General features: G+C 44.4%; 1 protein-coding gene across 3 annotated transcripts; it reads right to left on the bottom strand.

Moving 5' to 3' along the window:
* Positions 1-2,075: 2,075 nt before the first annotated feature.
* On the bottom strand, positions 2,076-83,038 carry LOC130277122 (homeobox protein SIX6-like). Of its 3 annotated transcripts, none has more exons than XM_056527471.1 (5): positions 82,912-83,038; positions 41,618-41,717; positions 15,199-15,390; positions 14,778-14,941; positions 2,076-2,670 (listed from the first exon to the last, which is right to left on the bottom strand). In XM_056527471.1, the coding sequence occupies exons 3-5, from the start codon at positions 15,358-15,360 to the stop codon at positions 2,667-2,669; spliced, it is 330 nt and encodes a 109-aa protein (XP_056383446.1). In that variant the 5' UTR covers positions 15,361-15,390; positions 41,618-41,717; positions 82,912-83,038; the 3' UTR covers positions 2,076-2,666. The 3 variants fall into 3 exon arrangements, with proteins under 3 accessions (XP_056383446.1, XP_056383447.1, XP_056383448.1); XM_056527472.1 differs by lacking the exon at positions 82,912-83,038 and adding an exon at positions 71,733-71,817; XM_056527473.1 differs by lacking the exon at positions 82,912-83,038 and having other exon boundaries at positions 41,618-41,735.
* Between the last annotated feature and the right edge of the window lie 40,660 nt (positions 83,039-123,698).

Raw genomic sequence — 123,698 nt, 5'->3', positions numbered from 1 at the left:
GATCATTGGGTTCTTGTGACCTCTCTTACCAATGACCATTGGGTTTTTGATCACCTCTCTTACCAATGACCATTGGTTTCTTGGTCACATCTCTTACCAATGACCATTCGCTTCTTGGTCAACTCTCTTACCAATGACCATTCGGTTCTTGGTCACTTCTCTACCAAGGACCATTGGGTTCTTGGTCACCTCTCTTACCAATGACCATTGGGTTCGTGGTGACCTCTCTTACCAATGACCATTGGGTTATTGTGACCTCTCTTTCCAATGACCATTTGTTTTGTGGTGACCTTTCTTACCAATGACCATTGGGTTCTTGATCACCTCTCTTTCCAATGACCATTGGGTTCGTGGTGACCTCTCTTACCAATGACCATTGGGTTTGTGGTGACCTCTCTTACCAATGACCATTGGGTTCTTGGTGACCTTTCTTACCAATGACCATTGGGTTCTTGATCACCTCTCTTACCAATGACCATTGGGTTCTTGGTGACCTCTCTTACCAATGACCATTGGGTTTGTGGTGACCTCTCTTACCAATGACCATTGGGTTCTTGGTGACCTTTCTTACCAATGACCATTGGGTTCTTGATCACCTCTCTTACCAATGACCATTGGGTTCTTGGTGACCTCTCTTACCAATGACCATTGGGTTCTTGGTCACCTCTCTTACCAATGACCATTCAGTTCTTGGTCACCTCTCTTACCAATGACCCTTTGGTTCTTGGTCACCTGTCTTACCAATGACCATTGGGTTCGTGGTGACCTCTCATACCAATGACCATTGAGTTCTTGGTGACCTTTCTTACCAATGACCATTGAGTTCTTGGTGACCTCTCTTACCAATGACCATTGGTTTCTTGGTCACCTCTCTTACCAATGACCATTGGGTTTGTGGTGACCCCCCTTACCAATGACCATTGGGTTCTTGGTGACATTTCTTACCAATGACCATTGGATTCTTGGTGACCTCTCTTACCAATGATCATTGGGTTCTTGGTCACCTTTCTTACCAATGACCATTGGGTTCTTGGTCACTTCTCTTACAAAGGCTCTTCTCCCATGATTACTTAGTTTGGTAGGGCGGACAACTCTAGGAAGAGCCCTGGTTGATCTACACTTCCCCACTTCCATTTGAAGGAAAACTATCAGCCAGTTGACCCACACTTAACCCAATATACTGGGTGATAGTGTGGGTGAACTGGAGTCCATAAAGGGTTACCTTTTTTGTGTGCCCTGGCTGCTGAGTTCTCCCCTGCTAAAGTTGTGTTTTGGTCTTCTTAGTGGCGCTTTGAAGGGGGATCCTCCACCATCTGTCTCACTTTAGGTCCTAGAGGAAGGGGCCTAAGGCCGTCCCCATTGTTTTCATATTCCTTTTCCTCAACCCCATGTCCTAGTGATGTGGAGTCACACGCCCCCTGAGCACAGCACTCTGTCTGCAGAGAGCATGTGCCTACATTTTTACGCAGCTCTCACATCCTAATGACGTGAGAGCTGTGCGTCCAAGACGCACAGTGTTTTTGCCTCAAAAATATGCACGTGTGAACGCACCCTTAGGCAGGTTTCCCATGGGTGTTATATGGCCACCTTTTTACATCCTTATTACCACCTAGTCTAAGCGGAAATTCAGAAGCGGAAATTCAGAAGTGTGAATGGAAGTGCGGTATCCCATAGAAGTGGGATTTAATTTGAGGTGCAATTCAAGCAGAAATTATGGCGTGTGAATATAATATTTTTTGCAACTCCACTGCAGGTAAAAAAAAATAGCTAGGAATAGAGAATAATAGCAAGAATAATAAATAAATCTCTTACTTACAGACACGTACCATTTTTACTAGCATGTCACCGGTGCCTCTATGGGAGGGGGCAAACTTTTCAGAAGACTTATAGCAGAAAAATACCTCCTGGAGTCAATCAGATGCCTTGAATGTTGGAAGGGGCGGGCTGCTCAAACAATCGTCAGATTGTTTGTATGGCTTTTGGGCCTATCAATCGGCTGCACATTCCCTTTTACATGAGGAGACGTATTACTGATAAATTTTTTTAGCAGGTCAAAACAACACAATAAGCCGACATGTAAACTTTGCTTGTCCTTCGGGTGATCTTTGGCCCTAGTATATGGGACCATGTCAGCCTATTTGGCCAATAATCACCACGAATAATAGGGCCCTAATATTTCCTTACTACTGATTTTCCAATCATACATCTATTTTTATTGTTTTCAGTAAAATAATATTTTCAAGCATTACTTATGATCATCAGATTTTACCCCTTTACCTCGCATTTAGTTACTAATTGTGCATGTACTAACACCGTCTAGCATAGATAACACTACAGTAAATGCAACACCTCAGGTGGTCACATCTGCAGGAAAAAAACACACAGTATAACAACACGTGGTGACCTTCATATCTGAAAAACCATTTCCATGTATATTATATACAACACAAAATTCTAACACAAATGATAGATAGTACATATCTTCATTTAACCAACATGAGTCATACAGATGTCATTGCTAAGGAAGGTGACATTCTTATTCTTTCGGCCATAGAATTAATTTGTCATATAATTTGTGTATTATGCAGTCGTCCAGTACATGGCAGGTCATCTTAGATTGCGATGAACATTTTGATCTTGATGAAATGTCCCCGGATGTCCCCATTCTACCTATAATGAAACACAAATACAACTTAATTCTACGATATCTAATACTACCAGATACTTTATGTAGTGGCCTGTCATACACGTATCGATCCAACAACTGCTAAATAATGTGAAAACCAGTTGCATGTTATAGTACAAAGGGGGCACACGCAGCTTGTGGGACTCCTTCATGTAGGTGATTGACGCACAGTGGGGTGGCCATGCTCATATGTAAGAAAATACTAAAATACAGCAGTGTTGGACCATGTAAAGGGAAAACCACCTGAATGGAGGCCAACATTACACATTACACTCTTTTGGTCTCTGTCAGCAAAGTCACCTGCACTACCAGTGGTACTGGCTGGTAGTGCGGGTGGCGCTGATTAAAATTATGCCTACTATGCCCGATGCGTCCCTGCGTTTGCCCTTTTTCTAAATATGCTAATAAGGCACAGGTGGCACTGGCAGGGTTACAAGCCGAGCCTTGGGCACTGTTCGTTCAGCTCATGCCCCGGCTAATAAGTATTCATTCCCTCCCTCCGCCTCTACCCCGCCTCCCCCTCTTTAAACCCTTTTACTGCGCATGTGCCGCTTCCTGAGTACACCCAGAAGCAGCCTTAGTGCAGCTTCATTAAAGCGACGGCTATTTTTGAGAGTGTGCCCAGGAAGCGGCACATGCGCGGTAGAAGCGCTTACAGAGCGGCAAAGCGGGGGAGAGCTGCTCATTAGCGGGGCCGAGTGCTGAAAGAACAGCACTTTCGTCACAGTGCCAGAGGCTCAGTTCGTAACCCTGTCCGTGCCACTTATGCCTCATTAGCATATTTAGAAAAAAGAAGATAACAGGGGAACGCAGGGACCAATCCGGGCATGGTAGGCTTCATTTTATTAAGCGCCACCATTAATATTTTCAAGCATGGTAAATACAAGTTTACAGTAGATTTACACACTACACCTTTTTTACATCACTGTTTTAGTATCTTTTTGTATTGTGAAATCTCACTGTGTATATGGTAAACATAGACTCCCATTAAAGGAAAACGGTCATCAAAGTCACCCGCACCAACCCGCGGTACTGGCTAGTAGTGCGGGTGACTTTGATGACTGTTCTCCTTTAAGGGGGGTCTATGTTTACCATATACACCGTGAGATTTCACAGTACAAAAAGATACTTAAACAGTGATGTAAAAAAGGTGTAGTGTGTAAATCAACTGTAAACTTGTATTTACCGTGCTTGAAAATATTAATAACATTTTGTTATTGTTATTCCCATCTCATTCATCCCTTTATTCCCAACTCAATACTGTTATTTGAACTTCATTGTTCTACCTTCTTTTTCTCAATAAAGAAACATTTTACCATAAATAAAACCCTCAATTCTATCATAACCCATCACCAAGACTGGCAAAGGCTCCAAAATTAGATTAGATCACCAGTTGTTCACACCCTTGCTTTAGGATTATGGCAAAGCATTTTACCCACTAAGTAATGACCTTAAACCCAAAGAGTCTACTCATGTTTTACTGGAAAGACTTCTTAAATGGGAACTGTCAGATACAATAACTTTTGATATGTTATAAAGCATGCAAATACAATTGCTTTCATCAGAAAATTTTCAGTACTGTATTTCATACTGAAAAAGCCAGTCAAAAAACTGGCCACTAGGGGTCCCCCTGCCTCCTGGGACACATACCAGTCCTGCAGTATCTAGTGGTCATCGACATGTTGTGGACACCATGAGTGATTGACAGGGCTGCAGGCAGGTCCAGAGCTGCTGTGCTGGCTCCTGTCCCTCTTTGAGTCAGATCAGAGTGAGGGAGGGGGAGGAGTAATCACAGTGTGGAGAAGAGAGGGACCCCCTATACCTCTGCATGGACAGAAACCTCACTGAGCAAATGATGGCAATTAAATAAGGGTAATTCTGAGAAAAATATAGGTCAGAAACACATAAAAATTAGATGGACATGATCAGGATGAAGTACTTAGCAACATATAACATTTTTATTTATTTTTTTTGGTGGGGAGATCTGACAGGTATGCGCTAATGCTATTAAAGGCCTTAAACGGGAACTCTGGAGGAATAAAAAAAATGCTTTCAAATCAACTGGTGGCAGAAAGTTAAACAGATTTGTAAATTACTTCTATATAAAAATCTTAATCCTTCCAGTACTTATCAGCTACTGTATGCTGTAGAGGAAGTTATGTAGTTCTTTCCAGTCTGACCACTGTCTGCTGACACCTCTGCCCATGTCAGAAACTTTGCAGAGAAGAAGCAAATCCACATAGCAAACCTCTCCTGCTCTGGACAGTTCCTGACACAGACAGAGGGAGCAGCAGAGAGCACTGTGATCAGACTGGAAAGAACTACACAACTTCCTCTAGAGCATACAGTAGCTGAAAAGTCTCCCTACCAGCCCTGTCCGCAAGCCTTTTTTTTTTTTTTTATAGATTTTAGACTCATGCTGGAGTCCTAAATCTCAGACTGCAACTGGGACACAGACAAGCTCAGCACTGCTTCCTGCCTGTCAATCAGGCAGGCAGGAGCCAGCACTGTACTCATAGCACAGCAGGGCATACTCCTGACTCTGCCTTAATGCATGCCCTCATTCATTTTACTATCTGAGCTCCGATATTTCTTCTCTCTACACATGCAGTTGTAAGCAGAGAGGAGAAGATTCAGAGCTGCCTACTGCTGTGTTCACAGCCTCTATGCTGGGCCATGCCCCCTTCCTCCCTCACACTAGGATGGCTGAATGAGCAGCCAAGAAGAAAATAAATCAGGTAGAAAGAGGGGGTTTTAAATGAAAAGAAACACAGGGATTGTGTCAGTGAGAGTCAGGGACAGATGGGGAGGGGGGATCAGGGAGAGTTTAGATCATGATAGGTACTCTTTAACCTGTTAAGGACGCAGGGAGTATCCATACGCCCTGCATCCGAGTCCTTAAGGACGCAGGGCGTACGGATACGCCCGTGGGAATTCCGGTCCCCGCCGGTAGCCGGTTGGGGACCGGATCGGGATGCCTGCTGGATTTCAGCTGGCATCCCGGCACATCGCCCAGGGGGGTCCTGAGACCGGGCTGATCGGGTCTCTGGTGCCCTGATCACCCGGAAAATAGGGATGATCAGAGTTGTCAGTGACAGCCCCGATCAGCCTAAGGGATAGGAGTGAGGTTGCAGAGCTGCGATCTCCTCCTATCCCCTGCCATTAGTCAGAACTGAGTTCTGACCAATGGCAGCGCAGGACAGGGGGTTGCCATGGAAACCCCCCGTTCTTCCCTCCCCTGGTTGTCGGGTAGAACGGGGGGGGGGGGGGGGAGAAGATGGAGGCCTTTACCTGAGGACCAGATGCGTGGAGCCCGGCGATCATCGCAGACATCCACCGAAGATCACAGCTCAGGTAGGGAATCGATGGTGGGGGGGAGAAATGAAAGTGAAAGTAATGTGATCTTTACTGTGGCAACCACTAGGAAGGCCGGACTGCAACTCCCAGCATGCCTGGGTGGTCTAGGCATGCTGGGAGTTGTAGTTTTGCAACATCTGGAGGGTCACAGTTTGGTGAGCACTATTACAGTAGTGCCCAAACGGTAGCCCTCCAGATGTTGCCAAACTACAACTCTCAGCATGCCTAAACCACCCAGGCATGCTGGGAGTTGTAGTTCTGTAACATCTGTCCCTTCAGATTTTGCAATTTTCATGACATTTTTGAAAAATGCTGCTCTACTTTGAAGCCCTCTAATTTTTTCAAAAAGTAAAAATATGTCCATTTTATGATGCCAACATAAAGTGGACATATTGTATTTGTGAATAAAAAGAAAATTTATTTGGAATATTCATTTTCCTTAAAAGTAGAGAGCTTCAAAGTTAGAAAAATGCAAAATTTTCAACATTTTCATGAAATTTGGGGATTTTTCACCAAGAAAGGATGCAAGTAACGCCGAAAATTTACCACTAAAATAAAGCAGAATATGTCACGAAAAAACAATCTCAGAATCAGAATATTGGGTAAAAATTTTTTAGAGTTATTAACGGTGGTCAGAATTGCGAAAAAGGGCTCAGTCCTTAAGGTGAAAGGCTCAGTCCTTAAGGTGAAAGGCGGCTCAGTCTTTATGGGGTTAAAGGGGTACTCCACCCATAGCATCTTATCCCCTATCCAAACGTCACGATGCTCCGGCCCCTGTATCGCCGGTCATTACGCACAGAGCGAGCGTGCCCTGTGCAGTAATGATAGCTAGGTGCCGCAGAGGAGATCCCGGGGGTCCGCAGCAGTGGGACCCCGGCGATCTGACATCTTATCTAGGGGTGGAGTACCCCTTTAAGCACAACCGAACATTTGTGTGCTTTTTATGGTGGGGAAAAAGCCATAGCCAGACACCTCTGGGTATCCCTTAGTGGAGAGTTCGGAGGTCGCTGTGCACCATAGAAGTTGGCCAAACCTGACAACAGCAGCAGATTTGGTAGACTTTAGTACTTTTGTAAGAACACCTTTTAGTTGCCTCCAGTTGCAGTATCTGGCTGTGTCCACATACAGTATTTAGGTCAGTTTATTGATCAGTAGTATTTTGGTCATTATAATATTTTTTGCAAACCCTTCCTGAAGAATGTTAGTAGAAAACCTCTGAAGGTTATTGTAAATGGATGTGTCTGGAACGAAGCCCATTTTATTTGAGAGCACTATACAATTAATATCTTTGGCTAGGCACTCAACATTAGCATTATTTAAAGGGGTATTCCAGGCCAAAACTTTTATTTATATATATATATATATATATATATATATATATATATATATATATATATATATATTTATATATATATATCAACTGGCTCCGGAAAGTTAAACAGATTTGTATATTACTTCTATTAAAAAATCTTAATCCTTCCAATAGTTATTAGCTTCTGAAGTTGAGTTGTTGTTTTCTGTCTAACTGCTCTCTGATGACTCACGTCCCGGGAGCTATCCAGCTCCTATGGGGATATTCTCCCATCATGCACAGATCCCGGGACGTGACATCATCATTGTGCAGTTAGACAGAAAACTTCAGAAGCTAATAACTATTGGAAGGATTAAGATTTTTTAATAGAAGTAATTTACAAATCTGTTTAACTTTCCGGAGCCAGTTGATATATATATAAAAAAGGTTTTGCCTGGAAAACCCCTTTAAGGATTGGGCTTCCATGAGTGTTGAGTTTATGAGGTTTTTTAACAAAAAATTTTGGTAGCAGTTTTTGCACATTTCTGCCAATCTACGCTTATGCAGGGAATGATAAATTCCCCTATTTTTGCAAATCATGCCTGGACTGGAAAGAACTACACAACTTCATCTGTAGTATGCAGCAGTTAAGTACTGGAAGGATTAAGATTTTTAAACAGAAGTAGCTTACAAATCTTACAACAATTGAAAAACATTTGTTTTCCAAAGTACCCCTTTAAAATCAACTGGTAGCTACAAAAAGTTTCCATGCAGCCCTGGCCTACTAGATATCATTGAGAAAGTCGTTGTCAGCAAAAACGGGTGATGGCGCAATCCATTGTCAGACATTCATATGGATAAAATTCTTCATTAAGCTACATACAACGTGTTTCGAGGCAGCAGTGCCTTTTCATCGGGTATAAAAGCTTCCTTGCAAGCTTTTTTACTTGAAGAGGCACTGCTGCCTCGAAAGGCGTTGTATGTAGCTTAAAGGGGTATTCCAGGCCAAAACTTTTTTTTCTATATCAACTGGCTCCGGAAAGTCAAACAGATTTGTAAATGACTTCTATTAAAAAAATCTTAATCCTTCCAATAGTTATTAACTTCTGAAGTTGAGTTGCTGTTTTCTGTCTAACTGCTCTCTGATGACTCACGTCCCGGGAGCTGTGCAGTTCCTATGGGGATATTCTCCCATCATGCACAGCTCCCGGGACGTGACATCATCATTGAGCAGTTAGACAGAAAACGTCAGAAGCTAATAACTATTAGAAGGATTAAGATTTTTTAATAGAAGTAATTTACAAATTTTTTTCACTTTCCGGAGCCAGTTGATATATATAAAAAAAGGTTTTGCCTGGAATATACCCTTTAATAAAGAAGAATTTTACTCCATATGACTGTCTGAGAGTGGATTGCGCCCTCACCTGTTTTTTGCTGATGAATATTTGCTCAGTGAAATCTTTGGCTGAGAACCTCCTCCATGCCGACACTGCATATCTCTATCCACGCTTTCATCGGTGTTGTGTCTACCACACAACCCAATCAGGTAAGCAAACTGTTTTGGAGAAATCCTTTGCCATCTGTGTCCTCCTCCACTTGTACCTTGTACCGTTGTTTTTATGGTTTATTTTCCTTGTTTTGTTGAGGTTTAACACATTTAAGGAAGTGTTGAGAAGTATGATCAAACAGACCCACATTCTCCACGGGATGCATCACACGCTGCCATTTTTCCATTATATAGGAAGGAAAGGAGGTGATATTGTATGTGGGGTTTGTGTGTCAGGGTGGCCCTAGTCCCAGTCCTGTCCTACCTGTGATTTATCAACATGGATGTGAAATGGAAAATGATCAGATCTAGATCAAACTAGTTGTATATAAAGAAACAAGCGTGCTAGAATGACCATGTTTACCTGGTTCCTGATTCTCTATATCTACATATACTAACTAAGGAATCTAACAAATTATGTGTCTGCCTGGGACCCCAACCAACCCCTCCACTTAGCCTGTGCCACTCTTTATCCACTACATCATTGAAATCACCTAGTACCAATTCAGATTTATCATCCAACAGCACATTAGAGTCATCCTGAAAGGGGATTTATACAGCTTATTCGAAGGATAGGGGATAAGATGTATGATTGCAGGGGTCCTGCCACTGGGGACCCCCACAATCTCGGTGCAGCCCCCAGCATTCTGTGATGTCACGCCACGTCCCCTCCATAGACATAAATGGAGGGGGCTTGGCATGACGTCACTAGGGGGCGTGGCCGTGAAATCACGTTCCGGTCTCGGAGGTAGTAGAAGAATGTCATGGGCTGCACTGAGATCGCGGGGGTCCCCTTTGGATAGGGGATGTGATGTATAAAGCCGAAATACCCCTTTAATATATCAAAAAGTGATTTTTAGCAATTCACTGTGAACATGAACTTTTTGATGTATTGTTGATGACCTATGGGAAATTGTACAGTGTGAGGCTTGTAGGAACCTGGAGGATTACACCTAGAATCTGCACAGCACATGTGATATCCCAGCACAGCAATGACCACTAGACCGGCCTTCACAGCCTGATGTAGTCAACCACTGTTCATGTTGGTCATTGGGGATACCCCCAGCAGCTTCCTCCTGTCCCACCAGCCTGGATTGATAGATCTCTCTCTATACCCAGGGTGGACATGGGTGAAGGGGGGTGACATGGGTGAGGGGGACATGGGTGATGGGGGGGGGGTAGACATGGGTGGCATGGGCAGTGGACATGGGGGAAGGGGGGGTGGACATGGGTGACGGGGCGGTGGACATGGGTGAAGGGGGGGGTGGACATGGGTGACGGGGCGGTGGACATGGGTGAAGGGGGGGGTGGACATGGGTGATGGGGCGGTGGACATGGGTGAGTGGGACATGGGTGACGGGGGGGTGGACATGGGTGACGGGGGCGGTGGACATGGGTGACGGGGGGGGTGGACATGGGTGATGGGGGGGTGGACATGGGTGACACGGGGGTGGACATGGGTGAAGGGGGTGGTGGACATGGGTGACAGGGGGGTGGACATGGGTGACAGGAGGGTTGGACATGGTTAAAAAGGGATAACAGAGGGGTGGAAAGGGTACAATACCTTAAGCAAGCCGGCACGGGAATCCGGCACAGCTTGCAGTTCCTCCGCATCTTCCCCTCTTCGGTGTAGCAGGGCACCATCTTCGACTCACTGTGCCGCAGGGGGGAGGGGGAAGCTGGCGGATGCTGTGTGAGCAGTGGGCAAGCAGGCTTCCCTTCCCCCTTGAGGTGCCGTGAGTCACAGGTGCGCAGGCCGGGCGGGAAATAAAAAAAAAAAGAAAAATTCACAGCAAAATCCTGGTGGCACCCTGGGCAGTGCCGAACGGCACCCTAGTGTGTCGGGGCACCCCAGTTGGGAATCACTGGTCTATACATTTATCATTAAGTTAAAGGGTTGGGAAAGATTAGGGGACTGAAAATAGTTCTATTGGACTGAGCAGAATCTATTGATGAAGACCACAGCTTCTTAAATGAATGATAACATTGAGTCTCCTGGCTTAGTCTCCCTTTATTTCCTAGGAGTAAATCTTTTCTTACTTTCACCTGTTGTAACAAACAGTCTTAGAATTGGTGATTTTTTATATATTTTATATGTTATTTTTTGTTTTATATACTGTATACTGAGAGCAAGGGATGCAGATTACATCCGTTATACAGTGGTCCCTCAAGTTACAATATTAATTGGTTCTGAGACGACCATTGTATGTTGAAACCATTGTATGTTGAGACCAGAACTCTATGGGAACCTGGTATTTGGTTCTAAAGGCACCAAAATGTCATCCAAAAATAGGAAAAAGTGAGGATTAAAGATAAATAAGTAGATAACTAATATAGATAAAGCAAATCCTTACATATAAAAGTAAGAAAGATCTGCTGGGAGCTGTAATCACTGTCTATGTCAGTGCTTCCCAAGCAGGGAGCCTCCAGCTGTTGTAAAACTACAACTCCCAGCATGCCCGGACAGCCAAAGGCAGTACACACAATGTCCTAAAAAAGTAACATGGAGTCGCCCTCACCTGGTGTCCAAAGGAGCAGCTAACTGTGGCATAGGTTAAGAGTATTACAGAACATGTAATACCTCCCTGTACTGTAGGGGGCACTACCAGACACCAGGCAGTGCATACACTTCAGTAGTACAGGTGTTTTACCAGTGAAATGTCAATTCTGATTGGTTAGTTCTTCCGGCCATTGACATGTTTCACAGATCTGGACTGTCTGTACATTGTATGTTGAGTCTGGTTTCAAGTTACAATGGTCCAGAAAAGACCATTGTATGTTGAAACTATTGTATGTTGAGGCCATTGTAAGTTGTAAGTTGAGGGATCACTGTACTGTATATTAATCCAGGCATGAGATATAGTATGGTGCATTGCATTGTACTGTCTGTGTTTCATGAAGTATGTGTGGAAAGATATATTGAAGACCTGCAGTTTCCTTGTGACGTTTATTTCTAATTTACTATTAAAGGGGCACTCCGCTGGAAAACATTTTTCTTTAAATCAACTGGTGCCAGAAAGTTAAACAGATTTGTCAATTACTTTTATTAAAAATCTTAATCCTTCCAGTACTTATCAGCTGCTGTATGCTACAGAGGAAGTTATTTTCCGTCTTACCACAGTGCTCTCTGCTGACACCTCTGTCCATGTCAGGAACTGTCCAGAGCAGGAGAGGTTTGCTACGGGGATTTGTTCCTGCTCTGGACAGTTCCTAAAATGGACAGAGGTGTCAGCAGAGAGCACTGTGGTCAGACAGAAAGGAAATCCAAAAAGAAAAGAACTTCCTGTGGTGCAAATAGCAGCTTATAAGTACTGGAAGGATTAAGATTTTTAAATAGAAATCATTTACAAATCTGTTTATCTTTCTGGTACCAGTTGATTAAAAAAAAATTTTTTTTCCAGCAGAGTGCCCCTTTAAAGCAGGCCTGTCAGAATACTATGGCTGCTGGTGTAAAGAGGTTGTCCAGGGCTAGAAATGTTATTGCAGACACTCAGGATCTCCACTTCCATGTCTGTGCTGACACGGTCCAGTATCCTTCCCTATGAATAGGGTCTGACTACGCTGCTGCTGGTACGCTATAAATTGCTATTGCTGCATGTGGGTGAAAACAAGCATGCATGTGATTGGCTGGTCTAGAATAGCCGCAGGATTTTGCCAGGTTGTACCCACATGTTACAGATGCCAAGAACCATTGAGAAATATCAGACTGTGTTGGCATGGAAGTGGAGATGCTGTGAACAAGGTGAAAAATAACTTTTTGTAGCCCCAGACAACCCTTTGGGGAACACAACTGGGGGATAAGTTGTGTTCCCTGGAGTGCCCCTTTTAATGTAGCATAACATGGGGACAGGTCTGCCCCCCTGTTTACTCAAGCAACACCAAACATTTATGAGAGGAGTGCTCCACCCGCCAAATCCCACCCAAATGTCCGAAATGATTGCCAGGCTGTGAGTATTAATGGAGATACAGAGCGGCCTGTCTGACACTACTGACAGAGGTGAAAGAATCTAAAAACAGGAGAGAAGGCGCTCCATAGGGTAATACCACCGGAGATGGGGGGGAGGGGAGAGTAAAAGCTCATTTTAAACTGCTCACCCTTGGTGGTTGTGTAACCTCATACACAACAATGGAAATCGCTTGGATACAAAGGTCCGTCTGCGGCCCTCCTGGTGTGGATTCCACAACGTATAGATACAAGACAAGGCTTCAGTATAGGGTGCAGGAGTACATCGGTGCTGAGCGGACCCAGGACACAGCAGGTAAGAAGGTAAAATCCAATTTATTTGATGCAACGCGTTTCCCTGCACAAGTGCAGATTCATCAGGCACCAAGAGGTGAAAGAAGGCAGGGAGAGTACTCCCTTATAAAATACAGGCCAGCATAGTATGCTAAAAGATCCACTGTAAGGGTCTATTCACACGTACAGTATTCTGCGCAGATTTGATGCGCAGGATTTCAAGCTGTGTTCAGTTTACATTGAAATCTGCAGCAGAAAATCCTGCGCCTCAAATTCAAGCATCAAATCTGCGCAGAATACTGTACGTGTGAATAGACCCTAAAGGGGTATTTCACACCATAGGGATACGTGTCTGCTTATGGGAGATCCAACCTCTGTACTCTGCCTCCAGCCGCATATGCTTGACCTACCTCTTCATACTGGTAACCTGGACCCACATTCTGGAAAGATCTATCATTCAAGACCAGCAGGGAATCCACTGGAGGACGCCGCAAAGAATTATGTCCATGAATAATGTATCATAGGATGTAGCCATGCCACTCCTTGTGTGAATCTCCTGAGAAGGTAGGTGACTAATCATGTGACCACTGGATTCTGTAGTAAGATTAGACACTCTGGGTTTTACAAAACTCACTGGAGGCAAACGACATAATGTGATTGCAGTTGTATACACATCCTATTTCATGACAGCTATATCCTGCTAATAGTTCCGGGTGGGCGGCCATGTAAAATTGCAGTAAATTGGACCGCCCTGTATTATTAAGTAATCCGGTTCCACTTGTAAAGGGAAAAATATCAGCACCATAGGATATACACAATAATGTACTACATGTAAGAATATTAGTGTCTTGGCAATGCATTACACTCAATATTCCAAAAGAATAAACATGTTCAGAATTTCGGCAGCAGAATTCCAGCAATGGAAAGCTCTGCTGAAATTCTGTAGTGTGCACAATGCAGCAGAATCCCATTGTCATCGTGCTTTACTGGAATTCCAATTTCGAAGTGGAATTCTGCTCGGAAATTCGGCATGAACCCTAAGGCTAGGTTCAGACTACGGAATTTCCGCCTGCAATTCCGCTTTGAAATTGCAGGTGGAAATTCCGCTTGCTAAAATGTATAGTGTAGTGAATGGGTTTCCGTTCACAAATTCACACTTTGGAATTTGTGAGCGGAAAAATCCACTTGGAGATTTCTGCCTGAAGAATGGCGTTGCTATTTCTTCAAGCGGAAATACTCGCGGAACACATTTGCAGTCTATTGGAGACTGCAGTGTCCGCGCGGTCCTAGCTGAAAGAAAATGGTCACTTTTTAAGACAATGCCAAAAATGTACCAGAATTCTTGTATAATTTGTGCCATGAAACAGTTTTAGGCTAGGTCCAGACTACGGAAGCAGAAAATCTGCCCGGAGATTCCGTAGTCTGGACCTAGCCTAAAACTGTTTCATGGCACAAATTATACAAGAATTCTGGCACATTAGCAAAAGTACGTTTTCGGCATTGTCTTAAAAAGTGAACATTTTCTTTGTAGATTACCACCAAAATTCTAAATGCCCAAAATAGGCAGCTATTTTATACGTATGCATGAAAGTCACTTGACTAGTTAATGACCGAAAAAGCAAAAGAAAATGATTAATACTTCACATAAGATTTTGCTTACTTAGTCCTTGAGCTTACTGCCCGATCCCTCTGCCTTCTGTTTTTGTACCAGTTGGTAACCTGTGTAGGACGCAGTCCAGTCATATAGGCAAGGTGCCTCTTTTGTGCTGGGCTGGGATATGGATTTCGAAGATAGCACTCTCTCAGAAGTTTCCGGGTGTTTTCCTAGTAAACAAATATATAAAACAAAAATATCACTATACCATATATACATAATGGTTATATATATATATCTCAAAACATCATGGAAATCCAGCAATTCACACATAGTCAGAACCTCCTTCGCCTCTCTAGGTTTCTGGCCCCAGTTTTAGTAGGTAGTAGGGTATTTGTAACTCAGTTGAGTATCGGACAGTTTGGCTTCGTAATAAATTCTTAGCACAGAAAATACATTTTTGAAACTTGTTTTTTTATGAACTTACCTTCATGCAGTGCGCTGCCCTGTCTACTACTTCTCCCTTAGGTGTTTTCATCGTGGTCCGTTCATCTATGGGTGGACACATGAAGCTGCCCGATTCCTTTATGGAATGTATATTTGATAAATGTGGTGGGAGAGACCATAGAAAGAGAGCGAGGTGATCCATTTCTCCAACAGCGTGCAGTGTGGAGCAGATCTGTGAGATTTGCCCAGGGGAGAGAAGAGATACATGTGAAAAGTGCAGAGCCATACCGCAAAAATACAAGTGCGAGGAGCAATATTAAAATAAGAGCAGAGTTTCTTGTGTCTACAGGGTATGGACGATATCAACAGGGCGTACGATTACAGGACAGGACCAGTCATGTGGGCAGATCTCATCCCAGAACGCAGGGCAATCTCATAAGGGGGAGAGACAATGAAGATGAAAACAAAATAGCGACTTATTGGATTAACACAAATAGGATCCAATTTAAAAGGAAAAGAGGGTGGTATAGTGTGCGGCTTGTCAAACAGATAATGTGGAGTCTAAGCTTAGGAGGAATATAGACCTGTCAGGTTTTGTTTTTTATATATATCTATTCATTTTATATAGCTGGATTAAATTCTCTGACGTCAGATATCATCTTATCAGCACAAAACAAGAGACTGATCTCTATGTGATTGCACATTACATTATTTTTTTATTTTTTATTATCCTTTTGGTGTTTTTTCACTCTATTTTGGCATTTTTCAGCTCCTTGGCGGTTTTCCAAAATCGCAGCACGTTGAGCCACTGCCCATTTTTTTTGTCAAAGTCGTGGCGTTTTTCTCCCATAGAAGTCTATGGGAGTGAAAAAACGCAGAGAAAAACGATATGTGGGTTTTAACTTTGGCGTTTTTGCAGGCGGTTTGTATTCTTTTTTGGACTTTAGCGATCCAAAAAAGTGATGGAGATACCTTTTTTAATAAAATTTCGTAGGGTACCATAAAAAAAAAAAAAAAAAGATACAGTAGTGAAGGAAAAAATTGTATCTAACAAAATTTATCTTTTTTATTACAAAATTTTTATAAATTTTTAAACAGGGATCAATTTATATGGGCGGGCAGCGACCTAAAAATGTAGCTGGCAATAATAAAAATGTAGTGTTTGTGTGTGTTTTTCACTTTTTTTTTCTTAATTTTTTACATTATTTTAGGTAGTACTACTACTCCCAGCATGAAACACACTGTTCCATGATGGGAGTAGTAGTACCTGTACTAATTGACAGAACCTTTACTAACTGCGTTCGTCCTGTCTATAGCAGAGATGTAGAGCAGCTTTCTCCTGCGCTTGCATCTCTGCACTATACTCCGGCCACTCACTCATTCATATTTTCCTCAGAGAGCTGTGATTGGCTGCAACCATCCGGCCAAACCCCACTCTGGGCGGAAAATATGAATGATGTTCTATTCACATCACTGGCCGGAGTACAGAGCAGAGATGTGAGCGCTGTATAGAGCCGCATCTCTACTATATTATGGACGATCGCATCGGGTGTCACTGATATGTCTATTAGTACAGGTACTACTACTCCCATCATGGAACAGTCTGTTCCATGCTGGAAGTAGTAGTACTACCTAAAAATGTAAAAAATTTAGAAAAAAAAGTGAAACACACACATTTTATTAAAAATTAATTAAAATTTAGTTATAAAAAATGTATATTTCATTAAATACATTTTTTTCCATCACTACTGCATCCTTTTTTCTTTTTTTTTTTTTGTACCCAACAAATTTTGGGTACCAAAAATATAATTTCCACACAAATGAAAAAACGCCCCCCCCCCCAAAAAAAAAAAATACGCCAGAAAAAATGCCAGACGCAGGAAATTGCACTGCTGTTTTTTCTTGCGTTTTTTTCAAAAAAAAACAAAAAACTAGAAGTAGAAACTTCTATGTATAGTGTAGTGAATGATTTTCCGTTCACAAATTCACACTTCGGAATTTGTGAAGCGGAATTTGTGAAGGGACAATCCGCTTGGAAATTTCCGCCTGAAGAAAGGGGTTGCTCTTTCTTCAGGTGGAAATCTGCGCGGAACACATTGCAGTCTATTGGAGACTGCAGTGTCTGCGCGGTCCTAGCGCCGACTGATTCAGCCGGCGCTGGCCGCACTCAGTATCTCCGGGCGGAAATTTTCTGCCTGGAGATTCCGTAGTCTGAACCTAGCCTAACGGTTTCGTGTCACACACTTTTGTATACTTTCTAGGATGTCAATTCTGTTGCTTAGCCCCAAAAATAGAATTTTTTTTTTTTTTACAGTTTACAAAAAGCAATGCTTCTTCACTTTCCAGGCACATAACATATTGTTACTTCCACAAAGTATTGAATATTTTTGATCCCTGCAAAAGGGATCATTTTTGGATATTAATTTTGAAAAATCATATAAAATTTGCTAGCGCAGCATGTTTTTATTTATTCAACCTGTTAGTTACCATCGGATACTATCTGTTTACTGATAGCCATACATGGTTATGTAACTTTCCAATTAACTTTGCCTTAAAGGGGTACTCCGGTGAAAACCTTTTTTTTTAAGGATGCGTTCCCACCTGGCGTATAAGCAGCGTATTTCATGCTGCGCAAAACACGTTGTGTATCCCTCACTCACTATACACATTGGGCTTTCTGGTAACAGCCCTATGCATGTAGTGAGTTTTGGAGGCGGGACTATGACACGCGGCTCCGCCTCCAAAACTCACTACACACATTGGGCTGCCGCCGGAAAGCCCTGTGTGTATAGTGAGCGAGGGATACGCAGCGGATTTCCCGCTGCTGCCACAAATTTGGCGCAGCATGAAATACGCTGCATATACGCCAGGTGGGAACGCACCCTTAATCAACTGGTGCCAGAAAGTTAAACAGATTTGTAAATTACTTCTATTAAAAAAATCCTAATCCTTTTAGTACTTTTTAGCAGCTATATGCTACAGAGGAAATTCTTTACTTTTTGAATTTCTTTTTTGCGTTGTCCACAGTGATCTCTGCTGACACTCTTTTTATTATAAAAATACAAAACTTATCCAATACAACAAAAAACAAGCTTAACCAGCTATAATATAAATCAAAAACAAAACCCTGCCTAACCGGCCAGCCCAGCTTTACAAAGCAAAAAGAAAAACAAACAAACAAAAACACACTGACACACATACCAAAAATGAACATAAAAACAGCACAACTTGGCTTAAACATAAACATAAAATTAGCACTACCTGGCTGTAACTCAAACCATCCATACTCGGGGGGGGGGGGGGGGGGGGTAAAAAATAAAAAATAAATAATAATTATAAAAATAAAGAAATAAATAAAAAAATAAACAGCACAACTTGACTTAAACATAAACATAAAATTAGCACTACCCGGCTGTGACTCAAAACCATCCATACTCGGGAAACAAAACAAAAGGGGAAAATAAATAAATAAATAAATAATATAAAAATTAAAAATATAAATAAATAAACAAAAACACATAACACAACAACTGGTCCGACTGCCATAACTATAATATGAGACAATATAAAACGATGTAGATACAAAACCAAATAGATACAAAATCACTAATAGAAATTAATTAATTATAGTATATAAACATAAATTTATGCACCCTATTTACAGAAACCTACAAAAAAAAAAAAAAAAAAAAAAAAAAAAAAAAAATACAGGAAATCCCTACACTAGGACTGTGCCCTCACCCACACCACCCCTCCTGCACATGGGTCAGAGTCCATACCGTTCCTCTACAGTTTACAAAGTTCTGTCCTTAACTGACCCATGTCAGGTCCCCCAAAAACACGAAAACACACCACCACCCACAAATACACCCTCCCCACCTAGCACTCCACCCAACCAACTTATACATACTAACTAACAGACACTGAACCACAACCCACTTTAGGCCCAAGTTTGGTCGCCTGTAAGCCCTTCATGCCATATCAGCTTAAAACAAAACAAAAAAAAGCTAGCGTGCACATGCATTAGCCCACCACCAGAAAGAAGGATGGCAGACTTGATACACCAAAATAATTTTTAACTCTTTTCCTAACTCCCCCTACAATTCTCCCTAATTCTATCCCTCCATTAAAGCTAACCCTACTCTCACCCTATCTCTATCCCTATCACACTTCCCCTATCCAAAATAAAGGTACTCTACCCAAAAGATCTAGTACCTAGGGCACATCAAAAGAAAACCCTCTCCACAGGAGAGAAGCCCTACTGGTACCAAGACTGCCATACTCCAAAGACCTGATCTTCCCGAGGTCACCGGTGATGTTCCTACAGACCTCCACCTCGGAGAGGATTTTCTGCTGGGTCGACACTAAACACCGTGCATTCCACGTGTAGTACCTAACCACTAAACTAACTAAGAATAAAGTGCCCCGGTCTCGGCCACCCAGTGTCCTGAATGCCCCATAAGCCCACTCCGGATAGGTAAGGCCGGCAAGTTGACTCCAGCCGATGGAAGCGCCCACCCGGTTGTAAACCCCTATATTAAAGGGACAATGAAGCAGGAAATGGTCCATGCTTTCCAGCGTGTCCCCACACTCTTCTCGGGGACATCCCCGGTCATCAGAGTTCCTGCACTTCAGGTTGTCCCTTACATATAGCTTCCCCTGAAAGCAGCGCCAGGCCAAGTCCCAAAACTTCTGGGGGATCCTTTTCATGTTTAAAAGGTACAACCCCACCCTCAGATCCCGACCTGGGCAGTCCCTGAGTGCCAGAGGCTTCTGGAAGTGGGTCAACAGAACCCGTTTGTCAAGGAACTGCCTTGACTGGGTCCTGATCTCCCACACTCCCAGACCCCACCGACGTATCGCCTTCAGAGTCGGGGTAGCGTAAGCCGGAAGATATCCATGGGGCGTACGGAGGTCCTTCACTTGCCCTCCTGTCTCCCATTCCTGGAAGAAAGGCCGAAACCATTCCCTGCAGGAGAGTACCCACGGAGGAGCCCTCTCTGACCAGAGGTTTGAGATGTTAGCTTTTAAAAAGGTGTTTGTTAAGAACACCACAGGGTTTACCATAGATAAACCCCCTAGTCTCCTCGTGCGGTACGTAACCTCCCTCTTGACTAGGTTCATCCTGTTCCCCCATAACAGTTGAAAAAACAGGCTGTAGATCCTAGTGTAGTAAGCCTCTGGCAAGATACATACGCTGCCCAGATAGATAAACAAGGGGAGCAGGTACGATTTGATCAGGTGTACCCTTTCCCTGAGGGTCAAAGACCAACCCTTCCACTGGTCCACCTTCTGAGTGGCATCCTGGAGCTTACCATCCCAGTTTTTGGTGGGATAATCATCCTGGCCAAATGTGATGCCTAAGACTTTTGCTGATTCTTGGGGCCCTGGAAGGGTGTCCGGGAGATCAAACGTGGGATCCCCCCCTCCCAGCCAGAGACTCTCACACTTATCCCGGTTGATCTTAGACCCGGATGCCTCCGAGTAGCGTTCCACCTCCGACATCACCACATCAACCCCCTCTCTCGAGGAGACGAAAATAGTGACATCGTCGGCGTACGCCACTACCCCCTGGATGGCCCCCGGCTCCGCCAAACTCATCCCGACTCCCACCAACGGTCCGCAACTCACCCTCCTAAGGAAGGGATCGATCGCGAACACATATAACAGCGGGCTCAAAGGACAACCCTGACGGACTCCAGACCCCACTCCAAAAGAGTGGCCAGACCACCCGTTCACCAGTGGGAAACTCTCTGCCCCTGCATACAAGATCTTAAGCCAATTAACAAAAGTACTCGGTAAGCCATATCTCAGGAGGACGGACCACAGGTACTCGTGGTTCACCCGATCAAATGCTTTGGCCTGATCCAAGGACAGCAAGTACCCCTTCCAGAAACCCGCACTACTCCGCTCCACTGCCTCCCTGACACTAAGGACAGCACTTAAGGTGCTTCGGCCTGGAACAGTGCAGTGCTGGGCCTCCGAAAGGAGCCGGGGTGCAAACTTCACCAGCCGATTAAACAGTATCTTGGCCAGAAGCTTCCTGTCCGTATTGAGAAGAGCTATGGGTCTCCAATTCTCAATACGGCTGGGATCTTTACCCTTTGAGAGAAGAATCAGGGCTGACCTCCTCATTGACTTTGGCAGAGTGCCCGAGGAGAGACACTCATTGAATACCTCAGTCAAGAGGGGAGCTAAAGACTCCTTAAAGGTCCTGTACCACTCAGATGTTAAGCCATCCGGACCTGGCGACTTCTTGGGGGCAAGCCCCTCGATCGCCAGTCTCACTTCCTCTTCCCTAATCTCTTCTGCCAAAACGCCAAGAGAGGGGTCTACCCCTGGCTCAGGAATGGTTTCAGCCAGGAAACCCGACATCACATCCCGATCCAGATCCTTCCTTCCCAAGAGGTGAGAGTAGAAGGATCTGACGATCTCCAAGATCCCTGATCTGGACCGATTCAGAGATCCTGTACTATCAATCAGTCCTGAAATGACTTTACTACTCACTGACATCTTACAGTTTCTGTAAGGGTCGGGCGAGCGGTACTTCCCGAAATCCCTCTCAAAAACCAAAGATGCGTGCCTATCGTACTGACACCTCATCAGCAAGGACTTCACTCTGGAGATATCCTCTTGGCTACCTCCAGTCGAGACAAGAAGCTCGAGTTTCCTCCTCAGACCCTGATACAGGCGATACCTGTTCAGGGACCTGAGGCTCGAGAGCTGGCGGAAGAACCCCGCAACCCGCTTCTTGAATATCTCCCACCACTCTGACTTACTACTACATAGGCCCAGTAAAGGTACCTGACTCTGAAGAAAATCCTCAAAGGACTGTCTTATCTCCGCTTCCTCCAGGAGGGACGAATTCAGCTTCCAATAACCTTTTCCCATCCGGGGGGTTTCTGAAACATTCAGGGAAAACAAAATCATACAGTGATCGGAGAACTCCACCTCAACCACGGACACTGCAGAAGAGACAGCTTCCTCCTTTAAATAAAACCTATCTATCCTAGACCTGCGACTACCTTGATGATAGGTGAAACCCGCGTGGCCTGAGGGGCTCCGGATGTGGGCATCCTCTAGGCGAGCTTCTCTAGCTATGCTAATCAGCGCCACACTATCGCAAGTCAGCGGACTATTGGAGCCTCTCCTATCTTGGGACCTCGTGACATTATTGAAGTCCCCTCCAAAGATCACCTGCCGACTCGTAAAAAGAAAGGGCTTAATCCTCATAAAGAGATCTTTACGGCCCCGCTTACTTTGCGGGGCGTAGATGTTAATGAGCCGGAGCTCTTGTCCCTTCATGAAGACATCTAAGATCAGGCACCTCCCCATTTCTAATTCAATAACCCGTCGGCATTCAACAGGAGCGGTAAAAAGGACCGCCACCCCACTATACGGCTCAGCCGCAAGAGACCAGTGGGAGGGACCGCGCCTCCACTCTCTTCTGGCTTTTACCAGAGAGGCTAGATCTGACAACCTGGTCTCCTGTAAAAAGAAAATGTCGGCTTCAACGCGGCCGAGAAAATCAAAGGCTGCGAATCTAGCCGTATCCGACTTTATGCTGGCACAATTAATAGATGCCAGCGTCAATGGGGTGAGTGCCGCCATACAGGGTGATTAAATTAGACGGCCACACCCTTTACTTTTGTTTTCCCTTCTTTTTTGCCCCCTCATCCCCCGAAGAAGACGAGAGGGCAGGACCACTCTTGGATCTTTTTTTCGATTCAGATAGATCCATATTATCCCCGTCTCCGTCCGGCCCCGGTCTAGCCCTGCCCTCTGAGGAAGGTGCCTCAATAGGACAGGGCCCAGTTCCTCCCAGAGGCTCTTTCTCCCTAGGCACCTCGCCCTCACCCTCCCCAGCCAAGGAGGGGGAGGAGATGGTATCGAGGACGAGGTACCGGTTTGACAGGTCAACCAGAGGGGGGGCAGTCAGGCTTCCGTTTTGAACCTGGCCCGTAGTACAAGGAACAGAGGGCTCTGACCTCTTCTTTCTCCCTTTCCTTTTGCCCTTGTCTTTCTTTTTAGGCCTCTCCCCACTCTCCTCATCCACACTTTCATAGTGGGAGGAATCGGAAGGGTCGGCCATATTGCCTTCCTCTCTGTGAAGCCTCCTGATCTCCCCATCCAGCACATCCTCCTCCAGGGCTTCAGCGGTTACAGGGCCAGCTTCAGGAGCAGAGGCCGGAGCTACCCCCGTCACCTGGGCACTCTCCAGCTCCCTACTCCTTCTACGATTTTCCTCCCGCCTTAGTTTGGCGGGGCCCTTTTTCCTCCTCACGAGCCCTGTTGCACCCCCATCCCTGCCCATACCCTCCCCGGCCGAGGCAACTTCACAGCTCTCCTCAGCCGGAGCGGCCGCTGCACGGGCGAAGGCGCTAGGACAACGGCTAAATGGGTGCCCAAGGACACCACACAGGTGGCACCGGATCTGCCTACAGGATGCGGCCAGATGTCCCACCCCACCACACAAAGCGCAGACCTGTACAGTACAGGCTGCGCTAAAGTGGGTGGGGCTGCCACACCTGTGACAGACCTTAGGCTGCCCCTGGTAGAAGACCTGGATCCTATCACGTCCAAGGAAGGCGGCTGACGGAATGTGGGCAACTGTACTACCTGAACGCTTGAGTTTGACGGAAAACGTCCAGGCCCCGGACCAGATCCCGTGCTCATCCAAGTTTTTCTTGGGCATGTCCGTCACATCCCCATACCGTCCGAGCCAGGTCATGATGTCATAACAAGAAAGTGACTCGTTACGGGTCAAAACGGTCACCTTCTTGACAGCATTCTGACGGGAAATCGCCTTTACGGCGAAATCCCGCCAGCCGGGCTCGTTTTTTGCCACTTCGTAATTCGACCAGAAGAGTTCGAGACCCTCTGGCCGAACGAAACTGACGTCAAACTCAGACGATCCGTAGGGGTGAATCAGGGCAAAGATGTCACTCGCCCTGAATTCCATCTGAAGGAGGAGCTCAACCACTTTAGCGCGAGGTGGGCACGCATCCTCGCCCCTCCAAATCAGACGGACCACATTCCTACGGTTATTGTCCTGCCCGGTTGTCGGGAGGGACCAGACCACCTCCCCATTCCGCTCTCGGAAAGCCCCCAAACCGTGCCTCTCTATCCAGAAAGACAGGTCGACCTCACCCCTTCCCTCTACCTGGATCGACCTGTCACCCCTGCGTAGAGCCTCCAGGAGGCGCTGTTGCAAATGGCCCCCAGGGCCGGACGGAGACGGGGACCCCCCTGAACCCCCGGCAGCGACATTAGCATAGCTCCTAGGAGCAGTCACTGCCGGGGGGGCAGCCGGACCAGACCCAGAGCCAGAACCACTTACAACACCATTCACACCACAACTCTCAACCTCTTTATTTCCAGCCATACTACTACCACTCCCATCAACATTCAATCCACTGACACTCCCACATACACTCCTCTCACCCACAACACTACTACACCCATCAATATCACATCCTACATTCTTGTCCTGACTAACAAATTCTGGGCTGGCTGGGACTTGTAGTATGGCTGGCTTTAGTAAAGTCCTTTGTGCTGGCTTAGCCGCTGCTGGGGTCGACGCCGATGGTTTCTCCTTCATGGCTGATATCATATCTTGATTCTGGGGCTGCCCCACCGGGCGCACCCCAGCTCCTCCCACAGCGCCAGCACCTGATTCACCCAACTTCACAGGCTCTGTGGATAATCCCGGCACCCGGACACTCCCCCCCCTCACAGGGGAGTGCCCCGCAGTGCCGGTAATGCCCACAGTACTCGGGGAACCGCCCCCCGAGCACACAGGGGCATAACTCGCGCTTCCCACCATAAGCCCATCCTGCCCCTCCCTACCGGCAGGATGGGTGGGCTTCACATCTATTGCGTCTGCAGCTTTTACTGACGCCATGCTGTACCCCCCATGCTGGCTCCGTTCCACCACAGAAACGGAGTCTGGCAGTCTGGGGGGCCCAGCAGCCTGAACCAGCTTTGCAGCTGGCCCAGACTGCTGGAAAGGAACAAACACGTACTTCACTGCTTCTTGTGTCTTTTGCTTTTTCCTCTTAACTGCCACATCATCACAGAGATCGTCACCAAAGGTGAAATGCTGGAGGTGGGCTGGGGACTCCTGCATGACTATCGCCCTTAGCAATCCCCCAGCCTCACTCTCCACATCATCCTCCTCGCTCTCACTTGAAGGAAGAGCCACCTGGGCCGGTTCAATATAGCTGTCCTGGGTGGCCTGGGTGTCACAGGGAGCAGCCACAGGCACAGCGTCTTCCTCCACATTCTCATCCTTTTCCTCATCACCACCATCCTCACTTTCTTCACCGCCACTACTCTCCCCATCATCCACCTCCACCTTACCTGGGGATTTCGTGGCGGCAAACCGGTCTTCATTAATCAGCTTTTCCTGGAAAAGACCGCTTCCCTCCAGGATCTCGTCTCTCCTCTCCTCCAGCTTCACAATCTTGCTTTTCAGCGCTGTGATCCTCTTTCTTAGCTCTGGCCTGTTCTTTTTGGACCCCGTGCTCACCAGATTCTGAGCCACACGTAGATCCTCCCTGGCCATCCTCAGCTCCTTACCGCACTGGTCATATTCCGCAAAGCGTGCGGCCATGCGGGAGCAGTATGTATCGCTCGACTCCTTGGGCCCTCTCTCTGCCCACATCTCCACTTTTTTCCTCCTCGCCTTGCTTCCTCCAGATCTCTGGTTGGCACCCGTCGCTGTGGAAGCAGAGCCTGCATTGCTGCAGACTCTGCCAGATTTTCTTCCTCCGGCCGGAACAATGGCTGTTGCAGTTTTCTCTCCACCCCCCGCCAGCCTGGAAGAACGGGAAGTGGAGGCTCGAGATTTCCGGGGCTCCATGCAGGGGAGGCTCTCCCCAGGAGTCTGCCACCCTCCTGGGAAAAGCAGTTAGAACACCTGCCTCTGTAGTTCTCTTGGAAGTCCTGGAGAGCTCAAACAGGGACACACCCGCACACTTCTCACACTGAACAGCTGTGTTTCACAGGATGTGATCTCTGCTGACACCTCTGTCCGTGTCAGGAACTGTCCAGAGCAGCAAAGGTTTGCTATGGGGATTTTCTCCTGCTCTGGACAGTTCCTGATAGGGGCATCAGGTGTCAGCAGAGAGCACTGTGGACAAGACAAAAAAAAAAAAGATTTTCCTCTGTAGCAAACAGCTGCTAAAAAGTACTGAAAGCATTAAGATTTTTTAATAGAAGTAATTTACAAATCTGTTTAAGGCTGGGTCCACACTACGTTTTGTCCCATACGGGAGCGCATACGGCACTCCGGACGGCTCATTGAAATGAATGACATACGGGAGCGCATACGGTCACATACGGGAGCGCGAGCTTTTAGCTCCCCCCTGCCGTATGCGCTCCCGCATGGGACAAAACGTAGTGTGGACCCAGCCTAACTTTCTGGCACCAGTTCATTAAAAAAAAAAAAAGTTTTCCATGGGAGTACCCCTTTAACAAACGTAGCTCAGATGTACATAGATACTACTAGGTGACTTAACAGTGTTATACAGAGCTTTTAGACAGTGTTAGGCTTCTTTCACACTGCCGTTGGGACACAACAGTGCGATGGACGTCAGGGAAGACAGGGACAATAGTGGGAGAAAATGCATCTTGCAACGTCTTTTTCTCCCTCTACTCCCATCAGAAAACAAAGGTGCCCGATGGACCCCATAATAGTAAATGGGGCTCTGTCAAGACCCGTTGTTGCCCGTTGTGCCCTGTCCGGATAACTGATGTTAAAGGCACACACAAAAAAAGGGCCTAACGGATCTTTTCTGACAGGGCACAACAGTAGTGGGAAAGAGGCCTCATCCACATGTTTTTGCCATATCAGTAAACTACTGGTTGAGACCAAAGTAGTTTGGTCAGAAACAAAACTCAGCAAACCGACAAAACCAAGTTTGCTCATCTCAACAAACAAGCAAGGACAGCATACAACAGGACAACACAATTCACATTAACAGACCAGAACTAAAAGCAAAGCAAGCAACAAAATCAATTGGCAACAAAGACTAATGATAACTTCGCCAAACACAGAAAGGATAGAAAGCGCAAATACAGTGGCCCTGATTTACTAAGAATGGAGTGTAGTTTTCTTTTATGGGTTTTAATTCCCTACAATTTTTTCCACGGTATTTACTATGGTTTCCCTACATTTTGTATTTTCCCTACACTTTGCTTTTTTTTTTACACAGGTTCTGATCTGAAGGGTTTTCCTCAGCTCAAATCCACCACATTTCCTGTGGAAACCTTAGTAAATATGTTGGGTTTTTGTGAAAATGTCGAGGACATGCCAACTTTTCCCAGTGACCATGCCCCTTTCTCATGTTTTCTCAGTAAAATGGAGAGTTAGTTGGTCTTTTTTTCAATTATGGCCCACATTCTGGCGCAGAGCCTGAAGAATTTGCGCACAGACTGACAGTACATGTCGGGTTTACAATAGTAAATCAGGGCCAGTGTGGCTTAACAATAACAATAACAGGTGCATGAGGAACATGGAGTCATTAAAGGGGTATTCCAGTAATTATTTTTCTTTGACTTTGCTATAGGGGCTGTAAAGTTATTGTAGTTCATAATATAGTGTCTGTACCTGTGTGTGATGGTTTTCTCACAATTCTTCTGTGATTTTCACTCCAATATTTATTTTTACCAGCATACAAAATTACTGTTGTCTCAGATTTTTCCCAGTTTGCCATGCGGCCGAGACCTGACTCACTAGTCAGCTGATGACAGGGAGCCTGTCTGCTTCAATGGGTGGAGTGATTGCTTGGTGGGAGAGATCAATCTGCAACTAATGCAACAGCTGTAGGCACCCTGATTGAAAACAACAGGTCTTTTGAATGGATGCAGCTCATTTATGTTTCAAAAGTCAAACAGGAAATACCAGTTCACAAAAAGCTAGCCACAGTGTTATGGTAATCTCACAACATAGCCATTTAGTGCCAAGACAACCGCAGATCTTTCCTAAGCATGATTATTACTGTCTGTCAGGTACTTACTAAAATCACTTTATGGTGGAGAACCCCTTTATAACCTAACAGGAGCAACACAACAACCAGACACACCAAAATCTGGTATGCATCTATTTATTATGCCGAAGCCATTCCCAAAGAATAAACAAAATAAAAACAGTCAACAGTGTAACAACTACAGCCATGGCCGTAAATGTTGGCTCCCCTGAAATTTTTCTAGAAAATTAAGCATTTCTAACAGAAAAGGATTGCAGTAACACATGTTTTGCTATACACATTTTTATTCCCTTTTTGTGTATTGGAACTAAACCAAAAAAGGGAGGGAAAAAAAGGCAATTGGACATAATGTCACACCAAACTCCAAAAATGGTCTGGACAAAATTATTGGTACCCTTAACTTAATATTTGGTTGTACACCCTTTGGAAGAAATAACTGAAATCAGTTGCTACCTATAACCATCAATAAGCTTCTTACACCTCTCAGCCGGAATGTTGGACCACTCTTCCTTTGCAAACTGCTCCAGGTCTCTCTTATTGGAAGGCCCCTTTTCCCAACAGCAATTTTAAGATCTCTCCACAGGTGTTCAATGGGATTTAGATTTGGACTCATTGCTGGCCACTTCAGAACTCTCCAGCACTTTGTTGCCATCCATTTTTGGGTGCTTTTTTGACGTATGTTTGGGGTCATTGTCCTGCTGGAAGACCCAAGACCTTGGACGCAAACCCAGCTTTCTGACACTGGGCTGTACAGTGCGACCCAAAATCTGTTGGTAATCCACAGATTTCATGATGCCTTGCAGACATTAAAGGCCCCCAATGCCAGAGGCCGCAAAACAACCCCAAAACATCATTGAATCTCCACCATATTTCACTGTAGGTACTGTCTTTGTAGGCCTTATTTCGTGTTTGGTAAACAGTAGAATGATGAGCTTTAACAAAAAGCTCTATCTTGGTCTAATCTGTCCACAATACATTTTCCCAGAAGGATTTTGGCTTACTCAAGTTAATTTTGGCAAAATGTAGTCTTGGTTTTTTATGTATCTGCGTCAGCAGTGGGTTCCTCTTGGGTCTCCTACCATAGCGTTTCATTTCATTTAAATGTCCACAGATAGTTTGCGCTGACACTGATGCTCCCTGAGCCTGCAGGACAGCTTGATGTCTTTGGAACTTGTTTGAGGCTGCTTATCCACCATTCGGACTATCCTGTGTTGACACCTTTCATCAATTTTTCTATTCTGTCCATGCCCAGGGAGATTAGCTACAGTGCCATGGGTTGCAAACTTCTTGATAATGTTGCACACTGTGGACAAAGGCAAATCTAGATCTCTAGAGATGGACTTGTAACCTTGAGACAGTTCTCTCCTTCACTTTCTGTTGTCCATGCTAAGTGAACTTCTCTCCTTTTTATCTGCTTTCAGGTGTGATTTTTATATTGCCCATACCTGCTTAAAGAAGCATCACATGTGTAATGCCAGCACTCTGGCAAGACACGCTGGCCGTGAGCGCTCTCTTGCCATGTCCCCACTGCCAAGGGGGGGGGGGGGGGCCCTCCCCGGATGCCACTCACAAGGGGGTTTGCCATGAGGGGTGACACCCTGCCATGCGTCTGACCGTCGGTGTCACTCATTGTTTCTGTGAGCTCCATCTGCAGTGCAGATGGAGCTCACAGAAGCAATGTGAAATAATACTGTTATACCCACCCAACTGTGCCCCCACTGCCCTGCTGGACTCCGAAGGGGTAAACTTGTACCTGGAGTCAATCTGTCACTGATACGTGACGGGACGCTGAGGTGGGCATGGGTGGAATGTGTCATACAGCGGAGCGGCGCTGATGTCTATTACGTCAGCTATCAGGCCTGGTCCCAGACATACCAGTTCAGTGAAGCGTTATGAGGAACGAGCAGGATGGTTAGGAACAGCAGGGGTGAGTGGTGCACCCTGCTGGGAGAGCTATGAGGGGGGGTGGAGAGGAGAGGGAAGGGGGGAGAAGAGAGGAGAGGGGGTGGTGGTGTGGGCACGGGGGGTGTTGATGATGCAGACATGTGGCACAGTAATGTGGGAGTTGGGGTGGGGGGTGATGAGGCTGCAATGAATCATATCAACCTCATCACCCCCCCCCAACCCTCACATTACTGTGCCACATGTCTGCATCATCAACAACCCCCCCCCCATTACTGTGCATCATGTCTTCAACACCCCCCAACCCCCCCATTACTGTGCATCATGTCTTCATCACCCCCAACCCTCACATTACTGTGCCACATGTCTGCATCATCAACAATCCCCCAATACTGTGCATCATGTCTTCAACACCCCCCCAACCCCCGCCATTACTATGCATCATGTCTTCATCACCCCCAACCTCCCCCATTACTGTGCCTCATGTCTTCATCACCCCCCCATTACTGTGCCTCATGTCTGCATCAACACCCCACCATTACTGTGCCTCATGTCTTCATCACCCCCCAACCCCGCCAACACCCCACCCAACCATGCCATTACTGTTCCTTCCTCATGTCTGCATCATCACTGTTTTTATGGGCTACCATGCAACTGTGGTATTATATTCAGAGGGTACAGTGTGTGGTAGTATTATATTCAGAGGGTACAGTGGGTGGTAGTATTATATTCAGAGGGTACAGTGTGTGGTAGTATTATATTTAGAGGATACAGGGTGGGGTAGTATTATATTCAGAGGGTACAGTGTGTGGTAGTATTATATTCAGAGGGTACAGTGTGTGGTATTATATTCAGTGGGTACAGTGTGTGGTATTATATTTAGAGGGTACAGTGTGTGATAGTATTATATTTAGAGGATACAGGGTGGGGTAGTATTATATTCAGAGGGTACAGTGTGTGGTAGTATTATATTCAGAGGGTACAGTGTGTGGTAGTATTATATTCATAGGGTACAGTGTATGGTAGTATTATATTCAGAGGGTACAGTGTGTGGTATTATTATATTCAGAGGGTACAGTGTGTGGTATTATATTCAGAGGGTACAGTGTGTGGTATTATTATATTCAGAGGGTACAGTGTGTGGTATTATATTCAAAGGGTACAGTGTGTGGTATTATTAAATTCATAGGGTACAGTGTGTGGTGGTATTGTGTTAAATGGGGACCGTGTATGGTAGTATTATATTCAGAGAGCACAGTGTGTGGCAGTATTATATTCAGAGAGAGCAGTGTCTGGCATGGTTATAATAATAATTGTTTTCACATAGAGGATCAGAATGCGCTGAAGGAGGGGGTATAATTAAGGGGGGAGGGAGGGATGTAATTAAGGGGGGGAGGGAGGGGGTGTAATTAAGGGGGGGAGGGAGGGGGTGTAATTGGGGGATGGAGGGGGGTGTAATTAAGGGGGAGGGTGCCAAACAAAGGGTCCGCCCTGGATGCCAAATGCTCTAGGTACGCCCCTGGCCCGCATGCGGGTCCCAGCCCGTCAATCACCTCCCTGGTCTTCTGTCCTAGGGTGTGTGCACGCCGGAGCTCGTACATTTTAAGGGCCAGTACGCCCTTAATTAGTGTATTCACCTGCACCTTCCCTTTTAAGTATCAGCACCTCCTACTCACCCCTGCAGGATCTTTGTTGCCCTAGTGCCTGAGAGAAAGCTTCTGTGTCCCAGTGTTCCTGTTTTCCGTGTACCTGATCGTTGTTCCGTTACCTTACCCTGCTACTCTGCCGCTTGCCTTGACCTTCAGCTATCCTGACCACGTCTTGTCATAATTCTCCTGTACTACGCTTAATCCCAGCAACCTTTGTGGACGAGTCGTGCCAGGGGTAGCGACTTAGGTGTCGCCTGCTGCAGCAAGACCATCCCGCTTTGCGGCAGGCTCTGATGAAAACCAGCGACACCTTAGACTCCGCTCCCTGGCACGGCTCACATCATCATCCACACAGGCCCTGAGGATCCACCACCTGCCGTGACCGTAACAACATGCTTGAAACAATCTTATTTTTCCACAATTTTGAAAGGGTGCCAATAATTTTGTCCAGCCCATTTTTGGAGTTTGGTGTGACATTATGTCCAATTTGCTTTTTTCCTCCCTTTTTTGGTTTAGTTCCAATACACACAGAGGGAATAAACATGTGTATAGCTGTATATACCCCAAAGTGTGTGGACACCTGAACCGCTCACCTATAAGTGCTTGCTGGACATCCCATTCCAAAGCAAGTACATTAATATAGCTTATGTTAGCTATCAGCTGGTGTCCCATTTTCCCCTTGAGTTGTCCTGAAAGGACTTACCCCTCAGCCAATCAGTGTTTGGGGCGGGACACCACTGTGGTCATTGATTGGCTTAGTAGGCAAGTTCTGTGGGACACCAATGCGCCACTGATTAGCTGAGTGGGCAAGACATGTATTACACTGCTGAGGCCACTGAGTTACTGTGGCCACTGATTGGCTAAGTCGGCAAGTCCTGTAAGACACCACTGTGTCACTGATTTGCTGAGCAAGCAAGGTCAGTGGGACACCGTTGGGCCGCTAACTAGCTGAGTAGGTAAGGTTTGCGGGAGGGCAACACAGAAACCTGGAAGAAGGAGAGACCAGCAGAAAACTGGGAGTGTTGGTGGGGCAGCTGCGGGAGACTGGAATAGGTGAGTATAGTATGTTTTTTTGTTTTCTACCATCTTCAGCTGTGGGAACATTTTGTTTCCCCTAGACAATCCCTTTAAGAAATTCTCTATTTCTTACTGGGCAATTGAAGCTGTCTGTATATAAAACAATACAATGGACTATACTGTAGTTTAGAAGGTCTTGTAGGAAATAAAATAGTCCGTTATCCAGTATATGGCTCTAACAGTAAAAATCTACTTACCTGTTATCGTAATATTAACAACAATATTACGGATGATGAGTGCGCTGGACGTACTGTATAAGTTATAGTGTCATGCATGACATGCTGATCCAGTTATTATAGTCAGAGACTATTAGTTAAGGGAGACTGGATGACTGATTAACTTAGTCATAAATCTATTAGAGAGATCCTGTTAAGAGATAAATCTCTTACTGATGGTTAATCGGGATCAATGTTGATTTGATCAGTGGGCTGGGTGGCATAATCTTTTGTTTCTTTCGCCCTTAGGGAGCGGTGCGTTGACGCTAAAGCTGCTCATGTAAAGCCTGGTATTATTAATCCGAAGTAATGTTATAATGAAATTACAGTTTAATGACAAAGAGAAGGACATTGTGTCCGCACAGCACCAGATTGTCACACTGGAGGAGCAGCCAAGTTTTACTCTTTTCCTGACTTATCTTCTTGGTTTCACTCCCTTTTCTATCATCACTTTGAAAATAACAGGGCTGCAAGGCAGGCGACAGGCGTAAGTGATGAGATAAATTGATTTTCCACAGTATTTACCGCACGATAATATTGATCAACACAGTATTTACCCAAAATAATACTGCTCCACACAGTATTCCCTCCCAGTAGTGTCCGCACTTCAGTTACCCACAATAGTGCCTACACACAGTAGTTACCCCCAATAGAGCTCACACACAGTAGTTAGTCTCCCAAAGAGTACTCCCACACACCCCCACCCCAAAAGTAGTTAGATTACCCAACAGTGCTTTTCACTGGAGATTGTCCCCATATAGAATCACAATAGTGTCACTCTTACTGTATACTGCCCTCACTTAGTACATTAACCCCCCCCCCGCCCCAATACTGCCCTCACTGTACAATTAGGCTCGAATGATATGTCTCTTCTTCCTGATGGATGCATCCAGTGCAGGCAGCATGAAGATTCCATCACACTGCATTAACTGGAAGCGGCATCCTCAGCTACAGCTGATCCCTTGTAGGCTGCAGGTGAAAGCTTTCTGAGGCTACCCTCAGGAAGAGGAGAGTGGCTGCCCAAACTGCCCATATTATAATCCACCATTTACTGAGCAGGGGTCCACACATCTTACGCATGGGTTCACCAATTGAGGACCCACATCCTATAAGTCTTAACTGACAAGGAGCTAAGGAGTAGTTTATCATAGGTGTCTGTAGGAAGATACGGGATGGCACCACTAGAAATGCACTCTCATTGATATACAAGTGGGAATGACATGTAACACGCGGCAGGTATACAACATAAACAAAAAATAAAAGTCTGCGGAGGTGCTAGGACGTAATATCAGAATAGAACTTAGCATGTATGAGATTGAAGCTCCTATTCGTACCAGCCGGGGGACCAGTACCGCAGAAGTGCGTGGGCGCTCTGAGCGCCCACACACTTCTGCGGTCCTGGTCCCCCGGCTGCTGGTCCGAATAGGAGCTTCGAGTCTCATACTGAACGGTGAGTGCAGGATATTCTATTTTGCTGCAGTATACAGTAGTTCATCATAGTTTTGCCTCTGATCATGCACTCCGGCCGCACACACTGGCCATGAGCGCATGGTCCCGTTACCTGCTGCTGCCGGCAGGGTTGGGACTCACACCTCGTGCTTCTCCTTCCCCCGCCTCTGTCTCTTTGCTCCAGTGCATGTGTCCCCGTCCCCTAGGGCGCACGCGCCGGAGCTTTAAGATTTAAAGGGCCAGTGCGCTCATTAATGTAATTCACCTGTGGCTCATTGATAAATTCCTCCACCCTCCTCACTTCCCTGCTGGATCTTTGTTGCCTTGTGCCTGAGAGAAAGCATTCCTGAGAGTTGCCTTGCCATGTATCTGATCCTTTGCTCTGTGACTTGACCTTGCTCCTCTGCCGCCTGCCTATTGAATTCCTACTACGTCCTGACTACGCTACTGTGCTGCTTGCCCTGACCTTCTGCTATCCTGACTATGAGCTGCCTTATCCCTCCTGTGCCTCGCATCTCCTCAGCCGCCTGTGTGGTCGAGCTAGGGGTAGCGACCTGGGTGTCGCCTGCAGCAGCAAGTCCATCTCGCTCTGGTGAAAACCAGCGGCACCTTAGACTCTTCTCCTTGGTACGGTCTGAGTCATCTGCCACACAGGTCCAGCAGATCCACATCCACCGGAGTTTCTGTCTTCTGAAACGTGAGTGTTACAATCATATTGTAATACAGGAGTTATTCCATTAGGGCAACCCCTGCCCATAAGCCCAATAGGCAGGGATGTGCACACATAATTTTGGGGACAGGAGCTGAACTAAAAAAGTGCACTTCTTATAATTATTTATATAAATATCCACATAATGATGCCAGACTGCCCAGGGCACTAATAGGAGGAACATAAAAAGGGCAGGGGCTCAAGCCCCCTTTCTAGTCAACCTGTGCACGTCCCTGCCTATAGGGGCACAAGGACATCATCGCAGCATTACTTGAGCATTACAAAAGGAAGGGGTAACGTTCACACGGATGTAGCTGTGCCCAGCATTGGTTCACTTGAGCTGGCTGAGCGCCAATACAAAACAAAACCACATGTACATTGCTGGCTGTGCCTAGATAAACAATGAAGGGGCCCCTGCAGCTGCATCCTCTCTCAAATGTCACAGAAGACCATCTCAGAGACAGCAAGCAGACAGGGTGTACTGAGCAGCCATTAAAGCCTTGTGTAGTGAGAGGGGTAGAAAGAAGCGGCTGCCCCAGGGTCAGAGAGAGAATGATCAAACTCAGCAGGGGGGAGATGGAGAGCGCATAATATGTGCCACAATACAGTTTACTGTGATGAGACGGTGATCATACAGCAGGGAGGAGGGGAGTATGAGCAGCGTCTATCACTGAAAGGGAATGTCGGCTGCTCTATAATTTTTCTGAGAAGTCATCCAACAAAGGTAGAGGTCAGAGAATAATAAAAATAATAATAAAAAAAAAATCAATACAGTGATCCCTCAAGTTACAATATTAATCGGTTCCAGGACGACCATTGTATGTTGAGACCATAACTCTATGGAAACCTGATAATTGGTTCTGAAGCCACCAAAATGTGATCCAAAAATAGGAAAAAGTGAGGATTAAACAAAAATAAGTAGAAACTAATACAGATAAAGCAAGTCCTTACATATAAAAGTAATAAAGATCTGCTGTGAGCTGTAATCACTGTCTATGTAGAGGACAGGAGCTTCTTCAGGGTTCTGTACAGCAGTGTTTCCCAACCCAGTCCTCAAGGCACACCAACAGTCCAGGATTTTTATTTTTCCCTGTTCTTTTCCAATGGAGTAACTGAAAAAACCCGGAATGTTGATGTGCCTTGAGGACTGGGTTGGGAAACACTGCTGTACAGTACACACGGTGTCCCAAAAAAAGTAAAATGGAGCCACCCCACCTGGAGCCCAAAGGAGCAGCTAACCCTGGCACAGGTACAGAGTAGTTCAGAACATGTAGTACCACCCTATACTGTAGTGGGCACTACCAGACACCAGGCAGTGCATACACTTCAGTAATACAGGGGTTTTAACAGTGAAATGTCCATTCTGATTAGTCAGTTCTTGCAGGTATTGACATGTTTTGCAGATCTGGACTGTCCATAGCATTGTATTTTGAGTCTGGTTTCAAGTTACAATGGTCCATAAAGGTCCATTGTATGTTGAAACCATTGTATGTTGAGGCCATTGTAAGTTGAGGGATCACTGTATTGAAAAAAAAAATAATAATAATAATGCATTAAAAACGAATGCTATTTAAATATCTACCGACTGAAATTAAGGTCCAGAGGAGGGGGGGGGGGAACCCCTTTCGGAAAAAAGCCAATTTTCTCCTCCGATGGGAAAAATATTCTTTTGAATCCAAAAATGGAAATAAAAATAATATGTGGTGTCCCAGTACCGCATTCTATACGGTACTTAATTATGTTTGGGTCCCCATAGCCAGAGTCCCTTGGACGTAGGGATCCCTGTCAGCCAGTCTACCCCTAGTCGCCTCTATTCTAGTTTATAATCAGTAATTTATTCAGAAGTTAATGTAAATAGAATGATATGTGTAGATAAACGGTTAATTACTTGTTTCCAGTAGCGTTGCAGGACCTGCGGGTCATGTGACAAAGTGAACTCTATGGTATTAGGCTTAAGGACCTTTGGAGGCCCTGTGACGTAAGCAATCCCATTACACCATGTAATGGTGAATGGCAGATGTTCGGACCAATCAGATCCGCCCCGCCCCCTGCCCATATAAGGGAGCGGTGGCCATGTTTCTCTCTCTTACCTCGTGGGCTGTCATGAGAGAAGGATCTGCGCAGCAATTATCGCAGTGAGTTAGGCCTGAGCCTTGCGGCAACGGCTGAACAATCTAATTATAGAGTGTTTCACTTCCAAAACACTCTACAGCATCACCGGACCTAATAACTCCCCTAAATCCGGACGTTTCTGCAAATCTCTTCCTAAATTTAGAGACTGTATATCTAGCTCAAGGTCCGCAACTACTGCCAGTCACTAAGCAACCTAAAGACTGTTTGTATCAGACTGTTACTGTGCCGTGAATATTGTAAGCACTTCAGTAAAAGTTATCCAAGTTCAAGTTCAAATCTCCTTGTGGACCTTCAGTTATTTTATGCACCTATCGTTACTGGGAAGGGCGGCGATAGGCCGGAACATTGATTCAGCATACCAGCCCTCAGCCTGGCGTCACGAACTCTAGGGTTAACATTAACCCCTTCTATACCTCTACCATACCACCACTACCACCCCCCCCAAGGGCTACCACAAATAGCCAATTACCCATCTCCAATAATTTACCCAAAACCTGTCATATTATCACATCCTAATAGGTGGCCTTGACGTGGTGAGTGGGCTTGTACTTTTTGATCAAAAATGTATGCTAACAACCTGTTAGTTTTTAATATTATGCTGAGAAGCAATCAGATCATTATACAAGATTGTAGATGTGCACCATGTCTGTTCTCTACCCGAATTTACACTGTGTTTTCTATCCCCTCCTTTTTTTTGTTTGAACATGTGCTGCACTCTTCCCCACCCCCTCAGCCCAACCCTATATAAGTAGTAGTTAGCTACACAAGGGCCATTTCTTTCCTAGCAGCCTCCCAGTCTGACTGGGAGAGCATGGTAAGTGTGCTGTTACACCTTGTTCACACTGGTGTGGTGCTGTGCGGCATCCGTTGCTGCCGTGGCGCCGTGTCTGCGGGCAGGTGCGACCCATAGACTGGTTTGAGTGGCATTGGGGCCGCTCTGCCAGTGGGTCGTTTCCCCCCGTGGGCACTGGTGTTGCGGCGGTGGTGGTCGCCGCCCAGTGCTACGCCATTTTATGCAAGGGACGTTAGGGACCCACTCTAAATAGGTGGCCTTCACGTGGCGAGTGGGCTTGTACTTTTTGATCAAAAATGTATACTAACAACCTGTTAGTTTTTGATATTATGCTGAGAAGCAATCAGATCATTATACAAGATTGTAGATGTGCACCATGTCTGTTTCTTCTACCTGAATTTATACCTCTACCGCAGGGGGACGTCAGTTACGTCACTCGCATTGCGCCCGGTGAGAAGGATCGCTGCGCTGGATGGGTGAGTGTGTGTGTCTGTCTCTATCTATGTTTGTGTGTGTGACTGTGTGTGTGTGTGTGTGTGACTGTGTGTGTTTGTGTGACTCTCTGAGTGTGTGTGTGACTCTGTGTATTTGTGTGACTCTGTGTGTGTGTGTGTGTGTGTGTGACTCTGTGTGTGTGTGTGTGTGTGTGTGACTCTGTGTGTGTGTGTGTGACTCTGTGTGTGTGTGATTGTGTGACTCTGTGTGTGTGTGTGACTCTGTGTGTGACTCTGTGTGTGTGTGACTGTGTGACTCTGTGTGTCTGTCTGTGAGTGTGTGTCTCTCTGACTGTGTGTGTTTGTGTGTGTGTCTCTCTGTGTTGTATGTGTTTTTTTTTTTTGTGTGTGTGTGTGGAGACTTTGACGCATTGTGGGGAACCTGCAAGGGAACCTGCGGCCTAATGTGGGGAGTCTATGCTACCTAATGTGGGGAGTCTATGCTACCTAATGTGGGGAGTCTATGCTACCTAATGTGGGGAGTCTATGCTACCTAATGTGCGGAGTATATGCTACCTAATGTGCAGAGTCTATGATACCTAATGTGCAGAGTCTATGCTACCTAATGTGGGGAGTCTATGCTAGCTAATGTGGGGAATCTGTGCTACCGAATGTGGGGAAACTGCTACCTAATGTGGGGAATCTGTGCTACCTAATATGGGGAAATTGCTACCTAATGTGGGGTAACTGGTACCTACCTAATGTGGGGAAACTGGTACCAAATGTGGGGAATCTATGCTGCCTAATGTGGGGAAAAGATGCTACCTAATGTGGGGAAACTGCTACCTACCTAATGTGGGGGAACTGCTGCCTACCTAATGCTCCCCCCCCTGGCAGTAGCACCCTCATCATCCACCAGCAACTACCCCCCCCCCCCCCCAGCAGCACCTCCATCAGCAGATCCTGATGGTGGATGATGGCGGTGCTCCTGCCAGGAGGATGATCCTGCCGATGGATGATGGGGGTAATACTGCCAGGGGGGATGGCCAGTAGCACCCTCATCATCCTTCAGCAACACCCCCCCCCCCAGTAGTAGCACCCCGATCATCCACTAGCAACACCACCAATACCGCCCTCCCGTGGTAATAGCATCAGCTAACGGATGTTGAGGGGTGTTACTGCGGTTGTGGTATTATATTCAGACGGTGCACTGTATGGCAACGTTATATTCAGAGGGCGCAGTTTGTGGTAGTGTTATATTCAGAGGGCACAGTGGGTGGTAGTATTATATTCAGAGGGCGCAGTTTGTGGTAGTATTATTAGAGATGAGCGAACTTACAGTAAATTCGATTCGTCACGAACTTGTCAGCTCAGCAGTTGATGACTTATCCTGCGTAAATTAGTTCAGCTTTCAGGTGCTCCAGTGGGCTGGAAAAGGTGGATACATTCATAGAAAAGATTCTCCTAGGACAATATCCACCTTTTCCAGCCCACGGGAGCACCTGAAAGCTGAACCAATTTATGCAGGAAAAGCCATCAACTGCCGAGCCGAGAAGTTTGTGACGAGTTGAATTTACTGTAGTTTGCTCATCTCTAAGTATTATATTCAGAGGGCGCAGTGGGTGGTAGTAATATATTCAGAGTGTACAGTATGTGTTGGTATTATATTCAGAGGGTACAGTATGTGATAGTATTATATTCAGGGGTACAGTATGTGGCAGACTTATATTCAGAGTGTACAGTATGTGATGGTATTATATTCAGAATGTACAGTGTGTGGTAGTATTATATTCAGTGGGTACAGTGTGTGGCGGTATTATATTCAGGGGTACAGTATGTGGCAGACTTATATTCAGAGTGTACAGTATGTGTTGGTATTATATTCAGAATGTACAGTGTGTGGTAGTATTATATTCAGTGGGTATGGTGTATGGAAGGTTTATAATCAAAGAGTATAGTGTATAGTAGTATTATATTTAGAGGATACAGTGTCTGGCAGGTTTATAATAATAATTGTTTTCATATAGAGGATGAGAATGCGCTGACATAGAGAGGAGACGTCTGGGTGTCACATTCTGCAGAGAGAAGATTTAGCTGGACCAGGCGGTATGTACCATCTGAATTAGATAAGGGAAGACTATAGAGAAGAAGTCACCTGTAATCACTGATATCATTGTGTTTTCTCCTCTCTATAGAGAAGACGTCACCTGTAGTCACTGATATCATTGTACATTCTCCTCTCTATGTCCTATCAGAGCTGTAGTCGCTTGTCAGTTCTACAGTTATGGTCAGTGAAACTACAACTCCCAGCATAACCTCACCACTGCATAAAGGGGTACTCTACTGGAAAAAAAATTTTTTAATCAACTGGTGCTACAAAGTTAAACAGATTTGTAAATTACTTCTATTTAAAAATCTTAATCCTTCCAGTACTTATTAGCTGCTGTATAAGCAATTCACAGGAAGTTATTTTCTTTTTTAATTTCTTTTCTGTCTGACCACAGTGCTCTGTGCTGACACCTCTGTCCATGTCAAGAACTGTCCATAGTAGGAGCAAATCCCCATAGCAAACCTATCCTGCTCTGGACAGTTCCTGACATGGACAGAGGTGTCAGCAAATAGCACTGTGGTCAGATTGGAAAGAACTACGCAACTTCCTGTGGAGCATACACCAGCTTATAAGTACTGTAAGTATTAAGATTTTAAATAGAAGTAATTTAAAAATCTGTTTAACTTTCTGGCACCAGTTGATATAAAAGTAAATGTTTTCCAGTGGAGTACCCCTTTAAGTAATTCTGGGAGCTGTATATTTAAATGGTGAAAACTTCTTTAACACTTTCCCATTCTGTGGCAACTGGTATATCTGATTATTATACTGGAATTTCTCACAATGCGCTACAACAGTGGTGTCTGTCACAACAGGCTAAAAACTTACTGGGGGGAGGGGGGAGGTATGGGGGTGACACCATTTTCTACCGCACCGGGTGACACCAACCCTAGCAACGCCACTGGTCTTAGTGCATAATGGTAAAGAATCTCTTTCTGTCTTGGTGTAGAGACCTGTTGTATTTTGCTAGACATGGTGATTATTCTTTTTAATACTCACTGTTCTGGGTATACATTGCCGTTGGAAAGTTTTCAGACCCTTTCACTTCTTCACATTTTGTTATGCAATTTTTCTCCATTATTCTGCACCCCATAAGAATCTAAAAATAGAATTGAAAATGTATTAAAAATGAAAAACTAAAATGTTGAATGGACATATTCAGACCCTTTGCCATGACATTTGAAATTTAGCTCTGGGGGCCTCTATTTCTCCCAGTTCTGGGGGAAATAACTGCCTATAGAGCTCAGAGAGCATTGTGTGGTGGCATAGATCTGGAGAAGGCAACAAAAAAAAAAAAAAGAAAAAACTTCTGCTGTACTGAAAAGTTCCCAAGAATTTGGAACAACGTGAACTCTTTCTAGGTCTAGCTGCCTCACCAAACTCAGTAATTGGTAGAGAAATGCCCTGGCGAGGTGACCAAGAACCCAACAGCTGAGCTCCGAAGATCCCTTATTCATATGGGAGAAACTTCCAGAAGGTTAACCATCACTGACAAAGTCACCAGAAAGAAGCCTCTACTCTGTAAAAGATGCATGAAGGCCACCTTTGCAAAAATAAAAATAAATTAATAAAAAAAAAAAAAAAGCACTTATAGGACTCTCTTATTGTGAAAACAAAATTATCTGACCTAAGGAAACCAAGATGAAAGATTTTGGCCTCATTTCTAAGCTTCATGTCTGGAAAAAACAGGCACTGCGCATCACCTGCCTAATACAATCCCTACAGTAAAGCATGGCGGTGGCAGCCTCATGCTGTTGGTGTGATTTTTAACAGCTGGGACAGGGAGACTGGTCAGGGTTATGGTAACGCTGAATTGAGCAAAATACAGAGATATTTCAAATATAAACCTGATCCAGAGTGTTCTGTACCCCAGACTGGGCCAAAGGTTCACCTTCCAACAAGACAATGACCCTAAGCACACAGCCAATACAACACAGGAGCAGCTTAGTGACAATTCTGTCAATGTAGTTGAGTGGCCCAGCCAGAGCCCTGACTTAAAGGGGTACTCCACTGTTCAGCGTTTGGAACAAACTGTTCCGAACGCTGGAGCTGGCGCTGGGAGCTCGTGGCAACATAGCCCCGCCCCATCATGATGTCACGCCCTTCCCCCTCAATGCAAGTATGACGTCTCGAGCTTCCGGCGCCAGCTGCAGTGTTTGGACCAGTTTGTTCCAAACATTGAGCAGCGGAGTACCCCTTTAAACCCTATCAAACATCTCTGAAGAGACCAGAAAATGGCTTCTGCCGATGCTCCCCATTCAACCTGACAGAGAGGATCTGCAGAGAAGAATGGCAGAAAATCCCCAAATGCAGGTGTAAAAACCTTGTGACATTATATCCAAGAAGACTGAAGGCTGCAATCACTACCAAAGAGGATTCAACTAAGTACTGAGTAAAGGGTCTGAATACTTATATCAATGTAACATCTATTACAAAATGAAGGGGAAACAACATAAAATTTGAAAAAAGTGAAAGGGTCTGAAAATGTTCGAAATGCACTGTAAATAGAGTGACAGTTCCCTATATGTTCTATTCATATATTTATACATATTTATAGCTACGTTTTCTACACTAAATTGCCCTAATTTGATAATGTTTCTGGGTTCTGTAGTTGACCTATTTATTTCTTGGGATGCCTGACTTTAAAGGGGTACTCCACTGGAAAACATCTTATCCCCTATCCAAAGGATAGGGGATAAGATGTCTGATCAAGGGGTTCTGCTCCTGGGACCCCCGCGATCTTCGGGCCGGCAGCGGCGGTGTTCGGAACACGGAAGCTTGGAGCCATCACGCCTCCTCCCATAGACATGAATGGAGGCCTATAGTACCTGGGCAGTGGCAGCTTAGGCAATGTTCATACTATGTTTAGTGTTTCCATCACAGGCATCTGTCTGCGTCCCAGTGGATGCCAGTGTGGGGAAAAGGTTTTTTTTTGCAGTAATATCAGGAAGCATTACTACTAAGAAAGTAGGGGATGCATAGAATAGCCTTCTTGTAGAAGTGGTAGCTTCAAATACAGTGAAGTTTAAGCATGCATGGGATAGGCATAAGGCTATCATTCATAAAAGATAGGGCCAGTGACTATTCATAGTATTCAGATTATTGGGCCAAATGGTTCTTATCTGCCGACACATTTTATGTTTCTTCATTTTTATCCAGCTGGGAACTGTGGGGCTGAACTAAGTCACCTAGTTACCCCATTCACACCATATAGTGTGGCCTGCTTTGTTGTCCAGTCCACACAAAATAACATATATGTCCTGAATTGAGTACGGTGACTCTGTTCGGGCCATTTGTCAACGGAAAACCCTTGCACACCATGAATGTTAGATTCATGCAGTGGAATTCCTGAGAAGAATTCCTTGGAAATTCTGTAGTGTGAACATACCCTTATAGCTATGATTATTGCACACTTTACAGGGTTTTACTAGGAATTACTCGTTTAATGTAGTTATTGGCTCCACAAATGAAACCTGTTAAATAATTATGTAAAAACTGTGTGGTTAAAGGGGTACTCCACCCCTAAACATCTTATCCCCTATCCAAAGGATAGGGGATAAGATATCTGATTGTGGGGGCCCCCAGCAGTTGCGATCTCTCTGCGGCACTTGGCGTTTGTTTAGAGGATCAGGTGCAGTGCCGGAGGCTTGTGATGTCATGGCCACGCCCTCTCAATGCAAGTCTATGGCAGGGGGCTTGACTGCCTCCGCCCCGCATCACCAATCATTCGGCACAGAGAGAAGTTAGCTTCGTTCACCAGATGTCTGGGGTGCCGCAGCCGAGTCCCAAGTGGTGGGAACCCCCCCCCCCCCCCTTGAGATCAGACATCTTATCCCCTATCCTTTCGCTAGGGGATAAGATGTCTAGGGATGCAGTATCCCTTTAAGGCTGTGTTCACACATTTAGGTTTTTAATAGCAATTATTGATTACAAAATCCAGGAACAGATCACAAATAGAAGACATGTGTAAAGGAAAGGCTGAGACATTTTTTCAAATACATTTTGTTTTTGTATTCAATAACTGCAATTAAATGCCTGAACGTGTGAACATAGCCCCAAAGGTTCCACAGACTTGATTAACATTTAACGCTTAATAAGGGAACTAACACAATGATCAAGAGATCAATACTAAGACCAAATCCCCATTTACAAGATAAAGCAAGACTCCCCTTCCACCCCCAGTGCATAAAGAGGAAAAACAAATTTCTATCAACCGCGTAATGGTATAATCAAACATAAGTATGATGAGCAATAAAGATAACCCTAACAAAATTACACAATCTAATTACTGTGTAGGGAATGATTAAAGAGCGGTGAAAAGCAATAAAAGAAATCAAATAATATATAAGCACACAAAGCTATGTGCCACGGCAAGATAATAATCCCACAATAAATGAGAAATTGATTTCCCTGGGGAAGATGTAATTCCTAAGAGTATATACAGGTAGAGGAGACAATGGAAGACTCTGGGTATACAGATCAGCAGCGTTTATAGGCACAAGCAAAAAAAAAAATTATATATAAAGCAGTATTTACAAATAATATAGAGGATTCCTATTAAGGACCGGAGTGACAGGGGGAAATTTCCTTTCTCCATTGAAAGCGAATGTGAGTAAATGCACGCAATATCTGTAAAACCTGGAGTTTGCCCATAACGCTTTCTATTAAATACAAAGCACAATTGTAGCAGTTAATAACACAGCCTGACACACAGTCGTAGAAAAAAACAATCCTGCCAAGCTTCTGTTCTCCCTCTCTGCTGCTGGTACAGCGCCAATCTAGTTTGGAGATGATCAGCTTGATCAGTCATGTCTGTCAGCCTGGTTGCTATGGATACATTCCCTAACTACGGCAGGATTCTGCATTTTCTGTGCCATAGTGCTGGGCATTGTGAAAGTTTAGGTTATAATTACAAGATCTAAGCGCCATTTCATATTTAACCTTCCAGTACTTACCAGCTGCTGTACGCTCAAGAGGAAGTTGATTCTTTTCAGTCTGACCACAGTGCTCTCTGCCGACACCTCTGTCCATGTCGGGAACTATCCAAGAGGTTTGCTATAGGGACATGCCGCTGCAACAGAGTCCCGTTGGTTTCAAATGGGATTCTGCTGCACTGTGCACACAGTGGAATTTTCACGGTAGATGTTTCTGCTGTGGAAATCACAATTCCGGAGTCCGCAGAAAGAATAGGCATGTCTATTCTTTCTGAAGAGTCCGCACAGAAACACATTGCAGTCTGTGAGTGCATTTCTGAGTGCTTTTTGTGCCAGCATGTTATGCCGCTCGCCCCACTGTCAGGGGAATGTCCACACAGAAATTTGAACATACCTAAAGGTGCTCGAGACCATTATATGCAATTGTTCATGTCATGTATGTGATGCCTTTATTTAGCAGGTTGTCAGGATAGCGAGTAATAGTCTGCAGTGCTGCTTGGACATGTTGCTATGGTCTGTGTGACTGCTGAGGCCATTTGTTAGCTATTAGGGAGGTATAGATGGAACAGCCGAGTGTAGCTAAAAAGACATTCATGGTGATGGTCTGAGGCCTGTTTACCCATGGACATGTGTAGCAGCCACTGGGTGTTAGTAGGACGTACCTTGTAGCAGCCACTGGGTGTTAGTAGGACGTACCTTGTAGCAGCCACTGGGTGTTAGTAGGACGTACCTTGTAGCAGCCACTGGGTGTTAGTAGGACGTACCTTGATCATTTTGTGACACCAGGGTACCGTTTATCCGAACCACGGTCCGAAGGTGGGAAGCAGTCTTCCTGGGCCAGACACGATGAGTCAATAAACACACTGATGTAAGGTTACGGTTGACTGCTTTTACTGAGCTTGTGAAAAACACAAACAGCTGGCCTTAGGCTAGGATTCCACTTGTTTTTTTTTTTCTGGCAGTTTTTGGAAAACTGCTACTGCAGTTTTTGAGCCAAAGTCAAAAGTGGATCCATAAGGGAGGAGAAGTATAAGTCATTCCTTTATATGTCCTATTCCTTTTAAATACACTTCTGGCTTTGGCTCAAAAACTGCAGTGGCAGATATCCAAAAACTGCCAGAAAAAAACAAGTGGAATCCTAGCCTTAGTGTGCGAGTGCAGCGTTCCCCTTGCGAGCCTTGTGACAGTTCTGAGACTTGTGGTGCTTTTCACCGGATGGAATTGTAGAATTTGAGGTTCTGGTACCAAGGGTCCTTCCAAGGCACTATAACTCATTCAGCGGGTACATATAGTTCTCCCGTGAGTGACACTTGTAGGATGACCAGTAGTAAGCTGAAGTAGGCCTCTGCTTAGGACACACAACTTACCACACCTGAGTTAGGCTGTTGCTCAGGAGTCTGGATGGTACTTTACTGAATAACGTCCAGCACTAGCAGGGCCGGACTGGGACAGAAAATGGGCCCGGGCATTTTAGACTTAGCAGCCCACATGGGTCATGGGTGTGGCTATGTGAAGGAGGAGCCAAAAAAGGCGAGAGACCACATGTCAATCATAGTTGGTTATAACAGGGTACATAATAAAAAAAAAAAAATAATAGTAAAATATATATATATATATATACACACACAAACACACATTATAAAATTAGACAGTTACCAAATAACACTGGTATGTAAGGAGGAAATATTATGATTTAAACATTAAACAATTACATTAACGTGGCCTAAGGTGGTAGGAGGTGCTAAACCCCAAGTGCAGTTGTGCACCTACGTTGGAGTGGAGGACCTGCACTTGTGGACCACAGTATGGTTTCACTCCTGTGGTAAATGTAAACAATGACATTAACTAACCCTAAAAACTTATGTAAAATTGAGACATTAGCCAGTATATCTTTATATGAAGGACACACCTGAGCCCGCACATCACGCCAAGGTTTCTCAAGTGGTATGGGACCTAACACTAACCTACCTGGCCGGATAAGTAAAGCCAGGAACCCAATTACAGGAGCCTTAGGTCTGACTTGCAGACTGCTCCCCGGTTACCTCCAGTGTGGGCTAAGCACACATACAATGGGAGGGGGGAGACAGGCTACAAGCCCCACCCTGGTTGGTTCATATATATAGCCGGCCTCACAGGTGAAACCTTAATGCTACCCAGTAAGATAAGAGGGCGCATTAGTATAAGCCTTAACCCCTTAAAGGAAAACTGTCACATATTTTCTCCCGCACTATCCACAGGTATTGGTGGATAGTGCAGGAGACGCTGATTAAAATGAGCCCTACCTTGGTCTGATCCTCCCCCGTCTCATCTTCCCCATGTCACATTCTCCCCCTATGTCACATGTCCATTTTATGCCACATTCTCCCCATGTCACATTCTCCTCCCCCCCCCCATGTCTCATCTCCCGGTAGTTAGGTTGGAAGGTGTGTAGGCAGGTAGTCCCCCTCAGATTAGCTCCCCCACCCAGCAGACAAGTAGCACCCCCAGATTAGACACCCCCCGTAGGCAGGTAGTACCCCCAGATTAACCCCCTTCCCCCCTAGTAGACAGGTAGTACCCCCAGATCAATCCCCCCAGTAGACAGGTAGTATCCCCAGATTAACCCCCCAGTAGGCAGGTAGTACCCCCAGATTAACCCTCCCAGTAGGCAGGTAGTACCCCCAGATTAACTGCCCCCAGTAGGCAGGTAGTACCCCCAGATTAACCCCCCAGTAGGCAGGTAGTACCCCCAGACTAACCCCCCCAAGTATGCAGGTAGTACCCTCAGATTAGACCCCCCAGTAGGCAGGTGTAACCACAGATTAGACCCCCCAGTAGGTAGGTAGTACCCCCATATTAGACCCCCCCAGTAGACAAGTAGAACTCCCAGATTAACACCCCTAGTAGGCAGGTAGTACCCCGAGATTAGACCCCCCCAGTAGGCAGGTAGTAGCCCCAGATCAACTCCCCCAGTAGGCAGGTAGTGCCCCCATATTAGACCCCCCCAGTAGTTAGGTAGTACCCCCAGATTAGACAACTAGGTAGTACCCCCAGATTAGTTGGAACTCATGAGTGTAAAGCCCATGAACCCTGGTTTGTTTTAAAAGAAGTGGGCCCTGTAGAAAGGGGCCAAACACTGGATGAATAGGACATTAAGAATAGTTCCTGGGCAGAGAGAGAGACATCCACTTGGAAGTCAGGGTGAGGTGAAGAACAGTTGAGGCCTATGTGAAGTACCACAGCGCTGCATGTGGCTCCTTGAAAGTAAACAGGAGCCTGAGATAGGGATTGTTTAGTAATGTATTTAATTTTGTTACAGGGGTATTCCTAACTATAAAGGTTATCCCCCATCTACAGGATAGGGGATAACTATCTGATTGGTGGAGTTAAATGCATACTGAACATTGAACATTTAGTTCCGAACGCTTGGAGAGGGCGGCGGGGTTGTGATGCCATGGACACACCCCCTCAATGCAAGTCTATGAGAGAGGGCATGGCAGCAGTGACATCACGACCACGCTGCCTGCACTCAGCTTTCTAAATGAAAGCCGGGTGCTGCACAGAGATCGCGGGAGTCCCAGCAGCAGGACCCCCGTGATCAGACATTTTATCCCCTATCCTTTGGATATGGGATAAGATGCCCTAGAGCGATGTATCCCTTTAAACCCACTTTGGACCCCCCCCCCCCCACCTTTATTCTACTAACTTTTGGCTGGAAATTCTCATCAAGAAAAAGTTGGTCAGAACTTTTCCCAACCTGTGTGTCCCCATAGTAAATAGAGAGGAATCCTGCATGTCTGAAACATCATTCCACTCTAATAACAACCCAACAGTCTTAGAACATCAGGGCCAATATGTGCTCTGCTTCTTGAAGTGTTCGCACACCTGCCTGGACAATGGGTTGTGAAGAAGAAAACAAGTAAAGTTGATTTGTTTGAACCTAATCTGTTCTGTGACTGTCTTCTGCCAAAAGAGAACCACTAGAGCAGGCATAGACAACCTTCGGCACTGCAAATGTTTTGGACTACATCTCCCTTGATGCTTTGGCAGCATTTTGGCGGAAAGAGCTTCATGGGAGATGTAGTCCAAAACATCTGCAGTGCCGAAGGTTGCCTATGCCTGCTCTAGAGGAACACCACCCGACCGACATGTTCAGACTGTCATACGTTATGAGCCAAAACATCACATAGTGATATATGTAGCAAATAAAAATTCTACAATAAGGTACACCAATGTTTTCCCTGTACAAAGGGGCCAGCACGGCTCAGAAACACATTGGGGGTCATATTCAAAACTCTTCACATCAAAAATGTTGTGTTTACATCAGATATTCAAAGTGTTTTACATGAGAATTATCCAAGGTTTACACTAGTCACACCAGTTTTGCAAAAGTGGGCATGGCTATGTAAATTTCATGTTTTACATTATATTTTCACAGGGGTGAGAGTCCATTTTACATCAAAAATGTCACACCAACTTTTTGGTAGTGTAGAAATTACAGAAATGGTTGTAGTTTTTTTTTTTTTTTTTTGGGGGGGGGGTCTTATTCAATCAATTATTGGAAAATAAATTATTATTATTGGAAAATGTTCTTAACCCCTTAACGACGCAGGACGTATATTTACGTCCTGCGCCTGCTCCCGCGATATGAAGCGGGATTGCGCCGCGATCCCGCATCATATCGCGTTGGTCCCGGCGCTCATCAACGGCCGGGACCCGCAGCTAATACCACACATCGCCGATCGCGGCGATGTGCGGTATTAACCCTATTAGAAGCGGCGGTCAAAGCTGACCGCCGCTTCTAAAGTGAAAGTGAAAGTGACCCGGCTGCTCAGTCGGGCTGTTCGGGACCGCCGCGGTGAAATCGCGGCGTCCCGAACAGCTTGCAGGACACCGGGAGGGCCCTTACCTGCCTCCTCGGTGTCCGATCGGCGAATGACTGCTCCGTGCCTGAGATCCAGGCAGGAGCAGTCAAGCGCCGATAACACTGATCACAGGCGTGTTTATACACGCCAGTGATCAGCATAGGAGATCAGTGTGTGCAGTGTTATAGCCCCCTATGGGACCTATAACACTGCAAAAAAAAAGTAAAAAAAAAGGGTTAATAAAGGTCATTTAACCCCTTCCCTAATAAAAGTTTGAATCACCCCCCTTTTCCCATAAAAAAAATAGAACAGTGTAAAAAAAAAAAATAAATAAACATATGTGGTATCGCCGGGTGCGTAAATGTCCGAACTATAAAAATATATTATTAATTAAATCGCACAGTCAATGGCGTACGCGCAAAAAAATTCCAAAGTCCAAAAAAGCGCATTTTTGGTCACTTTTTATACCATTAAAAAATGAATAAAAAGTGATCAAAAAGTCCGATCAAAACAAAAATCATACTGATAAAAACTTCAGATCACGGTGCAAAAAATGAGAACTCATACCGCCCTGTAGGTGTAAAAATTAAAAAGTTATAGGGGTCAGAAGATGACATTTTTAAACGTATAAATTTTCCTGCATGTAGTTATGATTTTTTCCGGAAGTGCGACAAAATCAAACCTATATAAGTAGGGTATCATTTTAACCGTATGGACCTACAGAATAATAATAAGGTGTAATTTTTACCGAAATATGCACTGCGTAGAAACGGAAGCCCCCAAAATTACAAAATGGCGTTTTTTCTTCGATTTCGTCGCACAATTTTGGTAAAATGACTAATGTCACTGCAAAGTAAAATTGGCGATGCAAAAAAAAAGCCATAATATGGATTTTTAGGTGGAAAATTGAAAGGGTTATGATATTTAAAAGGTAAGGAGGAAAAAACTAAAGTGCAAAAACTGAAAAACCCTGAGTCCTTAAGGGGTTAAAAAAAAAAAATGAAAAAAAAAAATAAAAATAAAATAAAATATATATATATATATATATATATATATATATATAGGGGAATATGCAAATCAGCTCATTACATCACCTTCTCAGGCGATGTTCCCTGGTATCAGCTTAGCTCCAGTTACGGAATATAAAAAGGGATTAATGCCAAACCAGAACCCTCTCTCCAGAAGGAAAGAGGGACCCATCTGCAGACAGCTGTTTCAGGGTTTATTGAAAGAGCTTTATTGTCCGTTCAGTCATTACAAGTCATACAATAAATTACAGTCACACAAAGCATGACAGTACAATACACAGCAAAGGTTCCCTAAGCTATGTTACGCCGAGCGCTCCGGGTCCCCGTTCCTCCCCGGAGCGCTCGCCTCATCCTCGTTGCTGCAGCGCCCCGGTCAGATCCACTGACCGGGTGCGCTGCGGTACCGCCTCCAGCCGGGATGCGATTCGCGATGCGGGTGGCGCCCGCTCGCGATGCGCACCCCGGTCCCCGTACCTGACTCGCTCTCCGTCGGTCCTGTCCCGGCGCGCGCGGCCCCGCTCCCTAGGGCGCGCGCGCGCCGGGTCTCTGCAATTTAAAGGGCCAGTGCACCAATGTTGGTGCCTGGCCCAATCTTCCCAATTAGCTTAATTAGTTTCCACCTGTGCACTCCCTACTTATACCTCACTTCCCCTGCACTCCCTTGCCGGATCTTGTTGCCCTTGTGCCTAGTGAAAGCGTTCCCTTGTTTGTTCCTAGCCCGTGTTCCAGACCTCCTGCCGTTGCCCCTGACTACGAACCTTGCCGCCTGCCCCCGACCTTCTGCTACGTCCGACCTTGCTTCTGTCTACTCCCTTGTACCACGCCTATCTTCAGCAGTCAGAGAGGTTGAGCCGTTGCTAGTGGATACGACCTGGTCACTACCGCCGCAGCAAGACCATCCCGCTTTGCGGCGGGCTCTGGTGAAAACCAGTAGTGACTTAGAACCGGTCCACTAGCACGGTCCACGCCAATCCCTCTCTGGCACAGAGGATCCACTACCTGCCAGCCGGCATCGTGACAGTAGATCCGGCCATGGATCCCGCTGAAGATCCTACACTGGTCGCCCAGCTAGCCCTAAAGATCGCCCAACGAGATCACCAGCTGACCTCCGTGACACTGCATCTTCAGTCACAGATACAGCAGCTTCAGTCACAACTTCAGTCACAGCTACAGCTGCAACAACCATCACCTCCGCCGGCTCCTGCAACTCCTCCGCAGCAACCGGCCGCTCCTAACCCCTGCTTGTCCCTGCCGGACAAATTTGATGGGGACCGCAATGATCCTGCCACAGCCACAGTCCAGTCCTTCTTCGCTGAGGTCCGTGGTGTCTTCGAGGAGCCTTCCCGAGCTTCTTCTGCCGAGACTGCCCTGCTGAACCTGGCCCAGGGTGTTTCTTCCGTTGGCGAGTACGCCATTCAGTTCCGTACTCTTGCTTCCGAGTTGTCCTGGAATAGTGAGGTTCTCTGCGCGACCTTTAAAAAAGGCCTATCCAGCAACATTAAAGATGTTCTGGCCGCACGAGAGACTCCTGCTGACCTACATGAACTCATTCATCTTGCCACTCGCATTGACATGCGTTCTTCCGGATGGCGTCTGGAGCTCCGCCTGGATATGGACTTTGTTCGCACGAGGCGTTTTTTCTCCCCGGCTCCTCTCTCCTCTGGTCCTCTGCAATCCGTTCCTGTGCTTCCCGCCGCGGAGGCTATGCAAGTTGACCGGTCTCGCTTGACACCTCAAGAGAGGACACGACGCCGCATGGAGAATCTTTGCCTGTACTATGCCGGTACCGAACACTTCCTGAAGGATTGTCCTATCCGTCCTCCCCGCCTGGAAAGACGTACGCTGACTCCGCACAAAGGTGACACAGTTCTTGATGTCAACTCTGCTTCTCCACGCCTTACTGTGCCTGTGCGGATATCTGCCTCTACCTTCTCCTTCTCTACTATGGTCTTCTTGGATTCCGGATCTGCAGGAAAAATTTTTTTGGCCTCTCTTATCAACAGGTTCTACGTCCCTGTGACCAGTCTCGCCAGACCCCTCTACATCTATTGTGTTAACAATGAAAGATTGGACTGTCTCGTGCGTTTCCGCACAGAACCCCTCCTAATGTGCATCGGACCTCATCACGGAAAAATTGAGTTTTTTTTCCTCAGGTTCTTTGGCCCCAAGAAGAGGGGGAGACCCAAGGGGGGGGGTACTGTTACGCCGAGCGCTCCGGGTCCCCGTTCCTCCCCGGAGCGCTCGCCTCATCCTCGTTGCTGCAGCGCCCCGGTCAGATCCACTGACCGGGTGCGCTGCGGTACCGCCTCCAGCCGGGATGCGATTCGCGATGCGGGTGGCGCCCGCTCACGATGCGCACCCCGGTCCCCGTACCTGACTCGCTCTCCGTCGGTCCTGTCCCGGCGCGCGCGGCCCCGCTCCCTAGGGCGCGCGCGCGCCGGGTCTCTGCAATTTAAAGGGCCAGTTCACCAATGTTGGTGCCTGGCCCAATCTTCCCAATTAGCTTAATTAGTTTCCACCTGTGCACTCCCTACTTATACCTCACTTCCCCTGCACTCCCTTGCCGGATCTTGTTGCCCTTGTGCCTAGTGAAAGCGTTCCCTTGTTTGTTCCTAGCCCGTGTTCCAGACCTCCTGCCGTTGCCCCTGACTACGAACCTTGCCGCCTGCCCCCGACCTTCTGCTACGTCCGACCTTGCTTCTGTCTACTCCCTTGTACCACGCCTATCTTCAGCAGTCAGAGAGGTTGAGCCGTTGCTAGTGGATACGACCTGGTCACTACCGCCGCAGCAAGACCATCCCGCTTTGCGGCGGGCTCTGGTGAAAACCAGTAGTGACTTAGAACCGGTCCACTAGCACGGTCCACGCCAATCCCTCTCTGGCACAGAGGATCCACTACCTGCCAGCCGGCATCGTGACAAGCTATACATCGCACATCATGCTACTCTAACACTCTGCTCAATCCAGTAATAAAAAGCACAAGAGATCGAACAACAAAACAAGACAATCTGTGATCGGGGTAGGGACAGCTGTTTCGGGGTTCTTGCCCCTCGTCAGTACAGAGCAGGGTGATCTGGCTTGGCTGAGATGAGGGGCCTTAGACCAACCAAACGGGATGAGTATTTAACTCAGGGCGAGTTCACCACTCCTGGTGTGACGGAGCTTTCAAGGGCCACTATAGTGGCCCTTGAAAGCTCCGTCACACCAGGAGTGGTGAACTCGCCCTGAGTTAAATACTCATCCCGTATATATATATATATATATATTTATTTATTTATTTTTTATTTTTTGCAATGTTTTATTTATACAGTTATCACCTGTCTGGGTATTAGTAATCAGGGAATATTGCATGAGTTGCTTTCGCCAGAATTTTCCGGGATGTAAAATTTGGTGCAAAATTTAGCAATTTTTGGCATGAAAAAATAAATAAAGTCGCATGAAAACGAACTCTCACATATTTTCATATTTCAAAGCAGCATAAGAGACCTTTGAAAATGTGAGGAGAAAAAAAAAAGTTTCATTAATATGTCTGTAACAGAAATTACAGTAGTTTTTGAATGTCTCCCCCCATTGCGTGTGTAAAATAAACTATTTATTTTTTCTTTTGAATTCCTAAAGTCTGGTTCCCGTGAGCGCCTATCGTATATCTCCCAGCATTTTTTGCACTAGTTTATACTTTTTCCTATTCAAATAATTTTCATGTGAGAATATACAGTAGATCATAGTGTGTGGAATTATAATTCTTTGCAGGAGGGGGGCAAATCTATACATTTGCCGATTGATTAATACAATTCAATGTTATAAATATTAAGTTATATATGTATATATATCTGTCTTGGTAATAATATTCTGCATGCACCATATGAATTAATGGGAGTCAAACTGGAGAGTACTGAAGTATTGTTGTAGACAAGGATCTGGGCATACTTGTAGATGACAGACTAAATTACAGCATTTAACTTCAAACTGGTGCTATTAAGGCCAGCAGGATACTATTGTATGTTAGAGTGGTTGCCCAGTTGTATTCAATAGTGTTCTCTGTAAGCCAATCCCCATATGTCCTCCTTGCCTGCTATTTATTTTGCTCAGTGTGTGCAGCTAGGCTGCTTTTTAGCTCAGCTCCATTAGGGCAGCGCTGTGATCTGTTCCCTAACTTTAGCTACAGCACCTACAGGGAGTCTAAAGTAATTACCAAAAAAGCAGCTGTGCAAATCACATCATTCGTTATATAACTAAAGTAGTGTAAACAGAAGGATAGCATTAAAGGGGTAAACTATTTTTTTTAATCAACTGGTGCCAGAAAGTTAAACAAATTTGTTAACTATTTCTATATAAAAAACGTAATCCTTCCAGTACTTATCAGCTGCTGTTTACTACAGAGGAAGTTCTTTTCTTTTTTGAATTTGTTTTCTGTCTGACCACAGTGCTCTCTGCTGACAACCTCTGTCCATGTCAGAAACTGTCCTGAGTAGGAAAAAATCCCCATAGCAAACCTTTCCTGCTCTGGATAGTTCCTGACATGGACAGAGGTGTCAGCAGAGAGCACTGTGGTCAGACAGAAAAGAACTATACAATTTCCTCTGTAGCATACAGCAGCTGATGAGTACCGGAAGGATTAACATTTTTAAATAGAAGTAATGTACAAATCTGTTTAACTTTCTGCCACCAGTTGATTTAGAAAACAATTTTTTCCACCGGGGTACCCCTTTAAGTTCGGGAATCTCCAACTACTGAATATGTGAATAAACTCTTCTCCAGAAGAAAGAAAGCTGTCTCTCTAGCGCCACCTATTAGGAGCAGAGGTGAGAGAAAATACAGAAGCCTTAACCAAAACCAAAAGTAACGGACCGGCCATTGATTAGTTAAGTCTAACCAAATTAGTTCTGCTTTCAAAGTGGTCCAGTTGCCCAGAAAAGATGTCAGACTGTCATTGTGGGCTTTTTCAGGCAACTTGCTATCAGGACTAAATTGGCTAGACTAAGCCAATGGACAGTGGATCCATTTGGGATCCAAGGTTCCTGGAGTTCTGCTCACCTCTGCTTGAAGGTAGCTACCCTGTAAGTCTATGTCCAAAAAATAAAAGAGTCCTCAATCTTGACTAGAGATTATCAGACCAAACTAAAATTTCCTCTGCTAGGAAGAGTTACCCAATTCATCTGTAGACAGCTGTTTTGGAGGTTCTTGTCCCACTTAGGTACAAATCAGGGTACTCATCTATAGATGTGTATTCTTCCTTTTTGGAGGAGGTTTGGGTTCTTCTGATAATCCCTAATCCTGTTTCAAGGCACTTGTTTGAGTCAAACATTGACATAATAGTGTAGATACTTCCAGTAGGTGGCACTAGGCAGTCAGCTTTCCTCCTATTGTTTGCATACTTTGTTTTCATTTTTTCCAGGAAAACATTGCCTGATCTAAGAGACCTTCTTCACCAGCTGACACATGGGAAAACTCTACTCCATCAGACCAAGAACTGAACATACTGTAAGTCCTTTTAATGCACCAATGGCTGTGGATCCATCCGCTATGTTACCCTTGACTTAAGGCCAAACTTGAGAGTGGAGTCTGAGTATCTTATAGGTTTTCATGCTTTATTCTGTTCCAGGATACAAAAGGGGACAGGAGGTTGATGCCCCAAGAGTGGTCCCGGGATAGGTAACAAAAACATAGACTGTGTCGGCAAAAAAACAACATTTGGTCTATATAGTCTGCCCAATATCCTGAATACTATGAATATTCTCTAGCCCTATCTTATATGATGGATAGCCTTATGCCTATTCCATGCATGCATACACTCCTTCACTGTATCTGCAGCTACTTCTTCTACAGGAAGGTTATTCCTTGCATCTACTACTCTCTAAATACTTAAAGGGGTACTCCGCAACTAGACATCGTATCCACTATCCAAAGTATAGGGGATAAGATTTTTGATCGCTGGGGTCCCACCGAGGGGGTGGGGCCGCGATGTCACGATACTCCAGCCCCTGTATCATCCGTCATCAAGCAGGCAGGCATATGACACAGGGTGCTGCAGGAGAGATTGTGGGGGTTTACAGCGGCGGGACCCACGCTATCAGACATTTTATCCCCTATCCTTTGGATAGTGATGTTACAGCCCTATATAATCGGCAGCCATGTTCCGGATTGTCACTTCATTCATTACACTGCAGAGAGATAGGACGGACAGCCTGTGTGTGTGTGTGTTACACAGAAAAGCTTTTTCCAGCAGCATTTCACCTCCTAGTCACATTAGCATTCTGGTGGACAGAGAGCAGTGCTTTTTTTCACTGAAAAAGGATTTTTACTGCAGCCTTTAATCCCTTATGGACGCAGGGTTTTTCCGTCTTTGCATTTTCATTTTTTCCTCATCACATTCTAAAAATCATAACGCTTAAAATTTTGCACATAAAATTCCATATGATGGCTTATTTCTTGCGCCACCAATTTTACTTTGCAGTGACATTAGTCATTTCACCCAAAAATCCACAGCGAAACGGAAAAAAAATTCATTGTGCGACAAAATTGAGGAAAAAATTTCATTTTGTAACTTTTGGGGGCTTCTGTTTCTACACAGTGCATTTTTTGGTAAAAATAACACCTTGTCTTTATTCTGTAGGTCCATACGGTTAAAATGATACCCTACTTATATAGGTTGGATATTGTCGTACTTCGGAAAAAAATCATAACTACATGAAGGAAAATTTATATGTTAAAAATTCTCATCTTCTAACCCCTATAATTTTTTTTTCGCGTATGGGGCGGTATGAGGGATAATTTTTTGTGCCGTGTTCTGAAGTTTTTATCGGTACCATTTTTGTATTGATTGGACTTTTTGATCACTTTTTATTCATTTTTTTCATGATATAAAAAGGGACCAAAAATACACTATTTTGGACTTTGGAATTTTTTTGCGCGCACGTCATTGACCGTGCAATTTAATTAACAATATATTTTTATAGTTCGGACATTTCCACACGCGGCAATATTACATATGTTTATTTTTATTTACACTGTTTTTTTCTGGGCTCAGGCTTAGAGCAATCAATCGACGATCAGACGCCGCGGAGACAGGTAAGGAGACCTCCGCCTGCGTCCCAGCTGATTGGAACAACGCGATTTTATCGCGATGTCCCGATCAGCCCAACTGAGCTGCCGGATAGCGTTTCCTTTGGCTTTCAGACGCGGCGGTCAACTTTGAACGCAGCGTCTGAAGGGTTAACAGTGCGCGGCCGTGACCCCACATCACACCAGGTCGGTCCCGGCTGCTAATCATAGCCCAGGGTCCTGGCTATGATTAGCAGCCGGGACCGACCCGGTGTGATGTGGGGTCACGGCGTGACCCCATTTTAAACACCGGGACCGGGCGTAGGGCGTACAGGTACGCCCTACGTCCTTAAGGAGTTAAAGGGGTTATCCAGGAAAAAAACTTTTTTTTTGATATATCAACTGGCTCCAGAATGTTAAACAGATTTGTAAATTACTTCTATTAAAAAATCTTAATCATATAAGTACTTATGAGCTACTGAAGTTGAATTGTTCTTTTCTGTCTAAGTGCTCTCTGATGACACGTGTCTCGGGAACTGTCCAGAATAGAAGCAAATTCCCATAGCAAACCTCTTCTACTCTGTGCAGTTCCCGAGACAATTGAAAAAAAAAATGGAGCCATACAAAAATAATATTACAAATATACTTTATTGAAAATACACCATCATAAAAATGAGGACTCACACCACAGATGGGGGACAAAAAACCGCAAGGGTGACCCCCCAGAGCCCAGAAGGGAGCTAATGAGGCAGGGCATGCATACCAATAATAGCAAAATACATAATAATAATATATATATATAGAGAAGAAGTGCAATAGTGTCCAACCAGGACTACAAAGAACTACATGAGAGAAAGTTATAACAGAGACATACTTATGCACTGCTCCACGAGGGCCTGGGAGGACACCACCCCAACGCTGCGTTTCGGGACTGAAGCCTTTTCGCCACCTTCTTCCCCCTCCCATCCTTCCCTTCTTCCTTTCCCTCCCCCCCTTTTTTTTTCTATCCTTTTTTCTTTCTTTTCCCCTTCCCACCTCCTCCTCCCCCCCATCCTTCCCTTCCCCCCACCTTTTGTTTTGTTTTTTCTTCCTTCACCTTTCACATACTTACCTTACATGTATCAAACATTCTCATATCATTTTTACATTATTTTTATTTTACTTTATCGCACTTTTTCTATTATTATGATATATGGAATAATTGTTTGTTGTGTTTTAATTGTGTTTCACATATTTATTATTTTTTCACTTTTTATACTTTATTATATATTTTCCATATATACATATTTTCATGGCACCTTTATGAATTTTACACATTTTTATTTTTCACCACATATATTTTTATCATATTTTATATATTCACGTACATCTACACATATGAATTATCACGTTTATCACGTGCAGTATATTATTAGTCATTATTTATTATTACTTATTGTATTCACTATAAAATTTTTATATTTCTTTATATATGATTATCACAATACTATATGTTCACATCTTTATACGGATTATGGTTATTATTACTATGCTGCCACTATACACCATACACTGCACTTTATGTACATAGTATACACTGTACTCTATGAAATATAATACACATGTATATATACTTATATTTTTAGGGAATGTGCAATGCAGGTCTTCCTTGGGAAAGTGCAATATATGCATATATTAACTTTGCAATTCTTCCGCTGCTATGATATATTGTAGTATATATGGATTACTGTATCTTCTTGCTGCTTTTAATACAAACTGTAGACAGGGGCCGGCCCCGGGGTTTTAATATGCACTGTGCACTTTTCTATTTCTGTCTAAGTCCCTGTTTTGAGCCGGAGAGCATGCGTCGGGCCGGCACCCTTCCCTTCATGGAGCGCGTCACGTATACTCCGGTCAGCTGACTTGTCAGCTGATCGAACATGACGCGCAACCAGGAAGTGGTTGGGACGAGCCGGCACCGAGCCCATGCGCCGAGAGAGGCGTCTAGGGACCACAGGTGAATAATTTTATGTATTATATTGCTGCATGTTCATTGGTCTATCGTGTGTATATATGCTACATCCTGCTCTCAGGATACCACCCCTTGAGAAAGGCTTCGGTCCCGAAACGCAGCGTTGGGGTGCTCCCAGGCCCTCGTGGAGCAGTGCATAAGTATGTGTCTGTTATAACTTTCTCTCATGTAGTCCTGGTTGGACATTATTGCACTTCTTCTCTATATATGTATATTATTATGTATTTTGCTATTATTGGTATGCATGCCCTGCCTCATTAGCTCCCTTCTGGGCTCTGGGGGGTCACCCTTGCTGTTTTTTGTCCCCCATCTGTGGTGTGAGTCCTCATTTTTATGATGGTGTATTTTCAATTAAGTATATTTGTAATATTATTTTTGAATGGCTCAATTTTTGGGGGTTTTTTTCAATTAACTATGGGAGTTTAGTAGCATTTTTCATCATTAGGTGTTAATTTCTTTTTAGAGGATTTTTTTCTCCTTTCTTTATTATTTTTTCTCCATTTTGGGTTGCACCTATTTTTGATGTCTGTATTTTTCTAGTTCCCGAGACAATCAGAGAAATGTCAGCAGAGAGCCAGACAGAAAAGGACAACTCAACTTCAGCAGCAGCTCTTATATGTAAAACACGGTCCTTTCCTCAGTAGGCATGCCTACTGAGGAAAGGGCCGTGTTTTACATATAAGAGCCCTGAAACGCGTCTAGGTGTATCTAAGCTATCTTTACACCACCGATACCTAACCACGTACTTACCTGAAGATTCTGACCAGTCTTGAATATTTTGTGCTAAACCATCAACACCATCTGAGTCCAACCTCCAGGCAGCATTACCAAGCGCCTGTGACGTCACACGCCATCAGAATATCACGAGGTCTGCATTAATCCATCGCTTGATACCATCTACAGCGAACAATCTTGGAAGCGGCTTCTATTCAATCCGGTCTGAGGCAGGCAGACCGCCGCAGTGACTCATGCCAGCGTCTTTTACCATCCAGGACTTGCAGATCTCACCATCTATCCTCAGGTGACGCTATGTTGGGACTCGTATCAGGCTGGTAACTATACTTCATCTATTTGCATTCAGTATACCGGAATCCCATATCATTTACGGGACTTTAGATAATTTCTGGACTATCAGTTACCGGATTACCGAAAGTGTCATCACATTTCTTATCATTCCTTCAATGTTAGTTATCTGTGTTTGTTCTCAATTTGATTTTATGTTTTAATTATTATATCTGATTTCCACTGCACAAGGGCCCTGTGCTATGAGGCTAAAATATACTATCTGATATTTTAAATAAAATAGTTATATATTTTTTAAAAATTTGGATCTTGTAATTGAAGCACGATCAAGGTATTTAGTATTGTATATTGTTCATCTATGTATCCGGTAACTGGTACTAGTCTTGAGGGGTTGGTTACTGTTTAAATTAATTTACAAATCTGTTTAACTTTCTGGAGCCAGTTCATATATAGAAAAAAGTTTTTTCCTGGAACACCCCTTTAACCTCCCAGTCACTTTCTACAGCACTGTATTACAGAGAGGGGCAGAGAGCTGTTTGTTGCCTCATACATTTCATACATCAGTGACATGCAGACACAACTAGGTGATGATGAAGCCGATTACACTTGGGAGCTGGGTGCAGAAGGGGCTTCATCATCATCAGGAGAAGAGGTTTGCAGGTTGCCCATGAGGCAGCAGCTGAGCCAGCAAGGTGGTAGCATGGTTGGCAGTCAGCATGGTGGCAGAAGTGGAAATTCTGGAGCCAAACGTGCAAGGGGGAGACCACCTGCTTCACGGCAGCCTACCTTCCCGGGAGGTAGTGGAACAGGGGTTCCTGGAGACGGCGGCAGTAGCAGTCAATTAGTGCGGACTGTTGGTGGGAAAATCAGCTACTTGGCGGTGTGGCAGTTTTTCATCAAGCATCTGCAGGAGGTTAACATAGCCACATGCAAGATGTGTCGGCAAAAGGTGAAGTGTGGCCAGGGTCCTAATGTTGGCACCACAGCCCTGTGTCAACATATTCTGCACCACCATGAAGCGGCCTGGGAGAAAAGTGGTTCCGATGTAGTGGTTCAGCCTGCTGCATCACCCAGTGGCATGACACTCCCTCTTTCAGCCATCCACGGCTCCACCACCTCAGGGAGCTGTGTGTCATACCCTCCTTCTGTCGCTCCAGTTGCTCCTGCTCCTCCTACTTTTAGTCATTCCGCCAACAATACATCAGCGAAGCCATGTCCAAGACAACAGTATGCGCCCACTCATCCAACGGCGCAGAAGCTGAATGTGCTCCTGTCCAAGTTGCTGGTGCCAACAGTCCCTCCCTTTTCAAGTGGTGGACTCTGCACCTTTAAGAGAACTGATGGCTTGTGCTGAGCCAAGGTGGAGAGTGCCAAGCCATCATTTCTTTGCGAAGGCAGTACCAGCCCTGCACAATTTTGTGGAAGAGAAGGTGGATAGTCCTTGAGCCTGTCAGTGTTTTCCAAAGTGCACGTCAGCGCCGACGTCTGTAGCTGTAACTATGGTCAGGCACAATACATGTCCTTTACAGCTCACTGGGGGACATGTATCAAAGATTTTACCCCTGTTTTGTGTGTATTTTTGCACAAAATTTTGCGCAAGCCCTTTTTTTGCACTTTTTTTTGCGCACGTTTTGGTAGAGCATGTCCTCCAGATGTGGCCGAATCAGGGTACCTTGGAGTGACATCTATAGTACACATGGATTTATTACCTGCGTACTTTTCCTTTGCGCCAAAAATTTTGACGCAAGTGCGTCTTTTTCCCCGCAAATATAAGCCAACTTTAACTGCACATAGCAATCCTTTCTATTTCTGAAGGAAAGTTCTACTAAGGAACCACCAGAATGTTTTCACTTTCCTATCTCAATTCCTCCTTTGGTTTGCTTTATATTTTTACTCCTTGGTTATTCCAAAGCACTTTTAAAATAATTTGCATATAGAATATTTGTTTCCAGTTCAGTTATTCATTAGATCACTTGTGTATATATATTGGTATTGTTATTTTATGATCCAACAATTTAATACATTTACATAGGAAATGTTTGATAGCTTATCATTGAACAAGCTCCGTCACATTAAAATAGCTTTGTAATCCACTTAACACTGTAGATCATTCTCCTTTTATTTTTACAATTTACTGCTTTCCGTTATACTTTTCCTCAGCGCCCGGTAAGATGGCGGCTATCACTGATATCCAGCCATCTTACCATGTGACCACGGGGGGTTTCATCCCCCCCCCCCAGCGATCGCTGCTATCAGCTAGTCAAATCTGACTAGCTGATAGCAGCGTTTCGCTATGAGAATACTTAGCAGCTCGGTGTGTGAGTCCAGATCACGGGGATCGGGACACACACCGCTCTGCTAAGTGTCCCTTACCCGTCCCCCGGCGTCACTTACCCGGCCATGCGGTGTCCCGAGCGGTCCAGGCGCGAGCGGCGTCCTCCAGGCGGTCCCGGGGGTGGTGCGTCCCCACGGTGAGTTTGCAGCAGCACGGCGGCATCTTCATTGGCAGCAGTGAGATCGCTGTAAAGCGATCTCACTGCTGCCTCTGGGAGTTTCAAAACTGCAACTCCCAGCATGCCCAGACAGCCTTTGGCTTTCTGTGGATGCTGGGAGTTGTAGTTTTGCAACATCTGGAGGGCCACAGTTTGGAGACCACTGTATAATGGTCTCCAATCTGTGCTCTTCCAGATGTTCCAAAATTACAAATCTCAGCATGCCCACTCTGTCGAGGCATGCTGGGAGTTGTAGTTCTGTAACATCTAGAAGACCACAGATTGGAGACCATTATACAGAGGTCTACAAACTGTGGACCTTCAGCTGTTGCAAAACTACCATTCCCAGCATGCCCAGACTGCACAAGCATGCTGGGAGTTGTAGTTCATCAACATCTGACCCTTCAGATATTGCCGAAATACAACTTCCAGTATGTCTGGCCATGCTGGGAATTATAGTTTTGCAACAGCTGGAGGCACACTAGTTGGGAAACATTGTTTGTTTCCTAACTCTTTTTCCCAAACCGTGTGCCTCCAGCTGTGCCTCCAAACTATAACGCCCAGCATGCACTGACAGACCATGCATGCTAGTATTTGAAGTTGTACAACAGCTGGAGGCACACTGGTTTGGAAACACTAAGTTAAGTAAAAAACTTTCAAGTGTTTTGCAACCAGTGTGCCTTCAGCTGTTGCATAACTACAACCCTCACCATGCACGGACTGCCAAAGGGCATGCTGGGAGTTGTAGCAGTATGCCTCCAGCTGTTGCATAATTACAAGTTCCAGCATGTCCTTCTGCTGTCACTGCATGCTGAGATTTGAAGTTTTTGCAACAGCTGAAGGCACACTGGTTGCGAAACACTGAGTTTGTTTCCGTGTTTCGCAACCAGTGTGCCTCCAGCTGTTGCAAAACTACAACTCCCAGCATGCACGGACAGCCAAAGGGCATGCTTGGAGTTGTAGTTTTGCAACAGCTGGATGTTTCCCCCCCCCCTCCCCCCAATGTGAATGGACAGGGTACACTCACATGGGCGGAGGTTTACAGGGAGTGCTGCAAGATTGAGATACAGCAAACTCGCTGTGAACCCCTCGCCCGTGTGACTGCACCCTAAAAACACTACACTACACTTAAATAAAATAAGTAAAAAACACTATATATACACATATCTCTACACAGCCCCCCTCCCCTCCCCAATAAATTTGAACAACGTCTGGTACGGCACTGTTTCCAAAATGGAGCCTCCAGCTGTTGCAAAACAACAACTCCCAGTATTGCCAGACAGCCATTGACTGTCCAGGCATGTTGGGAGTTTTGCAACAGCTGGAGGCACCCTGTTTGGGAAACACTGGCATAGAATACCCCTATGTTCACCCCTATGCAAAACCCTAATTTAGGCCTCAAATGCGCATGGCGGTCTCTCACTTTGGAGACCTGTCGTATTTCAAGGCAACATTTTAGGGTCACATATGGGGTATCGCCGTACTCGGGAGAAATTGCCTTACAGATTTTGGGGGGCTTTTTCTCCTTTTACCCATTATGAAAAGGAACAGTTGGAGTCTACACCAGTATGTTAGTGTATAAAAATAAAATTATTTACACTGACATGCAGGTGTTGCCGCATACTTTACTTTTTCACAAGAGGTAAATGGGAAAAAAGACCCCCATTTTTTGGGACACAATTTAGCCAGAGTACGGAGATACCACATATGTGGGCGCAAAGTGCTCTGCGGGCGCGCAAGACCCATAAGGTAGAGTGCACCATGTACATTTGAGGTGATTTGCACAGGGGTGTCACAGATGTTAAATGAAGAATAAGGACATTGGTATAATTGATGTGTTATAATTGGGTGCAAAAAGTGGTATTATTGTGAGATTAAAACTCTACATAATGAAGAAAAAAAATTCTAAAACTAATAACGAGGACACACTTACTGTTTAGGTGCAGATACGCTGCAGACAAAGCTCCTACTAAATAGAGCTGCGGTGTAAGTTTATGCTCTGAGGAGAATTCTAAATTTAAACGCAATTCAAGAAAGTAGCTGCGCAAGAATGATAAATTTAACGCAGCTGCGCCAAATTTAGACAACAGGCAGAGGGGTAAAAAACTTCTATTATACACTGGAAATGATACATGTCCCCCACTGAGTGAATGTGTTTCCTGCACAGCCACAACACCAACTTTGACAGGCCACGCCGCTTCCTCCTCTATGCTCTCAGGCCATTGGTCCTGTGATAGTGTGTGACTCTGCCTCCTCATCCTTCACCGAGTCCTATGCCTCCATTACCCAGACAAATCTGAGTGCCCCTTTAGCATACCATGTGTGCAAGGCACGGGGGTGTCACACTGTTCTTCACATGGTTTGCCTTTGTGAACAGAGTCACACAGGGGAGGAACTCCTCATTCATAAAGAAATCAGAGCATGGCTTACTCCACGAAAACTGGAAATGGGAACCATAATGACTGACAACAGGAAGAACATCTTGTATGCGCTGCGACAGGGAAGGCTGAGCCATGTGCCCTGCATAGCACACGTGTTCAATCTGGTTGTCAAGCGGTTCTTGAAGTGTTCCCCCCCCCCCATTTGCAAGACCTCCTAACAATAGGAAGGAAACTTTGCATGCACTTTAGCCACTCATACACCGAAATTAGGCTCAGGCCCTTTGAGGAAGCCACATTAGTGATAAGTCGCCAGGATTACCGGATGAACAACGTCATTCCACTGCTTCATTTCTTACAACACGTGTTGGAAACGATGGCTGGTCAGGGCACTCGAGAAGTGGGGCCTACATCTCATGGCCACATGAGCCCTGTGTGGGTGAACTGGAGGAGGAGGAGGGGGAGGAGCACAGTGGAGCCCAGTTTAGGTTTTGCCAAATAGGTGGTTTTTCTAGTCATCTGACAGGAGAGGAGGAGCAGGAGCAGCCAGAGGAGCTAGAGGGTTATTTGGAAGGCGAGAGAGAGGACCCAGACACACCATGGCAGTATGCAGTGGAGATGGAGGCAGGGGGTCCCTCCAAGTCATTTGCACAAATGGCACAATGCATGCTAACTTGCTTGCGAAAAATGTGGAGAGACTGACCTTGTGAAGATTAATCAGGCATGGATCAGCCAGGATTTCCACCCACCAATGCCTGATGCATCAGAGTAGATTTACCATGGTGCCACACCAACACTTCACAAACATGGATAGTGCCAAACAGATTTAAGGCTCTGCTCCCCAGTTACAAACATTCCTCCGCATCAGACCTTTGGGAAAAAAAAAACACCTTCGTCACTGGGTACTGGTATTGCCACCCACCGCACCACTCTGTCACTGGGTCACTTTCAGGACTCCTGATACTGCTGCTGCCACCTCCAGGCTGTCTCATTCAGCCACTATATGGTTTACTGATGCTGCTGGGCCTGGGACATTACCTAAAAAAAACACTAGCTACCATAAATCCTCAATTTAAATTTGAAAATGTATCTTTTAATCTTAGGGCTTGTGAAGCCCTATTGTCTCCTCATGCTGCTGCCAGCTCCAGGCTGTGTCATTGAGCCACTATATGGTTTACTGCTGCTGCTGGGCCTGGGACATTCCCTAAAATGTTTTATGGTACCATTAGCTACCATAAATCTTCAATTTAAATTTGAAAATTCATCTTTTAATCTTAGGGATTGTGAGGCCCTATGGTTTCCTCATGTTCTCGCCAACTCCAGGCTGTGTCGTTCAGCCACTATATGGTATCCTCTTGCTTCCGCCAATTCAACGCTGTGTCATTCTGCCAGATTATGGTCTCCTCATGCTGCTGCCACCTCTAGGCTCTGTCATTGTGCCGCCATGTGACTCCTTATTAGATTGGGTAAACAAAGTAAACATCAGGACATTAAACTTGGAATTCTAATATAAATCTTACATTAAAATTTAAAAAAATCGATGTAATCAAGACTGAGGCCCTATGGTTGTCGACGTCATATTACCTGTGTAATTATCACAAGAATCCAATGAAACAGCTTGGAGCAATAACAATAAACCATAACTGATTAAATGAAACATTAGCACTTTCACAGTCAGGGGGGCGCTGAGAAGCAGGGACTGGAACAGGTGGTATCTCGCCTGGCGGAGGACTGCCAGCTCGATGATCACCAGAATGGGAAATAAAAAAAATTAAAATAAATTAAAATTAAATAAAAATTACATAAAAAATCCGCCACATCCAGACGCTCTGTGGCAGTGATTCTAATAGCGTGGCAGTGATTCTAATGGGGATGCCTGTAATTTGCATGTCATACTGAATAACAGTATTATTTCACAAACACAGCACACTTCCTATGCATGTTAGGACAAGGCAAAGTGTTCTACACCCCCACTGAACATCTCTGTAGGCAAGAAATAGTTGTTTTTAATAGCGATTTTCCGCAAATAAATTCGGTCTGAAATAAATTTTTAATGAAAATTCAGCAAATCAGCTGAATCTAATTTTTTTAGAAATTCGCTCATCTCTACATGTTACCTGGGAGGTACTAGTGACCAGGTGATCCCAAGAGTGACCTACGGGCACCCTGCTAGTCTCTCCCCATATAAGTCCTTGATGGAGCTAGCTTCGCTCTCTTTCCTTACAAGTCTTTGCTGAGGTCAAGTAGAGTCCTAGAGAGTGTCCAGAGTCATAGGAGGCCTTAAAGGGGTACTCCAGTGGAAAACTTAAACAAAAGTTAAACAGACTTGTAAATTAGGAAATATGAAGAAAACCGCACTCACCCGTGAGTTATGCACCGTATCTTTATTCCGTGACGGCAATCGACATGAACATAAAACAGCAAACGGTCGTCAGGAACGCCAGGGACACACACACGTGTAGTTACAGCTGTTTCACGGGACTCAGCCCGCATCGTCAGACTCCACCCTCTGTTGACGCCTCGCAGGTTAAGTACTCACCTACGTCGTTGTCATCAGATGGGCGTTTACACACAGGTAAATGACAAAAAATCTAAAAAAACCAGTAATAATGTAGAAAACAACACTCTATGACAATGATCATGATGATAAAAGGACAAGCAAGCACCAATCCTAAAGAAAAACACTAAAGTCAAGTTTGTCGTTTAACCCTAGGTTTCCCTGGGCGTCCGTGCATAGAATTACCTCTGCCTCTGCCCGTAATAACAATTTCTTTCTGTCTACGCCTTCTCTAGGTAGAATTATTTTTATTCCAAAAAACCTGAGGGCTGCAGGGTCATTGTTATGGGCAGTTTTTAGATGTTCCAACACTCTTGGACACCCTTTTCCGGAACGACCGGAATACAGGTGTTCTCTAAATCTAATATGCAGAGCCCTGGTGGTGCTGCCTATATAGTAACGCCCACAGTCGCAATGCATACAATAAACGATTAAGTTCATTTTACAGTTGATAAATTCTTTCACTTTAATTTGTACACCACCTATAACAAAGTTTTTTTCCTATTTTTAATTGGGGACACCATTTGCAATTGCCGCATCGGAAATTGCCATTCACGGTAGAGTTGCTGAGCCAGCCTGTGCTCTCTTGTGCAGAGTATCTACTTCTGGTCAGCAAGTCACCCAAATTAGGAACCCTTTTATAGGAAATTAGGGGTTTACTGTTAAAGTGTTTAGAGAGCAACAGATCGTTTTGAATCAAGTACCAATTTTTATGAATACTTTGTTTTATTTTTTCTGCCATAGGACTGTAGGTGAAGGTAAAACAGAATCTCTGGTTCTTAACATCTACCCCCTGTCTATTTCTTTTTTTAGACACACCACTGTTCACTTTAAAAGTGGAAAAATATTTGTCAAGAGAACTAACAACTTTAAAGGAAAGAAAGGATATGGTCACTTCAACAAAGGAAATAAAGGAAATAAGAAACATCAAAAGAAAAGTGAACGCACTACAACTGATTTTCTGACTACAGATTTGGATTCAAGTGAAACAGAGGGACAAATCCCTAGCAACATAGCGAATTCAACCCCTAGGAGGCACCCTTTAGAGGCAGGACTAGGAGAAGAGGAAAGAAAAATAGGAAAAGATGGAGCAGAAAAAAGGAAGAAGGTATCATGGATGTCATAAATGATCCCACTGCACAAAGATCTACAGGACCTTCTCCGTTGGAGGATGAAAATCCCTCTGCTTTGTCTGCACATCTAGCTCCTATCATTAATCTCACCTATTTATTATTAGGTAATGATGTTATCTCCTTATTGCAGAAGGGTTTGAATTATTGCCCCACTTATGATTTTGACGCAGTGACATTTGAGACTGATTTATTTAAGAGTATTCGCAAGTTAAACTTGAAAAAGTGTTTGTTAACAAAGAGAATAATGCACCTAAAAGAGAGGAAGAAATCCCGGTACATATAGGTCCTCTGGGCTTCAGTCCTTTGATTAAACCCAGCACTTCAGAAAATGAGTGCCTGTTGGACTTAACTGAATTGCTGGGTGAAAGTGACTCTACCTGTTATACCTCCTCTGACAGTGACCCTTCTCTCGATCGTCTGGTTGAAAAACATTTCTTTACAGGTGGTGTCAAATCAACATATAATCCTCCTTTGGCTTCTGGGGGAAATATTGACATATTCCAACGTAAAGTTCTGGAGGACGTAAGAGCCCTCATATACTTCCAAGATAGCCAAAACCTCACTGTTAAGGAAAAGGAGTCACTGAAATGGTTAAACACACAGAAGGGAGTTATCATCAACAAATCAGATAAAGGGGGCAATATCGTGCTTATGCAAAAAAGTTACTATTTATCTGAGGCCCATAGACAATTATCTAACACTAAGAACTATGAAATTGTGCCCACCAACCCTATTCCAAGATTGTCAGCACGTCTACAGACCTTCTTACGAAGGTCTGGGGAGGTGGGGATTATCTCTAATGCCACCGCTGTCAAATTTTTTCCTCCTTCACCATCTTTCCCGTGCTGGTACTTTCTTCCGAAAGTCCATAAAACATTGGAGACCCCACCCGGATTACCTATTGTCTCCGGTGTGGGGTCTCTAATGGAACCCCTATAAAAATATATTGATTGGGTCCTACATCCTATCCTCAGGGAAATCTCCCATATGGTTAAGGATACTAACCATTTTTTGGAAATTGTTAAAGATGTTCAATGGCATCCAGATTTTTTACTGGGTGCCATTGACATCGAAAGTCTATATACCAATATTGATCAGACTACAGCAATCCAATGTGTTAGGGAGTTGTTGGTATCCTCTAATAAGAGTGAATTGTTTATTACCTTTGTGTGCGATGCTTTAAATCTGATTCTTATTAACAATGTGTTCCAGTCTAACAATGTTTGGTACACACAAAAGAGTGGCGTGGCCATGGGTACGCCGGTGGCTTGTACCCTGGCCAACGTTTATGTTGCATTCCTTTTCAGAAATAAATCCCTTCAGAAAGTCCTTGGTTAACTATGTTAGATTTGTGGACGACGTAACCTGGAAGGGTTCTGGTGCGGATTTCACAAACTTCATTAAATGGCTTAATACTCATAACAACATGGGCTTACAGTTCACCAGTAAAATCAGTAATGAAAAAATAGAGTTTCTGGACGTTCTTGTTACAATCAATAATGGAATAGTGTGTACAGAGGGTTACCGCAAACCCACTGCGGGTAACTCTCTGTTACACTATAAAAGCTACCCCCCACACCATGTTAAGACCGCTATACCCTATGGACAGTTTCTTTGCCTACTAAGAATTAATGATACACAGGATAGTTTTGAAAAGCAGGCACAAGAACTCACCATGCGTCTTCTGGAGAGAGGATATCCGTCCTCCGTCCTGAAGACAGCCTACGATAGGGCTAATAGACAGGAGAGAAGTACCCTGCTACAGAATAGTCGTGTGTCTAAAAAAAAGAAATAGACAGGGGGTAGATGTTAAGAACCAGAGATTCTGTTTTACCTTCACCTACAGTTCTATGGCGGAAAAAATAAAACAAAGTATTCATAAAAATTGGTACTTGATTCAAAACGATCCGTTGCTCTCTACACACTTTAACCGTAAACCCCTAATTTCCTATAAAAGGGTTCCTAATTTGGGTGACCTGCTGACCAGCAGTAGATACTCTGCGCAAGAGAGCACAGGCTGGCTCAGCAACTCTACCGTGAATGGCAATTTCCGATGCGGCAATTGCAAATGGTGTCCCCAATTAAAAATAGGAAAAAACTTTGTTATAGGTGGTATATAAATTAAAGTGAAAGAATTTATCAACTGTAAAATGAACTTAATCGTTTATTGTATGCATTGCGAGTGTGGGCGTTACTATATAGGCAGCACCACCAGGGCTCTGCATATTAGATTTAGAGAACACCTGTATTCCGGTCGTTCCGGAAAAGGGTGTCCAAGAGTGTTGGAACATCTAAAAACTGCCCATAACAATGACCCTGCAGCCCTCAGGTTTTTTGGAATAAAAATAATTCTACCTAGAGAAGGCGTAGGCAGATAGAAATTGTCATTACGGCAGAGGCAGAGTTAATTCTACGCATGGACGCCCAGGGAAACCTAGGGTTAAACGACAAACTTGACTTTAGTGTTTTTCTTTAGGATTGGTGCTTGCTTTTATTATCATGATCATTGTCATAGAGTGTTGTTTTTAACATTATTACTGTTTTTTTTAAAGATTTTTTATGTCACTTACCTGTCTGTAAACGCCCATCTGATGACGACGACGTAGGTGAGTACTTAACCTGCGAGGCGTCAACAGAGGGTGGAGTCTGACGAAGCGGGCTGAGTCCCGTGAAACAGCTGTAACTACACGTGTGTGTGTCCCTGGCGTTGCTGCTGACCGTTTGCTGTCTTGTGTTCATGTCGATTGCCGTCACTGAATAAAGATACCGTGCATAACTCACGGGTGAGTGCGGTTTTCTTCATATTTCCTGATGCCATAGCGCTTTCTGCCTTTCTTACCTGCACCCCGTATCAGCACCACTAGTGGTCTCACTGTACTCCAGCGTACGGACCTTGCTATATCGGAGCACAACCTATGCTTGCCAGTGCTATGCCGGACATTCATTCCTGTATCTTCATATCATGTAGACTTGTAAATTACTTCCATTAAAAAATCTTAATCCTTCTAGTACTTATTAGCTGGTGAATACTACAGAGGAAATTCTTTTCTTTTTGGAACACAGAGCTATCTACTGACATCATGACCACAGTGCTCTCTGCTGACATCTCTGTGCATTTTAAGAACTGTCCAGAGTAAAAGAAAATCCCCATAGCAAACATATGATGCTCTGGACAGTTCCTAAAATGGACAGAGATGTCAGCAGAGAGCACTGTGGTCATGATGTCAGCAGAGAGCTCTGTGTTCTAAAAAGAAAAGAATTTCCTCTGTAGTATTCAGCAGCTAATAAGGATTAACATTTTTTTATTAGAAGTCATTTACAAATCTGTTTGGCTTTCTGGCACCATTTGATAAAAAAAAAAAAGTTTTCCACCGGAGTACCCCTTTAAGTCCAGTCTGCAGCTACAAATAAGCCACAGTCTCAGTATTGTCAGTCATTAGTCAAGTCAAGCTAGTCAAAGTGATCATTTGTCAAGTCAATGTGGACTGCATTAAAATGGCCCCATCTACTGCAAGTCACAGCAAGCTCTTAACCCCTTAAAGACCACCGACGTAAATTTACGTCCTGGTTTGGCGGTACTTCGCCACCAGGATGTACATTTACGTCCTGTGTATGACCACGAGCATCGGGACGGTGCTCGTGTCATACACGGCAGGTTCCGGCTGCTGTCAGCAGCCGGGGACCCAGCGGTAATGGCCGACATCCGCTATCACGCGGACGTCCGCCATTAACCCCTCAGATGCCGTGATCTGTACAGATCACGGCATCTGCAGTAATGCGCATGTTAAAATAGATGATCGGATCGCCCGCAGCGCTACCGCGGCAATCCGATCATCTGTAATGGCGGACAGAGATCCCCTCACCTGCCTCTGTCTCCCGGCGTCTCCTGCTCTGGTCTAAGATCGAGCAGACCAGAGCAGGAGATAGCTGATAATACTGATCAGTGCTATGTCCTATGCATAGCACTGAACAGTATTAGCAATCAAATGATTGCTATAGATAGTCCCCTATGGGGACATAAAGTGTAAAAAGAAAAAGTTGAAAATTTTTTTAAATTAAAAGTAAAAAAAAAGTGAGAAATTCCCTCCCCCAATAAAAATGAAAATTGACAGTTTTTCCGATTTTACCTCCAAATTTACCTTTTCTTTTTTATAAACATATTTGGTATCGCCACGTGCGTAAATGTCCAAACAATGAAAATATAATGTTAATGATCCCGTATGGTGAACGGCGTAAACGTAAAAAAATTTAAAAAGTCCAAAAATGATGCTTTTTTGTCACATTTTATTCCCAAAAAAATGTATAAAAAATGATCTAAAAGTTTTATATATGCAAATGTAGTAAAAGCTGTGAACGAATACTTAGCTCACCTTCTTTGTCCAGCAGTGCACGGACTGGTGCGGACCACACCTGCTGTTGTGGAGCAAGGAAAGAAGTTGTCCAGTGCTGCTTCCCGTAAAATAGAAAACTTTATCCAGGTAACACCAAGGTACATACAGACATAGTCAACCACGTGACGCGTTTCAGCTCGTTAGAGAGCCTTAGTCATACAACAAGAAGATGGAACATACATCATTATATAGAGGGTTACAAGGGTAACGTCATTTCCGAGTATCGGTATGGTCCTCCCCTACCACATCAGGTGCGTAATTAGCCCTTGGCTAAGATTTACACATCCATTAACCATTAGGTAGACCCCTATATAACTTGTTTTAAAAAAAAAAGGGGTTTATATTCCCTGTGGAAAAAACTTTAAAACATTGAAAATGAAGACTCAATTCTAAGTTGCGGGTGTTCTAGCGGTAGCCGAAAAACACATATCCATATGAATTTTCTGCCAAATAATGATTTATGCATAAAAAACGCATATGAGCTACCGCAAGTGTGAATAGAGTTTTACAAGTTTTACTGTTTGTTCCTAAAAAGTAAAACTGAGCGGCAGTATCACAGCAATTTATACATAATCTTCTTTATACATAATCATATCCATGTTTGACACTGTCGCTCAGATTACCTAAAGCATATACACAGAGAGAGATACAACACAGAGGATCAGGACTCTATTTCAGTTATATTAAAGGACATACCAAAACTCTGCACAGGAGAAACTGAATAAGGTTTGTGATAAAGACAAATAATATTTCTAATAAACTCAAGGCAACATATAGACAAGTACAACAATGTATTATTGCTGTAAGTGTCCCTACTGTGGCACCGGACATGGATGTGTGGAATTTAAATAAGATGCTAAATTGGCTATATACGATCAAAATATAATATCACACATCCAAATGCAGTGTCACTAGTAGTGTTAAAAATGTGTCTATTCTTTTATTAAGACCATCAGGTGTACGGGTCTGTAATTTTAAAATCCAGTATATTTCACGGCCTAGTAGTTTGTGCTGTGTGTTGACTCCTCTAGGGGATGCAGTAATTCTTTCCAAACCCTGTAGACTGAGGGTAGCTGTACTCCCTCCATGTCTCTCTGCACAGTGTTTAGACACTACGGATACATGCCGCGAGTTGAAGTGCGGTATGTCGGATAGATGTTTACGGATACGAACCTTCAAGGGGTTTGTAGTACATCCGACATACTGCAGTTCACACTCGCGGCACGTAAACACATACACAACATAAGTAGTGTTGCAATTAATGTACTGTTTAATTTGAAACATTTCCCCGTTAGAGGAGGACTTGACCTGAGAAGAATTCATCATCACTTTACAGCAAGCGCATTTTGTGTGCCCACACCTAAAAGACCCCAGATATCTCAACCAGGTAGATTCTCCTCTTGTGGAGCATGGATGCTCTTCATATAAGCTAAGGGAAATTTTTTGGCCAATTGTAGGTGCCCGTTTGGACACACATTTGTAACCATCGGAAAAAACTTCTTTAAATGTTGGGTCACTTGTGATGATAGGCATATGTTTGTGTATTATATTGCATACACTAGCATATTCAAGACTGTATTGCGTGGAGAAAAAGATCGGTGTTGGTTTATGTACATTATGGGAGGTCGTTCTGTCTCTGGTATTGATAAGGGTATCTCACTCCCTATTCAGAGCACGTGCTTTACCCCTCCTTATATCATGTTTATTATATCCCCTAGCCTATAAGCCTTGCTCTATCTGATCTGATTCTAATAAGAAATCCGCACTGGTAGAGCAATTTCTACGTGCTCGTATTAGTTCCCCTGTTGGGAGGTTTCTAGTTACATGTGCGGGGTGACATGAGCTGGCATGTAGGATAGAATTCACTGCTGTATTTTTCCGAAAAGTACGTGTATGTATTTTACCACTCTGTATGTCACCCCGCAAATGCAGATCCAAAAAAGCTATACTCTCTTCTTCACATGTGATGGTAAACTTTAAATTAAATGTGTTATTGTTAAGGTAGTTATGGAAGTCTGGTATGGTCGCCACCCCTGACCTCCAAATAAATAGGAGATCATCTATGTAGCGACCAAAACAGACCACGGAGCTAGAAAAGGGGTTGACAGGGGTGAAGAGTGTCCCCCTCTCCAACCAACATATGTATATGTTGGCGAGAGAGGGGGAGAACTTCGCCCCCAAGTTATATAGGGGTCTACTAAGGGTTAATGGATGTGTAAATCTTAGCCAAGGGCTAATTACGCACCTGATGTGGGTGGGGAGGACCATCCCGATACTCGGAAATGGCGTTACCCTTGTAACCCTTTATATAATGATGTATGTTCCATCTTCTTGTTGTATGACTAAGGCTCTCTAACGAGCTGAAACGCGTCACGTGGTTGACTATGTCTGTATGTACCTTGGTGTTACCTGAATGAAGTTTTCTATTTTACGGGAAGCAGCGCTGGTCAACTTCTTTCCTTGCTACACAACCACAGGTGTGGTCCCTACCAGTCCGTGCACTGCTGGACAAAGGAGGTGAGCTGAGTATTTGTTCACAGCTTTTACTACTACTCGGACCCTCTCGTGCTCCCTCCGTGAACCCTGACATTATACGAGGATCATGGCGCAGACCAATTGCCTCCAGTCAGTGGAAGATCGTCCATCCCGACAAGAACGCATGCAGCGTATATTTAACACCACAGATCCAGGTACTAAAGACTGTGTCGACCTCCATATGCACATGAGAGAGTTAGAGGATGCTCTGACAAAGGAAACCAAACTATGGTGGGATCTTTCGACTCTGAAAAAATATGAGGAAAATAAAATGATCCCAAGGGGACTACGAATAAAGAAATTTCCCACTACAATTTTTTCAGCTGGTTTCCGCAATGAATGGAACAATTTTCTGGCGGACTTTTTAATGCGGTTTATGCAACTAATTATAACCCATGAGGAGGAAGAATTAAAAGTTGTAAAGGAACAAATAACAATGTTGCAACCAAACCTTCTGCCATATGAGAACCACACATTGTTCCAGGAGATGGACTCTAAAATGACTGCCAATCTGACAAAACTTGAAGAAACTATCACAGAAATTAAACATGTAAAATTCTTACGAGACCTACAGGACTGCAAATCTGATAATGTCTTTCAATGGCCCGATAAATCCACTAACCCCTCCACTCCACAATCCATCTTGAGGAATCAGGGACGCAAACGTAAAAACAAGAGAAATACCAAAGTGAGTTTCAACTCGACCGATATGGAAGGCATCGAGTCCAATTTGGATCAGGACAACCAGTCGGCGCAATCAGATCCATCTACTATATGAGAACCACACATTGTTCCAGGAGATGGACTCTAAAATGACTGCCAATCTGACAAAATTTGAAGAAACTATCACAGAAATTAAACATGTAAAATTCTTACGAGACCTACAGGACTGCAAATCTGATAATGTCTTTCAATGGCCCGATAAATCCACTAACCCCTCCACTCCACAATCCATCTTGAAGAATTAGGGACGCAAACGTAAAAACAAGAGAAATACCAAAGTGAGTTTCAACTCGACCGATATGGAAGGCATCGAGTCCAATTTGGATCAGGACAACCAGTCGGCGCAATCAGATCCATCTATTCCCAATGCTGCTTCCTCCCCTTTTCCCCCGATGAAGGCCAATCCACCGAGAACCACACGGGTAAAAAACGCCGCCGGGCAGGGAGAAGGCACCGCAGGAGGAATCAAGACCCGAGCACGCAAGAGAAGGTAATGACTGTACCCATCTTTAATTTATCTGCTAAGACTTTTTCTGCACATCAGCTTACAATATTATCTATAGGACTTTCTTTTTCGCCATCTACACATTTTGACCTCTATAGAACTCTGCTGGACATTAATAAATTTGTTCGCAACATCACTATTAAGAAACATTTTCAAACATGTGAAGTTGTTGCCTCGAACTCATCAACTCCGGCACAGGGGAATGTTAATGATAATGATATGAACACTGTTAGTACAGAAGATTTGCATAATGAAAGGTCTGATGTCCTATATAATGCATCAAATAGCAATAGGGGGTTAATATTTGAGGACCTGATACATATTTCTGAATTACAGGAGCTACATGAATCTACAGATATTATTGATAATGTACCTTTCCAGACCCCTAACCCAGAGTTTTATCCGGTCATGTCACGTACGCCCACCTTGGATTATTTCCAAGATTCAGTAGAGCGAGAGCTCACTAAATTGGCTACTTGATCATCCAATTCAAAAACAAATTTATGTTATGCAGAGAGAACTGCATTGGATAAAATAGCTGCCATGACAGATATCATTGTCCGGCAAGCAGATAAAGGAGGGGCTATTGTTATTCTGGACAAGGGTCTATATTGCAAACTAAATATGATGATATTAGAAGATAAAAGCACATATAGACCCCTTCCAGAAAACCCTACCCCCATGGTAAAAAAGAAATTAGGTTCCCTTGTGGACCTTGGTGCGGCGAGTGGTATTTTCACCCGTAAACAGGCAGAGTATCTAATTATTGTGGATCCAGTGGTGCCAATTTTCCATTCGCTGCCCAAGGTCCACAAGGAAACCTTCCCACCTCCCATGAGACATATAGTTGCAGGAATATCCTCAGTAAATGAGAGATTATGTTCCTGGGTGGACACCACATTACAACCGCTTATCCCTCAGATGCCAGGGTATATTAAAGACACAAGCCAGGTACTTAAAATTATGCAAAATGCACAGTGGCTCGAGGGATATGCGTGGTTTACAGCGGATGTTATGTCACTTTATTCGGTGATACCACATCCACTTGCCCGTAACACCCTGTCCTGGTTCTTGGACAATTATTCCAGTTACTCAACTGAGTTAAGAGAATTCATAATGAACTCAGTTGACTTTCTGCTCCATCACAACTTCTTTATGTTTAATGGGAAATACTATCTACAGGTTACTGGAGCCTCGATGGGGGCTAAGTTCTCCCCCTCTCTTGCCAACATATACATGTGTTGGTGGGAGAGGGGGACACTCTTCACCCCTGTCAACCCCTTTTCTACCTCAGTGGTCTGGTATGGTCGCTACATAGACGACCTCCTATTTATTTGGAGGTCGGGAGTGGCGACCATACCAGACTTCCATAACTACCTTAACAATAACACATTTAATTTAAAGTTTACCATCACATGTGAAGAAGAGAGTATAGCTTTTTTGGATCTGCATTTGCGGGGTGACATACAGAGTGGTAAAATACATACACGTACTTTTCGTAAAAATACAGCAGTTAATTCTATCCTACATGCCAGCTCATGTCCCCCCGCACATGTAACTAGAAACCTCCCAACAGGGGAACTAATAAGAGCACGTAGAAATTGCTCTACCAGTGCGGATTTCTTATTAGAATCAGATCAGATAGAGCAACGCTTATTGGCTAGGGGATATAATAAACATGATATAAGGAGGGGTAAAGCACGTGCACTGAATAGGGAGCGAGATACCCTTATCAATACCAGAGACAGAACGACCTCCCATAATGTACATAAACCAACACCGATCTTTTTCTCCACGCAATACAGTCTTGAATATGCTAGTGTATGCAATATAATACACAAACATATGCCTATCATCACAAGTGACCCAACATTTAAAGAAGTTTTTTCCCATGGTTACAAATGTGTGTCCAAACGGGCACCTACAATTGGCCAAAAAATTTCCCCTAGCTTATTTGAAGAGCATCCACGCTCCTCAAGAGGAGAACCTACCTGGTTGAGATATCTGGGGTCTTTTAGGTGTGGGCACACAAAATGCGCTTGCTGTAAAGTGATGATGAATTCTTCTCAGGTCAAGTCCTCCTCTAACGGTCAAATGTTTCAAATTAAACTGTACATTAATTGCAACACTGCTTATGTTGTGTATGTGTTTACGTGCCGCAAGTGTGAACTGCAGTATGTCGGATGTACTACAAACCCCTTGAAGGTTCGTATCCGTAAACATCTATCCGACATACCGCACTTCAACTCGCGGCATGTATCCGCAGTGTCTAAACACTGTGCAGAGAGACATGGAGGGAGTACAGCTACCCTCAGTCTACAGGGTTTGGAAAGAATTACTGCATCCCCTAGAGGAGTCAACACACAGCACAAACTACTAGACCGTGAAATATACTGGATTTTAAAATTACAGACCCGTACACCTGATGGTCTTAATAAAAGAATAGACACATTTTACACTACTAGTGACACTGTATTGGATGTGTGATAATATATTTTGATCGTATATAGCCAATTTAGCATCTTATTTAAATTCCACACATCCATGTCCGGTACCCCAGTAGAGATGCTTACAGCAATAATACATTGTTGTACTTGTCTATATGTTGCCTTGAGTTTATTAGAAATATTATTTGTCTTTATCACAAACCTTATTCAGTTTCTCCTGTGCAGAGTTTTGGTATGTCCTTTAATATAACTGAAATAGAGTCCTGATCCTCTTTGTTGTATCTCTCTCTGTGTATATGCTTTAGGTAATCTGAGCGACAGTGTCAAACATGGATATGATTATGTATAAAGAAGATTATGTATAAATTGTTGTGATACTGCCGCTCAGTATTACTTTTAAGGAACAAACAGAAAAACTTGTAAAACTCTATTCACATTTGCGGTAACTCATATGCGGTTTTTATGCATAAATCATTATTTGGCCGAAAATTCATATGGATATGTGTTTTTCGGCTACCGCTAGAACACCCGCAACTTAGAATTGAGTCTTCATTTTCAATGTTTTAAAGTTTTTTCCACAGGGAATATAAACCCCTTTTTTTTTTTTTTTTTAAACAAGTTATATAGGGGTCTACCTAAGGGTTAATGGATGTGTAAATCTTAGCCAAGGGCTAATTACGCACCTGATGTGGTAGGGGAGGACCATCCCGATACTCGGAAATGACGTTACCCTTGTAACCCTCTATATAATGATGTATGTTCCATCTTCTTGTTGTATGACTAAGGCTCTCTAACGAGCTGAAACGCGTCACGTGGTTGACTATGTCTGTATGTACCTTGGTGTTACCTGAATAAAGTTTTCTATTTTACGGGAAGCAGCACTGGACATATGCAAATGTAGTATCAATAAAAAGTACAGATAACGGCGCAAAAATGAAAATGTTATGGGTGGTTAAAATAGGCTGATTTTAGATGACTGATTTTGTACAAAAAGTTTTAGATTTTTTTTAAGCGGTACGAAAATATAAAAGTATCTAGCCATGGGTATCATTTTAATCGTATTGACCCACAGAATAAAGAACAGTGTAATTGTACAGTGTGAAAACAAAACCCTCCAAAATGTGCAAAATTGTGGTTTTCATTTAAATTTCCTCCCTAAAGAATTATTTTTTGGGGTTCGCCGTACATTTTATGGTAAAATGAGAGGTTTCATTACAAAGTACAATTAGTCACACAAAAAACAAGCCCTTATGTGGGTCTGTAGATGGAAATATAAAAGAGTTATGGATTTTAGAAGGCGAGGAGGAAAAAACAAAAATAAAATTGGCCTGGTCCTTAAAGGGGTATTCCAGGAAAAAACTTTTTTTTATATATCAACTGGCTTCAGAAAGTTAAACAGATTTGTAAATTACTTCTATTAAAAAATCTTAATCCTTTCAGTACTTGAGCTTCTGAAGTTAAGGTTGTTCTTTTCTGTCTAAGTGCTCTCTGATGACACATGTTTCGGGAACCGCCCAGTTTAGAAGCAAATCCCCATAGTAAACCTCTTCTAAACTGGGCGGTTCCCGAGACACGTGTCATCAGAGAGCACTTAGACAGAAAAGAACAATCTTAACTTCAGAAGCTCATAAGTACTGAAAGGATTAAGATTTTTTTTATAGAAGTAATTTACAAATCTGTTTAACTTTCTGGAGCCAGTTGATATATAAAAGTTTTTTCCTGGATAACCCCTTTAATGTGAAAATGGGCTTGGTCCTTAAGGGGTTAAGGTCTCTGAGTCACTGGTCACCTCTGGTGACTCAGAGACCTTCTACCTGTCTAACCTCAGTAAAGCTACTATTGTCCGTAACTTGGCGTCAGAGTAATTATTGCCCCCGTGCCTAGCCCAGGATCCAGCTGTATACCTTTGTGTGGTATTGAGGATGAACCATGCTCTGGCATCACGAATACAAAGGTTAATGCCATGTGCCCCTAGGGTAATTCCACCTGCCCTTTGCATCACACCATATACCACACTTTTGAGGTCATGAACAGGATACGGGTGAGTGCCTTATGCCACAAGACCTCCCCCCTAGACTGAACTGTATCCAATATTGTCTGCAAAAACGGCACGCCGATGCAAATTAAGGCTGCGCCAAAAAGTGTATGGGACTTTGCAAGTGAAAAGTGTTTTACTCGTGGCGCTTGTGAAATAGAGGTGGAGGTGAAGAAAAGACTGTTATTTGCCATCATAGTTTGTAGAGAGTCGGTACCTGAAAGGGTTAATTGGGTCCGGTGTTTCCCGCATGCGAAAGAGGTCGCAGCTCCGGCCTGTCAGTTTCCAGCAATGACGCCTCTCCAGCACAGTGAGGAGGAACCAAAGAGCTGAATGTGTTGCACAGGGGAAGACCAATTGGAGCATAACATGAAGTTCCCTGGGCACAGCCATATTGGAGGTTCAGGCGGCTGTGTCCGGCTCCGCTTTCTTCCATCAAGCACACGCTGCAGGGCAGACTCTGCAAACACCAACGATTAACCGTATCAAGTCTCTGGTGCTGGTAACTATCAGCCACTAGTGTCCGCAAGACTGGTCGCAAGAAAAATTACTACCGGGTACCTGCAAAATAGAGGGGGAGCATTCATTATAGTCAGGGCCGGTGTGAAAACCAGCCCTGGAAAAAATGACATGCCAGACCCATATTGTTGCGTCATTATACCAGCACGTCGTCATTTTCTTGTTCATAAAAGGTAAAATCATGCATTTTAAAGCATATTAGTTTCCCCACATTAGGTGCAGTATAGTCCCCCCCACATTAGGTGCAGAACAGTTCCCCCCACATTAGGTGCAGTATAGTTCCCCCCACATTAGGTGCAGTACAGTCCCCCCAACATTAGGTACGCTGAGGACAAGCAGGGCTCTGTACGCTGAGGACAAGCAGGGCTCGTAGAGGAGTGTAGAGGAGTGTACAGAGGGGTGTAGAGGAGTGTACATGGCTAACAGAGGGGTGTAGAGGAGTGTACATGGGTAACAGAGGGGTGTAGAGGGGTGTACAGAGGGGTGTAGAGGAGTGTACATGGATGAAAGAGGGGTGTAGAGGAGTGTACAGAGGGGTGTAGAGGAGTGTACATGGGTAACAGAGGGGTGTAGAGGAGTGTACATGGGTAACAGAGGGGTGTACAGAGGGGTGTAGAGGATTGTACATGGATGAAAGAGGGGTGTAGAGGAGTGTACAGAGGGGTGTAGAGGAGTGTACATGGGTAACAGAGGGGTGTAGAGGAGTGTACATGGGTAACAGGGGTGTAGAGGAGTGTACATGGGTGACAGAGGGGTGTAGAGGAGTGTACATGGGTGACAGAGGGGTGTAGAGGAGTGTACAGAGGGGTGTAGAGGAGTGTACATGGGTGACAGAGGGGTGTAGAGGAGTGTACAGAGGGGTGTAGAGGAGTGTACATGGGTGACAGGGGTGTAGAGGGATGTAGAGGAGTGTACATGGATGAAAGAGGGGTGTAGAGGAGTGTACATGGGTGACAGAGGGCTGCAGAGGAGTGTACATGGGTGACAGAGGGTGTAGAGAAGTGTACATGGATGAAAGAGGGGTGTAGAGGAGTGTACATGGGTGACAGAGGGGTGTAGAGGAGTGTACATAGGTGACAGAGGGGTATAGAGGAGTGTACATGGGTGACAGAGGGGGTGTAGAGGAGTGTACATGGGTGTCAGAGGGGTGTAGAGGGGTGCAGAGGAGTGTACAGAGGGGTGTAGAGGAGTGTACATGGGTAACAGAGGGGTGTAGAGGAGTGTACATGGATGAAAGAGGGGTGTAGAGGAGTGTACAGAGGGGTGTAGAGGAGTGTACATGGGTAACAGAGGGGTGTAGAGGGGTGTACAGAGGGGTGTAGAGGAGTGTACATGGATGAAAGAGGAGTGTAGAGGAGTGTACAGAGGGATGTAGAGGAGTGTACATGGATGAAAGAGGGGTGTAGAGGAGTGTACATGGGTGAGAGAGGGCTGTAGAGGAGTGTACATGGATGAAAGAGGGGTGTAGAGGAGTGTACAGAGGGGTGTAGAGGAGTGTACATGGGTGACAGAGGGGTGTAGAGGAGTGTACATAGGTGACAGAGGGGTATAGAGGAGTGTACATGGGTGACAGATGGGTGTAGAGGAGTGTACATGGGTGACAGAGGGTGTAGAAAAGTGTACATGGATGAAAGAGGGGTGTAGAGGAGTGTACAGAGGGGTGTACATGGGTGACAGAGGGGTGTAGAGGAGTGTACATAGGTGACGGAGGGGTGTAGAGGAGTGTACAGAGGGGTGTAGAGGAGTATACATAGGTGACAGAGGGGTGTAGAGGAGTGTACAGAGAGGTGTAGAGGAGTGTACATGGGTGACAGAGGGACAGAGGGGTGTAGAGGAGTGTACATGGATGAAAGATGTGTGTAGAGAAGTGTACAGAGGGGTGTAGAGGAGTGTACATGGGTGGCAGAGGGGTGTAGAGGAGTGCACATGGGTGACAGAGGGGTGTAGAGGAGTGACAGGGGGGGGGACATGGGTGACAGGGGGGTGGACATGAGTGACGGGATGATAGGAGGGTGGACATTCGGTGACAGGGGGGGGACATGGGTGACAGGGGGGGTGGACATGGGTGACAGGGGGGAGAGCAGGGGTGACAGGGGGGAGGACATGGATGACAGGGGGTGAACCTGTTATATGACATTATTATGGACAGTGTACACACCTGACATCCTAACTGGCCATGGTGTGGGATAAGTATGGACTGGATCAGTGTTTCCCAACCAGGGTGCCTCCAGCTGTTGCAAAACTACAACTCTCAGCATGCCTGGACAGACTTTAGTCTGTCCAGGCATGCTGGGAGTTGTAGTTTTGCAACAGCTGGAGGCACACTGGTTGGGAAACACTGGACTGGATACTTATATCATTGATTATATTGTTATATTTAAATCCAGAGCTACCAGAGTAAAACCAATTAAAGGGCCCTGATCCTCGATGAGCCAGCAGGACTCCAAGGGGTTTCCCAACACCACAAAATGAATGGCCATGGGTGACAGGGGGGGGTGGGGGTGGTAGACATGGGTGACAGGGGGGTGGGGGGGGGTGGTAGACATGGGTGACTGGGGGTGGACATGGATGACAGGGGGGAGGGCATGGGTGACAGGGGGGAGGACATGGGTGACGGGGGGAGGACATGGGTGACAGGGGGAGGACATGGGTGACAGGGGGGTGGACATGGGTGACGGGGGGAGGATATGGGTGACGGGGGGAGGACATGGGTGACAGGGGGGAGGACATGGGTGACAGGGATGACAGGGGGGGACATGGGTGACAGGGGGGAGGACATGGATGACAAGGGGGAGGACATGGGTGACAGGGATGACAGCAGGGTGAACATGGGTGACAGGAGGATGAACATGGATGACAGGAGGGTGGACATGGGTGACAGGGGGGTGGACAGGGGTGACAGGGGGTGGACATGGGTGACAGAGGGGTGAACAGAGGTGACAGGGGGGTGAACAGGGGTGACAAGGGGGTGAAAATGGGAGACAGGGGGGTGAACATGTTTTATAACATTATTACGGACAGTGTACACACCTGACATCCTAACTGGCCATGGTGTGGGATGAGTATGGACTGGATCGGTGTTTCCCAACCAGGGTGTCTCCAGCTGTTGCAAAACTACAACTCCCAGCATGCCTGGACAGACTTAGGCTGTCCGGGCATGCTGGGAGTTGTAGTTTTGCAACAGCTGGAGGCACCCTGGTTCGGAAACACTGGACTGTATACTTATATCATTGATTATATTGTTATATTTAAATCCAGAGCTGCCAGAGTAACACCAATTAAAGGGCCTCTGATCCTCGATGAGCCAGCAGGGCTCCAACGGGTTTCCCAATACCACAAAATGAATGGCCATGGGTGACAGGGGGGGGGGGGGGGGTAGACATGGGTGACAGGGGGGGTGGGGGGATAGATATGGGTGACAGGGTGGTAGACATGGGTGACAGGGGTGGGGGGTAGACATGGGTGACAGGGGGGGTGGGGGGATAGATATGGGTGACAGGGGGGGTGGGGGGGTAGACATGGGTGACAGGGATGGACAGGGAGGTAGGCAAGGAGGACATGGATGACAGGGGGAGCGGACATGTGTGACGGGGGGGGGGCAGACGGTGGACCTGGGTGACAGTGGTGCGGTTTGGACAGTGTTGAGAAGGGGTAATGGAGGGGTGTAAAATGTACGGTACCTTAAGCAAGCCGGCCCGCGCAGCTTGCAGTTCCACGGCAGTCCGGTGTAAATGCAATTTGCTCCAACGTCAGGCACCATTTTCGGCCCACTGCGCTGCAAGGGGGAAGGGGGAGGGCGAACACAGGGTTCCCTAAGGACCCCCCCAGCGCGCAGGTCAGGGCGGGACATTTGAAAAAAATAAAAAATCTCGCTAAAATCACTGCTCTAACTACACGATTTAGGCGGCCGCGAGGCCCCCTTTAGCGCGAGGCCTTAGGCGGCCCACCGGGATAATTCCTGGTATCCTGGTATTCCTGGTATAGTACTCCCACTAGCCGAATCTAAGCCGCTTCAGCACTTCAGCAATTATTTTAAAAGGAAAAGCACCTTAAAGCAACAGTGCACTCAATGGCCCAAAAATTATAGATTATAAAGGGGTAGCAGCATAAAGGAAAATTACATATTTTGAACACAAAAACCCATGAGGGGTTTCAGGTTCAAAATGCAGGCCTCCTTCTCCCATTCAACATTCCTGTCCATCTCCAAAATTAGCCTTTTTACCAATTTTATAATCCTCCTTTGCTTTGAAAAAAGCAACCAGTACAGTTTCCATATACTGCCATCCTTTCATCCATTCGCCCTTCTACACCTATTTTTCCAAACCATCCTAAACTCATACTGTTATCATGTTGCCAAGCTATCGGACTACCTGGCCTAAAAATAATGGTTTATAAAAGGGTAGAAGCAAAAAGGAAAATTACACATTTTGAACTCAAAAACCCATTTGAGTTTTTGTTATGCCTAGCGCTCCGGGTCTCTGCTCCTCCCCAGAGCGCTCGCGGCGTTCTTCTGTGTGCAGCGCTTCGGTCAGACCCGCTGACGGGGAGCGCTGCACTATCAACGCCGGCGGGGATGCGATCTGCGTAGCGGGACTTGCCCGCCCCCGGGTCTCATCCCAATCATCTCACCTGTCCCGTTCCCCTGCTGTCATGTCCCGACTCTCTGAAATCTAAAGGGCCAGTGCACCACTAATTGGTGCCTGGCCCAATCAGTGGTAATCACTCCCAAACATATATAAACCCACTTCCCCTTCCTGTCCTTGCCGGATCTTGTTGCCTTGTGCCCTGTGAAAGCGTTATAGTGTGTTCCCAAGCCTGTGTACCCAGACCGTCTGCTGTTGCCCCTGACTACGAACCTCGCTGCCTGCCCTGACCTTCTGCTACGTCTGACCTCGCCTCCGTCTAGTCCTTGTGTACCGCGCCTGACTCAGCTGTCAGTGAGGTTGAGTCGCTATCGGGTGGAACGACCTGGGGGTTACCTGCTGCTGCAAGTACATCCCGCTTTGCGGCGGGCTCTGGTGAAAACCAGTAACCTCTTAGACTCCGTTCCCCTGGTACGGCCCACGCCATCACCTCACTGACACAGAGGATCCACCACCAGTGTCCTCTCCGCATACCAGTCCGGATCCTGACAGTAGATCCGGCCATGGATCCCGCTGAGGTTCCGCTGCCCAGTGTCGCTGACCTAACCTCCGTGGTCGCCCAGCAATCACAGCAGATCGCGCTACAAGGACAGCAGTTGACTCAGTTGACCGATATGCTGCAACAGCTTCTGCCGCAACAACAGCAACCATCTCCCCCGCCAGCTCCTGCATCTCCTCCACAGTGAGTGGCGGCTCCCAGCTTCCGCCTGTCTCTACCGGACAAGTTTGATGGGGACTCTAAACAGTGCCGTGGTTTACTGTCCCAGTGTTTCCTACACCTGGAGATGATGTCAGATCAATTCCCTACAGAACGGTCTAAGGTGGCGTTCGTGGTCAGTCTCCTGTCTGGAAAGGCCTTGTCATGGGCCACACCGCTTTGGGACCGCAATGATCCTGCCACTGCTACAATCCAGTCCTTCTTCTCTGAAGTACGTAGTGTATTTGAGGAGCCAGCCCGGGCTTTCTCATCCGAGACTGCTTTGCTGAACCTTGTCCAAGGGAGTTCTTCTGTGTGCGAATACGCAATCCAGTTCCGCACCCTCGCCTCAGAGCTATCCTGGAATAATGAGGCCCTCTGCGCGACCTTCAAGAAAGGCTTATCGAGTAACATCAAAGATGTCCTGGCCGCACGAGAAATTCCTGCTAATCTGTCTGAACTCATCCATTTGGCCACCCGCATCGACATGCGTTTCTCGGAAAGACGCCAGGAACTTCATCAGGAAAAGGATCTTGTTCGCACCAGGCAGTTTTTCTCCCAGGCTCCTCTCTTCCAACGTCCTTTGCAATCTGTTCCTGTGCCTTCCGCTGATGAGGCTATGCAAGTGGATCGGTCTCGCCTGACCCTACAAGAGAGGACTCGCCGCCGAAACGAGAATTTGTGCCTGTACTGTGCTAGTACCAAACATTTCCTAAAAGACTGTCCTATCCGCCCTCCACATCAGGAGAAACGCACGCTCCTAGTTCACGAGGGTGAAACGACACTTGGTGTGAATTCTGCCTCTCCACATCTGACTGTACCTGTGCGGATATTCTTCGTCCGCCAACTCCTCCTTCTCAGCAGTGGCCTTCTTGGACTCTGGTTCTGCAGGAAACTTTATCTTGGCCTCTTTTGTTAATAGGTTCAGTATTCCAGTAACCCGTCTCGTCAAGCCGCTCTTCATCTCTTCAGTAAACGGAGAGAAATTGGACTGCACTGTGTGCTACCGCACTGAACCCCTGCCCATGAGCATTGGACTTCACCATGAAAAAATTGAATTTTTCGTTCTGCCTAATTGCCCCTCTGAAGTTCTTCTTGGCTTGCCGTAGCTCCAGCATCATGCTCCTACCCTCCAACAAAAAAGGTCCCATTGGGTTATGGGTTTAATTATAAATTGTCCAATCCCTTTCTGGGAGGGAACCCTCCCTTCCGGGGAACAATACCCTACATGTAACCCAATTAATATTTAACTTTTATTCTTATTCATTAAAAAATGTCTGTGACAACGTGAAAACTTATATATAGTTAACACTGTCAGGAGATACAGAGTGTCTTGCTCCTACCCTCGACTGGACCACCGCGGAGATCAAAAGTTGGGGTCCTTCTTGTCACAAGCGATGTCTCATTTCTGCTTCCACTAGTCAAACCCCTGAGGCTTCTTCTTTACCGGACCTTCCCAAGGCTTACCAGGACTATTCAGATGTATTCTGCAAAAAGCAAGCAGAGGTCTTACCTCCACATAGACCTTATGATTGTCCCATTGACCTTCTTCCTGGTACCACTCCGCCCCGTGGCAGGATTTACCCTCTGTCAGCCCCAGAGACTCAAGCCATGACGGAGTATATCCAGGAGAACTTAAAGAGGGGTTTTATTCGGAAATCCTCATCCCCTGCTGGAGCGGGGTTCTTCTTTGTTTCTAAAAAGGATGGATCCTTACGCCCACGTATTGACTACCGCGGTTTAAACAAGATTACCATCAAAAACCACTATCCCCTGCCTTTGATCTCCGAACTCTTTGACCGTCTACGCGGAGCAAGTATCTTCACCAAACTGGACTTAAGGGACACGTATAATCTTATTCGCATCCGTAAAGGTGATGAGTGGAAAACCGCTTTCAATACCAGAGATGGACATTTTGAATATCTAGTTATGCCCTTTGGGCTCTGCAATGCCCCTGCAGTCTTCCAGGACTTTGTTAAAGAGATCTTTCAGGACTTATTGTATACCTGTGTTGTGGTCTACTTGGATGACATCTTGATTTTTTCCTCTAACTTAGAGGAACACTGTCGTCATGTCCGTCAAGTGCTCCAAAGACTCCGTGAAAACCACCTGTACGCTAAATTTGAAAAATGTCTCTTTGAATGCAACAGTCTTCCTTTCCTAGGTTATCTAGTCTCTGGCCAAGGGCTTCAAATGGATCCAGATAAACTGTCGGCGGTTTTGGATTGGCCACGCCCTTCTGGACTCCGTGCTATCCAACGCTTCCTGGGATTCGCCAACTATTATCGACAGTTTATTCCTCACTTCTCCACCATTGTGGCTCTGACTAAGAAGAATGCTAATCCAAAGTCGGGGCCTCCACAAGCGGATGAGGCCTTCAAACGTCTCAAAGCTGCCTTCGCCTCTGCACCAGTTTTGTCCAGACCTGATCCGTTGAAACCATTCTTCCTGGAAGTAGATGCTTCCTCAGTCGGAGCCGGAGCCATACTTCTGCAAAAAAAAGGCTACCGGATGTAACATTACTTGTGTTTTTTTTCTCAAAAACTTTCTCTCCGGCAGAAAAGAACTACTCTATTGGAGATCGTGAACTCCTGGCCATCAAGATAGCACTCGAGGAGTGGAGACATCTTTTGGAGGGTTCCAAACACCCTATTGTCATTTACACTGACCACAAGAATTTGTCTTACCTCCAGTCTGCTCAGCGTCTGAATCCTCGCCAGGCTAGATGGTCTTTGTTTTTTGCCCGCTTCAACTTCGAGATACACTTCCGTCCCGCTGACAAGAATGTCAGAGCTGATGCCCTTTCTCGTTCCTCTGATGTCTCTGAGTCTGAAGCACCTCTGCAGCATATTATACCACCTGAGTGCCTGGTCTCCTCTGCTCCAGCCTCACTGGGGCAAACCCCCCCTGGAAAGACCTTAGTTCCTCCACGCCTTCGCCTCAGGATCCTCAAATGGGGGCATTATTTTCACCTGGCTGGTCATGCTGGCATTAAAAAGTCCATTCAGCTAATCTCCCGTCTGTATTGGTGGCCTACACTGGAGGGTGACGTTACTGATTTTTTTCGGGCTTCTACTGTTTGTGTCCGGGATAAAACTCCTCGCCAGAAGCCTGCTGGATTCCTCCATCCTTTGCCCGTCCCTGAGCAACCATGGTCCCAAATTGCCATGGATTTCATTACAGATCTTCCCGTATCCCATGGCAACACCGTCATCTGGGTGGTCGTTGATCGTTTTTCCAAAATTGCTCACTTTATTCCGCTTCCAGGCCTTCCTTCTGCGCCACAGTTGGCGAAGCTATTTTTTCTGCAGATTTTTCGTCTTCACGGGCTTCCCACGCATATCGTCTCGGATAGAGGCGTTCAATTTGTGTCAAAATTTTGGAGAGCTCTCTGTAATCAATTAAAGATCAAATAAAATTTCTCGTCCTCCTATCACCCCCAATCCAATGGACAAGTGGAAAGAGTAAACCAGATTCTTGGTGACTACTTGCGACATTTTGTCTCCTCCCGCCAAGATGATTGGGTCGACCTTCTGCCCTGGGCTGAATTCTCGTACAATTTCAAAAATTCTGAATCCTCCGCCAAATCCCCATTCTTTGTGGTGTACGGCCGTCACCCTCTGCCCCCTCCCCATTCCCACTTCTTCTGGAGTTCCTGCCGTGGATGAAGTAACCCGGGACTTCTCCGCTATCTGGAAGGAGACTCAAAAGTCGCTCCTACTGGCCTCGTCTCGAATGAAGAGACATGCAGATAAAAAGAGAACTCCTCCTGTCTCTCTGCCAAATACATACGCTTTCGTGTCCCTAGCTACAAGTTGGGTCCTCGCTACCTCGGTCCTTGTAAAATCAAGAATCAAATTAATTCTGTCTCTTACAAACTTCATCTTCCTTCTTCTCTTCGCATTCCAAACTCTTTCCATGTGTCTCTTCTCAAACCTCTTGTGCTTAACCGCTTTTCTCCCAAGGTTACTGCTCCCGCTCCTGTTTCTGGCTCCTCTGATGTCTTCGCTGTCAAAGAGATCCTTGCCTCCAAGATCGTCCGAGGTAAAAGATTTTTTTTAATTGATTGGGAGAATTGTGGCCCTGAAGAGAGGTCCTGGGAACCTGAGGCCAACATCTTTGACAAGGAGCTTGTCCGCAGATTCCTGGACTCCAAAAAGAGGGGGAGACCTAAGGGGGGGGTCCCTGCCCCTTCCCGGAGCGCTCGCGGCATTCTTCTGTGTGCAGCGCTCCGGTCAGACCCGCTGACCGGGAGCACTACACTGTTATCGCCGGCAGGGATTCGATCCGCGTAGCGGGACGCGCCCACCCGCGGGTCGCATCCCAATCATCTCACCTGTCCCGTTCCCCTGCTGTCATGTCCCGGCGCGCGCCGGCTCTCTGAAATTTAAAGGGCGCCTGGTGCCTGGCCCAATCAGTGGTAATCACTCCCAAACATATATAAACCCACTTCCCCTTCCTGTCCTTGCCGGATCTTGTTGCCTTGTGCCCTGTGAAAGCGTTATAGTGTGTTCCCAAGCCTGTGTACCCAGGCCGTCTGCTGTTGCCCCTGACTACGAACCTCGCTGCCTGCCCTGACCTTCTGCTACGTCTGACTTCGCCTCCATCTAGTCCTTGTGTACCGCGCCTGTCTCAGCTGTCAGTGTGGTTGAGTAGCTATCGGGTGGAACAACCTGGGGGTTACCTGCCGCTGCAAGTCCATCCCGCTTTGCGGCGGGCTCTGGTGAAAACCAGTAACCTCTTAGACTCCGTTCCCCTGGTATGGCCCACGCCATCACCTCACTGACACAGAGGATCCACCACCAGTGTCCTCTCCGCATACCAGTCCGGATCCTGACAGTTTTTAAGTTCAAAATACAGGCCTACCTCCTCCCCTTCAGCCTGCCTGTCCATCTCCAAAAATAGCCTTTTTAACAATAATATGCTCCTATTTTGTTTTGAAAACAACTGAAGGTTTTCCAACCAGCGTGCCTCCAGCCATTGCAAAAGTACAACTCCCAGCATGCCCGGTCTGTCAGTACATGCTGGGAGTTGTAGTTTTGAAAAAGCTGGAGGTTTGCCCCCCCCCCCCGTGTGAATGTACACGGTAAATTCACACGGGAAGGTTTGCAGTGAGTTTCCTGCTTCAAGTTTGAACTGCGGCAACCTCCTAGCTGGAAACTCACTGCAGCGTAACCTCCTTGCGGGAAACTCACCGTAAACCCATCAGTGTGAATGTCCCCTAAAAACACTACACTACACTAACACAATATAAAGGGTAAAACACTACATATGCACCCCCTTACACTGCCCCCCCCCCCAATAAAAATGAAAAACGTATCGTACGGCAGTGTTTCCAAAATGGAGCCTCCAGCTGTTGCAAAGCAACAACTCCCAGCATTGCCGGACAGCCACTGACTGTCCAGGCATGCTGGGAGTTTAGCAACAGCTGGAGACACCCTGTTTGGGAATCACTGGCATAGAATACCCCTATGTCCACCCCTATGCAATCCCTAATTTAGTCCTTAAATGCGCATAGTGCTCTCTCACTTCGGAGCCCTGTTGTATTTCAAGGAAACAGTTTAGGACCACATATGGGGTATTTCCGTACTCGGGAGAAATTGCACTACAAATTTTGGTGACTTTTTCTCCTTTTACCCCTTATGAAAAGGAAAAGTTGGGCGCTACACCAAAATAAAACATTTTACACTAACATGCTGGTGTTGCTCCATACTTTTTTTCACTGGAGGTAAAAGGAAAAAAATACCCCCAAAATTTGTAATGCAATTTCTCCTGAGTACAGAAATACCCCATATGTGGGTGTAAAATGCTCTGCGGACGCACAACAAGGCTCAGAAGTGAGAGCGCACTATGTACATTTGGGGCGTAAATTGGTGATTTGCACAGGGGTGGCTGATTTTACAGCGGTTCTGACTTAAACACAAAAACATAAATACCCACATGTGACCACATTTTGGAAACTACACCCCTCTCAGAATGTAAGAAGGGGCATAGTGAGCCTTAACACCCCACAGGTGTTTGAAGAATTTTTAAAGTTGGATGGGAAAAGGAAAAAAATTTCACTAAAATGCTGGTGTTACCCTAAATTTTTCATTTTCACAAGGGAAAATAGGAAAAAAGCCCCCCAAAATTCGTAACCCCATTTCTTCTGAGTAACAACATACCCAATGTGTGGATGTAAAGTACTCTGCGGGTGCACTACAATGCTCAGAAGAGAAGGCGCGCCATTGGGCTTATGAAGAGAAAATTTGTCCGGAATTGGAGGCCACGAGTGTTTGCAAAGCCCCCATAGTGCCAGAACAATTGACTTCCCCACATGTGACCCCATTTTGGAAACTACACACCTCACATAATGTAATAAGGGGTACAGTGAGCATTTACGCCCCACAGGTGTCTGACAGATTTTTGGAACAGTGGCCCGTGAAAATGAAAAATGTAATTTTTCATTTGCACAGCCCACTGTTCCAAAGATCTGTCAAACGCCAGTGGGGTGTAAATACTCACTGCACCCCTTATAAAATTCTGTGAGGGATGTAGTTTCCAAAATGGGGTCACATGTGGGGGGTCCACTGTTCTGGCACCACGAGGGGCTTTGTAAACGCACATGGCCCATGACTTCCATTCCAAATAAATTCTCTCTCTAAAAGCTCAATGGTGGTCCTCCACTTTTGAGCATTGTAGTGTGCCCGCAGAGCACTTGACGTCCACACATGTGGTATTTACATATTTAGAAGAAATGGGGTTACAAATTTTGGGGGTCATTTTCTCCTCTTACCACTTGTGAAAATGTAAAATTTAGGGAAATACAACCATTTTAGTGAAAAACTAATACATCCAACTTTAACAAAAAGTCGTCAAACACCTGTGAGGTGTTAAGGCTCACTGTACCTCTTGTTGTGTTCTTTGAGGGGTTGTAGTTTCCAAAATAGTATGCCATGTGTTTTTTTTTGTGTTTTTTTTTTTGCTGTTCTGGCACCATAGGGGCTTCCTAAATGCGACATGCCCCCCAAAAACCATTTCAGCAAAATTTGCTTTCCAAAAGCCAAATGTGGCTCCTCTTCTGAGCATTGTAGTTCACCCGCAGAGCATTTTATGTCCTAACATGGGGTATTTCCATACCCAGAAGAGATGGGGTTATACATTTTTTTTTTGGGGGGGGCAGTTTCTCCCATTACCCTTTGTAAAAATTTTAAATTTGGGGGGGAAAACTGCACTTTAGTGAAAAAAAAAATTTTTCATGTACACATCCGACTTTAATGAAAAGTCGGCAAACACCTGTGGGGTGTTAAGGCTCACTGGACCCCTTGTTACATGCCTTGAGGGGTGTAGTTTCCAAAATAGTATGCCATGTGTTTTTTTTTTGCTGTTCTGGCACCATAGGGGTTTCCAAAATGCGACATGCCCCCCAAAAACCATTTCAGCAAAATTCACTCTCCAAAATCCTATTGTTGCTACTTCCCTTCTGAGACCTCTACTGCGCCTGCCGAACACTTGACATACACATATGAGGTATTTCCCTACTCGAGAGAAATTGGGTTACATTGGGGCTTTTTCTCCAAATACCCCTTATAAAAATAAAAATAAATGGGTCTACAAGAACATGCGACTTTAAAAAAAGACTTTGAATTTTCTCCTTCTCTTTGCTGCTATTCCTGTGAAACACCTAAAGGGTTAACACACTTACTGAATGTCATTTTGAATACTTTGAGGGGTGCAGTTTTTTATAATGGGGTCATTTGTGGGGTATTTCTAATATGAAGGCCCTTCAAATCCACTTCAAAACTGAACCCGTCCCTGAAAAATTTCGATTTTGAAAATTTTGTAAAAAATTGGAAAATTGCTGCTGAACTTTGAAGCCCTCTGATGACTTCCAAAGGTAAAAACATGTCAACTTCATGATGCAATAATAAAGTAGACATATTGTATATTTTAATCAATATATAATTTATTTGGAATGTCTATTTTCTCCCCTTAAGGACCCGGGGGTTTTCTGTTTTTGCATTTTCGTTTTTTCCTCCTTACCTTTAAAAAATCCTAACTCTTTCAATTTTGCACCTAAAAATCCTTATGATGGCTTATTTTTTGCGACACCAATTCTACTTTGTCATTTTACCCAAAAATCTACGGCGAAACGGGAAAAAAAATAATTGTGAGACAAAATTGAAAAAAAAACACAATTTTGTTAATTTTGGGGGCTTCCGTTTCTACACAGAAAATTTTTCAGTAAGAATGAAACCTTATCTTTATTCTGTAGATACATACGATTAAAATGATACCCTACTTATATAGGTTTGCTTTTGTCATACTTCTGGAAAAAATCATAACTACATGCAGGAAAATATATATGTTTAAAATTGTCATCTTCTGACCCCTATAACTTTTTTATTTTTCCGCGTATGGGGCTGTATGAGGGCTCATATTTTGTGCCGTGATCTGAAGTTTTTAGTGGTACCATATTTTGCATTGATAGGACTTATTGATCGCTTTTTCTTAACTTTTTTCATGATATAAAAAGTGACCAAAAATTCTCTATCTTGGAATTTGGAATTCTTTTGCGCGTACGCCATTGAAAGTGCGGTTTAATTAATGATACATTTTTATAATTCGGACATTTCCGCAAGCGGCAATACCAAATATGTTTATTTTTATTTACATAGTTTATTTTTTATGGGAAAAGGGGGGTGATTCAAACTTTTATTAGGGGAGAGGTTAAATGATCTTTATTCACTTTTTTTTTCACTTTTTTTGCAATGTTATAGCTCCCATAGGGGGCTATATCACTGCACACACTGATCTTTTCAATTGATCAGCGGTTTCTCATAAGAAACCACTGATCGATGATTCTGCCGCTTGACTGCTCATGCCTGGATCTCAGGCACTGAGCAGTCATTCGGCGATCGGACAGCGAGGAGGTAGGTAGGGATCATCCGGCTGTCATGCAAGCTGTTCGGGATGTCGTGATTTCGCCGCGGCGATCCCGAACAGCTCCCTGAGCTAACCGGCATGGTTTCACTTTAGACGCCGTTGCCCCGCGTTATAGATCAGGAGCGGACTCATGACGTACGCGTACATCATGTGTCCTTAAGAGGATAAGGTGAAAATGGGCTTGGTTCTTAAGGGGTTAAGTTAAAAATACAGACCTACCTCTTTCCCTTCAGCCTGCCTGTCCATCTCCAAAAATAGCCTTTTTAACAATAATATACTCCTATTTTGCTTTGAAAAACAGCAAACAGAAAAGTTGCCATATGCTGCCATTCTTTATTCCATTCGTCCTTCTACACCTATGTTCCTAAACCATCCTACAATCATACTGTTCTCACGTCGACAAGTTATCGGACTAAGTGGCCCAAAAATTATGGATTATAAAATGGTAGCAGCAAAAAAAGGAAAATAACACATTTTTAACCCAAAAACCCATTTAAGTTTTCAAGTTCAAAATACAGGCCTACCTCCGCCCCTTCAGCCTGCCTGTCCATCTCCAAAAATAGCCTTTTTAACAATTATATGCTCCTATTTACTTAGAAAAAACAGCAAACAGTAAAGTTGCCAAATGCTGCCATCCTTTATTCCATTCATCCTTCTACACTTATGTCCATAAACCATCCTACACTCATTCTATTCTCATGTTGCCAAGTTATCGGACTACCTGGCCCAAAAATTATGGATAATAAAAGGGTAGCAGCATAAAAGAAAATTACACATTTTGAACCCAAAAACCCATTTGAGTTTTCAAGTTTAAAATGCAGGCCTACCTCCGCCCCTTCAGCCTGCCTGTCCATCTCCAAAAATAGCCTTTTAACAATTATATGCTCCGATTTTGCTTTTAAAAAACAGTAAACAGTAAAGTTGCCATATGCTGCCATCCTATCATTCCGCGTCCTTCTACACCTATGTCCATAAACCATCCTTCACTCATACTATTCTCATGTTGCATTGTTATAGAACTACCTGGCCCAAAAATTATGGATTATAAAAGGGTAGCAGCATAAGAGAAAATTACACATTTTGAACCTAAAAACCCATTTGAGTTTTCAAGTTCAAAATGCAGGCCTACCTCCGCCCCTTCAGCCTGCCTGTCCATCTCCAAAAATAGCCATTTTAACAATTATATTCTCCTACTTTGCTTTGAAAAAACAGCAAACAGTAAAGTTGCCATATGCTGCCATCCTTTCATCCATTCATCCTTCTACACCCATGTTCATAAACCATCCTACACTTATACTGTTCTCACTTCGCCAAGTTATCGGTCTAACTGGCCCAAAAATTATGGATTATAAAAGGGTAGCAGCATAAGAGAAAATTACACATTTTGAACCTAAAAACCCATTTGAGTTTTCAAGTTCAAAATACAGGCCTACCTCCGCCCCTTCAGCCTGCCTGTCCATCTCCAAAAATAGCCTTTTTAACAATTATATGCTAATATTTTGCTTTGAAAAAACAGCAAACAGTAAAGTTGCCATATGCTGCCATCCTTTCATCTATTTGTCCTTCTACACCTATGTTCATAAACCATCCTTCACTCATACTATTCTCATGTTGCCAAGTTATAGAACTACCTGGCCCAAAAATTATAGATTATAAAAGGGTAGCAGCATAAGAGAAAATTACACATTTTGAACCAAAAAACTCATTTGAGTTTTCAAGTTCAAAATACAGGCCTACCTCCGCCCCTTCAGCCTGCCTGTCCATCTCCAAAAATAGCCTTTTTAACAATTATATGCTAATATTTTGCTTTGAAAAAACAGCAAACAGTAAAGTTGCCATATGCTGCCATCCTTTCATCCATTCATCCTTCTACACCTATGTTCATAAACCATCCTACACTTATACTGTAGGCCAGCAAGTTCAAAATGCAGGCCTACCTCCGCCCCTTCAGCCTGCCTGTCCATCTCCAAAAATAGCCTTTTTAACAATAATATACTCCTATTTTGCTTTGAAAAACAGCAAACAGTAAAGTTACCATATGCTGCCATCCTTTCATCCTTCTACACCCATGTTCATAAACCAACCTACACTCATACTGTTCTCACTTCGCCAAGTTATCGGTCTAACTGGCCCAAAAATTATGGATTATAAAAGGGTAGCAGCATAAGAGAAAATTACACATTTTGAACCCAAAAACCCATTTGAGTTTTCAAGTTCAAAATGCAGGCCTACCTCCGCCCCTTCAGCCTGCCTGTCCATCTCCAAAAATAGCCTTTTAACAATGATATGCTCCTATTTTGCTTTTAAAAAACAGCAAACAGTAAAGTTGCCATATGCTGCCATCCTTTCATCCATTCGTCCTTCTACACCCATGTTCATAAACCATCCTACACTTATACTGTTCTCACTTCGCCAAGTTATCGGTCTAACTGGCCCAAAAATTATGGATTATAAAAGGGTAGCAGCATAAGAGAAAATTACACATTTTGAACCCAAAAACCCATTTGAGTTTTCAAGTTCAAAATACAGGCCTACCTCCGCCCCTTCAGCCTGCCTGTCCATCTCCAAAAATAGCCTTTTTAACAATTATATGCTCCTATTTTGCTTTGAAAAAACAGAAAACAGTAAAGTTGCCATATGCTGCCATCCTTTCATCCATTCGTCCTTCTACACCTATGTTCATTAACCATTCTACACTCATAATATTCTCATATTGCCAAGTTATCGGACTACCTGGCCCAAAAATTATGGATTATAAAAAGGTAGCAGCATAAGAGAAAATTACACATTTTGAACCCAAAAACCCATTAGAGTTTTCATGTTCAAAATGCAGGCCTACCTCCGCCCCTTCAGCCTGCCTGTCCATCTCCAAAAATAGCCCTTTTAACAATCATATGCTCTTATTTTGCTTTGAAAAAACAGCAAACAGTAAAGTTGCCATATGCTGCCAACCGTTCATCCATTTGTCCTTCTACACCTATGTTCATAAAACATCCTACACTCATACTATTCTCATGTTGCCAAGTTATAGAACTACCTGGCCAAAAATTATGGATTATAAAAGGGTAGCAGCATAAGAGAAAATTACACATTTTGAACGAAAAAACTCATTTGAGTTTTCAAGTTCAAAATACAGGCCTACCTCCGCCGCTTCAGCCTGCCTGTCCATCTCCAAAAAAAGCCTTTTTAACAATTATATGCTAATATTTTGCTTTGGAAAAACAGCAAACAGTAAAGTTGCCAAATGCTGCCATCCTTTCATCCATTCGTCCTTCTACACCTATGTCCATAAACCATCCTACACTTATACTGTTCTCACGTCGCCAAGTTATCGGTCTAACTGGCCCAAAAAATATGGATTATAAAAGGGTAGCAGCATAAGAGAAAAATTACCCATTTTGAACCCGAAAACCCATTTAAGTTTTCAAGTTCAAAATGCAGGCCTACCTCCGCCCCTTCAGCCTGCCTGTCCATCTCCAAAAATAGCCTTTTTAACAATAATATACTCCTATTTTGCTTTGAAAAACAGCAAACAGTAATGTTACCATATGCTGCCATCCTTTCATCCATTCGTCCTTCTACACCCATGTTCATAAACCATCCTACACTCATACTGTTCTCACTTCGCCAAGTTATCGGTCTAACTGGCCCAAAAATTATGGATTATAAAAGGGTAGCAGCATAAGAGAAAATTACAAATTTTGAACCCAAAAACCCATTTGAGTTTTCAAGTTCAAAATGCAGGCCTACCTCCGCCCCTTCAGCCTGCCTGTCCATCTCCAAAAATAGCCTTTTTAACAATTACATGCTGCTATTTTGCTTTGAAAAAACAGCAAATGGTAAAGTTGCCATATGCTGCCATTCTTTCATCCATTCGTCCTTCTACACCTATGTACATTAACCATTCTACACTCATAATATTCTCATATTGCCAAGTTATCGGACTACCTGGCCCAAAAATTATGGATTATAAAAAGGTAGCAGCATAAGAGAAAATTACACATTTTGAACCCAAAAACCCATTAGAGTTTTCATGTTCAAAATGCAGGCCTACCTCCGCCCCTTTAGCCTGCCTGTCCATCTCTAAAAATAGCCCTTTTAACAATCATATGCTCTTATTTTGCTTTGAAAAAACAGCAAACAGTAAAGTTGCCATATGCTGCCAACCGTTCATCCATTTGTCCTTCTACACCTATGTTCATAAAACATCCTACACTCATACTATTCTCATGTTGCCAAGTTATAGAACTACCTGGCCAAAAATTATGGATTATAAAAGGGTAGCAGCATAAGAGAAAATTACACATTTTGAACGAAAAAACCCATTTGAGTTTTCAAGTTCAAAATGCAGGCCTACCTCCGCCCCTTCAGCCTGCCTGTCCATCTCCAAAAATATCCTTTTTTAACAATTATATGCTCCTATTTTGCTTTGAAAAAACAGCAAATGGTAAAGTTGCCATATGCTGCCATTCTTTCATCTATTTGTCCTTCTACACCCATGTTCATAAACCATTCTACACTCATACTGTTCTCACGTCGCCAAGTTATCGGTCTAACTGGCCCAAAAATTCTGGATCATAAAAGGGTAGCAGCATAAGAGAAAAATTACCCATTTTGAACCCAAAAACCCATTTGAGTTTTCAAGTTCAAAATGCAGGCCTACCTCCGCACCTTCAGCCTGCCTGTCCATCTTCAAAAATAGCCTTTTTAACAATTATATGCTCCTATTTTGCTTTGAAAAAACAGCAAACAGTAAAGTTGCCATATGCTGCCATCCTTTCATCCATTCGTCCTTCTACACCTATGTTCATAAACCATCCTACACTCATACTATTCTCATGCTGCCAAGTTATCGGACTACCTGGTCCAAAAATTATGGATTATAAAAGGGTAGCAGCATAAGAGAAAATTACACATTTTGAACCCAAAAACCCATTTGAGTTTTCAAGTTCAAAATGCAGGCCTACCTCCGCCCCTTCAGCCTGCCTGTCCATCTCCAAAAATAGCCTTTTTAACAATTACATGCTCCTATTTACTTTGAAAAAACAGCAAACAGTAAAGTTGCCATATGCTGCCATCCTTTCATCCATTCATCCTTCTACACCTATGTTCATAAACCATCCTACACTTATACTGTTCTCACGTCGCCAAGTTATCGATCTAACTGGCCCAAAAATTATGGATTATAAAAGGGTAGCAGCATAAGAGAAAAATTACCCATTTTGAACCCGAAAACCCATTTGAGTTTTCAAGTTCAAAATGCAGGCCTACCTCCGCCCCTTCAGCCTGCCTGTCCATCTCCAAAAATAGCCTTTTTAACAATTATATGCTCCTATTTTGCTTTGAAAAAACAGCAAACAGTAAAGTTGCCAAATGCTGCCATCCTTTCATCCATTCGTACTTCTACACCTATGTCCATAAACCATCCTAAACTCATAATATTCTCATGTTGCCAAGTTATCGGACTACCTGGCGCAAAAATTATGGGCTATAAAAGGGTAGCAGCATAAGAGAAAATTACACATTTTGAACCCAAAAACCCATTTGAGTTTTCAAGTTCAAAATGCAGGTCTACCTCCGCCCCTTCAGCCTGCCTGTCCATCTCCAAAAATAGCCTTTTAACAATTATATGCTCCTATTTTGCTTTGAAAAAACAGCAAACAGTAAAGTTGCCAAATGCTGCCATCCTTTCATTCATTCGTCCTTCTACACCTATGTCCATAAACCATCCTAAATTCATAATATTCTCATGTTGCCAAGTTATCAGACTACCTGGCGCAAAAATGATGGGCTATAAAAGGGTAGCAGCATAAGAGAAAATTACACATTTTGAACCCAAAAACACATTTGAGTTTTCAAGTTCAAAATGCAGGCCTACCTCCGCCCCTTCAGCCTGCCTGTCCATCTCCAAAAATAGCCTTTTTAACAATAATATACTCCTATTTTGCTTTGAAAAACAGCAAACGGTAAAGTTACCATATGCTGCCATCCTTTCATCCTTCTACACCCATGTTCATAAACCATCCTACACTTATACTGTTCTCACTTCGCCAAGTTATCGGTCTAACTGGCCCAAAAATTATGGATTATAAAAGGGTAGCAGCATAAGAAAAAATTACACATTTTGAACCCAAAAACCCATTTGAGTTTTCATGTTCAAAATACAGGCCTACCTCCGCCCCTTCAGCCTGCCTGTCCATCTCCAAAAATAGACTTTTTAACAATTATATGCTAATATTTTGCTTTGAAAAAACAGCAAACAGTAAAGTTGCCATATGCTGCCATCCTTTCATCCATTTGTCCTTCTACACCTATGTTCATAAACCATCCTTCACTCATACTATTCTCATATTGCCAAGTTATAGAACTACCTGGCCCAAAATTTATGGATTATAAAAGGGTAGTTGCATAAGAGAAAATTACACATTTTGAACCAAAAAACTCATTTGAGTTTTCAAGTTCAAAATACAGGCCTACCTCCGCCCCTTCAGCCTGCCTGTCCATCTCCAAAAATAGCCTTTTTAAAAATTATATGCTAATATTTTCCTTTGAAAAAACAGCAAACAGTAAAGTTGCCAAATGCTGCCATCCTTTCATCCATTCGTCCTTCTACCCCTATGTTCATAAACCATCCTACACTCATACTATTCTCATGTTGCCAAGTTATCGGACTACCTGGCCCAAAAATTATGGATTATAAAAGGGTAGCAGCATAAGAGAAAATTACACATTTTGAACCCAAAAACCCATTTGAGTTTTCGTGTTCAAAATGCAGGCCTACCTCCGCCCCTTCAGCCTGCCTGTCCATCTCCAAAAAATAGCCTTTTTAACAATAATATACTCCTATTTTGCTTTGAAAAACAGCAAACAGTAAAGTTACCATATGCTGCCATCCATTCATCCTTCTACACCCATGTTCATAAACCATCCTACACTCATACTGTACTCACTTCGCCAAGTTATCGGTCTAACTGGCCCAAAAATTATGGATTATAAAAGGGTAGCAGCAAAAGAGAAAATTACACATTTTGAACCCAAAAACCCATTTGAGTTTTCAAGTTCAAAATGCAGGCCTACCTCCGCCCCTTCAGCCTGCCTGTCCATCTCCAAAAATAGCCTTTTAACAATTATATGCTCCTATTTTGCTTTTAAAAAACAGCAAACAGTAAAGATGCCATATGCTGCCATCCTTTCATCCCGCGTCCTTCTACACCTATGTCCATAAACCATCCTAAACTCATACTATTCTCATGTTGCCAAGTTATCAGACTACCTGGCGCAAAAATTATGGATTATAAAAGGGTAGCAGCATAGGAGAAAATTACATATTTTGAACCCAAAAACCCATTTGAGTTTTCGTGTTCAAAATGCAGGCCTACCTCCGCCCCTTCAGCCTGCCTGTCCATCTCCAAAAATAGCCTTTTTAACAATTATATGCTCTTATTTTGCTTTGAAAAAACAGCAAACAGTAAAGTTGCCATATGCTGCCATCCTTTCATCCATTTGTCCTTCTACACCTATGTTCATAAACCATCCTTCACTCATACTATTCTCATGTTGCCAAGTTATAGAACTACCTGGCCCAAAAATTATGGATTATAAAAGGGTAGCAGCATAAGAGAAAATTACACATTTTGAACCCAAAAACCCATTTGAGTTTTCAAGTTCAAAATACATGCCTACCTCCGCCCCTTCAGCCTGCCTGTCCATCTCCAAAAATAGCCTTTTTAACAATTATATGCTAATATTTTGCTTTGAAAAAACAGCAAACAGTAAAGTTGCCATATGCTGCCATCCTTTCATCCATTCATCCTTCTACACCTATGTTCATAAACCATCCTACACTTATACTGTAGGCCAGCAAGTTCAAAATGCAGGCCTACCTCCGCCCCTTCAGCCTGCCTGTCTATCTCCAAAAATAGCCTTTTTAACAATAATATACTCCTATTTTGCTTTGAAAAACAGCAAACAGTAAAGTTACCATATGCTGCCATCCTTTCATCCATTCGTCCTTCTACACCCATGTTCATAAACCATCCTACACTTATACTGTTCTCACTTCGCCAAGTTATGGGTCTAACTGGCCCAAAAATTATGGATTATAAAAGGGTAGCAGCAGAAGAGAAAATTACACATTTTGAACCCAAAAACCCATTTGAGTTTTCATGTTCAAAATGCAGGCCTACCTCCGCCCCTTCAGCCTGCCTGTCCATCTCCAAAAATAGCCTTTTTAACAATTATATGCTCTTATTTTGCTTTGAAAAAACAGCAAACAGTAAAGTTGCCATATGCTGCCATCCTTTCATCCATTCGTCCTTCTACACCTATGTTCATAAACCATCCTACACTCATACTATTGTCATGTTGCCAAGATATAGGACTACCTGGCCCAAAAATTATGGATTATAAAAGGGTAGCAGCATAAGAGAAAATTACACATTTTGATCCCGAAAACCCATTTGAGTTTTCATGTTCAAAATGCAGGCCTACCTCCGCCCCTTCAGCCTGCCTGTCCATCTCCAAAAATAGCCTTTTTTAACAATTATATGCTCCTATTAAATTTGAAAAAACAGCAAACAGTAAAGTTGCCAAATGCTGCCATCCTTTCATATATTCGTCCTTCTACACCTATGTCCATAAACTATCCTACACTCATACTATTCTCATGTTGCCAAGTTATCGGTCTAACTGGCCCAAAAATTATGGATTATAAAAGGGTAGCAGCATAAGAGAAAAATTACCCATTTTGATCCCGAAAACCCATTTGAGTTTTCAAGTTCAAAATGCAGGCCTACCTCCGCCCCTTCAGCCTGCCTGTCCATCTCGAAAAATAGCCTTTTTAACAATTATATGCTCCTATTTTGCTTTGAAAAAACAGCAAACATTAAAGTTGCCAAATGCTGCCATCCTTTCATTCATTCGTACTTCTACACCTATGTCCATAAACCATCCTAAACTCATAATATTCTCATGTTGCCAAGTTATCGGACTACCTGGCGCAAAAATGATGGGCTATAAAAGGGTAGCAGCATAAGAGAAAATTACACATTTTGAACCCAAAAACCCATTTGAGTTTTCAAGTTCAAAATGCAGGCCTACCTCCGCCCCTTCAGCCTGCCTGTCCATCTCCAAAAATAGCCTTTTTTTAACAATTATATGCTCCTATTTTGCTTTGAAAAAACAGCAAACAGTAAAGTTGCCATATGCTGCCATCCTTTCATCCATTCGTCCTTCTACACCTATGTTCATAAACCATCCTACACTCATACTATTCTCATGTTGCCAAGTTATCGGATTACCTGGCCCAAAAATTATGGATTATAAAAGGGTAGCAGCATAAGAGAAAATTACACATTTTGAACCCAAAAACCCATTTGAGTTTTCAAGTTCAAAATGCAGGCCTACCTCCGCCCCTTCAGCCTGCCTGTCCATATACAAAAATAGCCTTTTTAACAATTATATGCTCCTATTTTGCTTTGAAAAAACAGCAAACAGTAAAGTTGCCATATGCTGCCATCCTTTCATCCATTCATCCTTCTACACCTATGTTCATAAACCATCCTAAACTCATAATATTCTCACTTCGCCAAGTTATCGGTCTAACTGGCCCAAAAATTATGGATTATAAAAGGGTAGCAGCATAAGAGAAAATTACACATTTTGAACCCAAAAACCCATTTGAGTTTTCATGTTCAAAATGCAGGCCTACCTCCGCCCCTTCAGCCTGCCTGTCCATCTCCAAAAATAGCCGTTTTAACAATAATATACTCCTATTTTGCTTTGAAAAACAGCAAACAGTAAAGGTACCATATGCTGCCATCCTTTCATCCTTCTACACCCATGTTCATAAACCATCCTACACTCATACTGTTCTGACTTCGCCAAGTTATCGGTCTAACTGGCCCAAAAATTATGGATTATAAAAGGGTAGCAGCAAAAGAGAAAATTACACATTTTGAACCCAAAAACCCATTTGAGTTTTCAAGTTCAAAATGCAGGCCTACCTCCGCCCCTTCAGCCTGCCTGTCCATCTCCAAAAATAGCCATTTTAACAATGATATGCTCCTATTTTGCTTTGAAAAAACAGTAAACAGTAAAGTTGCCATATTGTGCCATCCTTTCATCCATTCATCCTTCTACACCTATGTTCATAAACCATCCTACACTTATACTGTAGGCCAGCAAGTTCAAAATGCAGGCCTACCTCCGCCCCTTCAGCCTTCCTGTCCATCTCCAAAAATAGCCTTTTTAACAATAATATACTCCTATTTTGCTTTGAAAAACAGCAAACAGTAAAGTTACCATATGCTGCCATCCTTTCATCCATTCGTCCTTCTACACCCATGTTCATAAACCATTCTACACTTATACTGTTCTCACTTCGCCAAGTTATGGGTCTAACTGGCCCAAAAATTATGGATTATAAAAGGGTAGCAGCAGAAGAGAAAATTACACATTTTGAACCCAAAAACCCATTTGAGTTTTCATGTTCAAAATGCAGGCCTACCTCCGCCCCTTCAGCCTGCCTGTCCATCTCCAAAAATAGCCTTTTTAACAATTATATGCTCTTATTTTGCTTTGAAAAAACAGCAAACAGTAAAGTTGCCATATGCTGCCATCCTTTCATCCATTCGTCCTTCTACACCTATGTTCATAAACCATCCTACACTCATACTATTGTCATGTTGCCAAGATATAGGACTACCTGGCCCAAAAATTATGGATTATAAAAGGGTAGCAGCATAAGAGAAAAATTACCCATTTTGATCCCGAAAACCCATTTGAGTTTTCAAGTTCAAAATGCAGGCCTACCTCCGCCCCTTCAGCCTGCCTGTCCATCTCGAAAAATAGCCTTTTTAACAATTATATGCTCCTATTTTGCTTTGAAAAAACAGCAAACATTAAAGTTGCCAAATGCTGCCATCCTTTCATCCATTCGTACTTCTACACCTATGTCCATAAACCATCCTAAACTCATAATATTCTCATGTTGCCAAGTTATCGGACTACCTGGCTCAAAAATGATGGGCTATAAAAGGGTAGCAGCATAAGAGAAAATTACACATTTTGAACCCAAAAACCCATTTCAGTTTTCAAGTTCAAAATGCAGGCCTACCTCCGCCCCTTCAGCCTGCCTGTCCATCTCCAAAAATAGCCTTTTTTTAACAATTATATGCTCCTATTTTGCTTTGAAAAAACAGCAAACAGTAAAGTTGCCATATGCTGCCATCCTTTCATCCATTCGTCCTTCTACACCTATGTTCATAAACCATCCTACACTCATACTATTCTCATGTTGCCAAGTTATCGGATTACCTGGCCCAAAAATTATGGATTATAAAAGGGTAGCAGCATAAGAGAAAATTACACATTTTGAACCCAAAAACCCATTTGAGTTTTCAAGTTCAAAATGCAGGCCTACCTACGCCCCTTTAGCCTGCCTGTCCATCTCCAAAAATAGCCTTTTAAACAATTATATGCTCCTATTTTGCTTTGAAAAAACAGCAAACAGTAAAGTTGCCATATGCTGCCATCCTTTCATCCATTCATCCTTCTACACCTATGTTCATAAACCATCCTAAACTCATAATATTCTCACTTCGCCAAGTTATCGGTCTAACTGGCCCAAAAATTATGGATTATAAAAGGGTAGCAGCATAAGAGAAAATTATACATTTTGAACCCAAAAACCCATTTGAGTTTTCATGTTCAAAATGCAGGCCTACCTCCGCCCCTTCAGCCTGCCTGTCCATCTCCAAAAATAGCCTTTTTAACAATAATATACTCCTATTTTGCTTTGAAAAACAGCAAACAGTAAAGGTACCATATGCTGCCATCCTTTCATCCTTCTACACCCATGTTCATAAACCATCCTACACTCATACTGTTCTCACTTCGCCAAGTTATCGGTCTAACTGGCCCAAAAATTATGGATTATAAAAGGGTAGCAGCAAAAGAGAAAATTACACATTTTGAACCCAAAAACCCATTTGAGTTTTCAAGTTCAAAATGCAGGCCTACCTCCGCCCCTTCAGCCTGCCTGTCCATCTCCAAAAATAGCCATTTTAACAATGATATGCTCCTATTTTGCTTTGAAAAAACAGTAAACAGTAAAGTTGCCATATGCTGCCATCCTTTCATCCATTCATCCTTCTACACCTATGTTCATAAACCATCCTACACTTATACTGTAGGCCAGCAAGTTCAAAATGCAGGCCTACCTCCGCCCCTTCAGCCTTCCTGTCCATCTCCAAAAATAGCCTTTTTAACAATAATATACTCCTATTTTGCTTTGAAAAACAGCAAACAGTAAAGTTACCATATGCAGCCATCCTTTCATCCATTCGTCCTTCTACACCCATGTTCATAAACCATCCTACACTGATACTGTTCTCACTTCGCCAAGTTATCGGTCTAACTGGCCCAAAAATTATGGATTATAAAAGGGTAGCAGCATAAGAGAAAATTACACATTTTGAACCCAAAAACCCATTTGAGTTTTCAAGTTCAAAATACAGGCCTACCTCCGCCCCTTCAGCCTGCCTGTCCATCTCCAAAAATAGCCTTTTTAACAATTATATGCTAATATTTTGCTTTGAAATAACAGCAAACAGTAAAGTTGCCATATGCTGCCATCCTTTCATCCATTCATCCTTCTACACCTATGTTCATAAACCATCCTACACTTTTACTGTAGGCCAGCAAGTTCAAAATGCAGGCCTACCTCCGCCCCTTCAGCCTGCCTGTCCATCTCCAAAAATAGCCTTTTTAACACTAATATACTCCTATTTTGCTTTGAAAAACAGCAAACAGTAAAGTTACCATATGTGTCACGATGCCGGCTGGCAGGTAGTGGATCCTCTGTGCCAGAGAGGGATTGGCGTGGACCGTGCTAGTGGACCGGTTCTAAGCCACTACTGGTTTTCACCAGAGCCCGCCGCAAAGCGGGATGGTCTTGCTGCGGCGGTAGTGACCAGGTCGTATCCACTAGCAACGGCTCACCTCTCTGGCTGCTGAAGATAGGCGCGGTACAAGGGAGTAGGCAGAAGCAAGGTCGGACGTAGCAGAAGGTCGGGGCAGGCAGCAAGGATCGTAGTCAGGGGCAACGGCAGAAGGTCTGGAACACAGGCTAGGAACACACAAGGAACGCTTTCACTGGCACAATGGCAACAAGATCCGGCAAGGGAGTGCAGGGGAAGTGAGGTGATATAGGGAAGTGCACAGGTGAACACACTAATTGGAACCACTGCGCCAATCAGCGGCGCAGTGGCCCTTTAAATCGCAGAGACCCGGCGCGCGCGCGCCCTAGGGAGCGGGGCCGCGCGCGCCGGGACAGAACAGACGGAGAGCGAGTAAGGTACGGGAGCCGGGGTGCGCATCGCGAGCGGGCGCTACCCGCATCGCGAATCGCATCCCGGCTGGCAGCGGAATCGCAGCGCCCCGGGTCAGAGGATGTGACCGGAGCGCTGCAGCAGGGAGAGTGAAGCGAGCGCTCCGGGGAGGAGCGGGGACCCGGAGCGCTCGGCGTAACAGTACCCCCCCCCTTGGGTCTCCCCCTCTTCTTAGAGCCTGAGAACCTGAGGAGCAGACTTTTGTCTAGGATGTTGTCCTCAGGTTCCCAGGATCTCTCTTCAGGACCACAACCCTCCCAGTCCACTAAAAAAAAAGTTTTCCCTCTGACCTTTTTGGAAGCTAAGATCTCTTTGACAGAGAAGATGTCCGAGGAGCCGGAAACAGGAGTGGGAGGAACAGATTTGGGAGAAAAACGGTTGAGGATGAGTGGTTTGAGAAGAGAGACGTGAAAGGCATTAGGAATACGAAGAGAAGGAGGAAGAAGAAGTTTGTAAGAGACAGGATTAATTTGGCACAAGACTTTGAAAGGACCAAGATAGCGTGGTCCCAGTTTGTAACTGGGGACACGAAAGCGGACATATTTAGCGGAGAGCCATACCTTGTCTCCGGGAGCAAAAATGGGGGGAGCTCTTCTTTTTTTATCGGCAAACTTTTTCATGCGAGATGAAGCCTGTAAAAGAGAATTTTGGGTCTCTTTCCATATGGTGGAAAGATCACGAGTCACTTCATCTACAGCGGGCAAACCAGAGGGCAAGGGAGTAGGGAGGGGGGGAAGAGGGTGACGGCCGTACACCACGAAAAATGGGGATTTGGAGGAAGATTCAGAGACTCTGAAGTTATACGAAAATTCGGCCCATGGTAGAAGATCTGCCCAGTCATCCTGGCGGGAGGAAACAAAATGGCGTAAATAATCACCCAGGACCTGGTTAATTCTTTCCACTTGCCCATTGGATTGAGGGTGATATGCAGAGGAAAAGTTTAATTTAATCTTGAGTTGTTTACAGAGAGCCCTCCAGAATTTAGACACGAATTGGACACCTCTATCCGAGACAATCTGCGTAGGCAACCCGTGAAGACGAAAAATGTGTACAAAAAATTGTTTAGCCAACTGAGGCGCAGAAGGAAGACCAGGAAGAGGGATGAAATGTGCCATTTTGGAGAATCGATCAACGACCACCCAAATAACAGTGTTGCCACGGGAAGGGGGTAAATCAGTAATAAAATCCATACCAATCAGAGACCAAGGCTGTTCGGGGACAGGCAGAGGATGAAGAAAACCAGCGGGCTTCTGGCGAGGAGTCTTATCCCGGGCACAGATAGTGCAGGCTCGCACAAAGTCCACAACATCCGTCTCCAGAGTCGGCCACCAATAGAAGCGGGAGATGAGTTGCACAGATTTCTTGATGCCCGCATGACCTGCGAGATGGGAGGAGTGACCCCATTTGAGGATTCCGAGGCGTTGGCGTGGAGAAACAAAGGTCTTTCCTGGAGGAGTCTGCCTGATGGAGGCAGGAGAAGTGGAGATCAGGCAGTCAGGTGGAATGATGTGTTGCGGAGAGAGTTCAACTTCTGAGGCATCCGAGGAACGAGAGAGAGCATCGGCCCTAATGTTCTTATCGGCAGGACGAAAGTGAATCTCAAAATTAAATCGGGCAAAGAACAGAGACCACCGGGCCTGGCGAGGATTCAGCCGTTGGGCAGACTGGAGGTAGGAGAGGTTCTTGTGGTCGGTGTAGATAATAACAGGAAAACTTGATCCCTCCAGCAGATGCCTCCATTCCTCAAGTGCTAATTTAATGGCTAGAAGCTCTCGATCCCCGATGGAGTAGTTCCTCTCCGCTGGAGAGAAGGTCCTAGAGAAAAAACCACAAGTGACAGCATGCCCGGAGGAATTTTTTTGTAGAAGAACAGCTCCAGCTCCCACTGAGGAGGCATCAACCTCCAATAGGAAGGGTTTGGAAGGGTCAGGTCTGGAGAGGACGGGAGCCGAAGAAAAGGCAGACTTGAGTCGTTTAAAGGCGTCTTCTGCTTGAGGAGGCCAGGACTTGGGATCAGCATTTTTTTTGGTTAAAGCCACGATAGGAGCCACAATGGTAGAAAAATGTGGAATAAATTGCCTGTAATAATTGGCGAACCCCAAAAAGCGTTGGATAGCACGGAGTCCGGAGGGGCGTGGCCAATCTAAGACGGCAGAGAGTTTGTCTGGATCCATCTGTAGTCCCTGGCCAGAGACCAAATATCCTAGAAAAGGAAGAGATTGGCATTCAAACAGACATTTCTCAATCTTGGCATAGAGTTGATTGTCACGAAGTCTCTGAAGAACCATACGGACATGCTGGCGGTGTTCTTCTAGATTGGCAGAAAAAATTAGGATATCGTCCAGATATACAACAACACAGGAGTATAACAGATCACGAAAAATTTCATTGACAAAGTCTTGGAAGACGGCAGGGGCGTTGCACAGGCCAAAGGGCATGACCAGATACTCAAAGTGTCCATCTCTGGTGTTAAATGCCGTTTTCCACTCATCCCCCTCTCTGATGCGGATGAGGTTATAGGCGCCTCTTAAGTCCAATTTAGTAAAGATGTGGGCACCTTGGAGGCGATCAAAGAGTTCAGAGATGAGGGGTAAGGGGTAGTGGTTCTTAACCGTGATTTTATTAAGACCGCGGTAGTCAATGCAAGGACGTAGGGAGCCATCTTTTTTGGACACAAAGAAAAATCCGGCTCCGGCAGGAGAGGAGGATTTACGGATAAAGCCCTTTTTTAGATTCTCCTGGACGTATTCAGACATGGCAAGAGTCTCTGGGGCAGAGAGAGGATAAATTCTGCCCCGGGGTGGAGTAGTGCCCGGGAGGAGGTCGATAGGACAATCATAAGGCCTGTGAGGAGGTAGAGTCTCAGCTTGTTTTTTGCAGAAAACATCCGCGAAGTCCATATAGGCCTTAGGGAGACCGGTTACTGGAGGAACCACAGAGTTACGGCAAGGGTTACTGGGAACCGGTTTTAGACAGTTCTTGGAACAAGAGGACCCCCAACTCTTGATCTCCCCAGTGGACCAATCCAAGGTTGGGGAATGAAGTTGAAGCCAGGGAAGTCCAAGGAGAATTTCCGAGGTGCAATTAGGGAGGACCAAAAGTTCAATCCTCTCGTGATGAGATCCGATGCTCATAAGAAGGGGCTCCGTGCGGAAACGTATGGTACAGTCCAATCTTTCATTATTTACACAATTGATGTAGAGGGGTCTGGCGAGACTGGTCACCGGGATGTTGAACCTGTTGACGAGAGAGGCCAAAATAAAATTTCCTGCAGATCCAGAGTCCAAGAAGGCCACAGTAGAGAAGGAGAAGGCAGAGGCAGACATCCGCACAGGCACAGTAAGACGTGGAGAAGCAGAGTAGACATCAAGGACTGTCTCACTTTTGTGCGGAGTCAGCGTACGTCTTTCCAGGCGGGGAGGACGGATAGGACAATCCCTCAGGAAGTGTTCGGTACTAGCACAGTACAGGCAGAGGTTCTCCATACGGCGTCGTGTCCTCTCTTGAGGTGTCAGACGAGACCGGTCGACCTGCATAGCCTCCACGGCGGGAGGCACAGGAACAGATTGCAGGGGACCAGAGGAGAGAGGAGCCGAGGAGAAGAAACGCCTCGTGCGAACAGAGTCCATATCTTGGCGGAGTTCCTGACGCCTTTCGGAAAAACGCATGTCAATGCGAGTGGCTAGGTGAATAAGTTCATGTAGATTAGCAGGAATTTCTCGTGCGGCCAGAACATCTTTAATGTTGCTGGATAGGCCTTTTTTGAAGGTCGCGCAGAGGGCCTCATTATTCCAGGACAATTCTGAAGCAAGAGTACGGAATTGTACGGCATACTCGCCAACGGAAGAATTACCCTGGACCAGGTTCAACAGGGCAGTCTCAGCAGAAGAGGCTCGGGCAGGTTCCTCAAAGACACTTCGGATTTCCGAGAAGAAGGAGTGTACAGAGGCAGTGACGGGGTCATTGCGGTCCCAGAGCGGTGTGGCCCATGACAGGGCTTTTCCGGACAGAAGGCTGACTACGAAAGCCACCTTAGACCTTTCAGTGGGAAACAGGTCCGACATCATCTCCAGATGCAGGGAACATTGGGAAAGAAAGCCACGGCAAAACTTAGAGTCCCCATCAAATTTATCCGGCAAGGATAGGCGTAGCCCAGGAGCGGCCACTCGCTGCGGAGGAGGTGCAGGAGCTGGCGGAGGAGATGACTGCTGAAGCTGTGGTAGTAACTGTTGTAGCATAACGGTCAGTTGAGACAGCTGTTGGCCTTGTTGCGCTATCTGTTGTGACTGCTGGGCGACCACCGTGGTGAGGTCAGCGACAACTGGCAGAGGAACTTCAGCGGGATCCATGGCCGGATCTACTGTCACGATGCCGGCTGGCAGGTAGTGGATCCTCTGTGCCAGAGAGGGATTGGCGTGGACCGTGCTAGTGGACCGGTTCTAAGCCACTACTGGTTTTCACCAGAGCCCGCCGCAAAGCGGGATGGTCTTGCTGCGGCGGTAGTGACCAGGTCGTATCCACTAGCAACGGCTCACCTCTCTGGCTGCTGAAGATAGGCGCGGTACAAGGGAGTAGGCAGAAGCAAGGTCGGACGTAGCAGAAGGTCGGGGCAGGCAGCAAGGATCGTAGTCAGGGGCAACGGCAGAAGGTCTGGAACACAGGCTAGGAACACACAAGGAACGCTTTCACTGGCACAATGGCAACAAGATCCGGCAAGGGAGTGCAGGGGAAGTGAGGTGATATAGGGAAGTGCACAGGTGAACACACTAATTGGAACCACTGCGCCAATCAGCGGCGCAGTGGCCCTTTAAATCGCAGAGACCCGGCGCGCGCGCGCCCTAGGGAGCGGGGCCGCGCGCGCCGGGACAGAACAGACGGAGAGCGAGTAAGGTACGGGAGCCGGGGTGCGCATCGCGAGCGGGCGCTACCCGCATCGCGAATCGCATCCCGGCTGGCAGCGGAATCGCAGCGCCCCGGGTCAGAGGATGTGACCGGAGCGCTGCAGCAGGGAGAGTGAAGCGAGCGCTCCGGGGAGGAGCGGGGACCCAGAGCGCTCGGCGTAACAATATGCTGCTATCCTTTCATCCATTCGTCCTTCTACACCCATGTTCATAAACCATCCTACACTTATACTGTTCTCACTTCGCCAAGTTATCGGTCTAACTGGCCCAAAAATTATGGATTATAAAAGGGTAGCAGCATAAGAGAAAATTACACATTTTGAACCCAAAAACCCATTTGAGTTTTCAAGTTCAAAATGCAGGCCTATCTCCGCCCCTTCAGCCTGCCTGTCCATCTCCAAAAATAGCCTTTTTAACAATTATATGCTCCTATTTTGCTTTGAAAATACAGCAAACAGTAAAGTTGCCAAATGCTGCCATCCTTTCATCCATTCGTACTTCTACACCTATGTCCATAAACCATCCTACACTCATAATATTCTCATGTTGCCAAGTTATCAGACTACCTGGCGCAAAAATGATGGGCTATAAAAGGGTAGCAGCATAAAAGAAAATTACACATTTTGAACCCAAAAACTCATTTGAGTTTTCAAGTTCAAAATGCAGGCCTACCTCCGCCCCTTCAGCCTGCCTGTCCATCTCCAAAAATAGCCTTTTTAACAATTATATGCTCCTATTTTGCTTTGAAAAAACAGCAAACAGTAAAGTTGCCATATGCTGCCATCCTTTCATCCATTCATCCTTCTACACCTATATTCATAAACCATCCTAAACTCATAATATTCTCACTTCGCCAAGTTATCGGTCTAACTGGCCCAAAAATTATGGATTATAAAAGGGTAGCAGCATAAGAGAAAATTACACATTTTGAACCAAAAAACTCATTTGAGTTTTCAAGTTCAAAATACAGGCCTACCTCCGCCCCTTCAGCCTGCCTGTCCATCTCCAAAAATAGCCCTTTTAACAATTATATGCTAATATTTTGCTTTGAAAAAACAGCAAACAGTAAAGTTGCCATATGCTGCTATCCTTTCATCCATTCATCCTTCTACACCTATGTTCATAAACCATCCTACACTTATACTGTTCTCACGTCGCCAAGTTATCGGTCTAACTGGCCCAAAAATTATGGATTATAAAAGGGTAGCAGCATAAGAGAAAAATTACCCATTTTGAACCCAAAAACCCATTTGAGTTTTCAAGTTCAAAATGCAGGCCTACCTCCGCACCTTCAGCCTGCCTGTCCATCTCCAAAAATAGCCTTTTTAACAATTATATGCTCCTATTTTGCTTTGAAAAAACAGCAAACAGTAAAGTTGCCATATGCTGCCATCCTTTCATCCATTCGTCCTTCTACACCTATGTTCATAAACCATCCTACACTCATACTATTCTCATGTTGCCAAGTTATCGGACTACCTGGCCCAAAAATTATGGATTATAAAAGGGTAGCAGCATAAGAGAAAATTACACATTTTGAACCCAAAAACCCATTTGAGTTTTCAAGTTCAAAATGCAGGCCTACCTCCGCCCCTTCAGCCTGCCTGTCCATCTCCAAAAATAGCCTTTTTAACAATGATATGCTCCTATTTTGCTTTGAAAAAACAGCAAACAGTAAAGTTGCCATATGCTGCCATCCTTTCATCCATTCATCCTTCTACACTTATGTTCATAAACCATCCTAAACTCATAATATTCTCACTTAGCCAAGTTATCGGTCTAACTGGCCCAAAAATTATGGATTATAAAAGGGTAGCAGCATAAGAGAAAATTACACATTTTGAACCCAAAAACCCATTTGAGTTTTCATGTTCAAAATGCAGGCCTACCTCCGCCCCTTCGGCCTGCCTGTCCATCTCCAAAAATAGCCCTTTTAACAATTATATGCTCTTATTTTGCTTTGAAAAAACAGCAAACAGTAAAGTTGCCATATGCTGCCATCCTTTCATCCATTTGTCCTTCTACACCTATGTTCATAAACCATCCTACACTCATACTATTCTCATGTTGCCAAGTTATAGAACTACCTGGCTAAAAAATTATGGATTATAAAAGGGTAGCAGCATAAGAGAAAATTACACACTTTGAACCAAAAAACTCATTTGAGTTTTCAAGTTAAAAATACAGGCCTACCTCCGCCCCTTCAGCCTGCCTGTCCATCTCCAAAAATAGCCTTTTTAACAATTATATGCTAATATTTTGCTTTGAAAAGACAGCAAACAGTAAAGTTGCCATATGCTGCTATCCTTTCATCCATTCATCCTTCTACACCTATGTTCATAAACCGTCCTACACTTATACTGTTCTCACGTCGCCAAGTTATCGGTCTAACTGGCCCAAAAATTATGGATTATAAAAGGGTAGCAGCATAAGAGAAAAATTACCCATTTTAAACCCAAAAACCCATTTGAGTTTTCAAGTTCAAAATGCAGGCCTATCTCCGCCCCTTCAGCCTGCCTGTCCATCTCCAAAAATAGCCTTTTTAACAATTATATGCTCCTATTTTGCTTTGAAAAAACAGCAAACAGTAAAGTTGCCAAATGCTGCCATCCTTTCATCCATTCGTACTTCTACACCTATGTCCATAAACCATCCTACACTCATAATATTCTCATGTTGCCAAGTTATCAGACTACCTGGCGCAAAAATGATGGGCTATAAAAGGGTAGCAGCATAAAAGAAAATTACACATTTTGAACCCAAAAACTCATTTGAGTTTTCAAGTTCAAAATGCAGGCCTACCTCCGCCCCTTCAGCCTGCCTGACCATCTCCAAAAATAGCCTTTTTAACAATTATATGCTCCTATTTTGCTTTGAAAAAACAGCAAACAGTAAAGTTGCCAAATGCTGCCATCCTTTCATCCATTCGTCCTTCTACACCTATGTCCATAAGCCATCCTACACCCATACTATTCTCATGTTGCCAAGTTATCGGACTACCTGGCCCAAAAATCATGGATTATAAAAGGGTAGCAGCATAAGAGAAAATTACACATTTTGAACCCAAAAACCCATTTGAGTTTTCAAGTTCAAAATGCAGGCCTACCTCCGCCCCTTCAGCCTGCCTGTCCATCTGCCAAAATAGCCTTTTTAACAATTATATGCTAATATTTTGCTTTGAAAAAACAGCAAACAGTAAAGTTGCCATATGCTGCCATCCTTTCATCCATTCATCCTTCTACACCTATGTTCATAAACCATCCTACACTTATACTGTTCTCACGTCGCCAAGTTATCGGTCTAACTGGCCCAAAAATTATGGATTATAAAAGGGTAGCAGCATAAGAGAAAAATTACCCATTTTGAACCCGAAAACCCATTTGAGTTTTCAAGTTCAAAATGCAGGCCTACCTCCGCCCCTTCAGCCTGCCTGTCCATCTCCAAAAAAAGCCTTTTTAACAAATATATGCTCTTATTTTGCTTTGAAAAAACAGCAAACAGTAAAGTTGCCATATGCTGCCATCCTTTCATCCATTTGTCCGTCTACACCTATGTTCATAAACCATCCTACACTCATACTATTCTCATGTTGCCAAGTTATAGAACTACCTGGCCCAAAAATTATGGATTATAAAAGGGTAGCAGCATAAGAGAAAACTACACATTTTGAACCAAAAAACTCATTTGAGTTTTCAAGTTCAAAATACAGGCCTACCTCCGCCCCTTCAGCCTGCCTGTCCATCTCCAAAAATAGCCTTTTTAACAATTATATGCTAATATTTTGCTTTGAAAAAACAGCAAACAGTAAAGTTGCCATATGCTGCCATCCTTTCATCCATTCATCCTTCTACACCTATGTTCATAAACCATCCTACACTCATACTGTTCTCACGTCGCCAAGTTATCGGTCTAACTGGCCCAAAAATTATGGATTATAAAAGGGTAGCAGCATAAGAGAAAAATTATCCATTTTGAACCCGAAAACCCATTTGAGTTTTCAAGTTCAAAATGCAGGCCTACCTCCGCCCCTTCAGACTGCCTGTCCATCTCCAAAAATAGCCTTTTTAACAATTATATGCTCCTATTTTGCTTTGAAAAAACAGCAAACAGTAAAGTTGCCAAATGCTGCCATCCGTTCATCCATTCGTCCTTCTACACCTATGCCCATAAACCATCCTACACTCATAATATTCTCATGTTGCCAAGTTATCAGACTACCTGGCGCAAAAATGATGGGCTATAAAAGGGAAGCAGCATAAAAGAAAATTACACATCTTGAACCCAAAAACCCATTTGAGTTTTCAAGTTCAAAATGCAGGCCTACCTCCGCCCCTTCAGCCTGCCTGTCCATCTCCAAAAATAGCCTTTTTAACAAATATATGCTCCTATTTACTTTGATAAAACAGCAAACAGTAAAGTTGCCAAATGCTGCCATCCTTTCATCCATTCGTCCTTCTACACCCATGTTCATAAACCATCCTACACTTATACTGTTCTCACTTCGCCAAGTTATGGGTCTAACTGGCCCAAAAATTATGGATTATAAAAGGGTAGCAGCAGAAGAGAAAATTACACATTTTGAACCCAAAAACCCATTTGAGTTTTCATGTTCAAAATGCAGGCCTACCTCCGCCCCTTCAGCCTGCCTGTCCATCTCCAAAAAAGCCTTTTTAACAATTATATGCTCTTATTTTGCTTTGAAAAAACAGCAAACAGTAAAGTTGCCATATGCTGCCATCCTTTCATCCATTCGTCCTTCTACACCTATGTTCATAAACCATCCTACACTCATACTATTCTCATGTTGCCAAGATATAGGACTACCTGGCCTAAAAATTATGGATTATAAAAGGGTAGCAGCATAAAAGAAAATTACACATTTTGAACCAAAAACTAATTTGAGTTTTCAAGTTCAAAATGCAGGTCTACCTCCGCCCCTTCAGCCTGCCTATCCATCTCCAAAAATAGCCTTTTTTAACAATTATATGCTCCTATTTTGCTTTGAAAAAACAGCAAATGGTAAAGTTGCCATATGCTGCCATTCTTTCATCCATTCGTCCTTCTAGACCCATGTTCATAAACCATTCTACACTCATACTGTTCTCACGTCGCCAAGTTATCGGTCTAACTGGCCCAAAAATTCTGGATTATAAAAGGGTAGCAGCATAAGAGAAATATTACCCATTTTGAACCCAAAAACCCATTTGAGTTTTCAAGTTCAAAATGCAGGCCTACCTCCGCCCTTCAGCCTGCCTGTCCATCTCCAAAAATGACATTTTTAACAATTATATGCTCCTATTTTGCTTTGAAAAAACAGCAAACAGTAAAGTTGCCAAATGCTGCCATCCTTTCATCCATTTGTCCTTCTACACCTATGTCCATAAACCATCCTACACTCATAATATTCTCATGTTGCCAAGTTATCAGACTACCTGGCGCAAAAATGATGGGCTATAAAAGGGTAGCAGCATTAAAAAAAACAATTACACATTTTGAACCCAAAAACCCATTTGAGTTTTCAAGTTCAAAATGCAGGCCTACCTCCGCCCCTTCAGCCTGCCTGTCCATCTCCAAAAATAGCCTTTTTAACAATTATATGCTCCTATTAACTTTAAAAAAACAGCAAACAGTAAAGTTGCCAAATGCTGCCATCCTTTCATCCATTCGTACTTCTACACCTATGTCCATAAACCATTCTAAACTCATAATATTCTCATGTTGCCAAGTTATCGGACTACCTGGCGCAAAAATGATGGGCTATAAAAGGGTGGCAGCATAAGAGAAAATTACACATTTTGAACCCAAAAACCCATTTGAGTTTTCAAGTTCAAAATGCAGGCCTACCTCCGCCCCTTCAGCCTGCCTGTCCATCTCCAAAAATAGCCTTTTAACAATGATATGCTCCTATTTTGCTTTTAAAAAATAGCAAACAGTAAAGTTGCCATATGCTGCCATCCTTTCATCCCGCGTCCTTCTACACCTATGTCCATAAACCATCCTAAACTCATACTATTCTCATGTTGCCAAGTTATCGGACTACCTGGCCCAAAAATTATGGATTATAAAAGGGTAGCAGCATAAGAGAAAATTACACATTTTGAACCCAAAAACCCATTTGAGTTTTCAAGTTCAAAATGCAGGCCTACCTCCGCCCCTTCAGCCTGCCTGTCCATCTCCAAAAATAGCCTTTTTAACAATTATATGCTCCTATTTTGCTTTGAAAAAACAGCAAACAGTAAAGTTGCCATATGCTGCCATCCTTTCATTCATTCATCCTTCTACACCTATGTCCATAAACCATCCTACACTCATAATATTCTCACTTCGCCAAGTTATCGGTCTAACTGGCAAAAAAATTATGGATTATAAAAGGTAGCAGCATAAGAGAAAATTACACATTTTAAACCCAAAAACCCATTTGAGTTTTCATGTTCAAAATGCAGGCCTACCTCCGCCCCTTCAGCCTGCCTGTCCATCTCCAAAAATAGCCTTTTTAACAATTATATGCTCTTATTTTGCTTTGAAAAAACAGCAAACAGTAAAGTTGCCATATGCTGCCATCCTTTCATCCATTCATCCTTCTACACCTATGTTCATAAACCATCCTACACTCATACTATTCTCATGTTGCCAAGTTATAGAACTACCTGGCCCAAAAATTATGGATTATAAAAGGGTAGCAGCATAAGAGAAAAATTACCCATTTTGAACCCGAAAACCCATTTGAGTTTTCAAGTTCAAAATGCAGGCCTACCTCCGCCCCTTCAGCCTGCCTGTCCATCTCCAAAAATAGCCTTTTTAACAATTATATGCTCCTATTTTGCTTTCAAAAAAAAGCAAACAGTAAAGTTGCCAAATGCTGCCATCCTTTCATCTATTCGTCCTTCTACACCTATGTCCATAAACCATCCTACACTCATAATATTCTCATGTTGCCAAGTTATCAGACTACCTGGCACAAAAATGATGGGCTATAAAAGGGTAGCAGCATAAAAGAAAATTACACATTTTGAACCCAAAAACCCATTTGAGTTTTCAAGTTCAAAATGCAGGCCTACCTCCGCCCCTTCAGCCTGCCTGTCCATCTCCAAAAATAGCCTTTTTAACAATAATATACTCCTATTTTGCTTTGAAAAACAGCAAACAGTAAAGTTACCATATGCTGCCATCCTTTCATCCTTCTACAACCATGTTCATAAACCATCCTACACTCATACTGTTCTCACTTCGCCAAGTTATCGGACTACCTGGCCCAAAAATTATGGATTATAAAAGGGTAGCAGCATAAGAGAAAATTACACATTTTGAACTCAAAAACCCATTTGAGTTTTCAAGTTCAAAATGCAGGCCTACCTCCGCCCCTTCAGCCTGCCTGTCCATCTCCAAAAATAGCCTTTTTAACAATTATATGCTCCTATTTTGCTTTGAAAAAACAGCAAACAGTAAAGTTGCCGAATGCTGCCATCCTTTCATCCATTTGTCCTTCTACACCTATGTCCATAAACCATCCTAAACTCATACTATTCTCATGTTGCCAAGCGATCGGACTACCTGGCCCAAAAATTATGGATTATAAAAGGGTAGCAGCATAAGAGAAAATTACCCATTTTGAACCCAAAAACCCATTTGAGTTTTCGTGTTCAAAATGCAGGCCTACCTCCGCCCCTTCAGCCTGCCTGTCCATCTCCAAAAATAGCCTTTTTAACAATTATATGCTCCTATTTTGCTTTAAAAAAACAGCAAACAGTAAAGTTGCCAAATGCTGCCATCCTTTCATCCATTCGTACTTCTACACCTATGTCCATAAACCATCCTAAACTCATAATATTCTCATGTTGCCAAGTTATCGGACTACCTGGCGCAAAAATGATGGGCTATAAAAGGGTAGCAGCATAAGAGAAAATTACACATTTTGAACCCAAAAACCC

The sequence above is a fragment of the Hyla sarda genome, chromosome 6 (assembly GCF_029499605.1).
Source record: "Hyla sarda isolate aHylSar1 chromosome 6, aHylSar1.hap1, whole genome shotgun sequence".
In the NCBI taxonomy this organism is placed as follows: domain Eukaryota; kingdom Metazoa; phylum Chordata; class Amphibia; order Anura; family Hylidae; genus Hyla; species Hyla sarda.
Note: the sequence above shows the minus strand (reverse complement) of the source record. Positions and strands in the feature narration are given on the sequence as shown.

Coding starts and splice junctions, on each gene's coding strand:
- LOC130277122 (XM_056527471.1), bottom strand. CDS start 15,360: ATGGATCACCTCGCTCTCTTTCTATGGTCTCTCCCACCACATTTATCA. Junction 14,942..15,198: donor GGGCAGCGCACTGCATGAAG/GTAAGTTCATAA, acceptor TTTGTTTACTAG/GAAAACACCCGGAAACTTCT.